Source organism: Heterocephalus glaber, unplaced genomic scaffold, assembly GCF_053883595.1.
Source record: "Heterocephalus glaber isolate CG9 unplaced genomic scaffold, H.glaber_assembly_v1.0 deba00001465, whole genome shotgun sequence".
NCBI lineage: Eukaryota > Metazoa > Chordata > Mammalia > Rodentia > Bathyergidae > Heterocephalus > Heterocephalus glaber.
The window spans coordinates 12,552,262-12,696,440 of NW_028258312.1; the positions used below are offsets into that span (position 1 = coordinate 12,552,262).

Here is a 144,179-nt window from a genome sequence, read left to right on the forward strand (position 1 = left end):
TTAAGAGCTTTGCCTTTTGTGTTAGACCTACCTTGAATTCTGGCTAGCTGTATGGCCCTAGTAAGCTAGGTATCTCTCTGGCGAACTTTTCCCCTATGTATGTGAGATATGGATAATATGTGTAAGTAATAGAGTGTAAGACTAATGACATAACATACGAAAAAAGCTTTTCACAGTACTTGATGAAAAAGTACTGACTGGTAGCTATTATTAATCTTTAGTGCTCATTGGTAGAATCAAAAGTGACTAAAGACTTTCATTTCTGTTTATCAAAGAGTGAATATTTATAATACTTTTTGAGTTGCTAGAATGTATCAAACACTGGGCCAGAAGGCTCATGTGGATTTATTTCATTCACTTTGTGTTAAGTTGATGTTGTCATCCAGCTTTGCAAGTGGGAAAACTGATGGCAAGGAAGATTAAGAGCATATACTGATTGCATCTCTGTGAGCACTTTCAGTACTGTTGAATAAAAGTCACATTAATAAATCCTCAAAAGGATTTTCTGAGGTAAGAAAAGTCCAGCAAGTGTGGGAATATCTCCACATAAAACAATTTTTTTTTCTTTAGAAAGTAATTAGAAAAAATGATGGGAAAATGTTCAAGATCCCGAAACAGAAATGTTTGGAGCTCCAGATAAATAATAAATCCAGGATAAGTTCATTATTCAGAATGAACTAGACAGAAATAGTTTGATTTCCAATCTTAGTACAGTGAACCCTTAAGTTATGACCAGCCTGACATATGAATAACTTAGATTATGACCAGAATTTTAGTTTTAACTTATAAATAAAGTCTTGAGTTATGACCCGAATACTGGCTGCTTGTGCTTCCAGATGGTCTTAGGTATAGATTTAACCCTTAAAGAGTTCTGGAAGGAACATGACAATATCCTTTCCCGTGTGGGGTTAATTGAGAAATCCTGGACCAGTGTCTCTCAAAGGACACAGATCTGCCTGTATAGGGGAGAGACTTTGAAGGCTGTGTAGGGGCCTGAGTCTTCAATTGACCAACTTGAGTTACAGTTGCCCTCAGGAATGAATTGAGTTCATAAGTCAAAGGTCCACTGTAAATGTTTTTCTCCTAGTAAAGAAATACAAATGGAGCAGTGATGATTAGAGCAGTTTGTTCCTTTAACTATTTTTCCAATGAGATAATAAAAATAACATTTCCTTTGTACCTTGTTTCTGATTCTTCCTCTTTCTTTTTTCTGTATTAGTATATATTTGTGGTGCATAATAATTGCAATCCTTGTGGGGAATTGGTATATATGTATATTGCTCTTAATCATTTTTATTTTTTCTTCTGCCTGCCATCTTGTCTTCTTATTTCTGATGGTTCATCAGAGCAGACTCATTGTGACTGACAGAGGTAGGGGACTGAGCATGTGGCAGGGGAAATACTTCATGAGTACAGAGTGGGGCTGCTGTGAATAATGCTTACTTTGGTCCAATTGTGGGTATCTCAGTAAAAACAAAAGAACCATAAGTATGACCATCCAGTGAAAATTCTCTTTTGTCTAAGAGACTTGGAGACATAGTCTTTGTCACTGTACCATCTATTCTCACTACAATGTAGATGGTGACATTCTTTCTTTGAGACTGGAACTATAAATATATTCTTCCATGTCTGTCTTTCCATTTTGTCCCAAATAATTGATACAATGGGTCTCTTCCCTTTGCTAGTGCTTTACGTTAACAGTTTTTGAACTTATTTGAAACTTAGTCAACTGTAATTCTTCAGGTTAGTCCATACCTTAACCTGAGATTTTTCCAGAAAGCAGATCCTGAAAAAAGACTATGCATCAGTAATTATTTGGAAGACAGTTACCTACAGTAGCAGTGAGGAAAAAGTCAAAGGAGAGGCAAGAGAACACAAGAAAAATGGTAAATTATTGAGCTGGTTACCTCTGTAAGTAGTGAGGTGCAATGCACTACAGCCTTGGGGATTGTCCACCTGAGGATGGGCAGAAGAACCGTTGCCCTTAGAGTCCTGACTCTTGTTGGTGACTGTTACACAGGATTATTGCTACCCATCTACCCTGGTGTGTCAGCCAAGTGAAACCTGGCAGGACTCAGTGCACAGAACTGGAATGACCTGAATAGTCATTTGGAAGAAGACACTATCAACACCAAATGTGTTAAAGCCGCTTAACTGATCCCTAGGGCAATGGCTGGAGTCAAAGATGAGGCCTAATGAACATGAGATTGGGCAGCTGATGAAGCACAGGGTTGTAGGTTTGGAGGGACTGAAACATCTTTATGACAACTCCACCTGGGTTTGAATTTGGACTTCATCACTTGTTTGTGGGTTATTTTGGACCAGTTATTTATCATTTCTGTGCCTTGATTTACTCATTTTAAGATGGAAATTATTTGAGCTCCAAATAATTATCAATATTTTAAGAAAAGCATTTAATGCATATTTCTTGGAAGATGCTAAGTTGTATAAAAGAAGAGAATTGCAATCACATCACATAAATGTAGAAAGATTTGGATAAACCAGTATGGTGGTACATACCTGAAATCCAAATATGCTGGCAGGCTGAGGCAAGAGGCTCCTAAATTCAACCCCAGCCTGGGTAACTTAGGGATATAATATATATTCCTTGGTACCTAATTCAGCATAAAGTTCTGGGTTCAATTGCAGTCTGCCCTCAAGAGTTTGTTGTAAATTATTTCTGTGGAACTATGCAGCAATCCTTAAGTTAAATAAGAGCACAAATCATATTCATTTCATGTTTCTTAAGTAAGGATCTTGAAATGCAAAGATTAAAATCTCTTACCTGTTAAAGTCTGTGTTGTGCTGTTTTTTTAAGTGTCCATGAGTTAGCTTTTAAGTTGCTGAACACAATACTGAACAGTCACAATTTAAAGGAGGAAAGGTTGAATTTAGCTGATGGCTTGGGGAAATTCAGTCCATACCTGGCTCTGAAGCAAGAAGATCATAGTAGAAGGGCATGACAGAGGAAAGCTGCTCAGTTCAAGGTGGCTGGGGACCTGAGCAGGGGAACAGTACCAGCGAGGAAGAGGTGAGGGATCTTCCTAAGGCCACGCCTCCGTGGCCCAACTGGACATAATCAGGACCGTGCTCTGCTAATCTATTAGGAGTTTCTTAAATCAACGAAATTGACATATCAGGGAAATGGTCACAGTTTAATAACTTTCCTTCATTTTTAGCAAATATTGAAACTTCTAAGTTTGTCTTTAATTTGCAAATGATAACTAACCTACATATACAACTTATGGATCCAGGCTTAATTGCGGTAGCCTAGTAACTGTGTACTTACTGAGCTTGGTGAGTAGCTAGCTCATTCCTTACCATTGATTTTGCTGTTGAAAATCGGGCAAGGCCTTTGAGTCAATTTCCCGTGTCAGAGTGCATAATAGAAGGGCCAGTGTAATTATCTCTGCTGACTTCTAGCTTTTAATTAACTTAGTGAGTCTTGTAATCTTCCTTAAGTAAAGTTTTTAGGAAGCAACTTAGTGTCAAGCAATTCAGATTAAATGTGTACATTTAGATGTTAGTTTTTAAAATCCTACATAATTGTGAGAAAAGTACAAAGAATAATTTGTAATTTAATGAAACAGTTATATGAACTGTATTAATCCAAAATTCGTCACTTAACAAATTTTTTGACCACAATAATTTTATAAAGGTTATTCTTGTCATTTGTTTATTTAATAAAAAGCACTTTGTATTCTACATCACAGCTTAAAAATTACCATCATGTTTTCTTCTGTCTTGTTTATTAAAGTGCTTCCATAACCCTCTTACATGTCCTCACATAGCCTAACAAGAGAGGAACACTTGTTATCCCTACTTCATAGAAAAGAAAAACAAGGCACAAAGGTGTCAAATGACTTATTCAAGGTCACAGAGTGAGTGGAAAAGCTAGTTTTATATAAATCATTGTAGTAGGGCTTTGATAGCCATTCCTTTAATCGTTTTGCCTATTTCTTTAGGTGGTTCTTGGGGGGGAAATAAAAATTCTACTGATTTTACAAATCATAGGTAAATTTAATCAGAGATAGGGCTATTTGATTGTTGCATTATCCCAAGACCTAGTCAAGTGAACTTGCAGAGTAGAATTATGCATTGAAGTGTTTAATAAGATTAAACTATGTGAAATGAACTGCCACAGGTAAAATCTGCAGAGATGCCTGTGTTTATTTTATTTTGCCTACTAAGTTGTCTTGCTCAAAGCTTTTTTTTTTTGGTACCGGAGATTGAGCTCAGGACCTTGTGCTTTCCAGACAGGCACAGTGCCACTGAGTTAAATCCCTGGCCCCTAAAGTTTTTATTTTCTGTATCATCTGTATTGTCTTTTGTAGTTAGTCTGAAGTCCAGTTAAATTAGTGTAACAAGAAAATAAAATTTATTAGCAAAGATATTGATGATTCTAAAAGTTAGTGTTGGTTTGGGACTTAACTTATCCAGGATCATTCTTTTGTTTATCTCTCTCCGTCTCTTCTATCTGTTTTCCTCTTTATTGCCTCCAAGCAGTCTCCCTTGAAGCCAGTAAAGAGACATCACTGTTGATATGGAGAGTGTCAGAGTAACATCATCTTCAGGGCATCTGATCTCTGAAGGAGGGCTCCTTCCATACAGGTTCATACTAATGGCTAGAAAAGAACCGGTTGGCTCTATTTGAGTGATTTATGTGCTTCTGTAGTGATCATTAATTCCGGAGGCAGGCTGTGATTTATTGACCAACCCAGGTTGTTAGGATTGACACATTATTGGAATCATGTCAAATAGGCGGAGAACAGTTCCCAAAAGAAAGAGGATTTAGTTGCCAGAGGAGGAAAATAAATCTGTGACACTCTTGTATCACGGTTGCTGTGGTTCCCAAAATCTTCAAATCCCTTCAAGACATTTCATGAAAATGGCAACAGTAATAGACTTTTCTCCCCTTCTTTCTCCACACTGCAAGGGACTGAAAATGAATCATGGAGATCGTGCCTGTTACTTGTCATCTCCATTAAAGGGAAATAATAATATATATTTTTATTATTTATTTAATTGCTGCTGCTGGTTAATAAGAGTAGGCTATTTAACTTAAAATGAATGTATTAGAAATTCTTGGGGCCCGGGATTTAGCTCAGTGGCTTTGCCGCCTGCTGCGCAAGCGCAAGGACCCGAGTTCCATCCCCAGTACCAAAAAAAAAAAAAAATTCTTTGCAGCACATATAATCCTGGATATAAAACATTCTAGATGAAAGGTGAGTTCATCTCTTCCTTTAGATTCACTTTTATTCTGGTCAAGGGGAAGTATTGAAAATCCCCCAATGTTAACATGAGTATGCTTTTATATGTACTGCTCTGTTTCTGGTATGTTAGCTTTTGTCTGCTGCACACTCTTGGCTCTAAGGAAATCCATGCAACCCACAGTTCATACAGCCTTGCATTGACCTAACTCCTACTCCTACTCCCTCCCTCACTAAGCTATCCATGTCATTGTAGACTAGAAAAGAAGGATTCCTCAATTAATTTGGTAACTCCTCTATAAGATTGGTAGCATTGTTATCTTTAAATTATATTGGAGGAAATCAAGGCACTGAAATATTTCATACAGATGATAAATAATGGAGTCAAAGTATAAATCCAGCCAGATGGACCTTAATCACTACAATACATTGCCTTTCATTCAAAGGATGTTTATCAAATGAATAGTTTAATTATTATGAGAACAAAGCCTGTACTATATTACTGACTGACTGGAAAAAAATAAGTTAAAATGAAAATAAGCCAAAATCAGGATCAGTTTATTGGAAAACAGGACAGAAGAGCCAACCTTTTTATGCTTCATGAATGTAATATTGATTACTTAGAACCTTTAGAATAACATAAGGATATTTTTATACAGCAAGATTTATTTCTGGGGGAAATATTTGATCCAGTAACACACACACACACACACACACACACATACATACCTCTCTAGTGTGATTTGTTCACCCAGTATATACATTTAGTATTTATTTTTTTCCTTGAGACAAGCATTATTATCTTGCTAGTTCCCTCATTAATAAGTAAATAAATATTTGACTCTGTTGAGTTGTATGTCAGTTACTTTTCTATCACTCTGACAAATACCTGAGACAATCATTTTAAAACCAGAAAAAGTTCATTTTGGGTTTTGGTTATAGAAGTTTCAGTTCATGATTGGTTGGCCCCATTGCTTTGGGTCTGTGTAGGTGGCCACATAGAGTGGTGAAGAAAAACTGTTACCTCAGAGCCTACATGCAGAAGTGAAGAAGACAAGGAAGCTGCTTCATCTTCAAGTACACATGCCGAGTGATCCGAAGGCATTCTTATAGGTCTCATGTCTTAAGAGTTCTACCATTTCCCAATAATGCCATTTGAGGAAAAACCTTTAATACATGAGCATTTGGGGATTGATCCAGATGCAAACAATAGCGGTATATTCTGTAGCTTTTTAAAAATCATACCTTGCACTAAGATCTACTCAATGTGTTAATAGTCTCCAGAACCATCACAAATATTCATGGAGGAGGTGAACCTACTAAAGGCTCAGATTTCCTACAAAAGCAGGATGGTGATTTCAATTACTTACACTGGAGAATATTTGTGTATGTAACCTTTACGTAACAGGTCATTCTGTGATGGAACGTGGTGGGGCATTACAAATTAGAATTTATAGTGCACAGAATCGATGATTTCTGCATAGTGGGGGAAGTTTCTCAGATCATATCAAAAAAAAAGTTATCATCACCTTCTATAAGGAACATAACTAAAAAATTCTTTGAGTGCAGTGAGGGAACACTCTGCAAAACATACTTAGAGAAAAATAATTTTCACAGTATTTAGTTTTTAAAAACTTTGAGACAGGTGTGCATAGACTAGAGCTATTAAAATATACCTGATATATAATAGATAATGTGAAATAGGAAGAAAAGGGGCAAAAGGGAAGGGGAAGCGGGAGAGGTAGGAGAAAGGAAAGAAGGGAATGGAATTAATATGAGAAAATGGAAAAATGGAAACAAAGTCTTTGTAAATAGGGAGGAATGGAGGGGTTGAAGGGAGGGCAGGGGAAGGGGGAAAAATAAGAACCAAGAGAGATTATGTAAAGGTGCAAATTTCCAATGATGAATGTCATTATATTGTACACCTATAATGTACCAATGATTTGAATGAATAATTGATAATGCAAAATAGGAAGAAAAGGTCCAAAGGGCTAGGGGTAGTGGGAGGGGCAGGGGAAAGGAAAGAAGGGAAAGGAAAAATGCTGAGAAATGGAAAAAATGGAAATAAAGTCTTTGTAAATAGGGAAGGGTGGGGGGTGTGAAGGGAGGGCGAGGAATAGGGGAAAAACAAGAACCAAGATGCATCATGTAAAGGTACAACTCCCAATGAGAAGTGCAAATGTGTTGTATACCTAAAATGTACCAATAAAAGAATTTATATATATATATATATATATATATATATATATATATACACCTGATAATGCGGTAGTTCTCAAAATGTAGTCAGAAAAAAATTACAGATGAAGAATAAGGAAAATCTAAACTATAGGTCAAACTATGTACTGAGGTTTTTTAGGGAACAGAAGTTGAATAAAAATTTTATGTGATTTTTTTCTCATTTGTCTCAAGGGTTAAATAATTACTTAAACAAGAGAGAATTGGAATTCATTCTCAGAACCATACCATTTATATTTGAAGTTTGTTGAATATACAAAATTAACTATGTTTGGAAAACATTTTTGCAATGCTAATAAATACTGTACTTTTTCTCCTTTTTTTGTTTTTTTCTTCTCCCTATAAAAACAAAAATCTTGCTCTAGTTTCAAAATCACATTTATGCAAAGTGACTTGTACGCACGAGGAGAATGCCTCTGAGATTATTTGGGGAAAGGCCCATCTTCTCCCCTTCTCAGGGCTGGCAGAGGGGAAATGAATGTGAAAAGATATGGATGTTTCCCAGGTCAGGCCTCACTAAATTTTATAGGTTTTTTTTCTTTTTCTTGTTTTTTTGGGTACCGGGGATGGAACTCGGGTCCTTCTGCTTGGGAGGCAGGCGGTGGAACCACTGAGCTAAATCCCTAGCCCTTAGTTTTTGCTTGCTGTGCATGAAATCCTTGTAAAATGACCACATGGCCCCACATTTTTTTCTTGACCTCATGTCAGTCCAATTACTATTTTTTCACTCTGGCTAGAATAACACAAGTGAAATACACTTTTGAAATGATTGTGTCATTTTTCATTGATGAGTTCTTACTTCTTTGTAGACTGAAGTCTAATCTTTACATGGCCATTGGTGATGCACATTTGAACTCGTTTGTTTGTTTTTTAAATTCCTTGAAGGCCCTATGTCCCTTTCTGCTGTTGGGTTTAATATAAGCTGCTGCTTCTGCCAGAATATTCTTGAAACTTGTCCATAACTCTTACTCATTCTTCAGACCTTAGCTTAAGTATTTTTGAGAAATATTTTAGTTGAGTGCAGATCTCTTTATTGTATATTCACAGTGCACTCCGTAACTCACCTTTATAGTAATTTTACAGATTCATATAATCTTTGGATTATGTGATCACTAGGATCACATATGTGTTGTTTTTCATTAGAAGAGAGGCTAATAAATTTTGGCCCACAGGACAAATCCTGCCTATTGTTCATTTTTATAAATAAAGTTGTACTGAAAAATACCCTTATTCATTCATTTGTGTACTGTGTTTAGCTGCTTTCTGCTACTACATTGGCAACTATGACAGAGACAATATGGCCCTCAGGGGCCAAAATGATTACTATTTGGCCCTGTCTGTTGGACATCTATGGAATTCTGAAAATGGCATAAAATTCTCATTTCCTTCTTCTACCATGTGACAAATCAGTGCAGTCTAAAGGCATTGACATTAGAAAGTATTTCTGTCCCTCCCTTATCTTTACTGTGATAGCCCAGGCTTTCCTCATTCTCTGCTGATCACAGAGTCAGTCCTCTTAGTGGATTCTATCAATGAGCACCCAGGTTCCAAGACATGATGTAGGAAAACACGTGGGTTCTTTATTACCCTGTACCTGAAACATCTGCAAGTCAAACCTTTATCTTGCTCATGTGGGCTTCTTCTTAAAGCTTCATTGTACCATATTATCATTGTAAAAGACTCTCTGATGCCTTCCTTAGTTTCACCAAACATTCTTTCCTATCGTCGGAGATGTAATCAAAAATGGGACAAACAATGCGTGAGCATGTATGTTTGTTGTGGTCATAGAGGAAAAACAGAAACCAGAGATGAGTTTTTTCAAAATGGAAATTAATGGCAATAATTGGTAAAACAGCTGATGGAGAGACTGAGAAACCACACAGGGGACATTGAGGCATTCTTGAGATGAGCAACAATAGGAAGCTGCTGCCGTCACTAGGCTGGAGAAAGAGAGAGAGAGAGAGAGAGAGAGAGAGAGAGAGAGAGAGAGAGAGAGAGAGAGAGAGAGACACGTCAGTGTTGCAGAAAGTGAGGAGAAACACGGCAGAAAACCTGGGTCATGGGGAAGGAATAGCTGTTCCTAGAGAAATGGTAAAGGCAGAAGGAGATGCTCTATTAGCTGTACTCTGTCACTATAACTAAATACCTCAGGCTGAGTGCTTTATAAAGAAAAAGGATTAATTTAGATCGTAATTTTGGAGGCTGAAAGTCCAAGATCATGCAGCTGTGTTTGGCCTCTGGTGAGGCAACCATGCCTACTTCACAGCATGGCAGACAGCATTATGGTGAGAATTCTTGTGACAGAGGGAAGTCAAAGAAGATATGAAGCCCAACAGAGTGGAGGGGTCAGTCTTACTAGGCCGCATCACTTAAAAGTTCTGCCAACTTAACACTACTAGACTGGGGCTCAAGTTCCCACCATGTGAGCTTTTGGGAAACACACCCAAACCATGTCTTTGGTTTTGCGCACCTACCTTCCCATTGGCCAAGCACAGCAAAGAGCAGTTGACTAGAAAACCCATAAGCTGCATTCTACAGGCCAGAGCCTTTGAGATGAACACTGAACAGCAGAAAGATGAAGAAGGGCAAGTAGAGAAGACAGGCCAAGCACCAGTGCATTTTTTAACAGGACACAGACTAGGAATAGACTAAGTCATTAAATGTTAAGTTCCCATTTTTTCAAGTTTTAAATTTCATTGGCCATTTAGGTTATGTTGTTACCAAGATATGTAAAGGAAAGTGTTTTTATGATATGCTCTAGATCCTTGAATCAGGACAAAACCTTTTTAAGAATATAGGCTGTCTGCTCTGAGTTTCTTTTTTTATTTTTTACTTTTGGTACCGGGGATCGAACTCACTGCTTGCCAGGCAGCCACTGTGCTGCTGAGCTACATCCCCGGTCTCTGCTCTGAGTTTCTTGAAACTATCTTTACCTAGACATAGTAAATTTTACCAGTAATTTTATCTCTCTCAGCTCTATTGACATTCCATGAATTTTCTGTTTATAATATCATTCTTAAATCCTTTGAGAGAGAGACCTTTTTCCACTGATTCTATTTCTTCAAATTCAATTGTAACTTCATTCATATATATATATATATATATATATATATATATATATATATCTCCAAAATATTGGGTTATTGTGCTGAAGTTAATTATACTCTGTTTTGTCTTTGAGATCTGAACCCATTGAAAAAAGTACATACTTTTTCCTTAAGGAATGAAATATCAGCTTTATTGCTGGAAAAGCTAAATTGAAGAGCACAACTAGGACTTGAAGAGAAAATATGCTTCTTACTTTTTCAAACTGGATTATCTACCGGAGTGGATGGATAAGTGCAGACTGGGGCTCTGAATGCTGTTCTCTACCCACTTTCACCTCCTAGATGAATCAACCTGATGGAGCAACTAGAACTCTTCAATATTCCTTCCTGGGGAGTATAATAGAAAATCTCTTTATTTGTATGAATGAGAGAAGACAGAAGATAAATGTTCCCTTCAGTCAAATTGTAGTTGAATGTAAATTATCAATCAGTCATCTAAAATCTCACTTTAGTCCAATTTAGGCTTTTTGGTTATCAATACACAATCCATGCTCTAAAATGTTTGCAAATCAGGCATTCCTGATTAAAAGAGATTATAATTTTTTCTTTTTAATTTTGTGCCTTAAATCACAAATTTAACAAATATACTGTGTGCTATTATAGAAGCTAGCACAATATACACAAAAATGTATAGTATACTATACATAATTAATAACCTTAATTCAAATCTGAAAGAGTACAAGAAGCATGATTGGGAATGTTAAATAATTTTATAATTGAATATTTTCCGGATAGAAAATTTAAGTAACAAAAGTAGAAGCAAATGACGATTCAATGTTCAAATCTACTTCTTTTAGATTTAGCATAAAGATGAAATATATTCCCTCTAGGTGGCAGCAAATGAAATCTTTTAAAATATTCGTACCTCTAATAAAATAGAGGGAAAAACAAATCCTTATTGTCAACTAGGCTCTTAGGAGAGAGCTAAGAATTTAGGCAGAAACAGCAACTTGCAAACTGTGTTGGCAAATCAAAGAAACTGTACCAAACTTCTCGTGATTACAGACTGTATTAATCTCCTGATGTCGAAATTTTAACACCAGTTCTTCCACAAACTTATGTTGTAAGATAATACCACAGACAAACTGATGTAACAGTAACCTGCTGTTACAGTTTGGGTATGATTTGAGTATATTTAAAGGTTCAAGTGCAAGATGCTTGGCCCACAGTTTCGTGGTGTTGAGGAGGTGGAAGGTGCTTAGGTCATTGGGTCTCTGTCCTTGGAGGGAGCAGAGAAAACTAGGGAAGCCACACTCACTGCTGCAACAATCCCCTCTCCTCTCTCAGGACTCACCCACTCCTGAGACAGTGGCCTCGCTCCACCCCTCTCTTGTGTGCTGTGATGCCATTCAGCCTGTTACAACACCACAGGAAGGCGTTCCCAGATGCAGCCTTCTGACCACACGCTTCCCAGCCTCCAGAGCTGTGAGAAAGACATTGTTCTTCTGTATAAATTTCCAACTCATGCTATGATGTTACAGAACCAGAAAAGATTCTAAATACAACTTTAATTTGCTCTTTTGCTTTATGTCTCCATTTTTCTTTGTTTTATTTAAAGTTGAGAGCAATTTCTCTCCTCTTAATGTTTTAATAAGTGTCAAAATGATTTCCATGTTTTTAAAATATTTTACTTGTTTTCAAAATTGCAGCATGTAACACAGAAATCATTCTGAATTGTTTTAAACCAGACTTTATTTTTAAAGTCTATTATTTCTTACAAGTGTACATTCCCCTTAAAAGTCCTCCTCATCATCTAACTTCTCACCTCAGTTCTCTCAGTTTATTCTGATGTCCTTTGTTTCCACAAAGATTTCAATTAGGAAGGAATTCTGGAGCATCTAAATATTGTCTTGTTCTGTTTTCAGCTCTTTTCTTCTCAGAGTAGTTGGTTGTCTAAGAAGCCGATTCAGGAAGACATAAAACTCATTGTTACAGATTTTTACTTTCTTTGAAAGATATCTTAACCCTTATTTTTAATATATGTAATGGCAAACGTTGATTTAGGCACTCACGTGGCCATCATTATCTTCTCTCTCACCTGTTATGTGAAAATCTTCCGATATATTTTCTCCCTTAACTGAGTCATCTTCTACCTACTATTCCAGGGTTTAACTTGCAGAGAGCTGCACATACTTTTTTTTTTTTAACATAGAGCCTAATGATATTAATAATTTGAAAAATGATTATCTTGTTTATATACTATATGGCATGAGTGGGAGAAAACACAAAATATTGCTTCTGGTTCTCAGAATAACCCAATAGCTTAATTAATATCTTCAATTTATAAAAGAGGAACTAAGGATTAGAATGTTAAAAGGAGCTATCCCAAATAGTAAGTAAGCTGATAAGATGAATGCAAAGTCTATACTTCATTCACTGCATATGATATGTTTTGTTTTGTTTTATTGCTAACAAACTTTCCATTACTCATTTAAATGCTTCTCTAGTTATTGGCCTATGTAAGTTTTCTGTGTCTTTATGATTCAGCTTTAGTAGGTGATATATAAAAATTCATCCATTTCTTCTAATTTTTCCAATTTTTTTTGTCTATAAGTTGTCATTATAGTTTCTATGATCCTTTGCATTTCTATGCTATCCATTATAAATTCATTTCATCTCTGATTTTATTGATTTTGCTCTTCTCTCTATAGATATTATTTTTAGTTTTGCTGAATGTTTGTTGAGTTTGTTCATATTTTCAAATGCCAACCCTTCATTTTGTTCATCTTTTGTATTTCTTTTCATCTCCATTTATTTCTGCTCTCATCTATTCTTTCTTTCTTTCTTTTTCACTATATCCTAGTTACTTTTCTTGTTGAGAAAAAATACCCAACACCCACAGGTTAAGGGAGGAAAGGTTTAGTTCATAGTTTGTAGAGGTTTCAGTTCATATTGGCTGGCTGCAAGGCAGGGTGGCTTTGCAGAGGAGAAACAGTTCATGGGGGGCAGAAGGTAGAAAAGCCACAAGGGATGACTGCAGCTCTTTCTATCCCTTATATCTTATCTGTGCTACTTAGGGCAGGTAGCACTCACAGCCTTAATCCTACTGCCTTGATCCTAGCATTGCTCCATGAATCTATTCCAGCATCAGACACTCTGGATCCAGCTACCTCTGAAAAAGCCCTAATGAAGCATAAGGCTTTGCGGGGACATCTAGACACAAGCCATAACACACTAATTTTAAATTCAGCATTCCTTGCTTTTCTAGTTACTTGAGCTGCATAATTAGGTTGTTTATTTGAAATCTGTTTTTCTTTTTTATGTAGGTGCTTGTTTTTATAAACTTATCTCTCTGTACTGCTCGTGCAATATCCCACAGGTTTGGTATGTTTATTTCCATTAAAAAAGTTTTTTTTAAAACCAGTAATGTGCTTCAATAAGTTTTCACTTAGGACTTGCTTTGTAAGGCTTTCTCAACTACTAAAAATTTACAAATTAACATTGACCATGCCATTATTACTTGTTCAGCCATTGGCATGATTTCATTTTAAAATATATATGTCACTTTAAAAGGGAAAACATATTCATTATCAACCTCCTCTACCCTCTCTCACTCCTCTTCCATCAGTGCTCACTCCCCCAGCCATAGTCAGTCATTAATCCATTTTCTCTATGTACAGATTTGCCTATGCTAGACTCTTCATACAAACAGAATCATACAACATGGTGTCTTTTGTGAATCGCTTTTTTCAATCAGTGTAATGTGTTTGAGATTCATCAGTGGTGTAGCAAGAACCAGTGCTTCATTCCATTTTGTTGCTGAATGAGAGTCCATTGTTCAGATATACTATATTGTGTCCATTTGTTACATTATGGGCATTTTGGTTTAGTCTAATTTTGATAGCTATAAACAGTTCTGCTGTTCCATTTGTGTGTAAGTTTTCATCTGTTTTAATTTTCGTTGATCACATATTTCAGCAGTGGAACTGATGGGTCTTATGGTAACTCTATGTTTCACATTTTGGGGGATTTTCCAACTGTTTTCAAAAACCTGTATTTTAAACTCCTACATGCCACATTTGAAGGTTTTAATCTCACTACTGGTTATTGTCCTTGGTCACACTGGTTATTGTTTTTCTTTTTCATTATGGCTGTTGTGTGGATATGATGTAACATCTCATTATTGTAATGCCTGCAGTTGGCATTTAAGAATTCATTAAAATTTCAAATATTCCTATTTTCTTCTCTGATTGCTCTTTGTTGGAGTAAATTTATCTGTTATTTTTGTAAATATAGCTCTCTAATGGGCTCAGAAATACAGTATTTATGTATCCAGCTTTCTTGTTGTTGACTTTAAATTGGGAGGAAATATGGAAAGGCTGCCTGTGTTTTGAGTAGAAGTGAAATTTCTAGTATCACTTATTTTTAACAGAGCTCTTTTCCCCACTGCACCCAGGCAGTGACTAGTATGACACCAAAGGACAAAAATAAGGATTTTCATCCTTTTCCATCCCCCCGCTCCTCAGAATTCTGTTTTCTTTATGCTTCTTGATGTTATGAAGCAATATGAGGGGCCACCGAAGTTGAGCTTGATGACCATGGAAAAAGCTAGGATGTAGCTCTTAATTATGGAGTGAATGTCCCTTTGACAAGACTCTTACTGATGGGCATATAGCTTTGTTGAATCAAGCTCAGGCCTCACATTAGTAGTTTTAGGTGGTTTTTCTCCTTGTCTACCAGGCTGGCACTTTCTCAGCAGCACCAAGACTTGTTGAAGAGCTAGGTTGTTTGACAACACATCTAATCCCTAGGGAGGAGCATGGTTTCATCTCTTCTGGAAAGCCATCCTCTCCACACGTATAGATTAAATAGCTTATAGTTAGTCTAAGAAAAGGAAACCAATAAAACATCATGTTTTGATATAAAACAAGTTTCACATCCTGTAATGATGCCTTTACAGTCTTTCCCTCCAGTGGGATTTTTACACCTGGGAAAATAAATCATCCTATGGGTTCCATGCCTACAGTTAGGGAGGAAAATAATAATCCTTTCAGTTCTGTGGTAGAAATAAAGTTTCTAGAACAGTATTTTATTTGTATGAAACCTTTTATTTAAGGGCACTCATTGAAGTATTTTTCTTTTCTGATCTCTTTTCTTTGTGTTGGAAGTATTTTTTCCACTTCTGATATTTTCCTGGTGCTTCAGCAAATTTCAGTTTGAATCAAGTGGGATGATGTAGTTGGAAAAAATGCCACAACAAGGTAAATCTGGGAGAATGACAATTTCATGGTCCCAACTTTACACATTTCTCTTTCCTTGCTTCCTAATGAGTATGAAATAAATACAGGAATTCTTTGACCTCATTAACATTACTCTAGTACTCCCCGTCTGGGTTGGCAATTAGCAGAATCAAGTTCTAACTTTTTGTTTTGGTTCGTTTGCCGTTTCCCCTCGTGGAGGAGGAGGAGAAGGGAAACAGCCATAGATGTTGTTCCAGGGCAACGGTCAGTCCCTGCGGCAGACGTTTGCCTCCTGCCCAAGAAACAACGTTCGAGCTGGAGCTTGGGGAGCACCAGTCCGGTCCGGGCGTAGCCATGCAGCGAGTCCCCAACCTGCGCCCTGTGGCCTTGAAGGAGGAAGAGAAATCTGGGCCTCAGCTCTCACAGACTGCTAAGGCCCTGGAGGCTGAAGAGGAGGAGACGACCAAGACCTCTAGCAAAAAACCCCCGTATCTAGCGATGTTTCCCGACGCCATGATAAAGTTTACCCGGGTCTCAAAAGTGAAGACAGCCAAGCTTTCGGTTCTCAAGAAGCCACAGCTGGCAGCGGATGACACTTCGGAGGGGCCCTGTGGCTTGGTCTGCATAACTATCGCCTGGTGTCAGCGTTTTAACAGCATTCGATGGTTTATGGCTTTCTACTGCGCCCTGCTCCTATCTCAAGGTGAGCCTGAGGGCGGAGACCTTCTGGTGAGGGAAGAGTGCTGAGGTGGACCCTGGGCTGTGGACTCAGCGGTGCGCAGCAGGTGCTCCGTGCCGGCCCGGCCCTGGGCCCGAGGGAGGCCGTGTTCTCTGACAGGCTCTTCACTGGGATTGGGGCCAAGGCAAGTTAACCAGTCGCGCCCGTGTCCATGCCCCGCCTTCTCAGGTACTCTGTGGACAAGGTCCTCTCTACATTTTGGGTGATAGGGCTTTGGCCCCCAGATAGTCAAGTGGAGCGATGTCATTTAGCTTCCTTTGGTTACCAAGTCTTAAGTTGGAGTCAATCTTTTGGACGCGAAAATAAAGTTGAAAACAGTGTGTGTGTGCGTGTGTGTGTGTGCGTGTGTGTGTGTGTGTTTGATCTTCGGATTGATTCTGCCCACAATTTTGAGACACTGGATAAACCACGTTTATCCAGATGTTGTTCTCTTGTCTGTAAGTTGAGGCAGAGTGCTGGGGCTTCAAATAGTCTATACCAGAGAAGAAAATGTGAGGGTGTTTATTTTTGCCTACACTGTTTGAAGAAGGTGAGTTTCATGCCTAAGATGGGCCGTGAATTGAATTGGCCGCAGCTCTCATCATTTGGTCTGTATCCAGATTTTCTCTTTGCCTCTTTAAACTGATGGCACAGAAATCTGCCAGACCTGCTCTCTTTTTGTTCACCAATGCTATGCTTAAGTGTGCACAAGAAAAATGCTACAAAAGAAAAGAACCATTTGAAAGCAATAAAGAAGTGGTCATTAGTTTGTCTTGAGGTCTTCCCTGATTTTTGCAGAAGTCATTTGACTTTATGCCTTAATAGTTAGGTACCATTCTGCTAGGCAGCAATGTTGTGAAGGAGCAGTTATTTAGTAAATAAATGAATGGAAGTCTTTGGGGACATACCCTTGAAGAGTATTGTGGAACTTCAGCACCTTCTTCTTTATTTTTATTCTTTCACTTCCTATCTGTAAATACAGCACCATGGTGTCTCACCTCACTATCAGCCTCAAAACAATATAGCCAACTGATCATGGACTGGAACCTCTGAAAATGAACATTTTCTCTTTATAAGTTAGTTATCTCTGGTATTTGTTGCAGTCATGGAAAGCTCTTAATACAAGAAACTGGTACCAACAAGTGGGGTCCTTGTAGTTAATGTATACCTGCTGATGTAGCAAAGACTTCAGAATTGGTTTGCAGGAGGAATTCACAAAGATTTGAAGGAAGAGAATAGATGAAGCCTACAATGCTGTAAGTGGGGCAGATGATTCTGGTAGAGGCTCAAAAGACAGGTAAGCAAATACAAATGAGAACAGTGAAGGTTACGTTGATGAGGTTTCGAATGAAAGTGATGGTTCCATTGGTAACAGACTAAAGGCTTTCTGTGTCATACCACAGTAATTAATTTGGATGCATTTTGATAATACCCTGATACTTTCAGGTTATTAACTTTAAGTGACAGAGGACATTTCAAGGCAGCATAGCACTCAAGCAACGGCATGAGAATAATTGGATGCTTTTAGCTAAATTTACAGTGAGAATCAAGAGTAAATAGGAGCATGGCAAAAGATTTAAAAATTTTATACTTTGGCTGGTAAAGGAACATGTTTACAGGATCTGCTAGGGAAGGTTTGGTTATTAGGGCCACAAAAAGGACCCAAGTGCTCTGCATAGGAGGAATATTGGGAAAGATTCCTGGAGGGAATCTTAGAAATTGGCAAGGCTGCAGCCAATATAGGCTCAAAGGTGTGAACATAGAAATTTGTTTCAAAGACTTTTATTTTTTTTTAAAAAAGCCCTGAGGTGTCCTGCTTTGTTCAAAAAACAAACAAACAGGGAATAATCTCCCTGTGTTTAGCCAGCAAGGTACTCAGAAGCTGTTGCATGCATGATTCAAGTGGGCCCAGATATAACTTGTCCTGGTGACAGACGTTGGCACTGGTGTGATGCTGGTTTTGTAAGCATGCAGAATAAAAGAATTATGATGTCATGGAAATTTCCACTAAAGTTTAAAAAGGAAGCCTTGGGAAGCCAGGAAGTGCATTGCAGGGTTGGTGTCCCTAAAATACCTGGTGACAGAGCAATGTGTGAATCTGTGAGAGTGAAGCAGAAGCTGCAGAGGAGACCACCAGAAGAAAGAGATGACAACAATGTGGAACGACTCAAGGGAAGCTGCACAGAATATACAAGCCTTACGAGAGAGGCTGTGTGATGTTCAGCATAGCCATAGAGGCAAGGCTGCCCAAGTTCTTGAGTCTATATCAATCATATTATGCCTCAGATATTGGAAATGAAGGTTTAAGATTTCATGTTCTTCCTGCTAGACTTCAGGCTAATTTGGCCTGAACCCTTATTATTTTCTTGTTACTTACTTTTGTTACAGGAGTGTGTGTCCTCTGCCTCTTCCATAATTGTATCCTGAAAGTATGTAACCTCCTTTTCGATTTTTATAAGGGCTCATAACTGTGTTTGTCTTACGTCTTGCCAGTATTATACTTATTAACAATTCTGGAACAGTTCAGACCTGGTATTCTTGAAAAGGTGATGTATTAACCAGCTTTCCCACCACTAAGACACAAAACCAGCTACCCACAAATTAAAGGAGGAGAGATGTAATTTGGCTCATGGCTTCAGGGGATTCATCCATGGTCAGCTGGCTTCAAAGCAGAAACACAGTGGTGGAAGGGCACAATGAAACAAAGCTGCTTAGTTCATGGCTGCTGGAAAGCAGAACGGGGAATAGGGCCAGAGGGGAAGGGGTGAGGGGCCAGATACGGTAACCAGGGTTGTGTCTCCATGACCCATCCAGACACGCCCAGGTGTGTGCTATACTATTCTCCTTAGTGTCTTCCAAGCTGACCAAGTTGACAGAAACAATCTCAACCATCACATAGACTTAAGGCATTTTGCATTGTTAAGTGAATATGGATCTCTGAGGGTCAGGGGAAGAAGGCAATAATTTGGATCTTCTAAGTCCCTTGAAGTCCATGGGATAGTCTTGCTCTCCAGGCTGGAAGGGTAAAACTCTTTTGCTTGATGATTTTTTTGAAGGGAAAATAGCAGTGAGAATCGTTCCTATGAAAAAGACTCTGACCTCTCTGTTTCTCAGCTTCATTGTTTATCTCCATTGGCCTTCTCACTGGAACTCTTCTGAATTTTTAAGTGACTTCCAGAAGCATCTGTGAGCATTCCTAACATTGGAATGTAAGCCCTAATTCTTAAGCCCTCTTTTTCAAGCCTTGTGAGATTCATTCTCATTTTCTTATTAAACTAAAACTGATAAACTTTCTTGGCAGAGAATATGATTCCTTAAAGATGTAATATTTGGACTTTTTGTCTTATCTGATGTTTAAAAATTAACTTCATTGTTACACTTTAGATGTACATAATGATCACAGTCATCATAGGGAATTTGTACCTGTATATAGTATATCTTGATTCCGATTAGATTTTAAAGCACGAATGACCTTATTGCTAGTGCAGATACAGAATGAGAGTTCCTTCCTGTGAAATGCAGTGGCAGCATAATTGTTTAAATTAAATTGACTGAAGTCACATGTTTAAGGCAAAGCTTACCTCCTTGGCTTTCTTTTATTTTCTGGATCTTGTCCCCTTAAATTTTAATTGCTTGGTTAACTCTTACATGCCTCTAAACAGATACAGAATATTCTTTTTGACATTTTCATTTTCAGCGGGATGGGTATATTGAATTACTGAATTTAATATTACTTGAAACATAATGAACAGATTGGCAAATTATATCAAAGGGGAATGTTCAACTATATCTCAATATTTTGTATCTTAAAAGGCAATATTTGAAAAGTTAGTTTGTGCTAAACCGGGAGGATCGTACAACGTCATTCTTGATGATTTTGCTTATCTTTGCTTACTCGATTGATAACATTTTGAATATTAATTTTTTTGGATATATTTCTTTGTTTTCTTATTTTATTTACTTGATCCTAGTCACTTGATAGTTGACGTAGTACAGTGATAATCATTATAATAGAATTCTACTCCTCATCCTCACGAAGTGCTCCTGTGCTTCATTTATTGAATTGCCTTGCGGTATGGGGAACCTGTTTAACTTAGTATTTAAATAGGTTTTCCGTGTCTGCCCTTACCTGGGATAATTACAGCTTATGTTTCTTGTCCCACGATTCTTCTCCCTCCCTTTTTGACACATTATTAAGTTTATTTAAATAACCTGGGCTGGATTTACTGAGGGACTTGTGGATTCTATCCTGCTCTTTTTTTCATAGTGGGTAAAATTATGTAAGATGAACAGAGGTCTTATTTTGACATATACTGAAGTCTAAAAGACAGCCAACAATAGCCTATCTGTTTTTATACCTTTTCTATATGTAATGGTGATAAAAATTTCCTTTTAGCGACGATGTGAAGAGCTTTTTTTCTGATAAATGAAGTGATCTGAATCAAACGCCTAAAATGAACTCTCCCAATACTGCACTGGAATATTGTGTCCTCACTGAAATAGGTATTTATTTTGGATGTGGGCTCTGCTTTTGACATCAGGGTTTTGCAAGCACTACCATAATTAGACTTAATAAATGCTTTGTGCGTCATTGTGATCCTATTAACCATCACATTGGTTCTAATCTAGGAACTCATTTTATAGCAAAAGAAGCACAGCAGGTGGTTAATGCTCAAGCAATCACTGACCTCACAACATATCTCAAAATACAGAAGTGCTTGGCCTTTACAGATAATTATAATGTCCTGTGGGCTTAAGACTGCAGCTGGGACAAAATCAACATATTAAGGATGCTGTCCCACAAGATGAAGAATGTGCTTTGAGATAGCAATTTATGTATGTTATTTGGGATCAAGAGGTACAAGAGGGCTAAATTGTGGGAGAAAGAAGCTATTAATACAAAACTGTGGTCTCATAACAATTTGGTGAAATAAAAATTATAGAGCTAGGTAATTCCTGTTATTTGTTTTACCTATATACATACAAACATATACCTCCTATATTTTTGTTTACATATATATGTGTTTACATGTGTATGTATTCCAGTTCTTTATCTCCTCTCGTTCTGTTTTTCTGTTCATACATTCTTTAGGGTAGATAATCTTATAAATCTGTGTGTAAGTTACAGAATGCACTTGAATGAGAAGGCAGATTACTACTCGCTTCTCTGGTCATGAACACAGTTAATAACAGGACTCATTTCTTGCCTTGGCCATTATCCTCCTTGGCTGTATCTACAGTGAGTTGAAGAAAATTCTTCCCCTGAGTGTAACAAGGTTTTCAGTCTCTTGTGTCCTCATAGTATTAATTTATTAAACTCGTTATATCTACAAACATTGCTGGTAGAGTCTTTAGTTATATAATTCTTTCACAAATTTAGTTAGACCTACAATGCATTGGCTTTATTACTAGCAGTTAACTTTGGTATTTAGTTTTTTAATGACTAAACTAGAAGGATTGACATAACCTGGAGATTAATATGGTGATTGATTGGACTATGTTTCTCTTTTGGGACAGAGGGAAGGCATCTTTGTAAGAAGATGATTAAAACACATTAGGGAAAAGCATGATGATGTTTCTATTTGGTATGGATATTTAAAAATGGAGTGTCCTGAGTAATCTGAAGGGTGAGCTCTGAAGATTTTTTTGTCTGTTGGCCTTAAACTTCTGTGCTGTCCTCTGAACATCCTACTATTTGTGTGGGAAAGGCAGCCTGTAAACCGTATATCCCAGAGCTCCTTGCCAGCTGCCTTTCTGCTAGTTTTCACTTAGGTGCTGCCATTGAGAGGCTGGAGCACTGATATCAAAAGGAGCAGAAGGAAACCTCCATTATTTTCTCTCTGTGGAGGTGTAACAGCAGGAGAACTTCCAGGTGATTGCAGGCTCCTGGATTTAAACCCGGGAATAAACATGATTCCAACAGCAGCAATAGGGAATTATTTAGTAGCATTGAGCTCATGAGTTCTGGCTCTGGCAACCACAAGGGCAGCAGAAGCAGCAGGTGACTAGACTGGTTCTCACAGCCCTAGGAAGAGAGTGTGTTCCTGGCTTCCTCAAAACAAGTTGTGCATAGCAGTTTCAAACAACAGCAGTGGTAACAGAAGCTTGTGGTCCAACAGCTTTTACACATATTGTTAGTCTTACTTAGTAATGCTCTTTCCTCTTCACTCTAATAAATGTCTTACTTTTGTAACCATTCCCTATATGAATTTATTCTTCGTTCAGACACTTAGTATGATTATTTTTTCCTGTCTCTATGCTAAATGATTGAAATGTACATTACCATTTATTTAATGTTGAAGAACATGAAAAACAATTCCTTATGTTTGCATTGAATATAATTGTCAAAAAAGGTACTCAGAAATGGTAAAATTCAAAATAGAGAATACTGGTGTGACTGTTAAGCTTTGTGTCAAGTTGAGTGACTTGGGAGCCTTCCAGGGGATTGGTGCAGCACACTTCTGTGTGTCTGGGTGGGTCATGGAGGTAATACCTCAGAGTAATACCTTGGAGGGCCAAGGAGTAATGCCTTGGGTATTACTCATATAGCTTATCCCTTGGCTCTTCCTCTTGGGTACTGTTCCCTTGCTCTGCTTCCTGGGCACTCCATGAACTAGACAGCTTTGCTCTGCCATGCCTTTCTGCCATGATGTTTCTGCCTTGAAGCCAGCTGATGATGGACTGAATCCCCTGAAACCATGAGCCAAAGTAAACCTCTTCTTCTTTAAGTTGTGAGTATCAGGTATTATGTCCCAGGGACATGAAAGCTGACTAGTACAGAAAATTAGTATGTACAGTGCCCATTGCTATGACTGAAACTACCACAAATTGTGGCTGTTGAGTACTGTGTCCCAGAGATGGGAAAATTGATTGATATAACTAGTTATGAAGAGGAGGACCAGGAATACATTTGAGAATACATGCCACACTTCAACTATGATGATAGTATTTTATTCCTATTTCTAGATAGTAGAAAAACATTCATTAGATTACTTATGATTCTTTATAATTGAGATATAACACATTGAAATAAAGACCAACAGTAAGAGAGATGATACACCAACAAGTAATCTTTATACAGACTATTTCCAAGATTTAGCTATTATGAATTATGCCTATAAAAATGGATATGCATGTATCACTGTAATATGGGGTCTTTAACCTTTTCAGAAAGAATAGGGAATAGCTGGGTCAAATGGAATTCCTAATTTCAATTTTTTGAGGAATCTCCACACTAATTTCCATAGTGCCTGTACCAGTTTACATTCCCACCAACAGTGCAGAAGGGTTCCTTTTCCCCAAAGCCTCTCCTGCACCTTGAAACCATAATGTTAAGTGAAATAAATCAGACACACAAGATTAAATATTACACATTTTTCTTATATGTGAAACCCAAAGTATAAGTAAAGAGCAAAACAAAAGACAGGCAGTAGGAAGTAGGAATAGATCTTTCTCAAAGGACAAGAAGGACCAAGAGATGGAAGGAGGGGAGGGATGGGGAAGGAATAAAGGAGTAAGATGTGCTGTATGCATGGACCAGCTTCACACCAGGAATGTAATCATTATACACTGCAAACATGTAGAAAAACAAAAAGGAAGAGGATCAAGATCTGGGTAGAAGTGGGAGGAAGTGAAAGGAAAAAGGATGAAAAAAGAATTAAGAAGTATTATGTGTCTGTGTCAGCTGCCCACAAGGATTGTAAACATCACGGACTACAAACATGTACTACTAAAATTTTTTTAAAAACAAGTAATCTTCTAAATTACTCATAGAGATTGTTAAAAAATAACTTCAAATATTTAATTAGCAAATATTTCATAGAGGTTAAAGTCTGTTGTAGAAAAGGAATCATTAAATCATTATGTGTTTATAGGTTGTAATTTAGAATAATGAAAAATAAAATGAACTCAGAATAAATTAAGATTTGCTTCAAAATGATTATAATGATGATATATTTGTCTCCAAGACACTTATTATTGTCTTCTTTTTTTTTCTTTTTACATTTTAGGTATTGTGTTTGGTCTTACTGACGTGAGCAATAATGACTTTGAACAACACCATATTCTGACAACCACTGAGAAATTAGCACTGACACTCAGTTATGATATTTCTTCTTGCCTGCTGGCACTATTTATAGCATACTATGGAGGCAATGGAAGCAGAACAAAGTGGATTGCACTTTCCTCCTTTTTAGTAGGATTTGGATCACTTTTACTTGCTTTTCCATACTTTGGTGTTAAAAAATATGAATCAGAGGTAAAAACTGAAGGTAAGATTTCCAAATATGCTGTGATACATCAAATGAGTATTCATTTAAACCACTGGCTCAAGAAAGTTAAAACAGTCCATGATACCTGTCTATATATCCATCATCCAGACTGATTTATATAACCAAGTTTATTAGCTACTGTAATTAGTGAAATACTGTAATGTCGTGATCATACGGGCCTAGAGAAGAAAGGAAAGAATATTTTGGAGTAATTACTCTGTGAACTTATTTCTCTTTTGTGAATTTTCATATATGGTATGAACTTGAGAACTATGGTATTTCCTTTTGTTTTCCACAGTATGCTTTAATTAACCCCTTTATCTTGTCTCACTGTCAGTTTTCTGTCCCAGAACTATGAACCGATGCACTCAGCTGTACACTTTTCCTTTATCTGCACTTGAACACTTGATGAGCCCTACAATGAATTTGTGTCTGTCACCTTCAGTTGCTAATTTTACTCTCAAACTGATCCGTTCACCCAAACAATTTTTTTGTACACTCTGTTCCATAATTCTCAAGGAATTTAGGCTTTTGTCACTTAACTCTTCTATTCTGCATTGGATGGAAAGTACGTGTCAAAATAAAACTGCTTTAATTTTTAAACATAGTTATTAATTTCACCTATATTTGCATGTTAGTGTTGTTTGCCTCTTTCCTGTTAAAGTGGATGTGATTCCTGCTAGTAAACATTCAGTGCTTCCTTGCTCCTTGGAGAATTTGTTACATTAGTGATCACCTTTTCAATTTCTGAAAATCCTTACTTTGCATAGGTTCTCCCTCCTGGCACTTAAATGTTCTTAAGTTTTTCCCATTCTTAAACAATGATAACAATAGTTGTTGTATCTGTTAGTCTTATTTTTTTTTATTACTTTTGCAACCTCCTTATAAGCAAAATGCTTGAAGGAATTGTTCATGTTTCCTGATTTTATCTAGTATTCTTTGTTCAGACCACTTTAGCATGGCTTCCACCATAAATGCTGCAACAAAATTCTTTTCAAGAACTCATCAACCTGATTCATGCTATTTAACATTGGTTATCTTTTTGAACTTTTATGTCAGATTTTGTGATAAGTTTACTCCTTCCTACTTGAATTCTCTCCCCTTTTGCTTGGGATTTATAGTAACCACATTATTTTAGTTGAAACCAAAGTTATTTTTAGTGTGAGTAAGGATACAAAAATTACCTTTATTAAATGATTTAAAAACATTGCTTTTTTCAGATGTCAGTCAACAGGAAGTTTAGGACTATTATCTCTAGGAGAAAGGATACAAACAAGTTGAATTTTTTAGGATAAAAGTAATCAGGCTAGAAGCACTTTTTGTGATTATCGGGAACATTAAGGATCTCCTTGAATTCATTCATAATGCATTCACAGTGGGATTTTAGTGGTTGTGTTTTTTTTTCTCCAGTCACAACCAACTTTAAAAGAGATAATAGAGTAGGGTTGCAATTTTACTAAGAGATTGAATTATGTAGGGTAAAAAAGCAAAGTAATGCAAAAGTTAAGATGATAAAGACAGAAGTAATGACATAAGAGGACATTGGGACAGTGACAGGAATTTTCAAATGATAATTGGTCCTGGTGAGTTTTTTTTTTTTTCTTTTTTTTCTTTTTGGTACTGGGGATCGAACTCAGGTCCTTGGGCTTACGCAGCAGGTGGCGAAACCACTGAGCTAAATCCCTGGCCAAACAAGAGGACACTTTTTTTTTTTTTTTTTGTACCAGGAATTGAACTCTGGTCCTTGCGCTTGCAAGGCAGGTGTGGGAACCACTGAGCTAAATCCCCGGGCCCCTGTTGAGTTTTAAGGATAATTGGAACTGGGTTACTGAAAAGCGTGAAATGGAAAGATACGGGTAGATGGGTAGAAATTCCAATTAGGGAAGCTGTGTCCTTTGACATTGAAAATGAGCAGCTAAGACAGGTAGAGTACAAAGAATGAAAGGAAAAATTGTCCACAATGAATGTATTAATTCTGTCTCAGAAACATATACTAATAAAAGCGGGACTCAAAGAACTAAGAGGCAGGGTGTTGAAAATATCACACACTAATATTGATATCATTACCAGTCAATATGTCTGTATAAAAGGAACAGGCATCACTTTACCCACAATTCTAGAGACCTCTTTTCATTCGTTACAGAGTCAAATATCATTCCATGGAAACCAAACCAGATGAAAACTTCCATTGGTGTACTATGTTGTCATCTGTACTTTCCACAATAATGTTGGAAGAGTATTTGTTACATTTCAACCCCAAACCCACAGTCAAGATGATCTAATAGTCGTGATCACCTAGATCTATTAATCTAATAACAAATGCTATTGCACAAAAATTTACTTAGTGCTGTTTTATAGGCATACAAATAAAAAAATGTATAAGAAATATCCTGCACCCTAAAGAATTTTAAAATATCATAGCTGGATGTGCATATAATTTCTAACTTTAGAAGAAAGAAATTTTTATCATGTAATGCTTTGTCCTTATGATCCTATGTTCTAGAATTTAGTGGATCTAAAATGGAAAATTACTTAATCAGAGTGACACAATTAACTGTAAAGAGTGCTAAAGAAATGGACATAGAACTAAATGTAAGTTAAGCTTTGATAATTGAGATAATCCAGGGCATTAGAAATATTTTTATTCTAAGGGCAAAAGTTAGAACAATAGCATACAAAGTTAAGAGGAAAATGAGGCCAGGCACAGTCATGCACGTAGTCCTAGCTGCTTGGGAGGCAAAGGCAGGAGAATCTCGAGTTTGAGGCCAGGCTGGGCTACAGAGATCCTGTCTAAAAAAATAAAATAAAGAAGAGGAAAGTGAGTGTGTGTGTGTGTGTGTGTGTGTATATATATATATAATATGTGTGTGTACTGTAAATGTGAATGTATAAAAACACACCTAGGCATACATAATTGTGGGTACACATATAATCATGCATGTATATTTATACTTACAATACATGCATCTTTTAGTTTATAATACATGCATCTTCACCAGTATTATCATAAATATTACCTTATAATGGCATTTTTCTGAGAACGTGATGTGTATTTGACTAAATTTCACATAAATTAAATATTATCTAAAAGACAAAAGCGTAACAGTGGCAACAGCCTGTAGAAGGAAAATATTTGGTAAAGACTGCTGCATGTTTGTTGTATATTTAAGTTTTGAATTCTATTAACAAAAATAAAACTCTTATCTTTTCAAAAGATATTTGCAGCATGGCAAAGTCTCTCCATCCCTGCCTGAAAAGCAAATCATCATTCAAAACAAAATACATCAGTTTCTTCATCCTCGGACAAATAGCTCAGGGAATAGCAGGAATGCCTCTTTATATCCTTGGGATAACCTTTCTTGATGACAGTGTTCCCACGCACTCATCTGGCATCTATTTAGGCAAGTTCTCTCTCTCACCAATCTGATTTATCTATTTTTAATTTTCATTTGTTCTGCAATTTGGTATGTGTATTTTAACAGATATAGTGTACTAACTACTGGCCCTGTGATACATTGTAATACCTAACTTGTATGCTTACTGCAAAATCACACTGGAGAATGTGGATATAGCTCAGTAGTAGAATGAGTAGAGTGCTTACAAAGCATGCACGAAGCCCTGGGCTTGTTCCTCAGCAGCACCAAAATAACAAAACAAAGAAAACAAAAAACCCAATCACACCACATCCCCTAAATCTGCTACTTAAAATTTGGAATTCTAGAGAAGTTTTCTGACATTCATATGAATGCCACTGAAAAATATAGAACAACAGGAAGAATACATTTCTAGGTATTGAAAATATCCTTTAGATAGACATATATGCACACATGGACACATGTTGTGTATATATTCATGCATATATCATGTATGCATGTATTCTTTTATATATGTATGTATAAATCCATATATCCATGTCATGCTATACAAGCTGTAGTTCTTTTCTCTAGAGAAATATCTTCAGTTGCGGAATTCAAGAGGCTGAGTCGTTGTAGTTTTTAAACTTTGGGTATGCACATGAAAGCTGTTGCTTCATATTCATTAGTGAGCAGGACATTGTTATATGGCTCCTTAGTAATAGATTCAGTGTGATCCTGAAATAATCATCACATTCAAGTCTCATTACACCTGTTAGCTCAGTCTTTTTGGAACATGTGATATTCTTAAGCTAATTGAAAATTTCCTTGAAAGAGGGATATTGATATGCTATTTAATTGAATTTAGTGGAGCCTATCTTTTTCACAATGTCTTTTGCTACTGTATCCACAACAATTATTTTGGCTGTTTCTCAGAATAATTTATCTTTTTTGCTATTGTAATAGATTCTGGTTCTGGTATATCATCTATTTTTACATGGTTATCTAAGCATAAATTTTGAAGAAAAATATAAAATCATTTTTATATACTTAATATAAAGGTGATTTAAATGTAAACCTTATTTTGGACTGAAATAATCATTTTCCACCACATATAAGAAAATTCATGTCAATAAACTCACAAGATATTTATATTTAAATCAATTTTATAAAAAATGTTTGCAGTATTGGACAAGAAGGACAGCAAATTTGTTTCTTTTATTTTTGACTCTAATGAATGGCAATTGAAACACATGACTCCCTAAAGTAGAGAGAGCCCAACTGTATCATCACTCCCTGCCACCTTGGCAGTTAATGCTAGGGATGCAAAGGCGATGATGTAAAACTATCATCTTGCTATATAGTACACTGTTAAAGAAAATATGGAGTATCGAACTTATATTCATCTTAAATGTAAAAATATTTGTTACTATAAATATATACATTAAGTAGGGTATAATGAATTATATAATCAAATTATCTGAGTTTGTCTAACCTTGATTGGATAGTATGTGTGATGATGAATTTTATGTGTCAACATATCTAAGTTATGGTACCCTGATGTTTGGTCAAACACTAGTTTAGATGTTTCTATAGTGATACTGTTTCACATTTACAGTTAATAAACTTTGCATAAAGTAGGTAAGATGGCTGGGGCTCATCCAATTAACGGAAAGCTCTAACTGTAAAGACCAAAATTTCCCTTATAGAAAGCAGTCCTCCCTCAAGGCTGTAATCTCAACTCTTGCTTGAATTTCTATCCCGCTGACCCACTCTACCAATTTGGGACTTGTTAGACCTCATAACTGCATGAACCAATTCCTTAAAATGCCTTTCTCTCTCCCTCTCTCTCTCTCTGTCTCTCTCATCTCCCTTCCTTCCTCCCTGTCTTCCTTCCTCTATTTCCTTTCTCTCTCCTATATAATAGCATCTGTTTCTCTGGAGAATGCTAATACAGAGTGGTATGCAAAGCTTTCAAAATAATCCATTTAAATTAATTAATTTTTATCATCTGTAACAAAGCTGGCTTAAGAGGGCAGTTCATGTTCAGTATTCATTTTACAGGCATTGCAGATGCTGTAGCAATGGTAGGCTATGGTTTGGGTTTTGCAGTAGGAGCACCACAACTTAAGTCCTCCCAGAACAGTACTTCTCCAGCAGAAAGGTAAGCCATTTTCTTTTAGTTTTTATGTATAAAGTATTTGTTGAATTAATACTATAGGTTATAAATTATATATTTAATTAATAATAAACATATTGTGAGAATCTATGCAAATGTGATGGATATGGATATATAAGTTAAAAACAAATGGATTAAAATATACATTTATATTTTTCTTGCTCAAAATATAACTAAAACCAGACTTATTATGATAATCTTACTATTACTTCATCATGTGGCTTTTGTTGTTGTTGATAAAAAGCACACATCATCTTAATCATTTTAAGTGTACAGTACAGTATTTTTAACTATATTCTCATTGTTTATAAAGGTTATGTAGAATTTTTTCATTATGCAAAACATATTCTGTATCCACTTAACAATTTAACAACTCCCTTTTCCCTTTTCTCCCCAATCCCTGGTAATCATTATCCTACTTTCTGTTTAGAAGACTTTGACTATTTTATTTTGTTTTATTTTTTGAGATGGGGTCTCACTGTGTAGTTCAGGCTGACCTTGAACTCATGGCAATCCTCCTACCTCAGCCTCCCAAGTGCTGGGATGACAGGCATGCATCACCACACCAGGTGACTTTGACTACTTTAGACACTTTATATAACTGTTATCACATGGTATTTATCGTTCTGTGACTATAACTGGCTTGTTTCACTTTTGAAAAAATTCTCAATTTTTATCTATGTTGTAGCATATGACGGGATTTTATTCTATTTTTTAATTGAAAAAATTCCATCGTATACAAATACACATTTTCTTTATTTGATAGATTTTTAAGTTGTTTCTACCTTTTGATTGTTGTGAACACTGCTGCAAAGGCACCATTGAGGTTTTGCTTTCAATTCTTTGGGGTATATATTGAGAAATGTTATTGCTTGACTGTGACAAATTTAAAAACCTTTTTGTGAAGAACTTTTGCACTGTTTCTTGTAGTAGCTCATCAATTTACATTTCCATCACATATACAGAGTTTCAATTTTTCCACATCCATCCTTAACAACATTGTTACCTTCTGTTGTTTTTTTTAAAAAAAATTTAAATTAATTTTATTGGTACATTTAAGGTATACAATGTACTGACATTCATCATTGGAAATTTGCACCTTTACATAATCCAACTTGGTTCTTATTTTTTCCCCATTCCTCTGCCCTCCCTTCAACTCCTCCACGCCTCCCTATCTACAAAGACTTTGTTTCCATTTTTTCATTTTCTCATATTAATTCCATTCCCTTCTTTCCTTTCTCCTACCCCTCCCACTTCCCCTTGCCCTTTGCCCCTTTTGTCCCTATTTCACATAATCTATTATACTTTTTAGTCCTGATTTACACTTTCAGTTTCTCACACTAGAGAAACTATTCAATATTTACACATGTGTGTCCTATTTATTTCACTTAAAGAGTATCGACTCAATGTGGATCCATTTAGCTATAAATGTCTCTAATTTCTTATTTTTGTGGCTGAGTAGTAATCCATTTTATTAAAAAACCCCCACATTTTCTTTATCCAGTCTGCAGTTGATGGACATTTGGGCTGTTTCCAAGTTTTAGCTATTACAAACTGTGCTGCTATGAACATGGGTGCACATATATCGCTGTGGTATGATTCTTTTAATTCTTTGGGGAAGATACCCAGCAGTGGAATAGCGGGGTCAAATAAGACTTCTAGTCCTAGTTCTTTGAGGTATCTCCATACTGATTTCCACAGTGCTTGCCCCAGTCCACACTCCCACCAGCAGTGGAGCAGTGTTCCTCTTTCCCCACAGCCCCGCCAGCATTTGTTATTGGTTGATTTCATGATAGCAGCCATTCTTTTGGGAGTGAGGTGGAATCTCAGCATTGTTTTCATTTGCGTCTCTCAAATGACCAGTGATGTGGAACATTTTTTCATGTATTTATTTGCTATTTCTACTTCTTTGTGTGAGAAAGGTCTGTTCATTTCAGATGCCCATTTTTGGATTGGGTCTTTAAATTTGGGAGGTCTGATCTTTTTAAGTCCTTTATAGATTCGAGATAGTAAACCTTTGTCTGAGGAAGAGCAGGTGAAGATTTTTTCCCACATTGTGGGTTATCTCTTCACACTGCTGGTGGTTTCTCTTGCTGTGCAGAAGCCTTTTAATAAGGAGAGATCCCACCTGTTGATTGTTTGTGATAGTTCATGCGTAACTGAGGTTTTGTTCATAAAATCTTTTCCTACACCGATATCTTCAAGGGTTCTACCTAACCTCTGTTGCAACTGGTTCAGAGTTTCTATTTTAATATTTAGATCTTTAATCCATTTTGATTTTAGTTTAGTGCATGATGAGAGATACAGGTCTAGTTTTAATCTTTGGCAAGTTGAAGCCCAATTTTTTCAGCACCATTTATTAAAGAGGCTATCTTTCCTCCAGTGAGGGTGTTTGGCTCCTTTATTGAAGATGAGATGGCTGAGTGTGTCTGGTGATGTTTCTGCATCTTTTAATCTGTTTCACTGGTCCTCAAGTCTGTTTCTTTGCCAGTGCCATGCTGTTTTTATCACAGTAGCTTTGTAGTATAGTTGCAGGTTGGGGATTGTGATACCCCCTGCCATGTCTCTGTTACCTAGAATTGCTTTTGCTATTCTGGGTCACTTCTTGTTCTAAATGAATTTTTGGATTGTTTTCTCAAGGTCTATGAAGTATGCTGCTGGGATCTCAATTGGAATTGCATTAAATCTATACAGCAGTTTTGGAAGTATGACCATTTTCTCTATATTAATCCTTCCTACCCAGGAGCAGGGGATGTCTGTCCATTTTCTAATATCATCTTCAATCTCTCTTTTCAGAGTGCCATAGTTTTCAGAGAAGAGGTCTTTGATTTCTTTCATTAGGATGAGTCTTAGGTATTTCAGTTTTTTGGGCTATTGTGACAGGAATTATTTCCCCTATTTCTCTCTCAGTGAGTCTGTCATTGGTGTAGAGGAAAGCTATTGATTTTTGTGTGTTGACCTTGTAACCAGCTACTTGACTGAATTTGGTTATTAAGTCTAGAAGACTTTTGGTGGAGTTCTTGGGGTCTTCTATATACAGTATCATGTCATCTGCAAATAATGACAATTTGACTTCTTCATTGCCTATCTTTATTCTTTTCATTTCTTTCTCTTGTCTAATTGCTGTGACTAATGTTTCCAGAACTATATTGAACATGAGTGGTGATAGTGGACATCCTTGTCTTGTTCCTGATTTTAGTGTGAAGGATTTCAGTTTTTGACCATTTAGTATGATATTGGCTGTTGGTTTTTCATAGATGGCTTCTATCAGTTTGAGGTAGAGACCATCTATTCCAATGTTTTGTAGGGTTTTTATCATAAATGCATGTTGGATTTTGTCAAATGCTTTTTCTGCATCTATGGAGATAATCATATGGTTTTTGTCCTTGGTTCTATTGATATAGTGTATTACATTGATTGATTTGCATATATTGAACCATCCCTGCATCCCTGGGATGAATCCCACTTGGTCAGCGTGTATGATCTTCTTGATGATCTTCTGCATTCTGTTTACCATTATCTTATTAAGGATTTTTGCATCTATGTTCATTAGTGAGATTGGCCTATAGTTGTCTTTTTCAGTTGGGTCTTTCTCTGCTTTGGGGATCAAGGTGATGCTTGCTTCCAGGAATTGGGATTATTGCTTCCCTTTCAATTTCATTGAAGAGTTTAAACAGTAGTGGCAGCAGTTCCTCTCTAAATGTCTTGTAGAATTCAGCAGTGAAGCCATCAGGGCCCGGGCTTTTCTTAGTTGATAAGTTTTTAATTCCATTTTCAATTTCATTGGTTGATAATGGGTTGTTCAGAATTTTTAGGTCTTCTTCATTCAACTTTGGTAATTCATATGTGTCTAGGAACCTGTCCATTTCTTCTGTGTTTTCCATCTTATTGGCATATAGGTTCTGGAAGTAGGTATTGATGATCCTCTGGATTTCTGTTGGGTTTGTTGTAATTTCACCCTTTTCATTCTTAATTGCATGGATTTGGGCCTTTTCTTTCCTTTTTCTGATAAGGTTGGCTAAAGGTTTTTCAATTTTGTTGATTCTTTCGAAGAACCAACTCTTGGCTTCATTGATTTTTTGTATCATTCTCTTAGTCTCCATTGCATTGATTTCTCCTCTGATCTTTATAATTTCCTCCCTTGTATAAGCTCTGGGGTTGTCCTGCTCTTCTTTTTCTAGAAGCTTGAGGTTCAGCATGAGGTTGTTTAATTGGGCTCATTCTGTTTTCCTAATATGCATATTCACTGCTATGAATTTCCCTCCTAAGACTGCTTTCATTGTGTCCCATAGATTCCGATATGTTGTATTGTCATTGTCATTTAATTGAAGGAACTGTCTGATTTCTTCTTTAATTTCCTCTGTGACCCATTGGTTATTCAGAAGTGTGTTGTTCAGTTTTCACATATTCATGAAATTTTTTGAGTTTCTTTTGCTATGGATCTCCAATTTCATAACACTATGGTCTGATAATATACAAGGGATAACTTCACTTCCTTTGCACTTACTTAAACATGTTCTAGGTGTGAGTATGTGGTCTCTTTTTGAGAATGACCCATGTGCAGCTGAGAAGAATGTGTATTCTGATTTTGTGGGGTGGAAGACTCTGTAAACATCTGTTAAGTTCATTTGTTCAAGAGTTCGATTGAGTTCTAGTATTTCATTACTTATTTTTTGTCTAGTTGATCTTTCTATTTCTGACAGTGGGGTGTTGAGCTCCCCCACTACAATTGTATTAATGCATATATGACTTTTCATGTCCATTAGTATTTGTTTTATATAGTTGTGTGCACTAGTGTTTGGTGCATAGATATTTATGATTGTCATCTCTTCCTCTTGGATTGTTCCCTTTACAAGAATGTAGTGTCCTTCTTCATCTCTCTTAATCAGTGTTGGTTTGAAATCTACTTGATCTGCAAACAGGATAGCTACTCCTGCTTTTTTTCGGGTTCCCTTTGCATGGAGTATTGCTTTCCACCCTTTAACTTTCAGTCTATGAGTTTCCTTTTGAATGAAGTGTGTTTCTTGTATGCAGCATATTGTTGAATTTTGCTTCTTGACCCATTCTGCCAGTCTATTTCTTTTGATTGGTGAATTGAGACCATTAATGTTGATGGTTATAACTGAAACATGTTGACTTGTCATTGCCATAACTTTTTCTTTCTGTTGAGTTCTCCGCCTTTACATTTAATTTCTTGTCATGCCAGATGGGTTCATTCTGTTTTGCTTCCTGGGGTTGTGATCCTCAATCTCTGTTCCTAGGATATTGTGTAAAATTCTTTGTAGTGCTAGGTTGGCATTCACGAAGTTCCTAAGGTGCTCTTTGTCATGAAAGTATGTTATTTCTCTGCCAATTTTGAAAGATAGTTTTGCAGGGTACATCAATCTGGGTTGGAGGCTGTTTTCTTTTAGGGCTTGGAATATGTCACTCCAAGCTCTTCTTGCCTTGATGGTTTGTGTTGAGAAGTCTGCTGTGATTCTGATGGGCTTTCCTTTGTATGTGATTTGTTTCTTTTCTCTGACTAGTTGGAGAACTTTGTTCTTCTGTTGTGTTTCTGGAATCTTAACAATTATATGCCTATGTGTAGGTTTTTTTTGACCAAGGCTATTTGGAGTCCTATATGCCTCACTTATCTGTATGTCAAGCTCTTTTCCCCTGCTTGGGAAGTTTTCTGCCATTATTTCTGTGAAGAGATTTTTTATGTCATCTCCACTCTCTCCTGTTTCTTCATTGAGCCCAATCAGTCTTATGGTATTCTTCTTTGCATCATCTAGCAGCTGCTGGATTGATTTCTCATGTTCCCTTATAATTTTGAAGCAATTTTTCTTTTCCTGGTCACTAATTGCAATCTTATCTTCTCTATCTCAAATTCTGTCCTCATATTGGCTCATTCTGCTGTGTAGACTTTCAATAGAGGTTTTCATGTCCTGGAAATCTATTTGCATCTGTTTTATGGATTCCCTTTGTTTCTTATTTTGGGATTCCATCATGTTCCTGAGCTCCAACCTAGATTTATTAATCATGTCTTGCACTAGGGGCACAATTTCTCCTGTTGTCTGCGAAATTATTTCTGATTTCATTTTTTCCAGATCCCCTTTTGCTTCCAGTTCAGTGGGTCCAGGTGGTTGAGTATCAGAGTGTTCCATCTCATTTCCCTTTGGGGTTGCTGTAGGTGATCTGGTTTTGAGACTTATTTATGTGTTTTCTCATTTTGACTGGGGCGGGGGGCTATTAGCACCTGCATGGATTACCTCCTCTGAGCTGGGAGAGGTGGGACAGTGGCCGGGATCAGTGGTAGGGATGGTGACCCAAAAGCCCTTTCCTGTAGGCTGGGTACAGCGGGAGGGATGGTGGCTGGGAAGCCCCTTCCTCTGGACCAGGAGCAGCGGGACAGAAGGTGGCCCAAAAGCCCCTTCCTCTGGGCTGGGAGCAGCGGGAGGGATGGTAAATGGGAAGCCCCTTCCTCTGGACCAGGAGCAGTGGGACAGTGGCTCAGAAGCCCCTACCTCTGGGCCAGGAGCAGTGGGACTCAGTACCTTGGTCTGGTGGTCTGGTGTCCTCTGCATCTTTGTAGTGTGGAACCAAGTGGCTGCCTGTCTGCAGCGGGGTGATTCAGCATCTTCTGCATGACTCGGGACCTTGGTAGGGGGTGCACAGACCTGCCTGTCTGCAGCGAGCTGATTCGGTGTGTTTCGTGCCACTTGGGACCTACCTCAATAGGGCGTGGGCAGACCTGCCAGCCTGCAGCGGGGTGATTCAGCATCTGGGAAAGACTGAGCAATAGTGAGCATCAATTGACTTTCAGGGTGGGTGCCAGGAGATGAAAGTCCACCGGAAACCCACCCAGCTGACCCGTAGCCGATCCAGATCCACTGCGGAGTCACCCATTCATTTCTTGGTGGACATATAGGCTACTTCCAAGATTTAGCTAATATTATTTGTGCTGCATATGCATGTATCACTGTAATATGATATTTTAAGATCATTTTAGAAAATACTTTAGAAGCCAAATAGCTGAGTCAAATGGTATTTTTAGTTTTGGTTTTGAGGAATCTTCTTAGTGATTTCCATAGTGATTTTACTAGTTTACATTCCCATCAACAATGTAGGAGGGTTAATTTTTCTCCTTGAAGCCTCTCCAGCGTTTGTTATTATTTGATTTCTTGATGATAGCTCTTCTTACTGGAATAAGGTGGAGTCTCAGTGTTTTAATTTGCATTTCTCTAATAGCCAGCAATGTTGAGCTTTTCTTCATGTATTTATTGGCCATTTGTACTTCTTTTTTTTTGGTTCCGGCAATCGAACTTGGACCTTGCACTTGCGAGGCAGGTGGCGGAACCACTGAGTTAAATCCCTGGCCCTGGCCATTTGTACTTCTTCTGTGAAGTATCTGTTGATTTCAGTTCCCCATTTTTTGAATGGTTCTTTTATTTTAGGTGTCTAAGATTTTGAGTTCTTTATATATTTTAGATATTAGTACTCTGAGGAATAGCTGGTGAAAACGTTTTTCTCATTCTGTATGTTGTCTTTTCACTCTGTTGATTGTTTCTTTTGCTGTGCAGAATTTTAAAATGTAATAATTATTATTAATTAATTATTAATCTAATGATTTAATAATTTAATTTAATAAGATCCCATTTGCTGTTTCTTGGTACTATTTCCTGTTCAACTGGAACTGCTACTGTTCAGAAAGTCCTTGGCTGTGCTTATGACTTTAAGAGTTTTATCTGTTTTATCTTTCAATAGGTTAAGTGTTTCTGCTTTAACATTTAGTTCTTTGATCTCTTTTGATTTTAGTTTAGTATATGTTGAGAGATATGGGTCTAGAATTGCTCTTCTCCATGTGGATAGCCAGTTTTCCCAATACCTTCTATTAAATTGTTTATCTTTCCTTTAGTTCATATTTTGTGCCCCTTTGTCAAAAACAAATAGTTGAATGTGCTCTGTCCCAAGATCCAATCATTTCTGTTTACTTGGGAGTAAAGTTGGTCTAGTACCTTGTTCTCCAGGTATGGACCACAGTATTATTAATGACCCAAGTTGGCATCCCAAGAAAAACAAATAATAGCAAGAAACGTGTCACTTTGGCTGTGGTAATTAAGTATGCAACAATAATAGTGTGAAAGTCAAAGTGGATATTGACAAACTCTGAAGACCAATAATGTACCACCCTTAACTACAGAAAAGAGGACTATTAGCATGAACACTAAGACAATCCAAATAGTAACCCTCTATTGACCTTCAATAGATTTCTACTAAATGTCTACCAAACTTTACTTCCACTAACAGTAGAACAGTATTCAACAGTAATAGCATAAAATTAACTAGCTATCTAAAGATTCATAAAGTTTAATAGTTATACTAGTAAAGCTAGAGGGGATGGGGAACTAGAGAATAATTAATCAATAGGATATGAGATGGAGGAGAAAAATGTAAGACAGTTGGTCCTACTAGGAATAAAAGGAAATTAGAAAAGCAGCAGGAAAGAATGAACAAGAAAGAAGAAGAAAAAAGAAAATCAGACAGCAAAATAAAATCAAAGAAAAATTTGAAATGGGGAAAAGAAAAAAAGAGAGAAAAGAAACTAAGAGGAAAAAAGACCAAAAAAGGATAAGAAAAACCCACTCCCCTCCAAAAATGAAGAAATAAGAACAATAATTAAAAACAAAAATTTTTTAAAGATTAAGTCAAAGAAAAATTTCCTCTGTTATTTTCACAGAATGGTTTCTTTCCAGGGTCTGTACTCTTATAATGCAGCCTGTTATGTTCTCAGCCTAGCTTTAAGTCCTAAGGGCTTTTGAATTGCGCTCCTTGTACCTGAGGGCTTCTGTCTATTCCCCCCCAGACTGTGCTCACACTGATAGATGTGAAAAGTGACCAGCCCTCCGGTCTCTGTTGGTTGTAGATCACTGGGCAGGTGTTCAAATGGATGTTAGATTAACGTCAGTGCTCACTGGTTCTCATTGGTTCCTGCAGAAGTCCGTGCCCTCCCACTTCTGGCGGGGGCGGGCGGGGGCTGGCGGGGGCGGGCGGGGGCGGGCGTCTATGTACAGCCCATTCCCTCTCCGTGGTGATCTCCTGTGGCTGTCTTTTACCCAGTCACTATGGGAGGGTAACAGTGGAGTCCCTGAATTTGCTGGCCAGGTTCGTACTTTCTCCCTGGTCTGCTGGCCCTCCCTTCTCTCCCTAGGTATTGTCTTCTTCCAGGATCAGGTTGGTCAGTTAGTGCACTCCTCTGCTGCCCAGTTTGTAGTTCTTACTTGGAACAGGGGCGCTGCACGCTGGGACCCCTCACTGGCTTTCACCAAATATCAGAGGCAATTTATGTAAAATTACTCTTCCAGGTAAAATTGATAATTTCAGATTATAATCAAAACTTTTTGGTTTGAATTGAATTTATTAAGCTGGGAGTAATTATTATCTTTCCATGCAATAAAATAGAGTATTGCACTATTGTCCCTGGTCTTTTTTATGCCTTTCAATAAGGTGTTATTATATTATTTATTGAATATACTCCAATAAGCTTTTTCCTATTCATTTTGTACATTTTGTTAGCGATGTACATTGAATTATCACATCATTTCAGTTTCCAATCAGGTATTTCTAGTAGGAGAAAAATATTTTCATTTTAAAATTTATCTGATAAATACAAGTCACCCTATCAAAATTTTGCTTATACTTTTTAGTTTTATTTAGTTGATTCACTTGAGTCTTCTATGTATACAGTTAAACACACATATACAATAATCATATTGTATGTAATATGATGTACATAGAAGACATAGCTGTGCTCAAAAGTGGAAAAACAAAGCTTCCGAGTCTTAACAAGCAAAAAAGAATCATGAACCTGTAGGGTAATATGGAGTAGAAATTCAAGACAAGAGGATAATGGAAATGACGATTGCAACCCTGTATGATTGTTGGCTCTAATTTGTATTCCTGAGGAGTATAATCAAAGGAAAAGGAATTATTCCATCAGTGAGTAAAATGGGTGACATTTTACGCATTTTATGAAAGACCAAGTCTATGCACCGTTACTCAGCAGGTCTTAGGTGGCAGCAGAGTCACCTGTGAGGATCCTTGTGGATCTGGGCATTTTCCTAGAGCGACTGGTTAGACGAGGTCTTAAATGTGTATGCAGCTGAAAACATTTGGGAAGATTTTTCACCTTCCCCAAATCTCCTCCCTGAATGCCTCAAATTAATTGCCCAACTATGAAAATTCTCCCCAGATAGCCTAAGAATTATCAATTACAGCAAAATGCCAAAACTTTAAAATCACTATGGGAAAGAGAAAAATCAACGAATCCCACACAGTAGCTTTCATATTCTCACCCCACCCTGCCCACTGCAGATCTCTGAGAAGTACTGGTAGGAACTACTGCAGGGAAAGGGAAAGACAGAGAGGCTAACAAAGAGTCCCAGTGGGGATTCGGAAAGACCAGGAGAATAATTCTTCACACTAAAGCTGACAATTCAGGCAAGGGACTAGGAGCAAAGGATTGTAAATATATGTGATTTAAAGGGTCAGGTGCCATGTAAGAGATCAATGATGCAACGTAAGGGGTCAGGCTTTTCCCGAAAGTTTAGATGCATGATTTAAAGGGGCAAGAATGATTGTAAAGGAGAGGAGTCAAATGTGGGTAGTCTTCCAAATTCAGAGCTTCTGACGGAGAAAAAAAATTAAATAGGAAGAAACAAGAACTTTCTGCCACCCAAGTAATGCTAGGGAAAAGGAAAAGGGAAAAATTTAGGATTCTGCAAGACAGAAAAGAAACATAATTGGAAGACCAACACTCGCTATTTGTCAAAAAACCAGCCTGCAATAGCAACAAATTACAAATTAGTACAAATTAACAGAAAATTCTCCCCGCTCACATGCTCTCTGACTGATTATAGTTTTGTTTTTAGTAAAATGTCCAAAGCTGAACTTTTTCATTTTTCTCTATTACAGTGCTGTCAACCATGTTCAGGAGAGGAAATGGCTTAATTTTCTTTTTGTCTCTTTACTTGCATGGTCTACGCTGCTGCCATTCTTATGTTTTCCATACAGTATAGCAGGTGACTATAAAAATATAATTAATTAACTAAAGGTCAGTATCCCACCCCCCGGCCCCTGTTCTCATAGCATGGTTGAACTGCATCTTGGGAATACACCTCTTTTACCCATCTGTCATATAGTGTCATGTGGTAATGTTTTTGAACAAATAAAACAACAATATGTAGCAACATACTTTATGTATGTATTAGAATTTCATATACATATATATATATGAAAATGCTTTATATTTAAAGTATATAGTTGGTTTTTAAAAATGAAGTATATTTAAAGCTTCCTAACATCCTTTAATGTTTATACCATCTCAGAGACATTTTATAAGACAAAGTCACTGTTAAAATTATTGCAAAAACAAAATGTACATGCAAAGTCAGAAAAATCAATTCTATCTTGATGGTGTATTTCATTGGCACAAAATATTTTTAGTAAATGTAGAGATTATCCTTTCAGTCTTTAGAGCTGTGATATCAAACATGTTACACACTTGTCAAATGTTTCTTTTTAAACTAAATTAAAAATGTACTCTATTATAGGAAATACACTCCCAGTACTTAGTAGGCATAGGTACTAGTGGATAGTACTGATATGGATATCTTCCATTACCACATTATCTCAATATCATACTATCTTTAAGACAGCATTGTTTTAGAAGAATGTGTCTTTTGATTATTTAGATTGATGTGAGCTTGTTTGAAAATGTCTCATTAGCCTTTCCAGAATAAATTAGGTTTGTTGGGACTTGCATATATGTGTTTTATCTGTTTTTAAATTATTTTAAAAGGTCATAAGTTTCTTTTTCTTGTTATCATACAGGTACAGCAAAGATAAAAGCTAGGAAACAAAGAGAGTTTCGTTTGTTTGAGAGCCGCCTTAACTATTGGAAATTTGGAGGAAGTATTAAGGACTTGTTTGGTGCTGTTTGGGTAAAATAATATATTTCTTTGTAAACCTGCTATTTAAGTTGATAAGTATGGTTTTCTCATTGTTTTTTTTTTTGTTTTTTTTTTTGGTACCGGGGATCGAACTCGGGACCTTGCACTTGAGTGGCAGGTGCCAGAACCACTGAGCTAAATCCCCGGCTCACCAGTATCGTTTTCTAATAGTGGGATTAAGAAAATAGTCCTAAGTGTTCAACTTAAATTTGCATAAAAGTTTTTGAGTCTTTTAATTATTTATTTTCTATATAATAGAAAATAGGACACCACTTATGTTAATAGCATTGCCAAGAACTTGGCTGGTGTCAGAGACTAATACCAGGTATTTTCTTTGTATTTCTTTTATATTATTTTGTTTTTATTTTCCCCCAAGAAATGAGAAGTTTCTTTAATGAGATGATGTATAGGCATCAACATTATTTTTATTATGTTTAAATTATTTAGAAGAACTTTAGAAGTAAACACACATTCCCACAAACATCGTATTTCATGCAGACTGTCTCATCACAATATCAAATGAAGAACCTTTGTTTCTTTAGGTAAGAAAGGGTGCTATACTATAGATGCCATAGGATAAAAAACACTAACTTACCAATAGCTTCTATTTGTTTTCTCTTCTGCTACTTAATAATCTTTTTAATGCTGCCTGCACAATTATTTTACTCACATATAAATTTTATTAAGTTATTTCTCAGATTACATTGTAGGTGAATTTCAAAATGGGACTTTCAAGACCTTATAATAGAATCAATTATATTTTCTTGCTTCATTTTCTCAGAATTTTATTCCTTTTCCCCCCGTAGTTTAATCACTTGCCTTTTATTTTACATAAATAATAATTTTTTACTGATTTCTAATCACCAAGTGTTTTCCTTTTTGTCAAGTCACCCAACCATTCCTTGTAGTCTACCACATTTCATTAAGCTTTTAAATTTACTTTTAATTTTATCAGAATATACAAGTACATATTTTAACAATGCAGAAGCCAGTTGTAACTTTTTCCATGTTGTTAAAATTAAGATATAGTTGTTTAGAAAACACTGCATAAAATTTAAGCATGAATGTTTTAAGATTTTTTCTTTAAAAATTTAAATATGCATTAACTGTGCATATTAATTGGGTTCACTATAATATTTCAACATATGCAGACAGAATGCACCAGTCAAACCTAGATAAATGATATTTCTCTCCTCTTATCATTTGGTTTTTTGTTATTGTTGTTGTTTTGGGGTACTGGGGATCAAACTCAGGACCTTGTGCTTGCAAAGCAGGTGGTGGAACCATTATCTAAATCCCGGGCCCCCTCTAATCATTTCTTTGTGTTTGAAGCCTTGAGCTTCTCTCTTTTAGATTTTCATATGATATGTAATAATTGTGAACTGTAGTAACACACTATACTGTAGAACACAAGAACTTATTCCTTCTATCTAACTGTCTTTTATGCTTGTTTTCCAGCCGCCTTTGTCAATCCCCTTTTCAGTTTTCAACATTCAGGGCAACTTTTATTTTTAGATTCCATGTATGAAAGAGTACATGTAGTATTTGTCTTACCAAGCCTGATTCATTCAACTTAATAATATTCTTCAGCTCCATTTCATTCTCTTACAAATGACAAGATTTTATTCTTCTTCATGATTGAATAATATTCAGTTGCCTACACACACACTACATTTATTTATCCAATCATCAGTTGATAGGTACTCAGATTGATGTCATAGGTCAGTAATTGTGAATAGGACCACAGTAATTATGGTCATGCAGATAATTCTCTGGTATACTGATTTCATTTTCTCTGGATACTGTTACCATTTAGATTTGAAGTGTCCATGTAGTCACTGCTGGGAACCTGTGGAAATTTGAAGTGGGCTCCATAGGAAAGTCTTTAGGTCATTAAGCTTGTGCCCTGAGTGGATTGTGAGGCCCTGGTCCCTTTCTTTTTCTCTTTTGTGTCCTGGAATGTTCAGTGGAGGGTTTGTTTTCCATGTGCTCTTGCCAATGTGTTGCAACAGGGTTAACCAAACAGGGACTGAAACCAGTAAAAGTGTAAGCCAAAATAAACCTTTTCTCTTTATAAATTAATTATCTTAGGTATTTACCTCAGCAACTGAAAGCTGACTGAGATATAGCTGGGTCGTATAACATGGTCATTTCTTTTCTTTTTTTGAGGAATGTACTTTCTATTTTTCATAATCACTGGACCAATCTACATTCCTATCAACAGGGAATGATATTCTTTTCTCCACATCCTTGCCAACATTTGCTATTTTTTCTCTTTTTGATAATATCTATTCCAAGAGGGTAGGAAGACATATCTTTGTAGTCTTACTGATTTGCTTTTCCCTGCTGGCTAATTATGTTGAGTGTTTTAAAAAATATATATATATTTCCTGGCCATTTGTATTTCTTCTTTTGAGAAATGTCTATTCAGACCATTTCTCCCTTATTTTAGTTGGCTTACAGTTTTGCAGTTAAGTTTTTTGAGATTCTTATTTATTCTGGATATTAATTCTTTGTCAGATGACTAGTTGGTAAATATTGTCTTCTTGTAGCTTATTTTTTCACCCTGGTGATTGTTTGCTTTGCTAAACAGAAGCTTCTTTTTTTCAAATTTGAACTGAATTGTTTTCAATTTTAGTAAGAAAATTTCATAACAAAATAATAGGAGAATAACAAAAGTAAGACACTGTGTACCATTATCTTCAAAGCAATTACTCAGAGTACGAGACATAAACCAAAAAGTTTCTTACAAAAAATAAACAAACAGATAATGGCACAAAGATTTATTTTCAATGAACTAAGATAAATGGTAGTGTAAAAACACAAACAAACAGCAATGGGCTTAGTATACATTAACTTATTCTACAAAGCCATAGTAGTGAAAACATTGCAGCGTTTCCTCTGTACAAATAAACAGAAGTAATAGAAGAAAAAACCAACTCAGCAATAGAGTTTATATACTATATAAAATTTTGAGGGCTGAGGATTTAGCTTAGTGGTTCCACTGCCAGTACCAAAAAAAAAAAAGTGGTGTTTTTTTGGGCTGGGGATTTAGCTCAGTGGTTCCACTGCCTGTCCCGCAGGCACAAGGGCCCGAGTTCAATCCCCGGTACCAAAAAAAACCACAACATTTTGAACATGGTGAAATCAGCACTGTAAGAATAATTGTTCAATGTGTGATGAAAAATTTGGTGGTCTATATGAAAAATCAGGTGAGAGCGCTACCTCTTATGATGTGGAAAGGCTATTAACAGGTAAACAAAATTTTGGCCAGGTGCCTAGGTATTGTATGTAGGCCCTTTTCACTGAGCTTCATGCACAGGATCTCACTAAGTTGCCTAGGCTGAGTTTGAATTTGAGATCCTCCTGCTATAGCCTCCCAGTATGCTGGGATTATAGTCCTGTACGACCACACCTAGAGTTAATAAAACTTTTAAATTAGCAAAAGATAATTAATGTTAAAAGCTAGAGAAATATTTTGTAACATAGAAATGGGAAATGTTAAACAAGATTTTGATAGTGTAAAACAGTCAATAAAACTTTATGGATTAGATTATAAAAAGCCGAAGATTAATAATAAGGAAACTATAGACAATATTAATAGATGATAAGAGATATCTAAATCCAAGAGAGTAATACTTAGAATGAGCAAAGAATTCTTGGAAAAATCTACACAAAATTTTCAAGAAGCCTAATAGAAATAGCAATAGTCAGTACACACACACACACACACACACACACACACACAATGCACACACCTCAAAAAGCTAAAAAAAAGCTTAGTTACATTTGAAATTACATAAATACAAAACAAAGCTTTGTGACAGTACTTTATATTTGTCTGCATGAGATTTTGAAAACTCGAAATATTATCAAGTGCTTGTGACTTCTGTGGGATGTGCCAATTATCTACTGCAAGTGACAAAGCACCACAGACATTAGTGGCATAAAACAATAGAAAAGCCTATTTTGTTTATATTGGGATTGATAATTTATACGTATACATGTATTTATTTATATATATGAATTCCTCTTGAGCTAACAAAATAATTGATAAATACCATTCCCATTTCAGATTCTGCTGAAGAATCCAGTGTTTATGTGCCAAGCTCTATCCAAAGCTTCAGAATCTTTAATTATTATTGGAGCCTCTGAATTTTTGCCTATATATTTAGAAAATCAGTTTATATTAACACCCACGATGGCAGCTATGCTTACAGGTAGTCTTTCCTTCATATTATCATCATTTCAAAAGTTTTGTGGAGTCTTCATGTATGCACATTTATTAAATATTTCTAGCAAGCAGAAAATATAGAGAAATATGCTTAAATACTATTTGCTGAAATTTTAAAAAATATGAACACTCTGCTATCATTCCATCAATATTTTTTAAAACAAAACTTTATAATTTGCATCCCGTCCAAGCCCATTTCTCTTCCTCTCTTCCCTTACATAACCACTCTCCTGAAGTTACACTGAATCCTCTTTGTACATGTTTCACCTCAGGTTTCTACTTTTTTTCCTGTCTATATTCAGTCCATTTCTAAAATTTATTTTACACAAGTTTTTCTGCTACTTCTTTTTTTCATCAGAAATTATGTTTTTCACACACATGTTAATCTACATCTATTTAATGCATCTTAATTATTCTATGGGGATTCTGTTTTATGAATATACCACTGTGTATCCCTTATCACATTGACAGATATGAAATTGTCTCCAGTAGGCTTAGTGATATCTCCTTATGCAAATTTGCAAAAGTTATTCTATGTTTTGACATTAAAAGGGAATGTTATTGTGCATATCCCAATTTAACTAGTTATTAAGAATTTAGCTCTCCAAAGGAGGTTTCTAATGGAATTAAATGTTATAAGGTTCTAGCGTTAATAAGAAAGTGGGAAATGTGGTAATTATTTTAGGCTATGAAATGTTAAGAATGCATGCTGGAACTTTTAATCAATAAAGGAATAGTCAAAGAGGATATTAATGTGAAAAATCGAATAAAAGCAAAACCAGGAAGGAAGGAAAGAACATAAAATATTTGGACCAAATAGAAAACAAATATTAATATGTGCAGAAACCTTGAATATGTCAATTATTAAAATACATTTTTCTATAAAAGTCCAAGCATTGTCAGGCAACAAATTTTCCAAAAAGCTAAAACATGATACAAACAGTCATGATGACATATTTCCTGTAAGTGAACTATTTGCCACTGTGTTTAATCTAATCAACAGAGGTTGTGCAGTAAGTACTTTGGGTTTGTTTCTCATAGCCTTCAGTTAAGCTCTAAATTCCAAGACACAGGGTGAGAGAGCAGCAGGAATGACCTCAACCCTGCCTTCAAGCTCCTGGACCCAGCCAGATGAACACAATTCCCATGAGATTTTCCTTTGATGTTTTGTATTGAAATTTCCACTTAGCCTGAGTGATTAGTCCATGTCTAACAGAATGTATTAGAAATTGCATATTCTATATTGACCTACAAGGATTTGGCACAATTCTGTCATCAATAACAATGCCAATCAGTGACTTAGGCTTGCCAGAGTGCTTTCCAGGGACAAATTAGCCTCACTGATTTTTTGGCCTAACTTCAAGGATAAATTTTGCATCATCTTTTCTACTTGAACTGCTCTGATTATAGAGATGATTGCCCCCAGGATTGATATAAATAATGTGTCATTAATCCCTCTGGGAAGTACCTCTGAGTGACCAAGAGCAACTTTATTTTAGAAAGATTTCCATAGTCTTCTGAGGCATATGATCTACTGGCTTTTTTTCTTTAAATATAACTTCCTTTAGGACCACCTCTATGCTCTTCAAAATCTCATTTCCATTGGACAAGTACAGTTTGTCAACAGTTGTGAGGTAGGTGCAGCTCAGATCAAAAGGAGAGTGTCAGTCCCCAGAGTTCAAGTCTTTATGTTTCAAGGCTTCTGCTTTGATAAGAGGACAGTAGTACGCTCATAGCTGCTTTTCAAAAGGTAGCTGTTTTAGGGAGTCAGTGAGTCCCCCACCCAAGGAAGATGTCTTAGTGGAAGTTTCTCCCTTTTCCAGAAGCACCAGTCCACAAAGTCTCTAGTCACGAAGACTTGAGTTCAAAGGGGTCATCTGACTGTGTTTACCTGATAAAAGATGGACTAGAATCCCCAAGTGGGTCACCTCTGATGTCCACAGTACAAAGTGATGCTAGTCTGCTTTTTGTTTGGAGGGGGGAAGACTTGGTTTTTCCTTGACTGCCAGAGAGATTGAGCACTATGTATTTGTCTCCATGATCACTGAGAAACATGAGAAGTCGTCTGGATTTCACTGGCCTCTATCATTTACCCTTGTTTTTTGTTTTTTTTTTTTAAGCCCCATAAGTAAACTTTATTCCCAAAACCTTGATTACAAACTGATTTTTCCAATGGATAATTAAGTAAAGGCTCAAAATTAGTTCTTTGCTTAAGCTTCATTCTCAAGAATGTTTCCATATCAGCAAGTTATTTAAACTTAGTAGAAGATGGATTACCCTTGTTTTTGACATTCTGAAAATACCAGAATGAGAGTTGGTGAGTTGTCATCTATCAGTGAAAGGTTTGGGCCCCAGTGTGATGCACTCTCCTGTGCCAAATGGCTCCCGGAGTTTAGGTACCTCTGAGGGGATACTACAAATGTATATCTGTGGCCTTGCAGCATGAATAATTGATCTTTATCCTTAGGTGTCAATGAAATACAAAAGAAGGCTTTGGTAATGTCCACTATAGCATATAAAGTGCCATCAGTTAATGTTGGATTTGGTTACATCACAGTATAGGTTCAACAATTAAATTCAGTGGATTAGTAATCTACTGTAAACTTCTACTCCTCTTAACCTTTCTCACTGACCACAAGGTCTGCTAAGTTGAAATATTTCATGTCTTTCTACCCCTGCGGAATTTAAGTTCGTATTCTAGCCTGGGACTTTTCCTTTATTTATTAGGATCATACAAAAGGAGAGAGAGGAAGACACTTTGGGTAGCAATTAATGTATTCTGCTATCACTTTGGGGTTGTCAAACCTTAAAAAGCAGAATTGTTAGTTATACACTTAGAAATGGAGTCGCAGTATCGGGATACCACAACAAAAGGACATTTTAATTGTCTGAAGCAGTACCCATAGGTCACTTTACCCTCTTTTCAGGGACAGTCCAAATTCTATCAATGTATCACATAGGAATTTATTTGTCTTGGGGAAATCTTCCTCAGAGGGTCAAACGCAGGTACTTTATAGCAGAATACATGGCAAAAACTCTGAGATCTTATACTATTACCTTAAAATAGATCCCACATTGATATGATAAGCTTCAAGACAAATGTTTCATTAATAAGCAATCACGCATTCTACTGTCATCTTCCAAGCAAATTAGCTAATGTTCTTATGGTTCACAGGGTCATTTCACATAGTGGTTGTAAATTTTCTGCTTTTTACGCTCAGTATGGTTGCATATCTCCATTCACTGTTGCCTGAAAGTAGGAGGAACCTTCTGTCTGATCTTGATAATGAGTGGTCACAATAGGTCAGACCTTAGATTGGTGGCCAGATTCACAAGGAAGTGCCCTGTCCAGAGGCTTATTCATAAAAACTATTGAAACTGGTATGGAATTGGAGCCAATTTCTGAGCCATAGTTACCACAAAATGATGTGAAGAAAGGCCAGATACCATCTGCACACACAGTGAGCTGTGTTACTGGAAAGGAACCTAAGCTTCAGGAGTCAAAATCTTTTATAATAGAAAGTAATCATGCCTGGCTTTGACTTCAGGAGACATTATAGTAGATAACATACATGTATACTAGATAACATGCATGTCTCTTCTTAGCCTCAGAAGGAATACTATCTCTGTCTCCTGAAATTGTAAAGTAACTTGGAATGAACCACTTTTCCACTTTCAGGTGGTGGCCTTAATAGTATGCAGCTTTCTTCTGCCAATGTGACTTGGGGTGCTGCTTTGTTCTGTAATGTGGAGTCTGTTTCCTACTGGACTCAGAGTGATCACCCCGTAGTTTCTTTGTTTGTGATTCATGGCATTGGGCTCAGAGCATACTCCATTGGGGTTGGAGTGACTGCTGCCTCTGCAGGTTTTGAGAGGATGAGGCACTCTCACACTTCATGTGGCTGTGGTGTAGTCAGGAGAATGTGTGTCCTGCACCCTCTGTGGTTACTCCTGCTGGGAGAATGGCAGCTACTAAGGAGGCTGGGATTTCCACAGGCCCTGCTGATGTAGCTCTGTCCTGGAAAGTGATTCTGATGCCGGTTGCTCCAAGGGTGTTGAAGGATGTGAAGCTCTTGTCCTCTGTTTGGAGATGGATGTGGATCAGGCTGCTTCACAGGGAAGGATGTGGGCTGGAGTTTCACCTCCCCTCCAGTGGGACTCACTTATTGGCCCTCGGCAATCTGACCGAGAACTGCTGCAATTGATGCAGAGGATCTATGTGTAAGCAAGTGGTGTCACCCACAGTTATTGTTTTGCTCTCTGCTGGTACCTGAGAGTATCCTCCCTCCACCTATCTATGCCCACCTGAGCATCGGCCCATATCTGGGAGTTAATGTCTTCTCTTTCATTTAAATAGAAGCTTCCACCATTGTTTGAGCAGGACAGGGTTGGGCTTAATTTCTCCCAAGTCAGCCAGGGGTGTATAGCTCCTCAGCACAGCACCTGCTCAATGTGTGCCAGGCCCTGGGCTCAGTCCCCAGTGCTGAGTGAAAAAGGGGATGAGAAGAGGGGAGAGGGAGGTGGGAGGGTAGAGAGGAAAGGAGAGGAGAGAGGGAGGGGGAGAAAGGGAAAGGGAGAGGGAGTCTGGGGGTGGGTTTTTAGAAGAGAATACAATTACATAATAAAAACCAAAAATGATATAAATATAATTTAAAAAGGGAAAAGGAAAGAAGAAAAATTGGGAAAGAAATGAAAGAAAAGCATCTAATTAAGAGATTTGAAAAACAGGATAAAAGGTAAAGAAAAACAGAAATAAAAAGCAACAACAGTAATAGAATAGAAGGAGAGGAAAAAAACTAGTAAAAATTTTATCCTATTCTAGAAGCTTCGGAAAGCTTCTCTCTGGGTCTTCTAAGGTTGCGATTTGCCATGTATGGAGGGGTTAGTGGGTTGCAGCTGCAGTCCATAATTTCCCTCAGCTCTTGCCAAACTAGGTGGGGTGGAATGCAGGCTGCTCCTTGCGTTTCACAGATTAGGAGGATGTCAACCACGCCAGAGTTTATTCTCACGTAAGGCTTTCAGTCTGTTTATCTGGGGGCGTGGCCAATGTCTCAGCTACCGCAAGGCCTTCTCTTGGGTTGAGCGTGGGTGGAAGGTGATCTTTCTGGCCTTACATTTTCTCTGGAGGTCATTAATCTGCACACTGGGGTCATGGCCCAGGCCGGGGTGCAGCAAGCCCTTCTTATTGTCCAAGTTTTGGAACGAGTATCTATTCACTTGGGCTTTCAGTGTTCGTCCGTCCGCAGGCCTGGCAAATACCGAAGCCACGGGCGAGTCCCAGAATGCCTCCGAGAGGAGGGCGCAATTGAACCGCCCACTTCTGGGTAGGAAGGGAGGCTGTGGAACTCGGGGATCTGTTAGCCTCGATCCCCGCTCCTGCTCCTCAGAAGTGGGAGGCTGATGTTGCTTCGCTTCCCATAGGGCAGCATCTCCGAATCCCTGCGCCCTCCCCTCCCCTCTCCCTCTCGAGACTCGCTCACCAGTGGCACAAATGCTCAGCGGTCAGTGTCCGAAACACTTCCCGAACCACTGGCCTAGCCTAACCAGCCAGTGTGGCGAGTTGCCCAAGGGCATCTTGTGATTACTCTGGGTTTTCTGACCCTAGGGGAGTCTTGTGATTATGCTGGGTTTTCTAACCCCAGGGCAAGTTAGTCCCTAAAACAGAGCCTTTCTCAAGATGACCCTTGGCTCTTGCACACCGAGTTTGCTGAGAGAGGCAGTGATTATTTTTTTTTACTCAGAGTTTGCTGAGAGATGCAGTTACGCTGGGTTTTCTGATTCCAGAGCAGTTTAGTCTCTAACAACAGGACCTCTCTCAGGAGGACCCTTGGCTCTTGCACGCCTAGTTTGCTGAGCGAGGCAGTGCTTTTTTTTTTTTCCTCTAAAGCCAGATTGTTGTGCAGACTCCAAGTCATCTATTTATTTAAGCTGTTTTACCACAGGGTGCCACACTTAGAGTCTGTGTCACGTTGCAGTAACAAATGCAATCTGGTGTTAGTGGATCTTTCTCTTCTTAGAAGTCCTCTTCACCCAACCAAGGACCCTGGGACCAGGAGCTGGGGTATTCATTTTCCCTTCCCCTTCCACTCCCTCCTTCCCCTCCCCTTCCCCTTCCTTCCTTCCTTCTTTCCTTCCTTCTCCCACTCCCTCTCTTTCTTTCATCCCTACTCCTGGAGTCTATTAGGTTTCATGTTCTCTGCCATCAGTCTCAGTCCAGAGATAGCCCCAAGGGATGTAGCTCTTTGCTTGCTTACATCCCTTGCTTTGTGTTCATCCTGTGAGGGTCCTGAGGGTTTCTATTCTACCACGTTGACCCTCCACTTCGTTTTTAATTTTAACAATTAATTGTTTTAATTCCCAAATTTCCTATTCGTTCCTTTTTATCTACTTGTTTTATCCCTTTCCCTTTTACTTACTTCATTTTTATGAAATTTTTTTCTTTATCATTTATACTTTTGAACATTCTGAAATTGCTTGTTTTCCAGTATTTGTCAGACCTTCCATAATATAAATTTAACTGGTATTAATATTTTGTGATTTGTGCATTAAATCTCCCTTGCTATATTCCTACCTACATCTACCATTGCTCTGTGTTTGGAGCTGGAGGGTTTGCATCAATGTATGAGTTTGTTGTGCTATCTTCATCTGATCATTTGCTAACTGTATTTCTCTTCATCTTTCTTTTTCTCTTTTTTCTCCTCCCTTCTTTTCTTCCTTGGGCTTTTTCCTTTGTAATTTCTCCTGCTTGAACAGGAAACTGTCTTATGGAAGCTATTCTAGATTCCCACTTTATTTTGTGAGATTCTTAATATTTCATCTATATTTACAGATGCAAGGGGTGGCTTGTTCACAAATCTCTGTTTGAGAGCACCTGTCACTTGAACACTGCCTCTTGTAACAAGCCACAAATCCAGTTGGCTAGCTAACAATAGCTTTCAAAAAGACAGGTCCCCAGTTCTCACTGGCGTGGATTCAGTTACTGGTGTGTCTTGGATATCATTACCATGCAGGAGCAAAATTCCACCTTACTTCCTTAAGAGTCCAGCAGATCTAAGTCATCAGCCTCATTCACATATCTGTATTTCTCATAAGGTTCAGGTTTGTTGAGATATTTATCATGACTTTAGTCTTTTTCACCTGTCTTTAAATTTACATATATGGTAGTTGTATGTTAGAGAAGGAATTGCATAAGTGTATGATTTTTTATATTATTAAATGATTAATTTTAACTGTATTTTTTGCCTTTCTTTAGGACTTATTTTAGTGCCAGCAGGTGCACTTGGCCAACTTCTAGGAGGCATCATTGTTTGCCAGTTGAAAATGTCTTGTAAAGCCCTGATGAGATTTGTAATAGTTTCATCTACTGTATCAATTATATTTATTGGGATAGTAATTTTCGTACACTGTGATCCAGTGAGGTTTGCTGGAATCAATGAAAATTATAATGGGTAAGTATAATTTTGTATATTGGACTTTTAAATCAGAAACTAACAACAAAAATATCAATCAATTAATAATTATTCAATAATCCTGTTACACTTATATCATTCTTGTAATTATTAGACATGGAAAAGAAATAGAAAGCAGAGTTTCACCATTCATATGAAGGAAAAAATACTATGACACCTGATAATATATAAGGGAAAAAATACTCTGACACCTGATGATATATGGGTTATTCATTCATATAGAGAAAAATATATTGAAATGAATCAGGACCTAAAAGTAAAATTTCATATTAGTGCAGGTAGCAAATAGAAGACATTACTGACTTCTGCACAATGGCAATGTTACCTTTTGTTCTTGATTTAGTCTGTCTGTCTTCTACTCATCAAAGCATGGAGTGAAGTGCATCTGAAAGTATGCATGGATAATAACTTCTTTGCTTTAAATTGTAACACTTCAAGAACTAGGTAGAGATTGATATTAAATACTCGGCAACAGAACTGAAACTAGAAACCAAAGGACTGAGCAAGTAAAGCAAGCAATGGAAATAAGACTTCTACTTCCAACTACAGTGGAGTAACGTATGGAAGACCAATGGTCAACAAATGTTACTGGAGCTAGTGGCTATCTGCAGATTGAAAAAAATTACTTAAATTTCAATCATTATACAAATTTATTTGGAATACAGACTAATATGGTTCATAAAGTTAAAAAAATATTAAATTTTTAGGAAAAACAAAGGTGAAAATCCTTAAAACTTAGAGCTAAATGAAGAGTTCTTAGACATATCATCGAGTATGAACCATAAATGGAAAAAAAATGATTAATTGGACTGTACAAGAATTAAAAGTTTTATATTCAAAGGACTCTGCTAACAAGGTAAAAATGTCCTATAAAGTGGATAAAATATTTGCAAACTGCACATTAATGAGTGTCTATAATTGAAGAGTTAATAATGTTGATTAAAAATCCCTGGGAAAAAAATACCAAATAAGAATTAGCTATTCTTTTACTCTAGCAAGAAACAAATGGAAGATATATCATTTTTATGGAACTAGTTTATAAATTAGCATGTAAGATATATGAAAATAAATTTATCAGTGATGATCAAAACTTTTATGATGAAAAATAGGACTTCATTAATATGCATAAAAATACCTCAAATAAGCAAAAGAATGTTTATATATCTGAGGACTAAATATTATAAAGGTATTACTTTTCTGCAAATTATAACTTCCTTGCAACATTAATAAAAATCTTAACAGAATCTTTCACAGACCTTAGTTTATTTTATAGAAAAACAAAACACTAAGAAAATATAATACACTCCCTAAAGGAATGCCAAGTTAGAGAACCTCACTAAAAGAAAAGCAAAATTTATTGTGAAATTGAAACAATTAAAATAGTAGTCTTTTTTATTTAGTACATGTTTTGATACATAGTTGTTAAGTTCATTTTGGAGAATTGGTGCATGCATATAGCATATCTTGTTCATTTTTAATCCTTTTATCCCTCTCTCCCTTTCCTAAACCCTCTCTCTGATCTCCTTCCCCATTTTCAAGAATCTAATAATAGTTTCCTATAATCGGTCCTTTATTTTATTCATCTGCTTGTTTATATTTTAGTTTTCTCATACAAGAGAAAGCATGTGATATTTAACTTTGAGTCTGCCTTACTTCATTTAGCACGATTGTAATTGCACAGACGGTAAAAGATTTTAAAATAGAGAGGCCAGTCATATATCAATGAATACTTGGAAACTTGATATATGAAAAATATAGAAAGAACATTTTATGAGGAATTCTGAGATTTTTTTTAAAAAAGTAGTTCTGGAAATTTTATTTATCTCACAGGAAATAAAACTTTGATCTCCACCTCTCATAGTACATAATTTTCTAATTTGTGGAAGACCTGTATGTCAAAAGACAAAACTTTTAATGTTCAGGAAAAAATTGCAGAAAATACATTTGACCTTAGAGTAAAGCAGAATTTCTAAAAGCAGATCTAAACTACTTCACATTTATAAATGAAAAGAGTGGTATATTAGATTATTCTAAATTTACATCACAATTTGGTATCTATACATTATTCCCAGAAGAATGTTTGCTGCTGAGTAGAACAACACAGAAAGGGAAGAAGAAAGTTACACAGCGGTTTGTATCCAAGATCTAAGAAAACTGAGTATTGGATAGATGAATATTACTTATGGTTTATTCTTTTGTGAATGGTTCTAATATTTCATTATTAGAAAAAGCTTATAATATGTAAATATGACAGATCTTCCCCAATCATGGAGTTATAATGGCATACTTGGTTTGGTGATAAGTAACATAAAAAAGTATTATCTTGAATAATACTGGATTTCATTTTTCTCCAATCACACTTCAGGAAAACCTCATGAGCTTAAAAAGTGGCTGGGGTGGTGCTTTATGATGTAGAAGCAGGTTCTTTCAGTCTTACTGACCTGTCCTACATTGCTTTAATTCTGCTATCACTCTTTGGATTAAGATGCCTGGTTCCTAGAGTTCAGGCATTATATTTCCTTTCCATTCATTATATGACAAGAAAGAAGGTATTAAGAACAGTTTCAGAAGTGAATCACACTGCTGTACATATGCTGACCAGGTCTTTGGCTTGCAGTCTACATTTGATATAGAAAATTACTTTTATTCTGGAGAGCCATAGACTTATGGTGAAAAATTAAGCTCCTTTAGTGTGGAAGAAGAAAAAGCACAATTTGAAGGTAATTTTGTCACAAACATCAGTGTTCTGAAAATTCTTAGTTTTGAAATTTACTTTTTAACTCATGTAAAAAACAAAAATTATATTTATGGTGTCTGATGTGGTGTTTACATTAATGTTTCAATACATTCTACATTCAAGTTAAACATATCTGTCTCAAACATTTATCACTTCTGTATAGCAAAAATTGTTCAAATTCTTGCTTTTAGCTTTTTGAGATATGCAATATACAATCACTGCCTATAGTCACCCTATTGTAAAATAGCACACTAGGGTCTCTTCCTATCTGACTAAGATGTAGTATCCATTGATCAACCTTTTTATTCTGTATAATAAATCAAAACCAAAATAGAAAAAATTCATTTAACTCATTGCCTTTCATTAAAATTGTTTCTAAAGACAAATATAATTCACAAATGTGTATATAGGGCAGAAGACAATATAGCCACCATATTGAGATAAAGTCAATTAACCTACTCAAAGGGAAAAAATGAATGAAAAAGAACAAAAAATTCTTACAGGACCTATTGACTTCATTAACATACATCTGTATCATTAGGTTTTCAGCAGGAGAAGAGAGAAATGCACAAGAAGCATATTTCACAAACTAATGCCTGAAAACTTGTCAAGTTTTGTGGGAGATATGTGAACTCCAAGAATCCCAGTTAGACCCAGCCCAAAGATCTCCTTTTCAAGGCATATTATAATCAAGCTGTCAAAAGCTAAAAGCAAAAAATTCCAAAAGCAAGAGAAAATGTCAAGTCACATGCAAAGGAATCTTCATACAAGTAACCGTGAGCTTGTTCACAGAAACCTTGCAGATCAGGAGAAAATGGGATAACATATTCAGAATGATGAAAGAAAAAGGATAGCTGAGAAGTATACCTAACCAAGTGTTCCTTTAGAAATTGAAGAAAAATGAAGCCTCAGGGAAGTAAAGACTGAGGGATTTCATCACCACTAGAATGGCTTCACTGAAGTTTAAGAGAATCCTAAATCTAGAAGTAGAAGATTGATAACTTCCATCATGAAAACACAAGAAAGTGTAAAACTTACTGTAGAAAGTGAAAAGTTTCAGATGAGATGGGGTGGCACTCAGGGTGTCAGGGCCATAGACAGAAAGTGAAAGGTTTCAAACCTTATCGTTACAGAAAACCACCATGTCACAGAAGTTAACAAGAAAGGAATAATGGATATACAGAGCCGTTAACAAAATGACAGAAGTATTTTGTTAACAATCAGCAATAACACTGAATGTAAATGGATTAAAACACCCCATTACTGGCTGAATGGATTTTTTAAAATCTCAACTATATATTGCCTGCAAGTAATTCAGTTCTCTGGGGAAAACATTTTGTTTTTACACAAATGGAATACAAAATCAAATAGGAGTAGCTGTCATAATGATAGGTAAAACAAGCTTCGAGTAAAAAACTATAAAAAGAGATATATATTTGCTATACAATGAAAAAGAATGGATTGAGCAAGTGATAATTATAACAAGTGTAAATTATGTTTCTAATACTCTGCCACCCAACTATATAAACCAAATATTATTAAATCAAAGAGAATGATAAAATCCAACACAATTATACTTTGATATTTCTAGATTCTACATTCAACAATGGACAGATCACCCTGATAGAAAATTAAGGGACACTGAAATTATACTATATTCCAAATGGACCTCACAAGTATTATAGAACATTTCATACAACACCCACAGAACACACACTGTTTTTACTGGCAAAGGGAGTATTTTTCAAGACAGACCACAAACTAAGTCACAAAACATGTTAAAACAAATTTTAAATTTTTAAAAATTAAAATTCTGTTATTGGTGGGAATGCAAACTAGTACAACCATTATGGAAATCAGTATGGAGATTTTTCAAGAACCGAAATTAAAAATTCCATATGACTCAGCTATCTCCCCACTAGGTAACATCTGCAATGAGCTTTTAAGTCATCATACTACAGAGATACATGCATACCAATGTTCAGAGCAGCACAGTTTGCAGTAATTAAATCCTGGAAGCAGCCTGTATGTATACCCATCAACAGGTGATTGGAGGGGCCAGGGATTTAGCTCAGTGGTGCCGCCCCCTGCCTTGCAAGCACAAGGTCCCAAATTCAATCCCTGGTACCAACAAAACAAAACAAAACAAAAAACCCCCAAACGATTGGATAAAGAAAATGTAGTATCTATAAATATGGTGAAGCACTATTCAGCTATGAAGAATGACATATTTGAGACATGTGTAGGAAAATGGATGCACCTGTGATACATAATGTTGTATAAAATAAACCAGACACACAAGCTTAAATACTGTATGATATCTCCCATTTGAGTGAGGCAAAATAGAAACAAAGACAATAATGATAAAGGATGGTTAGAAAGGGACAAAAAGACAGATCTTCTGCAATAGGGAAGGGGTCTAAGGAAATAACACTGAAGGGTGAAGAGGAAGGAAAGGGGAAATAAAGATATGCCATGTACAGGAACCTAGAAACCCCTATTAATGTAAACACTGTATGCCATAACATGAGCTAAGACAATATCAACAAGTATGAAAAACTGAAAGGGGATTAAAGAAAATATGTTGTAATATATACATGTAACCACTCTCATAGATGATTGTAACTGCATGAATTGCAAATATATACTAATTTTGCAAAAGAATATTGCATGAAGTGCAGTTTGTAACTCCAAAAATATTAAACTCTATAAATCTTCTTTGACCAGAATGGAATAAAACTAGTAATCAACAAGAAGGGGAGCTATGGGCCATGTCCAAACATGGAAAGCAAGTGACATGCTCCTGAAAATTCATGGACCAATAACAATTTAGAAAGAGAAATTAAAGTTTGTTCAAAAAATGGAAATAAAACATACGAAAATCTATACGATACAGTAAAACAGTACTAAGAAATCTAAAGCAGTAAGTGCCTGTATCAAAAACACAATCTGACATTGCAACTGAAGGACCTAGAATAACAGAAACAAACTAACTTCAACATTATTAGAGATAAATAAATGATAAACATCAGAGCACATATAAATAAAAATAAGACTTAAAATACTGAAGATTAATGAAGCAGTATACTGCTTTTTTAAAATGATAAGCAAAAGCATTGCAAGAGAGGGAGAGAGAATATAAATATAATTAGAGACCAAAAGGAAACATTATAACAGACACTGCAGAAATGCAAATAATTTGCTGGAGATGTAGCACAGTGGTGCCTGCCTGGCAAGCACAAGGTCCTGAGTTCCACCCCTGGTACTGGAAGAAAACAAAAACTAGACAAAAAACAGAAATGCAAATAATTATTAGGTACTATCATAAAAAGTGCAAACCAACAAATTGGAAAATCTAAAAGAAATGGATAAATCCCTGGACATAATAACCTACTAAAATTGAGCCATGAGGATACAGAAGACCCAAATAGACCAATAACAAGTAATAATATTAAATCAGTAATTAAAATTTTACCTAAAAAAAAATCTCAGGACTAGATGGTTTCACTGTTGACGTTACCAAATATTGAAGCACTAACACCAATGCTTCCCAAACTTTTAAAAAAAATGAAAAGGAAATTAATTCCCTAAGGCAATCACAATCCACAGGCCTAAACTAGAAAAGAACACAACAACGAAAAGGAAAACTATAGATCAATATCATGACCATAGATGAGGAAATCCTCAACAAACTACTACCAAATGGAATCCAACAATACAGAAAAAAGTTCATTCACCATGATCAAGTGGAATTTATTCCAGCGATGTGAGGAGGGTTTGGTATACATAAATCAATAAATGTTATTACATCACATCAACAGAATGAAGCACAAAAACTATATGATCATCTCAACAGATGCAGAAGATACATTAAAGAATTCAACTTCCTATTGTGATAAAAAAATAACTCTGAAGAAATTAAAGAAGAATTGTATCTCAGCATAAGAAAGAGTGTATATGGCAGTCCCACAGCCAGAATGACACTGAATGTGCAAAAGCTGAAATCATTTCCTCCAAGAACAGCAGCAGGAAAGGGATGTCTACTTTCAGGGCTCTTACTCCACAGAGTATGGGAAGACTTAGAGCAATAAAGAAAGAGAAAAAAGTAAAAATACCTAAATAGGAAAGAAATTCAAATTAACTCTTTGGAGGCATGATTTTATATATTGCAAAATCATAAGACCCTTTCCCCCCCAAAAATGTTAGAACTAACAAATTCAGTAATGTTTCATCAACACACAAAAGCAATAAATAGTTGTAGCTTTTAACATAGTAATAATGGATCTCTGAAAAAGCCATAAAAAGCAATCCCATTCACTATAGCGACAATAAAATAAAGTAAAATAAAATAAAATCCTAGAAATAATTTGAACCAAGGAAATAAGTGATCATAATGGAAATTACAATACATTGATGAGTGGAATTGAAGTAGAGAGTAGAATAACAGTTGCCAGAGGCTAGGAAGGGTTGGGGGAATGAGAGGTGAATGGAGAGGAGAGGATTAATGGGTACAAGGGTAAAGTTGTATAGGAGGAATAGCTTCTAATATTTTACAGCATAGTAAAACAATTGTGATTAAGAACAATTAATTGTATATTTAAAAATAAATAGCAAAGAAGACTTTGAATATACCCCCAAAATGATAAATATTTAAGGTGATGAATTACTTTAATCTCATTACATATTATATAAATGTACTAAAATATCGTACTATACTACATCAATATGTAGTTATTGTTAGTCAAAAATAAACATTGTAGAGATAAGAGGACACTGTAAGAAAACTATAAATCTATTATCTCTTATGTGTGTAGATGCCAAAATACTGAACACAATTTTAGTAAATCATATTTAATCATAATTAAGCAGGATTTAACACAGAAATGCAAGATTGGTTTAATATTTAAAAATCAACTGGTGTATTACATCATACTAACTAAAATTTAAAAAATATTAAATTCTCCTGGAGATGGCACAAAAAGAGATCATTTGACAAAATGTCACATTAAGTTTTTACAAACTAAGGAATGAAAGAAAAGTAACTCTGTTAAAGGACACTACAAATTCCTACAGCTAACATACTTAAAATTATTATGATCTGCATGTTTTTGTTCCCCCAGAATTCATATTTTGAATACTTAAGCCCTGTGTGATGATTTTAGGTGCACCATTTGGGAAATAATATGAAATTAGTCTCCTTACCAGAACAGACAGAGGCCAGCTATGTATCTTTACTTACGTGAAGATTCAGTGAGATTGTGGAGACCCATTTCCAGGAAGAGAGCTTTCACTAAATGGAATCTCCTTGCTGATACCTTAATGTTTGACTTCCAAGTCCCAGAAATGTCAACAATAAAGGTCTGTTGTTGAAGCACCCAGCCCATGGTATTTTGTAACAGCAGGCTGAGTGTACTAAGAGAAAGGAACACTGATCAAAAACAATACAAGCATGTTTGCTTTCAATACTTCTGTTCTAATCGTCTACTGGAGGTTTTATTCATTACAACAATGGGAGAAAAAAGAAAGACAGACATCCAGGTTGAATAAGAGGCATTCTGAGTGAAGGCTATTGAGTAAAGCTCTTTATTTGAAGGCAATGTGATTATGTAGAAAAATTTAAAAATCCACCAGACTAATACAACAAGTTTATCAAGATTGCAGGATACAAAATTAACACACAAGAATCTATGATGTTCTGGGACTGTGAGTATAGCTCAGCAGTAGAGCACTTGTGTAGCATGTACAAGGCTCTGAGTTCAGTCCACAGAACAGAAAAAAATACTATATTCTATATACTACCTACAAACAAGCAGAAATTAATTTATAATATCACACCATTAGCTCTAGTATGAGGAAGAAGTACTGTAGAAGATCAATATAAAAGAATTTATTTTCATATACTATTTAAAAACAACCAGAAAATGATATTAGAAAAATAATATTAGCAATACTATTAAGAAAAATACTTAGGCTAAGGCTGATAAAATATGTAAATGACTTATTGTAATATATATAATGTATATATAATATATATAATATTTATTATATATATAACAAAACATTGGTGAGAGAAATTAAATACCTACATTTGTAAATGAAGAGATAGCCCCTGTTCATGGGTTGGAAGATGTGAATCCTTCCCAAATTGCTACATGTATTCAGTGTAATTATAATAAAACACTCAACAAGCTTTCTCTTTAGATATTGGCAAAATAACTTTCAGATTGATACACAAAAGATACAGGGCTAGGGATTTAGCTCAGTGGTGCGGCACCTGCCTTGCAAGCACAAGGTCCTGAGTTCGTTCCCTGGTACCAAAAAAACAAACAAACAAAACAAAAGATCTATAAAAGCCAAGAATAATCTTAAAGAATACCAAGAGTGGAGGACTAACACTACCTACTTTCAAGACTTACAGAGCTATAGTAGTCTAGAGTGATAAATCAGTAGTTCAGAATAGTGAGTTCAAAGAAATAGACCTGCATATGAATATTGAAGATTGATTTTTGACAGAGTGCATACAATGTAGTGGAGAACATATAGCTATTTTAATAAATGACGCTGGAACAATTGGATATCAGTATGCAAAAAATAAACTTCAATCTACATATTATGCCATATAAATAATTAACTGAAGATGAACTATTGATGTAAATGTGAGATATAATATTCCAAGAACATAAGGGAAAATCTTTTTCACCTTGGATTCAGCAAACATTTCTTATAAATGACACCTAACACATAACACAGAAAGACATAAATTTACACATTGGATTTCATCAAAGTTAAGATCTTATGCTTTTTGAAAGACTTTTTTATGATATGAATAAAGCAAGGCATTGACTGCAAAAAACACATGTGACTATCCTACATCTAACAAAGGACTTCTTTCCAGAATATGTAAGGTGCTCTGAATTCTTAGTAATAAGAAAATAAACAATTCAGCAAAAAATTTGAACTGAGATTTAATCAATCAAAAATATGTACAATAGAAATATAATCAATATCATCAGTCATTAAGAATATTTGTATTAAAAAGCACTGGATGAAACTACTTACTCCCGTTAGAGTGTCTAACATTAACAAAAGACCACATCAAGTGTTGGAGAGAAACGTGGAAAACAACTGAAGCTCTTATACATTGCTGAGGGGAATGGAAAATAGTACAACCACTTTGGAAAGCTGACAGTTTCTTATAAAATTCAATAAACATCTCCTGAATATTTACCCAAGAGTTATGGAATCATATGACCATAAAAAATCAAATGAAAGCCATTTGTATGACAGAAGCCAAGGAAAGAATATATACGGTATGGTTCCATTTCATAAAATGTTAGGAATTTCAAACTAATTAATAGTGACAAGAAAGAAATCAATGAAACCAGAGTGGAGGAATTATAAAGGGGTATCAGGAATTCTGGGGGAGTGATGAGTATTTTTTAATCAGACTGGTGACAATTTCATAAATCTATACATGTAACACATGTATAAAGGGTCCCATGGCATACACTAAAAAGTACATTTTATTGTACATTATAGATAGTTCAGTAAACTGTTATTTCAGTAATCATGCTTACCAGTACCATTAATCATCTCTTTGATATGTTGATTTATATATTAATATTATAAAGCAATGGTATGGCAATTCCTCACATATTCAATCATTTTTACAGAACAGGTCAGCTGGGAAACCTCACAGCCCCTTGCAACAGTCAGTGTGAATGCTCAACTTCTCTGTATTCCTCTGTGTGTGGAAGGGATAACATTGAATATTTTTCTCCATGCTTTGCAGGCTGTATAATTTCTAAAACCATAAAAAATCAAAAGGTAATTATGTCTTTGTTATCCTTCCTCTTCATTAACATGTTCACCTTGTAGATGGTGTTTATATTTTACTCCTGGCTCTCTATAAAATTTTTCTTTCTTGTTTTTAATTTTCAAAACGAGGAAAGAAATTTTGTTTTATGTTTCCATTATACAAAAGGCTCATGGGAATTGGGAATAGGAGAGATACTCCTACATTCCTTACATTTTTCTCAATTTTATGCTTTTAAAGTAGTGAGTCAGTATCATTTATCTCCGACAACAGCAAAGTTGAAACAATCCAAGAGAACGAATTCTCCTCCACTTCTGTTGTTTGTCTTAGTTTCTGTGCTACTTCTCAGTGGCATCAGTTGCCCAGAATCTTGAACAGCATCCTTCCCAACCCAAGGTGTTGACCAGTGCTACTGTGTTGGTCACATTTCACTTACTTTTTTCTCTTGTTGAGGAATTCAAAATGTCTACTCTAGGTTCTTGCCCCACATTAGCTCAGGTATAGAAATCAGTTGTTTTATTGAGTATCAGAAATCACCACAAGCCTTTTATAAAGCATCAGGTATTCCAGAATAGTAAGAGTTAGAGAAAATTCATGAAACACGAGTGGGGCTGCTGTCAGACTCTGCTCTCTTCCTGTCAGGATCCATTCTCACTATCCACGAGGTTCATCTCACCCAAAACAGCAAGGAATACAAGAAACAGGCCTTCAAGATGTCTTTCAGTTGAAATATTGTTACATTTGACTTTACTTACCTTTTTAGTATTTTAGTCATATATTTTATTGATTCATATATTTAAGTAGCATATTAATTATTTCTTTACATAGTCAATATTCACTTATGATTACTCTTTTTCTTTTATTTCCATGCTTTCATATGGTGTGTCAGTTTTCTGTCACTGTAAAAAAAAAATTGCCTGAGAAAAATAACTTAAAAAGAAAAAATATGTATTTTGGCTCTCAGTTTCAGAGATTTCAGTCCGTAGTTGCTTTGTTTCATTGTTTCTTGGCCCGTAGTTGGACATAGTCCAAAGAGGGGCGAGGGCATGGTGGAGCAAAACTACTTGCTTCATAGCAGCCAGGATGCAGAGAGGAGAGACAAGGAGAAGAGGTGGAGACAAAAGGGTACCCTTTGTGGAAGGTGTGCCCGAGGAGGAACCTACTTCCTCCAGTTAGGCCCTAAGTCCTAAAGCCCCTTTAGCTATGAATCCTTCAATGGATGAATCACTGACAGATTAGAGCCTTCCCATCCACCTTCTTCCAAAGGCCTCATCTCTAACCACTACGTCACTGGGGACGGGACCAAGGCTTCAACACGTGAGCCTGTGGGCTGTGTTCAAAGATCTGACTATAATATGTGGGACTATTTTCTTTCTAGTTGAACAATTTTATTTTTCCTCCATTTCTGAAAAACCTTCACTGGAAATGGGACACTAGACTGGTAGTTATTTTTCATCAAGCATTTAAAACCTATCAATATATTGTCTTTTGCCTGTGGATTCTCTTGGGATTTTTCTCTTTATTTTTGGCTTTCAGTAGTTTTCTTTGTTGAGTTTACATTTATTATTTTTGATTTATTTACATTGCTTTGGTTTCACAGAATATCTAGATTCTGGTTTATTGTCTATCAGCTCAGAATTCTCAGCTATTGGCCTTTCTCTGTATATTTCTCATGTTCTTTGTGGGACCATTTGTTAGTTTACTATTTGTACATAATGAATTACTACAACCTTCGTGGCTGGCTTTAAATAACATCTAGTTATTTTCTTGAGGTTCAAGTCAAAAATCCAGACATACCATGACTGAGGCTGTGGGACAGCATTCACATCTAAATGTATTCATTCACTTTATTGGACAAATCCAGTTCCTTTGGGTTGAAAAAATAGGAAGTCTGTGTTTCTTTACTAACTCTCTGCTGGGGCTAGTTTTAACTTTAAAAGGCCACTCACATACTTTCACAAATGACTTCCCTCAGCTTCAAGGTTAGAAACAAAGGATCTCCCTTATTTGCCATGCTTGGAATTTTTGATTTAAGGATGAGCCTGGGACATTTTGAGACTCACCTAATCAGGTGATGTTTGTTTAAGATAATTTCTCTTTATTTGAGTCACCTGTGCCATATGACATACCTTAGCAACAGGACTAAATTTCACCAATTCCCAGTCCTAGGGATTATACAGCTATCTACAATGGAGGGAACTTGGGTGTTCTCTTAGAATTCTGCCTAACACAAGCTACAAAATAGATTTTTCTGGACTATCTCACACTCTTTTAATGTTTTCTATAGTTTTCATTTCTTCTTATTTGTTTAAGTGGTTTAAATGCCAATAACTTCTGCTAATCCATCTAACAGTTATGAATCCTTTATGTTCTGGCACCTGCTCAACTCTTAAAACTGTTTCTGAATTTTTTTTTTTGTTGAGAGGTCTCACTGTATAGTTTGGGCTGGTCTTGAAGTCACTACGTAGCCCAGGTTGGCCTCATACTCATGGCAATTCTCCTTTCTCTGCTTCCTGAGTGATGGGATTATAGGCCTGTGCCATGATGCCCAGCTATTTCTGACATTTAAATTCATTTTTAATTTTCTAATTCTAGCATTTATGTTTCTGTAGAATCCAAATCTCTGATGAAATTCTAGATTATTTAAGCTGTTTTATTCATGTTTTCCTTGTATTTTTTCTAAAACATAATCTTAGTTATTTTTTTGCTACTAATTCCAATAACTATATCACCCAAAACTACTTGTACTACTGGTTTATATTTTAAGTTTAAGCCAAGAAATTATGAATACTGTGGGTGAAAAAGATTGCTTAATATAACTGCATATTAGATAGCTGACTCTAATTTTCTTTGAAGACTGTTTCCATGGTATCTTATTTCTCTTCTTTATTTCCCCTGTATTAGTGTCTTTATACTTAGTGTCCTCTGGTACTAGCATACAGTTGGTTTTGTGTTTTCTCCATTTCTGTTCATGTATCTTTTACAGTAGTTTTTAGACCAATAACATTTAATATAATAGTTGATATGTTTTGATTTATATCTATCTTCTTTTTTACTATTGGAGTTGAATATAGTTTACTATTTCATGTCAATGACATTTTGCTTATATACCTTTAATTTTTTAATTGATGCTCTGGTTTTTTGAGACCATTAGGACTAATCATATTATGATCATTTTACTTCTATGTAATAAGCATCACCAGAGGCTCAGGAATTTCAGGCCATTCCTCATCACTGTATGGTTCTGATTTTGTGTATTCCCTTATTTGATCTCATCTTCCACCCATCCTCAACATCATGAATCTTCCTACCCTGTCCTCTGGAAATAAAAAATATGTATCAGCAAAAACGGCCACATTCTTTTCTAAAACTCCTCTTTACATTTTTGCTCTGACTTATGCTTACATCGTTCCTATTTTGGTAGCTTTAAACAGTAGATGACTATCTTTCTCTCCCACTTGCTCATACCATTTAGTCACAAAAGAGGTGAATGTCCCCCTGATTCCTCTTTGATACTTTCAGGCGACTTTTTCTATTTTCTCCCAAACTTTGGAATTCATCATGAGGGTCTTTCTAATTCTAACTCTGTAATTTCTTTACTACTTCTTTCCCAATAGTCTTGTTTGTTCTCTGTTACATCCAGTGTCCTCCCCTCGGCAGATCCTAGGCCCTTTTTTTTTAGTATCTTTACCCCTTCCACGATTTCAGTTTCAATTATTCACAGCTTCCTTTCTTTTGGCTCTCTCTCTCTTTTTAGTACATGACTCATTTCTTCAAAGGTGCGAGAGCCTTATCTCTTGTGATTCCACCATGGGATCACCTTCTGCTCTTAGCTTAGTTTCCATGGCCTGCAGTCAGCCTCTGTGCTAAGTACCTGTTGTCTGGCCTACAGACCCAGCCGTCGCCTTTCTCTGCCTCCTCATGGAGTTGGAATTATAGGATGAGAGCCCCATTACTCTCTGGTTTCTGCCTGGACTGAGATAAAAGGAGTTGTCAAAGAAATTCAGAAAGACAGGAAAAGTGAGATCGCGCCGTTATTCTTCGGTTCCTTCCCCGAGCTGTGTTCTGACTGCCTCTCTGGACTCGAGGTTTTCATTTATCTGGGGGAGGCCCTCACCATGTGACTTTCTCCTTTTGGATACAGTACCCACTCTAAGGCTCTCAGCAAATCCTTTCAAATTTACTTTCTAAATTAATGCTGCTTCTGGTAATTTTCATTATTTTCTTTTATAGCACCTGGCTGCTGGCACCACTGTGTTACACTGCACCTTCTTTTAATAGCTTATGAACTATTTGTTGCCTTCATAGCCCAGGAGTCTCATAGCAGCCAGAGGATATTTTAAAATATTTCATTTATACTTATCCCTTTGATGGCTTCTGGTAAGAAAAAAGACCAAAGTTCTTAAACTCTGCTTTCAGTTCCATACCACTTTCTTTCTTTCTTTCTTTCTTTTTTTCTTTTTTTTGGTACCGGGGATCAAACTTGGGTCCTTGCGCCTGCACAGCAGGCGGAGAAACCACTGAGCTAAATCTCTGGCCCCCTTATCACTTTCTGTATAACTTTTCTCCTACCACCTCCCTTTTTTCTTTGTCATAGTCTTCTTCATCTACACACTTCTCAGGCCCACGCTGTTTGCTCTTCTTTGAACTTGTCAAGCAGTTAATTCTGTCTTCAGTTACTTTTCTTTTTTTCCTGAAAAACCAAGTAGCTCACTCCCTTACTTTTGTCAAATGTCTCTTTAAATACCACTTCATCATTGAGACAATTCCCTGATCATGCTAATACACCCAATATGCCTTGTACTTTTTCTTTGCTTTATTTTTTCCCATAGTAATCATATGCTCCCATACAAGTTATTTCTTTTTTATTAGTTACCTTTCTCTCCAAATATAAAGGTTATACATGACACGCTGATTTCTATTGCATTGAGAAAAGGTATTGTCTCAATAACTAGAAAGATGTTTGGAACACAGGCATTCACAAATTTGGTGAGATGAATGAATTTTAATTTGAATATTTACATATACATCACATTGTATATTTGCATATGCATTTATATATGTAGATACATTTACATATGTCATTCAACCATACTGATGTGGTTTTTATACTGTAATTTTCTGAATTACTCAGATCTAAGCCTTCTTTGTTATTTTTTGTTCCTTGACTAGCAACTTTAGTATTTTTAATTTATTGATTTTTCTTCTATTTTATAATATATAATATATTCAGTGGATTAATAAATTGTTTATCAATCTCCCCATCTACAAACAATTTAGATGTTTTAAAAACCATTGATTTATTTTCCTGAAATAACCCTAAAAGAACAGAACTTCAAATTTTCGTAGGTTTCCTTTTCAGGGTCACATTGTCACTTTTTTTCATTGATTCTACACATGTTTATTTTTTGTTTTCCTTTCTTCACTTAAAATTCTTCCACAAATGTGTTGTTATAAAAATAAATACCCAGGTTGAGTTTATTATTTTATATTATTTTTCTTTGTCCATATTTTTATAACGGTATTAAAATGTTTCTTTGCTTTTAAACCACTCTAAAATATTTTTATATGGCCCTAAAAGTATTTTGGGCCTCCATGCCTTTTACCTGCTGTACCTAATAACATTCTTGTCATCTTTTTTTACAAAAGAAAGTAGTATCTTCTCTATGTGGTTCCAGAATCTTTTACAGTAGTGTAGCTGCCCATATTTTAAAACCCAGATAAAATTTTATTTTATTCATTGCATTATCTTTAATTTCCCCAACTTATATAGCTGTCCAAATATTATTAAATTAAACATAAATATTTTAAGGAAATTTTCTTAAATTAGCAGGACTTTTCATAATTATAGTTAATACACACACTAATCTTTATCAAGTAAAATAACTTGGATTTATCATTAATATTTTATTTCTAAGTAATGACTGGTAGGTATGACATGAAGATATGTATTAAAGCTGGCTAAAGGCTGGAGATTTAGCTCAGTGGCACCGCGCATGCTTTGCAAGTGCAAGGTCCTGAGTTTGATCCACAGTACCAAAAAAACAAACCTGACAAGTCTCCCTATAGTTATTGATTTAAGTTTTATTTTATAATAAGAGCTTTCGTTTCATGAATCTATTTCTGAAACGTTATTTTCTATCTTCAATATTCATAGAAGTACTACAAATGTTCCTGTATTAAAGAAGGATTGACAACTGCTGATGTGGATGGTGATTTTATTGATGCTGTACTTGGGAAATGTGATATGAACTGCTATAAATTACCTTTGTTTTTCGCTTTTATTTTTTCTGCAATTGTTTTTACTGGCTTTTGTGGTGTACCAATTAATTTGATTATCTTCAGGTATGTGTATAGCTTTCATAATTATTATTCTTTTAATATATAAGTAAGTTAGAAATATTTTAGGTTATTATAGTAAGTTATTTTCTTTGGGCTTCATGGTAGCAAACACAGAGGATAAAATTGTACAGAGCTGCACACATACACAAAGAATTTCAATTTAAATGTTGTAAAGCCTACCTTAACTGAGAAATGAAAACAAAGTAATGTCTATAGTCTTGTTAACAATAATTTTCTAATGTCATTTGCCTGGTTTTGATATTATATTCTGGATATATAAGATTTCACCATTGGGGGCAGCTTAACGGAAGTTCCAACTTTGTAATACATCTAACCTTCTTATAAGACTAATACTTTCTAAATAAAAAGCAAAACACACACACACACAGACATGCCCAAACGTATTACTAGATAAGAAGATATATATTTTTTCCTTAAGTTAATTTGTTAATTTTAATGTCATAACGAGAATAGCAAAAAATTATTAATGAAAACAACATGAATCAAATTCTTATGAAAAAATAAGAGTAACTGGGGATCTGAAATGATGAAGCAAAAAAATAGTTTTATACTTATAAGCTAAAATGTACCATAAATCTTAATGATTAAAGATAGTATTAAATTTATGAATATATTGACAGTAAGCCTAGCAATAGACCCCAAATAATATGGGACTCTAATACACAATGGAAATGAACAAAGAAATATTAAGTTGTTTTGGAAAGTGATTTTGGAATTAACTAACTAGGTTAGGAATGAAATTATAATGAAAGAGAAGATTCCTTTCACATCTTTCACATGTAACATTAGATTTCATAAATAAGTACTTGCTTTAATCAATAGAAAATGTAGAGATCTTCACTCTTTATATTCTACATGCTATTTTGTGTTTATTTTAAGCTTTTGAATAGTGAATATAATCATTCATGATCCAATAGGAAAGAGGGACCAAATTCAAATTAGGGCAATCCAAGTAAAGTAGAATGAAGTGGTTATTTAGATTGTGGGTAAGGTGTAGTAAAGGACAAAGTGTCTGATCACCTCAGGCCCGAAGGGAGCAAGGGATGGGAAGCAGAGAGATGTGTAGGGTGGATACCTTTGCAGTGTGGGAATGGAGACCTTGATCTCACTCACAGTACCCCATTATCAGAACCCAGTTAGAAGCAGAAAGCAAGGTAGCCTGCTGATGTATTCAATGCAGGTCAGCCTTCCATGGCAGAGAGCAAGTAGAAAGAAGTGGAAAGGGGAGCTCAGAGAGCAAAACGGAATCTAAAACAATGGTGTTCATGACTAATAAAGAAAGATAAGAGTGAAGGTTGGACTTAATTATTGCAGAAATGAGAAAAGAGGCTGAGATAGGAAATTTAAGTCATGAAACTCTCCTTCTGAAGAGTAGACAGCTTTGGAATTGATTGACAACAGGCAGAAAATGAGAAAATGAGAGGAGTTGCAGCCCTTTTATAGGTCAACTGGCTAGAGATTCTTTATATAACTCATGTACAAGGAAGAGCTTTGAATCCAGAATACATTATCTATAGCTAAAAATATTATTGCTATTTGCTTCCAGGATTGTACCTGACAAACTCCATTCTCTGGCCGTGGGTATAACTTATGTGGTTATGAGACTATTTGGTAAGGAGTTTTAGCATTTTTGTTACATAAAGTTGTTCATTTTTTTCTCAAGTAAAAGTATATCTCAAATCATAAGTGAATAATAAATATAAAATGTCACAAAACAAGTGAATGCAAGAACTGCTTTGAAAATTTAAGAAGTAGTTAATGTAAAGAGAAAATACATAAGGTAATACCCATTCTGTTACACAAGCTATGTATTTATTATATTGGATTCAATGAGACAATGCATTTGATCTAATATAAGTGGTTTGGAGAGTTAATAAAAACACTTGTATAATCACTACATTTGTATATTTCTTGCACTTTTGGGAAGACCCTAAACTAGGTTGATGCTTTTGGATATTTTCATCACTGAAGACACTAAATCTGAGGTTTTCAAGTATTTATTTATTAATAAGAACAACTTGGCATTTCTGGGGATAGTGTGCATTTTTCTTCAGGTTTTCTTAAATTGCAAAAATCTATATTTCAAATCCATATTATTGCTATATTAGAACCCCCCAATTCCAGAAGTTGATTAAAAATATAATGGGATAAGTAAACAAGGTTGAACTGAAAGACTGAAAGGCATATATAAGAAAAATGTAGAGAAATATGTCTGGCTTGGATGGGGACCAGAGAAATCATTCTATAGCTATATCAATATGTGTAATTAAAATTAGCTTTTATAACTAGAAAAAATTTGAACTTTGTTTTATTCAGTGCTGGGGATTGTATCCAGGGCCTTGAACACATAAGGCGAGCCCTAGAGTGCATTTTGGTGCTGGATGATGATTCACTAGATAAGGCAAGATTTGTAATGGAAGAGATAGCACTGGGAGCAGCAAGTGCACACCCAGTTTCCTAATTTAGAAAGGAAGCCAGCCAGGCTGGTGTAGTTTTGAATGGGAAAGGGTAGGCTAAGATGATAATACAGAGATAAGCTCTCTCTAGATAATGCAGAGCTTTGACACTAGAGAATTTTAAGCAGAACATAGGTATCACCTGATGTATTTAAAGATTTTCATAGGGACAAATAAATCTAGGAGGAAAATATGGGAGAAAAGTAAAGGGATACTTTTGTTGAAGTTTAAGAGTTATATTAACTTAGAATCTGAGGTTTGAGCAGAGGTAGAAATAAACATATCCAAAGATTTACGGTGGATTGAATCAGATGATGAGAAACAAAAATATAAGTAGTAGACCTATATTTTATCCCTTTCAGCAATCAAATAAAAAGTGATATCATTCACTAATGAGGAAATCTAGGTAATGGTTATTAGTAGACATCAAGATTTGTGAGGAAAGAGGACCTTAAGAAATGATTAATTTCTTAAGGAAGATGGTCAACCAGTAGAGATGTTGGTTCTGAAAACCCAGTTCTTGTGTCTTTCGGATGACTGTATCTGCCACTGCTGATTCACTTTTGAAAATGAGTTGATGTTTCCTCTGAGAGCATATGGAGTCTTCTTTCATGAATCACAGCTATTCCTTAAGGTCCAAAGCCATCTGAATCTGGATTACTATAATACAACAAAGCATATGTATTTTCAGGTGTTTTTCTCAACATCATGATCAAAGATATCATTACCAATTCATTCTTTAATCACTAAAAATTTCACAATCACATATTTTTGGAGTAGCACTGAATTTACAAAATTAGTATTTCTTTTCTGTTTACATCTAAATTTTTATGGAAAAAATCAAGTATTTTTAGACTTTTTTTTCCTAAATAACAGCATGTACTAATTCTAAAAGGTTCTACCATGTTTATATATATATAAGGATTTTTTGAAAATGCATATCATTTCCAGTGACTAAAAATACTATATAAGTAAATTAATAAATCATTAATAACTTTAGTGATATGCTTAGAGTCAAGATTCACTATATATGTTTTAGCATGAAATTATTGTGATCCTGACCAATAGTGTTTTTGTCAAAAATTGATAATCATTGAATATTGTTTTAGGGACAATTCCTGGGCCATCACTTTTTAAAATAACAGGAGAAACTTCTTGTACCTTTCGGGATATCGACAGATGTGGACACACAGGACGTTGTTGGGTCTATAACAAGACAAAAATGGCATTCATTTTGCTGGGAATATGTAAGTGATGCATATTGTAGACATTTAGAGATGTACAATTATTTTTAATACTTATGGTTCTTTATAGTAAGGTAGAATAATAATAAACTATGAACAAATAAATGCTTTCATGATTAAAGGAAATATATGGCTGTATAGAAAATATTTTAGAAAAAATAGTATACAATTTATATAAATATTTGAGTCAATGCATTAAATACATTATTTATTTATTTATTTTTGGTACTGGGGATAGAACTTGGGTCCTTACACTTGCGCAGCAGGTGGAGAAACCACTAAGCTAAATCCCTGGCTCTTAAATACATTATAGTCTTTTGTTATTCCTGAAGAAAATCGTGGGTCTTAGCAGAGTTTCAAGTAATTCATGAAGTGATTTTATATATCTTCAAATTACTTAATCTTGTGTCCTTTTCCAGTTCTATTGTAAAATATTAAGTATATTTGAGCAAAAATATTTACACCATGAAAGAACATCAACATAATGTTGTCCTACTCAGATCTAGACTTATAAATAATTATAACTCTAGTATAAAAATTAAAGAGAAAATTACAAAAAATAACTCTGACTACAATAACTTTTAAAGGAATATGTGATGTATAAAAGATGAAAATTATGACAGCAGTAAGAAAATACAAGGAGGAAAATTAAAAAGTATTTGTGTGTGGCAAGAAATTAACTTATTATCAATTTAAAAGATTTTTGTATTTTATGTAAACCTTAGGTTAACTATAAAGAACAACATTATATAAATTTAAAAAGGAAAGAATTCAAAGCATGTTGGTGCAAAAAAACCATCAAATCACAAAGGAAGACAGCAAAGAAAGAAGAATAGAACAATTGAACTATAAATCAGAAACAATAAATTGGCAGTGGTAGGTTCTTATCTACTGAAAATTATTTTTAAAGTAAATGGGATAAATTCTCTAATTAAAAATCAGAGGAAGTGAATAAAGTTACACCTCAAAGAACGAGAAAAAGACCAAACTAAACTCCAAATTAGCAGAAGGAGGTAAAAGGCCACAGAAGACGTAAAAGTAATAGAGAATAATAGAAAGACAAAAGATCGATGAAATTAAGGAAGTTTTTTTTTTTCAAATATAAGCACAATGAAACTTTTAGCTAGATTAAGAAAAAGACTCAACTAAATAAAATTATAAAAGACAATGGAGACATTACAGCTGATACACTGGATATAAAAAGGACTAGATGAGTACTGTGAATAATTATATACCAACAAAGTGGACAACCTAGATATTATGGACAAATTCCTACAAAAGACAATGTAATAAGACAGCATCATGAAGAAATAAAATATATGAATATATCATTAATGAAAAAAGATACTGAATCAGTAGCTATAATGTCCCAACAAGGTAAAGCCCATGACCTAATAATTTCACTAGTGAACTGTATCAAACATTTAAATAATTCCAATCTTTCACAAACTCTCTCATAAAACTGGAGAGAAATGAGCACTTCTAACTAATTTTAACCATGATAACGAAAGTCATACAAGGACACTGTGAATAGAGAAAATAACAGGTCAATATTCCTGATGAACATACATGCAAAAATCTTCAATGAACTGACCTGAAGAGCATGTTAAAAAAGATCATACACCATTATCAGGTGTGATTTATTCCTGGGATACCAGGATGGTTAGACATACATAATCAATTAATGTATTAGAGATTTAAGCCTAAAGATTATGTGATAGTCTCAATAGATGCATAAAAAGATATTTACAAGATTCTGCATCATTTCATGATTTAAAACTCTCAAGATATTAGGTGTAGAGAAGATATAAAGGTAATATATAACCAGCCCATAGTTAACATCATAACTGTGAAAAGCTGAAACTTTTTCTATAAAATCAGAAAAAGATGAAACTATCACCCTCCATCTCTATTCTATATCATATGGGACACTCAAGCCAGAACAATTATGCAAGGAAAACAATAAAAGTTAACCAAATTAGTAAAAGAAAAATAAATTTTCTGTTTGTAGATGACAAGATCTTACATGAGGAATATCTTGGCTGCACTAAAGATATGTTAGAATTAGTAAACAAATTCAGCAGGACATGAATGAACATACAAACTTCAGCATCATTTTATAGACCAAAAATAAACATCTCAAAAGAAATAAAGAAAACATCTAATTTACAATCGTGTCTGCATATATAGACAGTGCTAGGATTTATATATGGATTGTGTCCCCCAACGTGCTTATATGATTAGAGGCTTAGTTCCTAGAATGGTAGTTTTGAGAGGTGCTGGTGAACCTTTGAGAGGTGAGAACCAGTGGCAGATCCTTGGGTGAATGGAGTAGGAAATAGTTTCAAGAAACCACTCAGAAGTTTTCATGTAACTCCTTGGTGGTTTTCATGAGGTTTTTTGTTTTTTTTTTCATTGTGTTTCCCACTTCCTTCTGCCATTTGGACTTTCTGCCTCCAAAACTAGGAGCTAAATAAATCTCTTTGTAAGTACTGTAGCTTGTATCAAGCATTTCCTTATGGTGATGAAAAGTTGGTTAATACACACAGAAATAAATTCATGTAAGGAGGAGAAATATCTGTACACTGAAACAATAAGACATTGATAAAAGAAAATGAAGGAGGCTTTAAAAATGAAGTTATATGACTTATTCATAGACTGCAAGAATTATCCATTCTAGTCAAAGTCATCTACAAAGCAATTGATTGTAAATTCATAGCTTTCTTTTGGGACTCTGTTATGTTCCATTTAGTCAATATGTCCATTTTTAAATGCAAATATCATGCTGTTTTGATTTCTATAGCTTTGTAATATATTTCAAAATCAGGTAGTGTGAGCCCCCCAGATATCTTCATTTTGCTAAATATGGTTTTGGTTATTTGAGGCCATTTGTGATCACATACAAACTTCACCATTGGTTTATTTACTTCTGTGAAAAATGTCTTTTTAATTTTAGGAATGCCATACATAAAAGCCAAAGCCATGAAGTTTCAGGTGGGAATGAGGAATCTATTGGAAAGTGGAAAAGGAGCCAAACATGTTTTATTTTGGCCAAGAATTTCTGTACATTTTACCCATGTCCTAAGACTTTGCAAGAGATTGATACTAAGGGTGGTATACTAATTAACCTGGTGAGGGAAATTTCAAAGTATCCCAGTGTTCAAGCCTTGGTATGGGTACTGCTTGCTGCATTTATCCAGACCTACAGTGAGAATCATGAGCAAAAATCGGAGCAAAATGACGTGACCGTGAAACTTGGCCAAAAAGGAAGCATCTATAAAGTTTAGGCTCTTTCACCTGGGAACCATTATTTTAAAAAGAAATTGATATTTCTTAGACAAAATCATTTAAAAAGCACAGTACAAACATTCCTATCCCAAAAGGGATAAATAAGAAAGAAAGTAGTAGCAGGATCTATGGAAGAATACAACTCAGCAGGACAGACATTAAATCTTGAAGCTTTACATCTGGTACCTTGGGAGGACTGAGATGAGGGTTGGGTGCATAAAGCCTCATGCAGCTCCATCCCTGTGGCGTTGCTGGTCATAGGATACAAGGTTGCCCTTTTGGTGTGTTTTGCACTCTGCCCGTAACTTTCTCTGGTGGAAATGTGTATTGCCAATCACTGTGCCCTTCTAGTGTCTCCAGTACAGTTCCACTCCCCTAGCTCTACAAGCATTGCCCCATTGATGCCCTCTCTGCATAGGCTTTGATCTTGTAGAACACTCTGGTTGGCCTCCCAGATTCTCCTTTAAATTCTTGCTGGACGGTGCCAGGACCCTGTAACTCTTACATTTTGTGCATCTGCAAAACTAATACCATGTGGACAGAGGGTCTGCTACCAGCACACGCAGTGCCTGCTTTCATTTGAACGACAGGGACAGCCAGGGAGCTTTTTCCTGAAGGTAGCTGACTTTTTCTACTGTTCTCAGTTAATTTGCCTGCTACAACTATTCTCCTATTCTGAAAAGTACCACAGCTTTTTGTTTTTCATAATTTGTCAACTTTTCTTCAAAAGATCTGTAGGTCCATGAGAAAGATTCTCAGTTATTTATCATTTTGTAATATTATTATGTTACAACTCCATCAGAGGTAATTATGTCTTAAAAATAGTATTCTTTAAAAATACATGGAATTTGATAATCATTACAGTGGCATGAGGGCGGATTTTGACATCTCTGTGTCAGATAATTGCTGTTGCTGCTGTACAATATTTTGTCTTAATTTAATAGAGTTATTTACATCCAAAGACCAAATAATTTTATATAATGGTAGAATATATAAACTTCCAAAACTAGAAACAAAAATTAAAGAGCAAATCTACAAAATCAATGAAATTTTCTACAATATTGCCATTAATATTTGAAAAATGATAGACGTTTCAAAGATTAAAGCTGTATGTAATGACTTAAACAGATTCTAATTCCTATCGATACTTACGATTGGAAAGTACAATTTATTTTTATGTTTCAGAATTAACATGTTGTGGAGGGCTGTAAATCTGAGAAATCTAGAAGATTTCTAACATTTTTAAATCTCCTTTATCTAACTTGACATACATTTATGACATTATTATATTTTATATTTAGGGAATTTATACCTATAGAGATGTGCTATACTTTTCTTTGGTAAATGACATTCTTTACACAAATGTTTTTGTACAAAATAAATTTGCAGTATAATTATGTTTCTTAAAAATTCAGGTTCTCTTTGCAAAGTGTCCACTATCTGCTTTACTGCTATTGGATTTTACAAGTACAGCAATTTTGTAAAGGAAAAAAAAGACATCCTGCGTGATATATCTACAGAGTATAAAATCAAAAAAAGAGAAAAAGACTAATTTGTAACTGGATCTTCATTGTGTAAGAATTTCACATTTTCCACCAATTATTAAAGCATCATATTAATAGATTTTAAATAATGTAGTTGCATGTTTAACAAATGAGTGTGCTTCATACAATCCCATATATATTGTTATATTTTGGGGACAAATGTAATAATATAGTCTGTTTGAATTTTTAAAAAGATGTAAGATACACACAATATTTTCAATAGAAAATAAAGCTTTGACTGCAAGAGAAGACCGAAATGGAAACAGGAAAACATACATATGTTAATTCTGTTATAATAGTTATTGGAGTTTGACTATGTAGGATTTTAAAAAATTGTTTATTTGTGTATGTTTGCAGTACATAATGATTGTAATTCGTCATAGGGAGTTGGCACATGTACCTAACACATCTTAATTTCTTTTTCATCCTTTTTCCCTCCTCTTTCTCCCCTCACCCTCCATCATTTGAGAAAGATCTCTCTCTTTATTGACTATTATTATCTTTTATTTTACTCTTTAGTTATATTCTGGGTTTCTCATGTAAAAGAAACTATGTGATATTTAAGCTTGTCTGGTTCATTTCACTTAACATTATGGTGTCATGGTGTACCCATTTTCCAGTGAATGACTCAAGTTTATCCTGCTTTATGACAGAGTAGTACACCATCATGTATAAATGCCCCATTTTCTTTATCCAGTCATCTATTGATGGATATATAAGCCACTTCCAAGATTTAGCTCTTATGAGTTGTTCTGATACATACATGGATGTGCATGTATCATTACAGTATGATGCCTTTAACTCTTTTGAGAAAATACTAGAATGGGAACAGCTGGGTTGAATGGAATTTCTATTTTTAGTATTACAAGGAGTCTCAATACTGATTTTCACAATAACTGAACTAGTTTATATTCACATCAGCAATGTAGAAGGGTTCCTTTTCACTCCGTAGCCAGCATTTGTTATTATTTGATTTCTTGATGATACTCATTCTTTCTGGAATAAGGTAGCATTTTAGTGTTGTTTTAATTTGCATTTCTTTAATGGCGGGTGAGGTTAAACATTTTTTTCGTGTATTTATTGGCCATTTGTACTTCTGAGAAGTGTCTATTTGTTTCGGTTGCCGTTTTTTTCTCTTTTGGTACCGGGGATCAAACTCCGGTCCTTGCACTTGCGCAGCAGGCAAAACCACTGAGCTAAATTCCCGGCCCCAGTTGCCCATTTTTTGATTGGGTCTTTTCTTTTAGGAGACAACTAATCTTTGCATATTTTAGATATTGGTCTTATGTCTAAGGAATCACTGGCAAAAATCATTTTTCATTCAGAAGGTTGTCTCTTCATTCTTTTGGTTGTTTTCTCTGCTGTGCAGAAGCTTTTCATTTTGTTAGGATTCCACTGGTTGATTCTTGGGGCTATTTTCTTTTCAGAAAGTACTTGCCTATGCCTATGTCATTAAGAATTGTACCTATTTTATCATCCAGCAGATTAAGTGTTTCTGTTATAACATTTAGATCTTTGATCCATTTTGATTTTAGTGTAGTACGTAGGTTAGATAGAATATCTTTGTTATTTTTCTTTTAGATGTTGATGTTTATTTCTCAAACAACTTTTCTAAATACAGTTACATTTTTCAGTACAGTTCTTATAATGAAAATTTAAAATAACTTACCTTTATTTTCAAAAAGAAGACTATTTTAAGCTCTTAAAAAGTTAACATTTTACTTATGAATGATTTGACATGAAGAGATTTCTCCCGAAAACTTCTGTGGTCAACTGATCAGTTTGCAATGAATATTTTCCTAGTTCTTTTATTTCATTAGACATAAAATTCAGTGTGATCATGTACCTTTACATTTTTACCTTCACTTGAATTTTATCCATTAAAAAGTATCAGATAACATGAGTTAATATCCATTTTGTGCTTTTATATTTCATTTAACAATCACAACTATTTTTGTGAGGAAGTATTTACATGTGAATTCCATTTATGAGATTTTTCTTAAGTGAAAATGTGTTTCTGAACATTGTTTTGGCTATACTCTTTTTTCACAAATCATTCTATATTTATCCAAATTATACCTTTTAAATATTGGACAAAAACCTGATGGTTGTATAACGCAAACATAACATTGCATTCTACAATGTTTCCTTTTTTCCCTGGAAAAAGTAATAACTCATAAAATCTCTCCTTTTTCATTTACTTTAATCAGTGATCTTGTGCAGAAAGGTGATCTTGTAGTCATAGCTGGCAGAAGAAAATGTAAACCAGGGAACACACAACTTGCTGTATGATTTTCTTCCTTAACTTCAACGTATATTTTTGGAAATCTATAAAGTAGTCTTTATGTGAAATTCTATCTGACTGTCTCTTCTCTGAACCAGCAGGATTGCTGAGTATCTGAGGAACAGAGCCTGATAACAGACACATCTCCTTAAAAGATGCCACAAGATGTGTTGCTGTACCTTATTTTCAGAAGAGGAGAAAATCACACAATATTTACTTGTCTCAGAAAAGAATTTATGGAGATTTATATTTTCAAAATAAATTACCTTCTTATAAAGAATTTCTGACAATGTTTTTATGTGTGTAGGACCTTGGCAATAACATTTCATAATACAGGCTTTACTAAGAGAACTAAAGTTTAATCATTTTGTCCTTTCTTAATATTCTGATGTCTACAAATATCATTTGAAAATTTATAATATTAGAAAATAAGGTAAAGTAATATTCACAGCCATGTGGAAGATACTTGTAATTTGGACAAATGCATGTGTTTGTACAGATACTTGTTATACATGTTTCTACACTTGTGTGACAAACAGAATGTGGAAGAAGTAATGGTGTGTTACTTCCAAGGTTAGGTGATAAAAGAGTGGTGTATGTGTGTACCTGTGTGCATGCGCACGTGTGTCTCAAGCAAATGTATGATAAAAGTATAATTAGGTAGTAGGGTAAAGTCTTTACAGATTTCTACTATAACAGAACATGTGTTTCTATATCACAAACTAATTCATAAGGTGTTGGTCAAGAGGGACGTGGTATAAATACAACCCAGAAGTTCCTTTGGTTAAACCCAAATTAACTGCTTTTGAAATAATCACGGGAAAGTGACTTAGCAATAAATGGAGTTTTAAAAATTGTTAGAAATCCACCAAAGTCCGTACCTTTGGAGTCAGTATGGAATGATACAGTGCTTTACATATCACTATGTTTCTGACAATATTAATATATCTAAAGAAGCTACAAATACCAAAAAGTCTCAAAGATTATTCTGAATACCAGATTTTTTTTGTTTTTTTTTTTTGAGACAGGGTCTCACTCTGTGGTTCAGGCTGGCTTTGAACTCACTATGTGGCCCAGGCTGGCCTCAAACTTGTGGTGATCCTCCTGCTGCAGCCTCCCAAATCCTGGGGTTACAGGTGTGCACCACCATGCCCAGTTTAAATACCAGATTTTAAATTTTGATGAAATTAATATCATTTGGGAATTCATATACTCAAAGATTTGTATCTTTTATCATAAATTGACTCTTTGCTTGTAAAAGTTTACAGGGTACACAGTGATATTATGACTTGTGAATACAGTGTAGAATAAGTAATCAAACAAGTTATAAACATATCTTTCATTTCACCAACATCTAAAGCATGAAAGCGAACCCTAGTATTTACACCTACAAAGAATCACCTGATTGTAGTGCTGGGCAAAAATGTTAGTGGAGACTTAATAGTGCTAATATTTATTGATTGAGGTCATTTTTTTTACAGATTCTAGTTACAAAGTTGAATAGGTTTTTGAGTGGCTTGCCTCTACAAAGTGTTAGATATTTTGTCTCAGCAATGAGGAAAAGTAACTAAGACATATATATTTATTTTTGTTAAAAATGACACAATAAAGTATGTGCATTTTTAAATATGTATGTGTATGTGTCTCTTTCAAAGATAGATGATGGAAAAATTTCTTCTTTTATCTGAAATTAAATTTGGAGCTAGAACAACTGCAAAAATTGAAAATATTTATATTTATTTATAGTACAGCAAAGGAAAAATATAATGAAAGGTGAAGATATCTTTGACATTAAAATCTATAGCACTTTATTAAGGGAAATTAAACAAGACAAATAAATTGAGGGTTACACCGTATTCATGGATTGGAGGACTGAAGATTGTTATGATTTTATTTCTCCCCAATATTTTCTATAATTCATTTCAATTCCAAACAAATGTAAATATTTTTATAGTAGAAACTAAGAAGGTAATTAAAAAATCAATATGAAAAGATAAAGGATTAGTAATGGAGTTAGTCTCATAGATTTTTTTTTTACTTTTATTAGTACACATTTGCCATACATAATGATTATGTTCACTGTAGGGATTTGGTACATGTATATAACACATTTCAATTCTTTTCTTCCCACTTCTTATAACCGTTTTATTTTTCCAGTATCAGATTCATTTATTTATAAGAGCTTATGAAATTAATTATCATATATACAGATTGAAAACCAGACTACTATGTCAAAGACATATAAAACATGTACGACAATTGTACTAAGTCAAGGTACACTTTTAGAAACATTGTCTGCACTGGATTAAATTACCTTTTTTTCTATCATATATATATACATACATACATCTATCATATACATATATATATATAGAGAGAGAGAGAGAGAGAGAGAGAGAGAGTTTCATGTAAGAGGAACCCTGCCATATTTAAGCTTGTGTGTCTGAATTACTTCACTTAATATTATGGCCTCAAGGTGCATCCATTTTCCTACAAATGACTCAAGTTTATCCTCTTTTATGGCAGAGTGGTACTCCATTGTGTATAAACATGCATCTCGTTATCCATTCATCTTTTGATAGACACGTAGGCTCTTTCCAAGATTTAGCTATTCTGAGTTGCACTGCTATAAACATGGGTATGCATACATCACTATGGTATGATTATATACATAGTCCCTTCCCTTCCTTTGCCTTCCCTTCCCTTTGCTTTCCTTCCCTTCAATTTCTTTCCTGTCCCATTTTTCAATACTGAGGTTTAAACTCAAGGCCTCATGCATGCCAGGTTCATTATTCCAATCTGTATTTTCATTAGATTATAAGAATTATTAATGGGGAAAAAATAAGAACCAAGATACATCATGTAAAGGTACAAGTTCTCAATGAGAAATGTAAATGCATTGTATACCTAAAATGTACCAATAAAAGAATTTTTTAAAAACAATTATAAGAATTATTGGTAAGAAGGGGTTAATTTATTTTATCATTTGCTATGTCTTAATGTTTTCTTTGATACTTCTTGTGTTTTTCTTTCATGTTTAGTTGACTTTTGGTAGAGAAAGATTTAAATTTCTCCTCAGTTCCTTTTATATAGATGTATTATACATCTGTTTACTTTATGGTTACTATTATGATTACATTCAATGTCCTAAAATTAAAATACTCAAATTTGAAATTATGCCAGCTTAATAATATCAATAACATTCACAAATTCTCTACTCTAAAAGATTTGTTCCCATTTTGTTTTTTAGTGGAAAACAAAACATGGCATTATGTAACACTAACGTTTAGACTAAGAATTGTTCTTAAAATATATTTGTCTCAGGTTAAAAAAAAGAAACTGTTGGTACAGTAATACTGGCTTTAATAATTGCCCATGTATGGAGCTCTTTTGAGATCTTTACTTCATACAATTTTGGGTTACTGTCTGGTGTCTTTTCATGTCAATCAGCAGGACTTTCTTTAGCATTTCTTGCAGCCCTATTTACTCATAATGAATTTCCTCAGGTTTTTAAATCTGGGGATGTCTTAATTTTTCATTCACATTGAAGAACAGCTTTTCTGGATACAAGACTCATGGCTGACTTTCTTTCTTTTGAATATATCCTATCACTGCCTTCTGGTCTCCAAATTTCTGCTGACAAATTTGATTATAATCCTATTGAGAAGCCTTGCATGTGATAAATCACTTATCTTTTCCTACTAATGGGATTCTATTTTTGCCCCTGTCTTTTAAAAGTTTGATTGAAATATATCTCATTGTAGATATGTTTGAAATAATCAAACTTGGTATTCCTTGAGCTGTTTGGATGTTTATATCCATGTCTGCCATCAAATTTGAGAAGTTTTATGCCATTATTTGTCAAAAAGTGTTTTGCTCCCTTCTCCCTTGTTTCTCTTTCTGGAACTTCCAAAATGCCTATGTTTGTTTGCTTAATGTTATCTCAAAGGTACTGTCTTAGTCACTTTCCTGATATTGGAACAAAATAAATTGGGAAGGTGGGATATTGGGACAGATACAAAGACCAAAGACCAAGAACAACCTACATGCAGAAGACATCTCTGAGGAATAGACATTTCCTAGGGAAGTCTCAATACTAGTGATAAAGCTATCTTCCATAAAAAATTTGCAAGCATCAAAAAAGAAAACAAAATAAAATTTAAAAAATAGAAAATGACAAGACATAGAAGCAAAATGCAACCCTGGACCTCCAGCCCACCCAGGATAAACCCAGGGAACAATGAGATAGAGGAAATCAGAAGCCACTCACCTGAGTTTTCTGAAATGATAGTAGCAGAAGTAAAAAAACAACAAAAAACAAGAGAGAAATAGAGAAAATAATCTCTCAGGTAAAAAAAGAAATGACAGTTGAAATGAAGGACATGCTCAATGAATCTAGAGTAAACACAAAAAATAGATGAGCTTAGGAAAATGATGGAAACCATGAATGCAACTTAGGAAAGATGGAATTCAGGAAACAGATTCAAACAGGTATCTAGGAGATTAAAAATTCCATTGAGAGTATAAGCAACTGACTAAACAAAGTCAAGGACAGAATACCAGATCTGAAAGATAGGATTCTGGATAGTGACCATGGAAAGAAAAATATCTTAAAAATAGCGAGGGACCATGAAAAATCAATTCAACAGTTGCAAGATGATGAAAAGAAAAAAAAATCATAAGATTGATTTGAGTCAATGAGAGAGCCAGAGACAGCTTAAACTCCATTAAAAATTATTCACAGAAGTAACGGCAGAAAACTTCCTAAACATGGAAAAAGAATTTGACAGATAAATAAGCGAGGCATCTAGAGTTCCAATTAGCCATGACCAAAATAAATCTACACCAAGACATATAATAATCACAATTCCAGAAATTCAGCACAAGAACAGAATATGAAAAACTGCTAGAGAAAAGAAAGAAGTCACCTATAAAGAAAAACCCATGAGAATCACAGCAGACTTCTCAACACAAACCCTTAAGTCAAGGAGAGCTTGGAATGAAGTAATTCAAGTCCTGAAAGAAAACAACTTCTAACCCAGATTGATGAACACTGCAAAACTATCTTTCAAAATTAACATAGAAATAAGATACTTCCATGACAAAGGACAACTGAAGAAATTCATGACCACCTAACCAGCTCCAGAAAATGTCTGAGGGAAGATCACAATTACAAGAATCCCAATAGGAAGAAGCCACCAGGAAGGGCAAGCAGAGGGGAAAGACAAGAAACCAACAGGGAAATAATATGACAAGGATAAGTCAATACATTTCAGTTATAACTATCAATGTAAATGGTCTCAATTCACCAACGAAAAGAAACAAACTGCCAGAATGAATCAACAAATAAGATCCAAGGATATGCTGCATACAGGAAACACATTTAACTCAAAAAGAATTTTATAGATTGAAAGTCAAAGGATGGAAAACAATATCCCATGTGACAGGAACACAGAAAAAAAGCAGGGGTACCTAGTCTATTTGCAGACAATGTGAACTTCAAGCCAAGACTGATCAAAAGAGAGAAGATCACTACATATTGGTTAAGGGAAAACTTCAAGAAAGAGAGATAAAAATCATAAACATATATGCACCAAATACTGGTGCACCTATCTATATAAAAGAAATGTTAATGAACATGAAAAATCTAATAAGCACTAATACAATTGTGATGGGAGACCTTAATACCCCACTGTCACAAACAGATAGGTCAACTAAATTAAAAAATTAACAAAAAATATCAGAACTGAATGAAAACAAATCTGTAAACAAATGGACTTAATGTCTACAGAGTGTTTCATCCCACAACAGAATACACATTCTTCTCCACTGTACATGAGACTTTCTCCAAAATAGACCACATACTAGCCCATAGAGCATGCTTAAGTAAATTCAAAAGAATTAAAATTATCCCATACATATTATCTGACCATAGTGCAATAAAATTGGAAACCAACAGCAAAAGAAACCACAAAAATGCCATAAACACATGGAAACTAAATAACACCCTCTGGAATAACCAATGAGTCACAGATGAAATTAAAAAATAAGATAAACAGTATCTACAATTAAATGACAAAGCTGATATAACATACTGGAACTTATGGGATGCAATGAAAACAGTCCCAAGAGAGAAATTTATAGCAGTGATTCTCACATCAGGAAAGCAGAACGAGCTCAAATAACCTAATGCTGAACCCCAAATGTCTAGAAAAAAAAAGAAAAAATCAAGCTCAAAGCTCATATGAGGGAGGAAATTATAAAGATCAGAGCAGGAATGAATTCAACTGAGACTAAGAAAACAATACAATAAATCAATGAATTGGAAAGTTGATTCTTTGAAAAATTAAATAAAATTGATAAACACTTAGCCAACCTTATTAAAAAAGGCAAGAAAAGACTCAATCCATGCAATTAGAAATGAAAAGGATGACCTTTTCAACCTATTTCACATTATCAATTATACATTTTGCTCCTTATTTATACTTTTAGTTTCTCACACCAGAGAAACTATTTGGTATTTACACATGTGTGTCCTATTTATTTCATTTAAGAGTATGACCTCATTGTACATCCATTTAGCTATAAATGTCTCTAGTTTCTCATTCTTTATGGCTGAGTAGTACTCCATTTTATAAAAAAAACAACAACACATCTTCTCTACCCAGTCTCCAATTGATGGGCAATTGGGCTGTTTCCAAGCTTTAGCTATTACAAACTGTGCCACTATAAACCTGGGTGTGCATATATAACTGTGGTATGATTCTTTTAATTCTTTTGGGAAGATACCCAGCAGAGGAATAGCTGGGTCAAATGGGACCTCTAATCCTAGTTTTTGAGCTATCTCCATATTGATTTCCCCAGTGGTTGCACCAGTCTGAAATTAAAATGGATCCTGTGGAAATCCAGAAGATCAATACCTGCTTTGAGGACCTGTACCTAATAAGATGGAAAATACAGAATAAATTGACAGATTGTTAGATGCATATAAATTCCCAAAGCTGAATCAAGAAGACATAAAAATTCTAAATAACACAATATCAATCAGTGAAATTGAAAATTTAATTAAAACTTACCAAAAGAGAAAAGCCTAGATCCTGATGGTTTCACTACTGACTTCTATAAGAAATTTAGAGAATATCTAATGCCACTACTTTTCAAACCCTTTAATGAAACTGAAAGGGAAGCAATAATCAAAATCATTTCTGGAAGCAAGTATTACCCTGATGCCAAAACCAGAGAAGGACCCAACCAAAAAAGAGAACTAATGAACATAGGTACAAAAATCTTCAATAAGATACTGGCAAAGAGAATGCAGCAAATCATAAAGGAGATTATATACAATGACCACATAGGATTCATCTCAGGAATGCAAGAATGGTTCAACATATGCAAATCAATAAATGTAATGCTCCATATTTTGTCTTTTACCAAAGACAAAAATCACATGATCATCTTAATAGATGCAGAAAAATCATTTGACAAAGTCCTACACCCTTTCATGATAAAAATCTTACAGAACATTGGAAGAGATAGTCTCTATCTTAATCTGATAAAAGCCATCATCATACTAAATGGTCAGAAGCTGAAAACTTTCACTCTAAAGTCAGGAATAACACAAAAACATCCTCTATTATTACCACTCTTATTCAATATACTTCTGGAATTATTAACCAGAACAATTAGACAAGAGAAGGAAATAAAAGGAATAAAGATAAGAAAGGAAGAAGTTAAATTATCATTATTTGCAGATGACATGATACTCTATATAGAAGACCCCAAAAACTCCAACCACAGACTTCTGGATTTAATAGCCAAATTTAGTCCCTGTACCTGGATACAAAGTCAACACACAAAAATCAGTAGCATTCCTATACACAACAAATTCACAGAAAGAGAAATTAGGGAAACAACACCTTTCACAGTAGCACTGAAAAAAATTAAATAGTTAGGAATCAATCTAACAAGGGAAGTAAAATATACTTACATTGGAAATTGCAGTACTCTGAAAAAGGAGATTGAAGAGGATATCAGAAAATTGAAAGATATTCCTTGCTCTTGTTGTAGGAAGAACCAAAAGAGTGAAAACGGCCATACTCCCAAAACTGTTATACAAATTTAATGCAATCCCAATCAAAATACCACTAGCATACCTCACAGACCTAGAGAAAAAAATTCCTAAAATTCATTTGGAACCAGAAGAGACCCAGACTAGCAAAAACAATTCTGGGCAACAAAGACAAAGCAGGGGCTATCACAATTCCCAACTTGAAATTATACTACAAAGCTACTGTGATTTAAAACAGCCTAGCACTGGCAAAGAAACAGACCCAAGGACCAATAGGACAGATTAGAAGATACAAGAAAAACTTCAAACACATTCAACCACCTTACCTTTGACAAAGGGGCTAAACACATTCCTTGGAAGAAAGAATAGCCTCTTTAATAAATGTGCTAGAAAAACTGGCTTTCCACATGCTGAAGATTAAAACTAGGCCCATGTCTCTCACCGTGCACTAAACTAAAATAAAAATGGATCAAAGATCTAAACATTAAAACACAAACACTAATTCTGCTGGAAGAGAGAATAGGTAGAAATCATGAAGACATAGGTGTAGGCAAACTTAAACAAAACCTTGATCATACGGGAAACACTAAAAAGAATCAGTAACTGGGATCTCATCTTTTAAAAAAGCTTTGGACAGCAAAACAAATCGCCAATACCGTGAAAGGACAACTCAGAGTGGGAAAAAATTTTAGCCAGCTGTTCTTCAGACAAAGGACTAATATGTAGAACATATAAAGAATTGAAAAAAGTCAGATCCCCTAATTTAAAGATCTACTCCACAAATGGGCATCTGAGATGAATATATTTCAGATTAAAAAGTACAAATGGTAAATAAATATATGAAAAAATTTTTAACCTCATTGGTCATTTGAGAGATGTAAATTAAAACAATGCTGAGATTCCATCTCCAGAAAGAATGGCTGTTATCAAGAAAACAAACAATAACAAATGCTGGCAGGACTGTGGAGAAAAGGAACCCTTCTCCACTGTTGGTGGGAGTGTAGACTGGTGCAACCACTGTTGAAATCAGTGTGGAAATTCCTTTAAAAACTAGGATTAGAGGTCCCATGTGACTCAGGTATTCCTCTTCTTGGTATTTTCCTGAGAAAATTAAAAGCATCATACCACAGCGATATATGCACACCCATGTTTATAGTGGCACAGATTGTAATAGCCAAATAGTGGAAACAACCCAAATGTTCATCCACTGATGAATGGATAAAAAAAGATTTGCCTTTTTTATACAATAGCGTACTACTCAGCCATAAAGAAGGATAAATCTGAAACATTTCCAGGTAAATGAGTGCATGTTGAGACCATACTTTTAAGTGAAATATATCGGACACACATGTGCCAATATTGCCTTGTCTTTGTTGTGTGAGAAATTGAAAGTGTAAATAAGGACCAGAATTTATAATGGATATTGTGAAATAGGAAGAAACTGTTCAAAAGGAAAGGGGAACTAGAGAGGGGAGAGGGGGAAAGGAAGGAAGGGAAAATAAAAAAATGAGAAAAGAAGGGTAAAATGGAAATGAAGCTTTGTAAGTAAGGAAGGGAAGAGTGGGTGAAGGGTGGGGACGGTCATGGGAATAAAAGAGGAATCAAGAAATGTCATGTACAGGTACAAATTCCCTATGATGAGTGCCACCATTATGTATGTCTAAACTGTACCAATAAACTTAATTTTAAAAATTGCCAACACACACAACTTAGAGGAGGAGAGGTATATTTTGGTTCAGAGTTTCAGTCCATAGTAAGCTGGCCCCAAGGCAGAAACAACGTGGTAGAAGAGCGGGCCAGAAGAAAAGCTGCTCAATCTGTGGCAGAGGAAGCAGAGAAATCAGGAAAGATCTGAGGACAAGAATACATCCTTTTAGGTCATACCCCCAGTGATGCATATCCAACCAGGCCCCAGCTCCTAATAGCAGATTCACCTACCAAATTAATTAATGGATGAGTTCACTGATGAGTAGAGCACCCCCATGATCCAATTACCTTGCACACACATGAGACTTTTGGGGTCAAACATAACAGGCACCATAGGTCCTTTGGTCTGGACCTCTCTGTTCAGAAGTAGGAACTACTCATTAGAGCATAGATGATAATATATAGGACAGCATGCTTTTTGCTCACCTTTGTTCACAGTATGCAAGTAGAATTAGTGACTGTATGAGTATCCCTCAATGCATGGAGAAAAATCACAAAGAAATAGTTCTTGCCTTTCAGGTGAAAAAACCCTAAGGAATGTGTGACATAATAACCAAGGTGTTCCAAGAACATTCAGTCCCCATGTACCTTCAGGAATAATATGTTTGTAAATGCCACACTATTGGCATCTTATCATTCTCGACCTCATATTTATTGTTCCTCTGCTGTAATAATAAGCTTCTCTAATAAGCTATTCTTACTCTAATCCTTGCCCCAGGATCCGCTTCTCAGGGGATGTGGCCTGAGGAGAGTATAATAAAATCTTGTTTTTTTAGGTTTATATATTTCTTTTGGAAGATGTTGTAGATTTTCCTTTAAAAAACAGTTACTATGATTTTGCTTGCACAAATGTGAATAGCCCACATATTTATACTGTCATTCTTTTAATGCTTTTTGTTCTGAATTTTATTTCATCTACTATTATGATTGTGACTGTTTTTTCCATGTTAATTTTCTTAATTTATGCCCATTAATTCATGTTCAAGCTTTCTGAAACTATTTGCTTTAAATGTATCTTAAACAAAGCACAGCACTGGATTGAACTTTGTTGATAAATCCACCTGCCCGAGGGTTCCAGTTCACAGGAGCACAGAGGAAGCAGCTCTGACCTATACCCCAAGGCAGTATGGCTACATGAGGTGAGAAAAACATCAATGATTAGATATAACTTCAACTGGATAGCAAACAGATGAAATAGAGGAAAGGGGAAAGCTGGACTAAGAAATGAAGCTGACCTCAATCTGGGCATTACTTTCAGTGCAGATTCAGACTGTGTTCCACAGAAGTCTCTGGAGGAAGAAGCCGGGGGGGAAGCCATACCTGGGCATTCACCACAAGTGCCATTGCCCACTGTACCAGCCTAGCTGCATGGTTCCCCTGCTGGGACATGGATCACAGTCTGAGGTAATACCAAAAACAGGCTTTCCCATTCATGGGTTCTGCTTCCAATGCAGGTCTGGAAACTGCACCATTCTGTGAAATGCACAGAAACTAGTAGGGGAAGTATCCAAGGGATCTGACACCACGTGTAGCTCACCTGACCTCACTGCTGTCAGTGTTAGCCTCACTGTGTGGTTCTGCCTACCTGGCATTGCACACAGGCAGAAGAAAGTGCCAGTAAGAAACTTATAGGCTGGGAGCAGGTGGCAACTACAGGCACTGAGAGAAGAGAGAAATAGCCCAAATTAGCTGGGATAACCTTCGCCCTATTGCCAGATGACATAAAATCATGGGGTACTGGGAAAGCTGAGACATAGCAGCTGGGGGTTCTAGATATGAAGAGAGAAGGAAAGACTGGAGCTTCCTAGGAGGTCATGGCTGGCTAGGAATCCTGGGCTGAGACATTGGATAGAGCAAATTCCCTGCCATTGACCCTGAGAAAATGAGAGGCACCTGAACACAATGTGTTAAAAACATAGGCAGCAAAAAACTATGTAGAGATGTTGACCCCAAACAACAATTCTGATTTTCCTCTCTCCCTCTTTTATGTTTTCAATTTTTCCTTTACATCTGTGATTTGTATGACAAGGGCCAGTCTTTTGAGATCTGTGTACGTGGGTATGAGAATGAGTACTGGCGTTCTGTTTTCACTCCATAGCACCCTACCATGTTTTATCATGTATTTCCACACCAGTGGTTGGTACTTACAAATACCTAAATTTTTTGACTGTTTGATTAACAACTGGGTATAATCTCCTCTTCTCTTCTCTTACCTCCCATTTGTATTTTCTTTCTTTTTCTACTCTTTACTTTTCTTCATATACTTGCTTCTGTCTCTCTACTCTCTCTTTTCCTTTTTTTGGTATTACATTATCATTATTATTAATATTATTATTTTTATCCTCCATTTGTTTTATTTCTCTTTTCTTTCTATTTTTTCCTATCTATTCCCTTCCTTTATACATTATTTGAAATAATCCAAATATCCTTAATGGTTACTTTTTTCTATCTTACTATATAGCATGGTTAGTGAAATAGTAGCGACCAATTCCATTAAATTCTCAAGTGTTAGATAATCCATAATTAGTCTCTCAATTGTTGATATTACTGGCAGTTACTCTTTCCTCCCAAAGCCATAATAAGGACTGAACCTAGCTCCCAGAGCGATCTGAGTAGAAATTCACAGGAAGACATTACCACAACCTAGGACAAACCACAAAGAAAAGAACTTCCAGAAGCCACTTACACAAAAGAGCCCCAACAATGATGGAGAAGACATTTTATCCCACTCTTCTACAAACTCAAACACAGAAACACAACTAGAATGAGAAAACAAGGCAACAAGACAACTCTGAAATTACATAACTCCCCCAAAGCTGATCCTACAGAGACTGATATAGATAAAATTCAAGTTAAATTATTTTTAAAAACCGATGGCTAAAATAATCAGTAAAATCAGAGAAGAGATAAATAAGCAGCTGAATGAATCAATTACTAGGATGATTGATGAGCGTAAAGAAGATACAAATAAGAGGCTGATTAAATTAAGAAAGACAATGTTGCCGGGGATTTAGCTCAGTGGTTTCGCTGCCTGCTATGCAAGTGCAAGGACCCGAGTTCGATCCCCGGTACCAAAAAAAAAAGAAAGAAAGACAATGTAGGATATGAAAGATCACTCTAGTTGGGCATGGTGGCACATGCCCGTAATCTCAGCACTGGGCAGGCTAAAGCAGGAGCATCACAGTGTTATCAAGGCTAGCCTGAACTACCTAAAGAGACTGTCTCAAAAACAAGCAACACAAAAAGACCAGTAAAGAGATACACATTTTAAAAAATAACTAAACAGAACTCCTAGAAACGCAAACCTCAATAAGTCAAATTAAAAACTCAGTTGAATGTCTAGAGAATTGACAACATCAATAAAAAGAAAGAATATCGGTGGTTGAAGAACAGGTGGAAGTACTAGAACATTCAGATAAGATCAAAGGAAAAAGAGAAGGCCTGAATAGACTATACAAGACATCTTGGATAAATGTAAAAGAAATAACTTAGTCAAGCCCAGAGAATAACTGCCAACTCAGAGGGGAATTAACACTAATGCTCCTCAGACTTTTCCAGGACACAGAAAAAGAAAGTATCCTGCCCTATTCATTTTATGAGGCCAGCATTACCCTACTGCTGAAACCAGGTAAGAAATTAAAAAAAAAAAAAAGAAAAAAAAAAAGGAAAATTACAGAGCAATATCCTCAATGAACACAGGTCAGTATCCTTGATAAACATAGATGCAAATATCCTCACAATTATTTCAAAAGCACACTAAGATCATAGAACATTACAAGGGTGGTTTTATTCTAGAGACAAAAGGATGATTCAATACATGTAAATCAGTAAATGCAATATACCACATAAATAGAATCAAATATAAAAATCACCTGAGCACATGATGAAAAAAATCTTTGACAAAATTAAACACTCATTCATGACAAAAATCCTGTCAAATATAGGTATAGAAGGACCTTAATTCAAAATTTAAAAAGCCACATGTGACAATCCCACAGCCAACATCATATTAGGTTGGGAAAACTGAAAGAATTCCTTCTGAAGTTTGCAGTGAGATGAGGGTGTCTACTTTCACCACTTCTGTTCAATATAGTACTTAAAATTTTAGCAAGAGAAATTTGACAATGGAAAGAAATAGGGGGCGAGGATTTGGCTCAGTGCTTTCGCCCTCTGCTGCACAAGCACAAGGACCAGAGTTCGATCCCAGGTACCAAAAAAAAAAAAAAAAAAGATGAAAAGAAAAAAGAAATAAAAATGAGACAAATAGGAAACGAAAAAGTCAGATTGCCCCTATTTGCAGATGACATTACTCTTTAAATTGAAATGCTTCAAAATTCTACCTTCTTTCTAGATCTCATAAACAAATTCAGCAAAGTGGCAGGATTCAAATCAGTACACAAAAACATATCATATTCTCATATAATAATAAACCCACTGAGAAAGAAATCAGGAAAGTAATTCCATTTACAGTACCTTCAAAAATGAATACTTAGAAAAAATGGAATAACACCACTTATTCTTGGATTGATAGAAATAGTATTATTAAAATGTCCATATTACCCAAAGAATCTATAGATTCAATACAATTCTTATAAAACACTAACAACATTCTTCACAGAACTAGAAAAAGCAGTCTTGAATTTTAACTGGAATCAGAAAAGACCCATAAGAGCCAAAGCAGTTCTGAGCAAAAAAGAGTAATGCTAGAAGCTCACTATAAGATTTCATGCTTTAGTATAAAGCTATATTAACAAAAACAACACAGTACTGGCACAAAAACAGAAATACAGACTCATGTAATAGAATAGAAGACACAGAGGGCCGGGGATTTAGCTCAGTGGTTCCACCACCTGCCTCTCAATTGCAAGGTCCTGAGTTTGATCCCCCATACCAAAAAAAAAGAACATTGCACAGAATAGAAGACACAGGCAAAAACCCAAACACTTACAACCATTTGATTTTTGACAAGGGCTGTTGTTACTCAGCTTTCCAGTCACTGGGACACAGAACCTAATACTCACAACTTAAAAAAGAAAACAGATTTAATTTAGCTGAAAGTTTTAGGAGATTCAGTCTATGGTTGGCTGCCTCTAAGACAGCAGCTTCATGGTGGAAGGGTACGATGAAGCAAAGATATTAAATTCATGGTGTCAAGGAAGCAGGGCCGGTGAACCATGTCAGAGGGGAAGAAGCAAAAAGCTATACAAGATAATGTCTCACCCAAACTCACCTCAAATTGTGCTTTAGTACTATCCTGTGAGTTTCTTAATCAAGTTGACATATTATGATTAATGGTTACAATCCGAACTTTTCAATTTGATAACCTGGCACATCTCCTTAAACCAGACTTAATCTCCTGAAGACAAGAAAATTAATAATCCTGTCTAACATAATACACCTATGCTGCACACAACTGAGAACAATAATCCTTTCCCCAGTCTCAACAGTTGCAGCATTTTTCAAAAGTCCATGTCAAAGTCTCTTCTGAAACCCAAAGCAAACTCTTACCTGCAAACCTCTGTGAAAATAGAGAACAAGTTACATAATCCCAATGCACAGTAGCACAGGGTAAGAAATCTCATTCCAAAAGGGAAAAATAGGGGGAGAGCAAAGAATTGGAGTAAAGCAAGTCCAGCAGGGAAAAGGTTACATTCTGTATTTCTATATCCAGCATCTGGAGCACGTGGTACTGAGATGTTAGTTCCGAAGGTTCTTGGTGGCCCTACCCCTATGTCTTGCTGGTTGCACTCACATGGCCTCTCTCTAGTGCTGCCCCTCCTCACAGCCTACAGCTTTTCTCAGCAGATGTTCCGTGTCCAGGCATTGCTAACATTCTGGGGTCTCCATTACACCTTCAGCTTTATTCTCATGGCTTCTTGTACTGCTGTATGAGGGGCTCCTTCCTGGCCTCCCAGGCCTTTCCTTTGAAAGTCAGGTGGAAGCCTCCATGACCCACAACTCTTGCATTCTACATGCTGGTAAAATTAGTATCATATAGATTATGCCAAGACCCGCCGGTAACAGCCAAGCCTTCTTGGACCATGGCAGCACTGGGCTCTGAGTGCCTGAATAGCTGAACCCGGTGAAATGAACCCTAGGGAACCAATTCCCTAGGTAGCTCTTCTCTGACAGGGGGTAAAAAGGCTCTCTTCTCAGATGAAAGGTTTATACTTTTGTACTTTTGGGCCAATAGTGGTTGAGTCTGCGTGGTTTCTGAGATGTCCTTAAAGCATCTTTCTTCTTGCCCTTGTACAAAATACTTGGTTGCTTTGTAAAGGCACCAACCTCCTTAGTAACCACACCTCCTTTGGCTCCAAACTTACATGTGGTTTCTACAGGTCAAACTTTAGGGTTTCGAATTATTCTGCCCCAAATTTACTCTGTATTTTCACTACAAATCTGACTAGCCAGAAGTATTTTGTTGCAGCTCAAATGAATATTGGGCTGCCTTAAAATTTCGCTACCAGCTCAGTTATTGTGTATTCTTAATCTCTCTCTTAATCTCAGAGTCCAAAAGTGACTCGGGGCTTGGGCAAAATGCAGGCTTTTTTTTTGGCCAGGGTATAACATGCATTGCAGTGTATGTAGCCTCTAGACAAACTATCAATGAAGTTCTTGTTTCCAATTTAATTTAAACCTCTTGAGCCAGTCCTTTGCTGTCCACATTCCCATCAGTATTTTGGTAATCTGAACTCTGATCAAAGTCACACCTAGGACTATTCTTAGAGCATTTTCTAAACTTTTCTCAACACCTCTCATAAGCCAGTTCCAAAGGCTTCTAAACCACATGTTCAAGTTCAGTCACAGCAATGACCCCACTACTCCTTTCTCTTTTTTGTGCATTAGTCAGCTTTCCCATCACTGGGACACAATACCTGATACTCACAATTTAAAGGACATTTAATTTGGCTCATTGTTTCAGAGAATTCAGTCCACTGTCATCTGGCCCCAGGTGCCCTGGCATCAAACCGTGGTGTAAGGATGTAGCAAAGCAAAGATGCTCTGTTCGTGGCAGCCTAGAAACAGTGCCACAGAAGGGCCAAGGGACTTTTCCAAGACCCAGCCAGACACACTGAGAAGTGTGCTTTAGTAATTCCCTGGGTGCTTCTTAACCCAGTCAAGTCGACATGTTATGATTAATAGTTACAGGGCCAAAACCATATAGCAGAGGAAAGGGTTTCTTTAACACATGTTGCTGGGAAACTGAAGATGCACAGGCAGAAAATTGAAACTAGACACCTATACCTCACACTGTACTAAAATCAAATAGAAATGCATCAAATACTTAGATAAATAAGTAGAAACATTGAAACTGCTAAACACATCATTGGGGAAAAAGTGAATCCATAGGCACAAGAAATGACTTCCTGAAAGGGATTCAAAAGCACAACAAATAGTATCAAGAATCTAAAAATGGTACTACATCAAATTAAAAAGGTTTTGGACAGGAAAGGAAACAGCAGAGTGAAGAGATAGCCTATTAAAAAGGATAAAAATCTTCATGAACTACTCTTCTGATAGAGGACTAATATCTAAACTATGTAAAGAACTTTAAAAAATTAACTCAGTTAAATAATGAACCAATAAAAAAGTAGGCAAATAAATAGAATAGATAACTTTTCAAAAGAAAAACTTTAAATGTCCAGAAATATGTAAAAAAGAAAGTTTAACATCTCTAGCCATTGGAGAAATGCAAATTAAAACACATTAATGTTTTATCTCACCACAGTCGGAATAGTTTTCATCAGGAGGACAAAATACAATGAACGTTGGCCAGGATAGAGGAGAAAAAGATCTCCTCTACATAATTGGTTGGTGGCAATGTAAAGTATTATACCCACTATTGAAATTTGTTTGTAGATTCCTCAAATGACTAAACAGAGAAATACCATTTGTCTTGGTTATATCACTCAGGTATATTCCCCAATGAATTAAAGACTATATACTATGGTGATACATACATACCTATGTTTATAGCAGCACAATTTCACAATAGGTTAGCAGTGAAAAAAGCCTAGATACCCAGGATGGATAAAATATAGTATATACAGTAAAATGGAATATTCTTCAACTGTCACAAAAAAGCGAAATCATTTTATTTCCAGGAAAATGAATGAAATTAGAAACCATCATTTTGAGTGAAATTAGCCAGAATCTTAATGTTAAACATTGCATGTTTTATACTACATAAAAACATAAAAATAAACAATTAAACAAATTAATTAATTAGTGGAGAGAGGACAGGAAACTAGGAGGCAGACTTCTGGAGACAGGAAAGTATACATACAAAGGATCGGGAGGACAGGGAGAGGGAGGGTAATGGGATTAAAATTGATTACTATATGATAAGAGCAGGTATGAGAGTCCCAAAATAAACCCAGCATCGTGTAATGTTATGCAATGCTAACAAAGTATAATAAAATGAAAAAGTAATTGGGTGTGGTGCTACATGCCTATAATTCTATCCCTCTGAGAGGATGAGGCAGGAGAATAGTAAGCTTGAACCCATCCTGGGCAACTTAGTGACTTCGTGAGATTCTGACTTAAAATAAAAAATAAGAAAAAAGGCTGAAGATGTACCTTAATGTGAACATTCTGGGTTCAATCCCCAGCCCTGCAAAAAAATGAAAAAAAACCCCAAAAACTGTGCACATATGTTAGAAGAGAATAACAATGTGCCTGCTGTATTCAAGTATTTTATATTAGATTGCATGCATGCACAATCTTTGCTTAAAAAGTAGATGTTGCTTCTAACTTCCATGACTGTTTATTGTATAAAATGCCATAAAAAGATAATAAAAGATGCCTAAACAAAAGGAACCACAAGAATTATCTCTCAATACTAGCTAACAAATTTTCTTTTCTCATTTTTTCTTTTTATATAAATAAAAGTCCTACACTTTTACTTCATTCCGTCCCACATTTTAAATTTGTGATGCCTCATTTTATATTTTCCTACATTGTATATCTTGTACTATAGTAACGTTGTTTTTGAAATTTGTCCTTTTTTCTAGTTCTAAGCCTAAGGGTATATATAATTTGCGCACCTTGTTTAAAATATTAGAGAGTTCTGAATCTTTCCAGTTATTCTTACGTGTGAAATTTATGCCTTATCATGTTGTCCTTTTATTCATTAGCATCTCTTTAAGTTTCAAGAACTTCCTTTAGTATTTCTTGTACAACTAGACCTCTGAAGATAAATTTTATCAGTTTCGTTGGACTTAGAATTTCATTATCTCTCCTTCATTTCTATAAGATAGCTTTGCTATGTAGAGTATTCTTGGGGTTCTTTTCCTTTAGTAATGTGAAAATCTCATCCTACTATAAGTTATTTCTTTTCTCTTACTGTCTTGAGAATATTGTCTCTATCTTTACTTGGAGCTTGATTATGGTATGTTCTGGAGGTAGTTTTTATAAAATTGAATCTGACTGGTGGTGTTTGGGCTTCCCACACCTGGATGTTTGTATCCTTCTCTAGGTTATTCTTATCACTTTGAATGAGTTAGCTACTTGTTTATTATTCTCAAATCTGTCTCAAACGCCAATATGTCTGTCTCCAAAATTATCATAAAATTTCTTCATTTCTCTCCATTCTTTTTGCTTTTTTCTCCCCTTACTGTATATTTTTAATTGTATCTATTTGAGTTCACTAATTCTTACTTCTGTTTGATCTGTTCCACTATTGATGCCTTCTGTCACATTTTCAACTTTGCTTAGTGTGGTTTTAAATTTCAGGCTTTTCTGTTTACTTTTTAAAAACTGTTTCATCTTGGTTAAATTTCTCCATTAGAGTATTTAATCATTTCTCTGGTTTCCTTGAAGCTTTTTACCTTTCCTTAAAACAATTTAAAAGAGATTTTGGCCGTATTATTTACTATTTGATTAGTTTCTGGTCCGTTATTTTGCCTGCTAGGTGAGGTGCTGGTTTCCTGAAATGTTTTGATGCTTTCTGATATGCAACATTCTGAATTGAAGGATTAGGTATTTATTCCATTCTTCGTGTATCTATTTTTCCAGGAATTCTGAGTAGTCCACTCATCTTTTCAGAGCTTATAATGTATCCTGCTATTTCAGCACTAGACAACACCGCCTAAATTAAGGTTTTCTGCAAATTATTTTTGGGTATGTGGACTGAAACATCAGGAAGAATCAGAAACAAAAGAAAGCTTTCCTCTTTCAAGTTGTTTATCTCAAGTATCTATCACAGCAATGGAAAGCTTACTAACAGAGATAGAAACAATAAAATGTGAAATAAGGTACTCACCACAGAAGATAGTAAAACACTGTCCTGTGTATGATGAATAGAAGTTCTAAAAAGAAAGAAGAGAGAAAATCAAAGAGAGGCAATATGACTTTCACCCACTGCTCAAACATGAACACTTATGTTTAGTTAGTAAATTATATCCCATTCTTGAAAAAAAGTAAATTAAAACCCTCACTTACCAGAGTTTTAATAAGACTGCAGGATACCAAAAACAAAGAAAATTTCCATGCAGAAAGAATTTGCAAGTTAGGGATCTGTAACTAAGATTGACTACTTAAGAGCAGTAATAGAGGGTTCAGCAAAATGGAATAATTTTCATCAAAATGCTGAGAGGGAAAAAGAAATGTCATTCAAGAATTCTATTCCAAGATAAATTACTATTCAAAAATAAGGGTGATGTAAAAAATATTTCAGAGAGAGACTTTACCACCCATAGGTCCTCAAGGAAATATTTTTTCAAGAATATACTTAAGAAAGAAAGGAAACATACAAGGAGAGAGTAGGATGGATGAAGCAGTAAGACTTGAAGACATGAAGCAGACACAGATGTGCTTGCGCATACACACACGTACACAACATGTATTAGGAGTTGTTAGTCAAGAAAGAGCTTGGGGATGAGCATTCAGGGCCAGGAGAAGAATGAGAATACAGTTTCTGATTATTTATTTATTTATTTATTTATTTATTTATTTTGGTACCAGGGATCGAATTCGGGTCTTTGCACTTGTGCAGCAGGTGGCAAAACCACTGAGCTAAATCCCTGGCCCTACAGTTTCTAATTTTAAAAGTATCCTGACATATTTGAGGGATGAGAAAAGACAAACCACAGGTGTTGAGAGAGAACAACGATCAAGGAAAAGCGTGAAAGAGGAGAGGAGCCAGTGGATGGAAGGCTGGTTGAGCAACGTTTAGATTTCAACACTTTATTCTAAATCAAATGGAAAACAATAAAAAAGTAAATAGAAGAGTAGAGACAAACACATGCACATTTAAAAAAATAATTTTGGCTTTCCCACAGAGAACCATGGTACGATTTAGTGGTTCTGGTAAAACCCAACATTACTTTGATTAGGGTGCTAACAGAAAGAATGTAGAAATATGGAGAGATTTTAGAAATACTGAAGAGAGGAATCACATGGTACCCGAAGTAAATTCCAAGTTTGTAGCATGAACTATATCATTTTAAAAGTGACACATTGAAAGAAATAATGAGATCTTTTTTAAAACAGTTAAATTTGAGATAAGAAATTCATGTGGAAGCATATGGAGTAGATAGCTATATATCTATATCTAGTTTCATAAAATAAATCTGTGAAGAGGCAAAAATTTGAAATCAAGGGTTTATAATAGAAATAATGGGAGTCAGTAAGATTATCTATAGTGGTGGTTAGAAAGAGAAGGAGCCTCTAACAATGAAAAGTGGATAAAAATAGATAAAGCACCTATATCAAAGACTCAAGGAAATATTTCAAATAAAAAGAGGGGATGACATCAAAGGAAGCTTTTAGGGTAGATTATCTTGAAATGTTAAAGTAAATACCTAGCTATTTGGATTAAATACAACAAATATTCTAGGAAATGTGTAAGTGGACTTGCAATTATGTAAGGGAACAGACAATGAGGCTTTGGGCCAACAAAAGTTATTAGGTAGCACCAAGATTGCTCCGTTTTATCTAAAGCAAGAACCAATGAAGGGCAGTGGCACCAGGGAAATGCCAGTCAGCCTTTTTACACATGTCTAATAGTAAAGCAAGTTGAAACACTACCTCATCTTTTGGCCTTATATCCTAGTAAGGAATGAGATATTCCTTGAGAAGTGGTTTTTATAGCCCTCCCATCACATGAAATTATTCAGAATTTAAACTACCTGTATGTCCAGAAAATTCTACACCAACTGACTAATTCAAAGTTTTTGGATATTAAATCAAGGTGCCAGTCATAAGCAAATAACTATTATGCACCTTTATCTCTGGTTTCTCCTCATCCTGAAAAATTACAAATCTCATGATGAAATAAGCTATAAGTAAGAGTCAGCAAAAACAAGAGCAGAATTGTATGCCTCTTTCCAACAACCAAGGTCTTTAAATATTGGAACTATCACATTAAGAATATAAAATAATTATATTTAAATTTTTTTCTATTCAATTATATTTTGATTGACAAATAATTGCATATGTTTATGGGGTACAATGTGATGTTTGATACCTGTTTCCAGTGTGGATTGATTAAGTCAGGGTAATTAACATATCTATAAACTCACATAATGGCAGGACATGAAAAAAATTTTAAACTACTCTTAGTAATTTTGAAATATTTTAGTAATTTTGAAATATACACTATTTTAAGGAAATAAGAAAGCAACTGAAGAATAGGGGTATCAAAATATATGGGAGGATTTGAAAATAAATAAAATTATTGAGTCAGAAGTTAAAAATGGTATAAGTGAAATTTAAAATTTGGTGAATGGATTAAACATGAAAGGAATGAACATAGTTGTTGAAGGAACTGAAGAGGAATATGAATGTAAAGAAATTACACAAAACCCAAGAGAAAGACAAAAAGACATATTAAAGAGGGTAGGAAATTGCAAATATATAAATAAAAAGAACAAATATGGAAATAACTTTATCTTCAGAGTTGAAGAATACAAAGAATGGAAGAAAATATTCAAATAGTTAATGATAAAAATGTTCATTTAGTCATGAAAAACATGAATCCTTAAGTGTAAATTCATATTTATACCCTTTAAGATAAAATTTCAGGAGATAAAAATAAATTTTTAAGAACTATCACTGGCAAAAAAATAGATATAATGGATTAAAACTTTATTTACAATAAGCTCCCCAATAATGGCAGTGAAAGCCAGAAAACAGTGTAATATGATCTTCAAATTCATGGTTAAAAATTAACAATCAATCTAGAATAGAATATTAAATAAAATGTATTTTTCAGATATGAAGATAATATATATATTTTTCAGACAAAAATTTGAGAGACTTATCTACAAAACAGCTCTTAGCTAACTTCTGAAGATGTGCTTCAGGAAGATGGAAATGATTCCAGGAGAATAGTATAGGGAACAAGATGAAATTGTGAACAAAGAAAAACTTAACTCACTCTGTAAAACCCTAGCTGATAAAAGTAGTTGTAGCAATTTTAGTAGTAACAGTAGTAATAACAATAATAATAGATGAAAATTTCAGAACCTCACCTTCTATATTATATACAGTATCATATGTTTAAAATTATTTTTCTCATATCATCTTATAATAACATAACCTTATTTTTTATATTTGAATAGTATACTTTTCCCAGTTTTAATTTTAACCATCTCTGTGTCTTTACATTTTCATTATATTTTCTCATGCAATAGAAAATTTCTAGTGGCAAATTTGAGCCATATTTTAAAACATATATTTTTAGTAATTTTTACTTACCTTGCGTTTGCTTTCTATTTACCTTGTTTTGTACTTTCTTTAAAAATAAAATTCTGTTATAGGCTTTTTATTTCTCTCACTATGCATTCCTCACTATGTATTCCCTCACTATCTATAGTTATGGACACACCAGTCCTGATGCCCAAGTTTGTCAAGTTGACATGGGGTAGTAGATTTTGACAGTCAGTCATAAATATCAACTTGACTTATTAAGAAACACCTCCAGAGTAGTAAAGCCCACTTCTGGGTGTGTCTGAGCTGTGTGTCCAGAAATGATTGTTGCATAGGTCATCAAACTGGAGGAGGAAAATCCACCCTGATTGTGGGCAGCATCATCCAATAGGCTTGTAGCCCAGGTGGAATGAAAGGGAAAGAAGGAGGAAGTTCGCCTGTGCTTGGAGAGCTTTATTCTGCTTGAGTAGGTGCATCTTTTCCTACTGCCATCACCTGTGGACATCAGACTGTGGTATCTTCAACCTTTTAATGTGGACTCATTCCAGAGACTTTCTAGAGAGCTTCCAGGCCTTCAGACTCAAATTGGTGCCACATCATCAGTCCCTCGTGTTCTGTGGTTTCCAGTGTCTTGGACTGAGCAGCCACTGGAGCTTCTGGATCTTCAGCATGCAGATGTCATTGTGGGCTCCCTCACTTTTGATCCTGCAAGCCTATCTGATAAATCCATGCCTGTATAAGGAATATATATTTCTTTAAAAATAAGTTTTTGTACATTTTATCTCAGCACTGTGGACCCAGTAGTCTTCATGCCCAAGGCTCTATAGTGTAGTCACTACCTTCCAGCAAATATTTGTTCCTTGACCACACTGTGTGCTTAAGTGAGTGGACATTGGTGAATAGTGTTATTTGCAGATGATGGATTGAGGAAAGATGCAAGGTCTACTGTGGCTTATGGAGAGAGGCTCAGTGATGATTGGGCAGAAAAGTCCAAGTTCTCAGAGTAGTTGGCATATTCCTTTCACTTCCTGGTCTCTCATCTGGTAGGGAGGGGTGGAGCTGGAGTAGAGCCAGGGTGGGCAGTGTATTACAAAGTGGGGACCTGGCAAAGGGTACTCCCTAACCCCAGACTACAGGGCAATATTGAGTGAATGTAGATACAAATGTTAAAACTTCTAATATTCACTTAACAAATAAACTTCTAATGAGCAGGGGGGTTATAGAGGAAGAAACAGATGCCCAATAGCAATATAAAAAGATGTCCACCTAATATATAGCAATCATGAAATCAATACAAGGTTTAAAGTACCATAAATATACTATTTCACATTCATTAGCATTGTAAGAGTTTGAAAAAGCATGACAAATACTTCTTACTGAGAATTTAGAAGAAAAGGAGACCTCTTAAACTGCACGTAGAAGTGTAACATGTACAAGCATTCTGAGGAGCCATTTAGTTTTATTTTCTAAATTGAAAATCTAGAACCCATAATCCAGAAATCCCATTCCTGAGAATATGCATTCTAGAAAAATCTCACACATGTCCAAAAATTGACATGTTCAAAATGTTTATAGAAACATCTGATTTGTATTAGAAAATAGAGATAAAGTATACATATTAATAAATAAGGTTATGGGTAAGTACATTGCATTACATTTTTGCAATAGAAGCCATATTACTACAAAAATGAATAAAATAGAGGAATAGTTTTTAAAATAAATAAATCTTATTGATAAAATTTTGACCCAAATTGCTCAAATGCAGATAACATACATTTAAATATTTATAACATCTAATACAATTTCAAATGTCTTTTATAATTACTACATTTAATTACAGGTATAGTCAATATTATTAATTTAGAAACTGAAATTCTATAAGGGATGTATACAACTGTATTCAATATAATTATAAAGAAGTATAAGTGAGTGACAAAGCATCAATTGTAGCAGCAGAGGTGACAAAGTTCATTGCTTATATATGATGGAAGAGAAAGAACTCTGTTCCTAACTTAAAAATACTCCTTTGATTCAAGCCGATTGGACAAAGTTTGGTTACTTGTCCATCCCTGGAGCAATAATATTTGCAACCGGATTGACTTCAATTTTAGTTCTTAAATTAATTATTGCTAAGGGAGTTCGGATTGCTATAATTAGATGGTTTAATGGGGTTACACCCCTAGAGCAGAAGATGGGGTCAGATTGTCTTCTTTGTAAGTTGGTAGCTGTCTTGCTTTATTTCATTCAGAGAGTTACTTTGTACTAGTAGAACATAAAAATAGAAGATTCAAAGGTCAGGAATTCAGTTCTGAACATACTAATTTTGTGGTACCAGTAATCCAGCCAAATGGCATTTGGCATTTGAAAATATATATCTGGAGCTCTAAAGAGATCAAAAATGGAGCCATAAGTGGGAATCATTGGTATAGAAATGATCACTTAATCCACAGAAGAGTACATATTTTCCCTAGAACAGGGCTAATATAAATTGATGAATTTTGAAGAATGTAACATATAGAAAAGAAGAAGAGAGAAACTAAGGAGAAGGAAGAAGAAAATAAGGACTGAAATTGATACAAGAAACCAAGGTAAAAGAGTAGATGAGGACAATAATTAAAATTATATCACACTGCTCAGAGATTAGGGGAAGTAAACTATCTTAACCTACTGGATTTCTCAAAGAAGTTTGTTGATAATGAGATTAAAATAATTGCAGAATTGAACAAATGTCAAATGATAATAGATTAGGAATGCATTGGAGATGTGCAATTGGCAATATCAAACATAAACCTCTTTGCTTGTAAGTACAGCTGTAGATAGAAGATGTACAACACATTGTAACATAGTTGGCTGGAGTGCTGAGGCCAGAGTGGAGTGGAAAATGCAGTAGTTATTGCTATTACTGTTGTGATGGTGATTTGGGAATGTTTAAAGGCTGCTACGAAGGAACAAGGAGGAAGAGATTGTTGTCTAGGAGAAAGAACATCATTAATCCAGCTGGATTGCTTGGAAGGCAGAAGGAATCCAAAGCACAGGAAGTAAAATTGCCTGTTGTGAAGAGAAAGAATTTCTTCATTGAAACAAGGGGTGCAAAGGAAAGGATGGGCACGATTCTATATTCCATCACATAGTCTGCATGATGCGTCTCTAACTGGCCTCTTGGCCTTTTCTTCTTCCAACCCATTTTCCCCCCTGCTGTGAAAGCAAGCTTTTTAAAATGCCACTCTGAATATACAATGTACTGTGCAATCATTATTTACCTGCCTGGTGCTTTTCTACATCACAGGCCTTTGAAAAGAACTTTTGTTGTTCCTCACTTTGTTCCCGCTTTTATAAAATAAAAGCTCAAAAAATGTTAGTTGAATGAACAAATGCCTAATGACTTTATCTTTAATGACACTGGCACCAAAGGCTTCACTTTCTAAAGAGATTCTCAGATGATACAATGTTGGATAAAAATATGAAATCTTCTATGAGTTTTAAAGCCTTCACAAGGTCTTAAAGACTATTCAGAACTTGTTTCAGCTCCACTTACGTCTATATGTCCTATTTTAAAGCCCATTTCTGCAAAGATTGTTCAACTGTAGATTGAAATGTATCCCCTAAAAAGCTATACTTAGTTCCTAGCCTCTAATTCTTGTGAATGTGGCCTTATTTAGAATCTTCGGAGATGTAATCAAGTAAAGGTAAAGTAATATTAGACTAGGGTGGGTCCTAATTCACCAACTAGTATGCATATAAACCGATGGAAATCTGGGCATAGAACACACAGAATATAATCCCATATGAAGATGGAAGCCGAGATTGCAGTAATGTGTCTACCAACCAAGTGACAAACATTAAGAATTGCAAGCAACCCCCAGAAACCAGGAAGAGTAAAGGAAGCTTTCTTGCTGGTGGCCTTCAGAGGAAATATGGCCTTGCCAGTTTGGATTTCTGGCCTCCAGGATGATGAGAGAATAAATTTGTCTTGTTTCAAACAACAGTCAGTAGTATTTCATTAAGCAAGCTCTAAGAAGCGAATACACTGTGTGTGGTTTGCTTGCTTAGACGGACTTGAAGAATGACATTACCCTCACAACTGGACAAATTTCAAATCTTCTCAAACTTTTAAGTTTTTTCACTTTTACTCATCCAGGAAATTACTCCAATTACCACATATAACGTATGTAACTTTGTCATCTTTAGAACAAAAGTTTGCTTGTGTCATAGCTTTGTTTTATTTCTGCTCTGATGGTTTGTTTTTCTTTTTTATGTCAGTGTTGTTTGATGAAGAAGAAAGATTTTAAATGACAATCTGCTTAAGTTGCTATGAATAATACTGAGATAATGATAATGACTAGGTAGGTGGTGGCAGGAAAAATTTGGCACCAGCTAAGTACTTCACACAAGAAATTGCACAAGGTAAAAGTCACCATGCAATCTGATTTTAGGAGATCACACAAAAAAGAAAAAAACATCTAAAAGCTGATGTTCCAACTCTAAAACCTCGCTATTTTTTAAAAATTAAGCTTATATGGGAGTTTATTTTCACAATACACTATCTCTTTTACTACATGTTGAACATAAATAGCAAAAAGACAAGTTAGCTTTTCTTTAAAACATTTTTAATTAAAGTGTATTTAAAGAATTTTATTTTAAATGGGTAAAACTTCATTAAATTTTCAGTAATTTTTGTTTAGGAGGAGAATATATGAAATGAGCACCATTTTAAGTAAATTGCAATGAGCATATTCATTTCAATTTATGAAAGAAAAAGGCTTTTTTAAAGACAATTTCTTGCTACTTAGGTTCAGAATTCACAGCAGCCTTCCTGCCTCAGCCTCCCAAGTGCTGGCATTGTAAGACTGCATCACCATGCCCAGTTTGAAAAAATATTTCACAAGAATATAAATAGAATTTTTGTGTTCTGAACTGACAGATGCACTAGTATTTAATTGGCCATTTAATATGAACTGAGAACATTGAAGGTATTCTCATTGATGTCAGACAAAGTTTCTGCTTTTCATTTACTATTAAATATTATGACAGTTTCATGTCTCTTCTTTTTCATAAGCGATAGATTTACTATATCATAATAAATTGTTTGAAGGAGTTACTATGACATGACCATTTTTAATATATATGTTACGGCTTGACCTGAAATGTCCTCTAAGAGGTTCATTTGTTCACAACTGCGGCAGCTAGAAGTTGATTGGATCCCGGGGGCTCTTTCCTGTTCATGGCACTAATTCTTTGATTTCATAGCTGAATGTGCTGTTAGGAGATACAGCCGGGCTGGAGGAACTTGGAGTGTGACTGGGAAGAAAGTATTCTTGTCCCTGACCCTTTCCGCTTTCTCTGGCTCTCCTGACTCTCTGTGTATGTTGAGTGGCTATCTTCCACCATGCCCTTCCACCATGGTATTCCTACACTGGAGCTAGCCTGACCACGAACCGAAATGAACTTCTTTAAGATGTCAGGGTCAGAAATCTTGTTTCAGCAATGAAAAGCTGCCTAAGACAATGCAATCTTTTTGATCTAAGCAAATACAGGCCCAGGGCTTACCAGTATAACTTAGAAAAATAGCTTTTTGTTTCCTTTAGCTCAGGAACAAGGAAATAGAAAATACCAGTGGTTAATTTTGTGTACAAAATTAGGTGCCTATGGGAGTCACTTCTGGCCATGTATTCCTCCCCCATATCAACTATAAGGCTTTTTGTTCACTGGAGTAGTGGGGAGGGCAGAAGAGGGAAAGTATAGGTTATGACCTTAAATTTCTGTCTCAGTCACTGATCATTTGCCATCAGGAAAAACAGCAGATAGAAATGTTTTCCCTATTATGAAGGGTCTGGTTACATCCTTGTTCTTTGTGTACAGGTGACTATCTGATACTATCCTCTAGCCCTGGATAGTTACTGTTTATTGGACTACTGATGATGGTTGTTTGGTGACTGTTCATTATTATTTTTAATATGTTGATATAACTCTATTTCCACTTAGAAACACATTTTTGAATAAAAAGGATGTAAATACAAATGAGTGTGCATAGAAAGTAGCTGCTTACAATTTTAAATTTTTTTCAGTCTTAGAAGAAAATAATGTAAAGTTTTGCTACATTGTCATGAAAACTCATCTTAGGGTCATTTATAAATGTCAGTTATGGGCTGGCAGTACATTTGATAGGACAGAATGTGCTATTATTAACTACATATATGTGTAGGGTTTTTAATGGTCCCTTCCTGGAACAATGAAGTATTAGCTAATCAGTTATGATACTTCAAAACAATATCACCAACAAGGTCATTTTAATTTTTTCTCTTCTTCCCCTCATGGGTTATTTTGAAGGAATGTTTGTCCAAAAACTAGACTGTATTTATTAAAAGAAATCTTGTGTAGTTGTTTTGGGAGTAAATATTTTGCTTTTTATTAGTCTTTCTAAAGTACTATAAATAGCTTTGTTACCCTCCTGACTCCCAGATGGAACACTACTGACCTAAGGCCTTAGCTTTCTTCCAACCTCATAAATATATCAATTTATATCTTCTTATATAAATGAAAAGTGTGTCTCTCCTAGTTTGACACACAAGAAACCCACTTAAGAGCAGCAACTATAGGAAGAATCCCTACTTTCTTCTATGGAATTGTGTAAAAAGGAAGATGAATATGTTTGGAATCCTAGTTTAGAACATAAATTTATTTTCTCACAGAAAAAATGTTTATCTTAGTAATTATGCATGGTTGAAATCCTAGTACAAGCATACTTAGAGATATTGTGAGTTTGGTTCCACATCACCGCAATAAAGCAAATATTTTAATAAAGGAAGATATAATTTTTTAAAATTTCATCCTGCATGTAAGAGTTATGTTTTTATAGTACATTATATTCTATTAAATGTGTAATAGTATTATATTTTCAAATAATCACTACTTTAAATGAGACTCCACATATACTTATGGAATAAATGGAGTAGATTTTTCTACCATCCATAATAATCTTTTCCAGGGCTTAATAATTCTTGCTATCAGGAATCTGTCACTCAATCAGAAACAATAATGTTGACAGCATGTGCCAAAAATTCCTGTCCTTATGGTTCTTATGTTCTAGTGCATTGATTCAAAATGACATGTTTGTTGGAATGAAGCTGAAGACAACATGTCAATATTTAAGCATCATTAACAAAATATTTTTATCCCAATTTGTATTCCATTAACTAGTTATTAACATTTAAATGTATTTTTCATGTGCACAATTCCTGGGTGTATTATTTTAGGGTTGGTAATGCACACTTCTTGTGCATTTTGGTGTACTAACTGTTGGGAAACCAGAAATTACTAGCTTTATGACAATATCAAAATGTCCTACCTATTGATAAGAATAAAATATGATTTTTTTGTAATTCTAAGTTAAACAATTTTCATGCCAATCTAGTTAACAGGTAGATAAATAATAAGTAAGTTACTGAGCAATTTACAAAGATTTCCATAGACAAGAAAATATTTTGAAATTGTTAAATATTAGATTAACATCTAGGGCCTGGGATTTAGCTCAGTGGCACCGCACCTGCCTTGCAAGCACAAGGTCCAGAGTTCAATCCCCGCTACCACACACAAAAAATTAACATCTAAAAATTAAAGTGCAGAATATACTACATTTACAAAATATGGAGATATATCTTTTATTCATCATAAATAACAGAAATTTCTTATTTAGAAGAAGCTTCTCTGCAGAAATAATTTAAGTAATATATAGAAATAATATGACTTCTAAGGTATACTCTTTAGCGGTTTCTAGAAAAACAGAGACAATGGGAAATAGAAAAAGTAGACTGAAAAAGGATCTATTAGGGGAATGGGCTCATGCATCAATGCATCGTAAAGGCAGAGATGTCTCTGCATTGTATCTGTAAGCAGGCGAATGGGGAAGGCTGGTGGTGTGGCTCAGCCCATGTCCGAAGGCTGGAGGACAGGAAGACCATTGATGTGTATGTTACAGTTCAAGGTCAGAGAACCTGCAGTACTGATGTTCAAGGGCAAAAGAGTGTCCCAGTTCCAGGAAAGAAAAAAAAATTCATCCTACTGCTTCCCCTTTCTTCTTTCCAGACCCTTAGCAATTGGATGATACCTGCTCATGTGGAGGACAGATCTTCCTACTTTGTGCACTGATTTGAATGCCAGTGTCTTCCAGAAACCCCTCATAGACAAGTATCGTAATAATGCTTTGCCAGCTGTCTGTGTGTCCCTTAATCCAGTTAAATTGACACCTGAGCTTTTGCTGGGACACTAAGATTTTGCTTTTCTTTTTGTGTTTGGTTTCCATAGATATGCTGGCTGTAGCTGCAAAGTTGGAATGCTACTTGAGAGAGTGGGGTACAGGAAAGAGAGAGGGTGGTACAGTGGGATAACCAGTGGCCAGGGAAATCAGGTGGCTTAATGTAGGTTGGACCTGACCATGAAAATTTAAACTTTTTTTTTTTTGAGTGTCACCACATTTTGAGAAAAAGATGCTTATCGGTCTGGTTTCTGTGTAATATTATACCAGGTTTGCCATTTAGTGATATCATAATTTGATCTTTGAACCAGGCTGACATTTTGATAAAACCAAAGGACAGATGTTAATTTTTAAAAATCAAATATTTTGTGATCTCATCAAGTGACTTTTGCATCTAAATTGTAAACAGTCTATAAATAACAATAAAATACACTTTATTAGTAATATATATGAATTGAACTTATTTAGAAAACATCATGGCAGATAGTTCTCTGTAACGTAAGTAGGTATCATAAGTTTCATTTACTATAATTTGAAAATTTTTACAGGATCAATACATTGGATATCACTGAGACTATTTACTCCTGCTCAAACCATTAATGGGGCTAGGTTAATTTTCCCATAGTAATATAAAAAGTGGAATTACAAGGTTAAGAAAATAATAAAATTTTGGAGAATTATGAGAAGATACTTATGAAACCAAAACTAAGATATTACTGAGACTAGAGTCTGAAAGTTAATAAAATGACAGAAGATACTTCAGTGTTTGAGGCAGTAGAGTATAAGCACAAACAGCGCTTAATTCTTAATATGTGTTCATTCATTTGACATTTATCAAATATTATGGAGCTCACATGATATGTCAGGTATTGTTTGATATTGGGAAAGCAGCAATAAGCAAAACTGACTAAATTTCTACTTTCAAGCCATTTATATGTGGTGGGGAGGCAGGTGATAAACAAATAAACAAATATACATCAAAAATAGTGGGTATATTGAAAAAGTGAAGATAACGGGAAAAGGGCATGAGTGAGCTTGGTGCAGGTTTACAGAGTGGTCCGGGAAGGCTGCAAAGCCACAGGAAGTGAGGAATCATATTGTGTCCAATGAGAGAACATTTCAGTAAGAGAAACCAGTGTGAATGCCCAATATTAGGAGAGCTCTTGAGCACCTGCAAGTTGCTGAATGTTGTGAGAGGAACCAAAGAAATAGTGAGAAGCCAAATCATGTAAAACTCTTAGGTACTTTTCAAGATCTTGATCTTTACCCTAGTGAGAGGCAAATATCTGGAAGAATTTGAGAAGAACATCACAGTCAGACTTCCATCATTGAGAACAGAAGAAAGTTGAACAAGGATTACTGCAAGGAGACTGCTATGTTTAGAAGATTTCTGAAATAATCCAGGAAATACCTGCCGATGGACTGAACCGGGGTGGTAGCAAGGAGTGAAAAGTTTCAGATTAACTGTGAGGGCAGAGATGATAGAATTTATAGATGAACAAAATATGGGATATGAATTAATGAAGAGTCATCAAAAATAAAAGCCAGGACTTTTAGCTTAGGAGGTGTAAAAATAAATTTACCTAGGAATCATGATAAAAATGTATTTATCTAGGAGTAAATAAAGGCGGAGCAATAGGAATAATTTTGAGGGTTAAATTCTAGAGCATTGTAAAGTTTAGAAGTTCTTTTAAAAAAAGAAGAAACCGGAAAAGGAGGCTGTTGAAAAAGGTCGTCATATGTTGCTTTTGCCTGTTGGACAGTTGCACAAAGTGGTCTTAGGCACAGAACATTTTCCTTGCAGAGACAGCTCCCACAGCCTGAGGTGGACATTGGTGCTTGTTTGAGAATATCTTTTTGTGCTTCTGGATTAATGTTCAGTGTCTACTGTTATGTGGGACCTGACCAACCCCACTGCTGTTTGTTTCGGGTGGACAGGGAATGGTGTCCATCCATTGCAGCAGGAAGTGGGGTTTACGAAGCCTCGCTACCTGTATCGGATGTAGCGTGGATCCACGGGTCACAGGGACCAGTTTTGCAAGAGGCTGGATCTTGGGCTTGCCCCCCCCGCCTCCTGTCATAAGGGAATTTGAAGTAAACTCTGTACACTTGTCTGTCATCTGTTCTTAGAACCCTGGAGACTGCACTGGTGTCTTCCCCAGGTGACACACAGTTTAACTACGAAAAGGAACTATAAACCAGAGACCAAGAATAGGCAAGAAGGTAGCGGTAAAAAATCAAGGTGAATTATGTAATGTTTCTGCTCCTGCTTAATACAGAGGATATTATAACAAGCTACTATGCCTACTTTAACAGTAATAAGAAAAAGGAAAAAAGAAGAACTAAAAAGTACACAATTTTAAAGATATTGGACAGCTGTGGATTCAAGACTGAAAAAAAGTAAATTCCAGAATGGGATGAGCCCTTCTCAGAGAACAGATATAAACTGAACATAACTAAATCTGAACCACACCCTTTATGTAGGTAAAGTTCAGATACGTTCACAATAGCTACACAGTTAAGCATATACATTCTATTTGTGTTACTTTTTCAAACATACACCTAAGTGTTTCCTTAATTTTTGAAGGGGGTCAATTATAAATGATATTATATTTTAAATTCATATTTTATTTATTTTACTCTACATATATGAAAAATGATTGATTTTTGTATGTCAACTTTATATCTCAACCTTGCAAAAACTCACTAGTTCTAGGATTGTTGTTTTTCTTTTTTTTTTTTTTTTTTGATTGTTGTTTTTCTGGCTTGTGATTTTTTTACTTTTGTAAATTGCAGGAGATTTTACATATAGATAGAATAATTTGTAACTAGGAAATGATATTTTTTTCTATTTACTGCTTTTAATCTTATTTTATTTTGCCTTAATTGGACTGGCTAGAACTTCTACAATGTAGGACAAGATTTATGACAAAGAACATCCTTGCTTGTGCCAAATCTAATAGTAAAGCTTTCACAGTTTCACAATTGAGTATGAAATAGGTTTTTCATAGAGGCTCTTTATCAGATTAGTGAAATAGATATACAACTTTCATGGATTGGATAACTCAATATAGATTGCATATTACTTCAGAATTTTTAAGTGAATTTTGAAACTCATCCACAGACTATTTTATACTTATATTATTGATAAGAAACACAAATAATATGGATGAGTACGTTCTTAGACTAATGGTAATTAAGAGCTACTCTTACTGTATGTAATGGACAGTATTTAATGTCTAGGTTAGGGATATTAAAAGCCTCATAAAATTTTGATGACAGATCCAAGTTATTCATCAAAAATCACTGAGTTGTAGATTGAAGCTCAGCATACAAATCAGTGGACCATATAAATATGACTAGAAAAGAGAAGGCCTATAATCAGCTTTGAACATATTTTTTTCCCCAAAAGGGAATGCTTTATTAACTGGAACCATAAGATTTATTTTTGTTGATAAGTAATATTTGTACTTAGACTGTACTTTTTGAAAATCCTATTATATTTTCATGTGGAAAACATTCTCAAGAGAAGCCTGTGAATATAGAGAACTCTTCTCTATGCCTGGGTAGGATCCTTGAGATTTTCACGTTGCTGAGGTGCCCTTGAATTGATTCTTGGTTAGATATAGATGAGAGTGCATATTGTTGTTTGCTTGAGTTTGGTCCCAGAGAAATCTCCCTTAAGAAGCGCATGTTTGAATTTGCTCATGTTGAAGTGGATGTTTTCTAACTTAACAGGTATTTGAATCCTACACATCTGTCAATATATTATCAAGTAACATTTTATTGTAGACTTGGTAATTATTTGATACCTAAAATTAGATTTGACATAATAAGAAGGTGGATTTAGAAAGTTTCTTAGTTAAATCATCAGTGAACCTTTTTTTTTTTTTTCAGTACCTGGAATCAAACCCAGGACCTTATATTTTCGAGGGAGGCATGGTGCCACTGAGCTAAGTCCCTGGCCCAGTCAAGCTTTTTTATCCAGTCAAGCTTCTTTTAAAGAAAAATGTATTAAATAAATTGATTTCAAATGTACTCATGAAAAACATTCAAAATACTAGATAGGTATACTTCAGTTTCTTTCCTCTTTCTCCAACTTTTCTAAATTTTGTATTGTCAAAAAAAGTAGTTGGGTCAATATTGTTCAAAAGCCTACTGATCTTGATGTGATTTGCTATTCCTGGATGTTTTCTGTTTTCTGTGTTTTGTGTAAATATTAATATCTACTGTTGGATTTCTTATCAAAATTAAACTTATTTCTGATGCTTTCCTCAAAGTAATAAAAATAAAATAATAATGATTATAAATTTATTCTAAAGACCTAGCTAAATTCATGATAATAATGAACATAAATTCATCCTAAAGACCTGAATGGATTCATAGTAATTTTCTGAAACTCAGGAAATTTGAATACTGACAAGTTTCTAATATTCTTAAATAAGAATCATTTGAATTACAAACAATAGCATCATCTACTATGGTATCCAGAGATTTATACATACATCAAAACTTTTATTAGTCAGGTGCACACTTGTAATCCCAACTATTCAAGAGGCTAAAAAAGGAGTATTAAAGTCCAAGACCAGCCTGGACACCTTAGTGAGACCCTGCTTCTATTAAAAAGTTATGAAAGACCAGAGATTTAGCTCAGTGGTTTCACCACCTGCTGAGCAAGCGCAAGGACCCGAGTTCAATCCCCAGTACCAAAAAAAAAAAGTTATTAAAAAGCTTAGGATATAGCTCAAGGGTAGAGCACCTGTGAGTGGTTCAGTTCACAATATCACAAAAACAAAACAACAACAACAAGAACACGAAAAACTTCACATAGTACCCAATAAATAGACACAGTCATTATTTAAAATTAATTAATTAAAAATAATATTCAGAGAATAGTTGTTAATTCAAAATATTTTTAAAATACAAAAATTATTTTAGACTGCTTGCATAAGTTATAATCACAAAATACAATTAAGTACATAATTTCACATAGACTATACACTGCTTGTTTCCAAAAATAGTTTAACATAGTTTATATGAAATATATTTGTCTTCAATGAGTATATACATTTTTAAAAAGAATACATTCATGAAATCTTTCTCTTTTTTTTTTTTTGGTACTGGAGATCGAACTCAGGTCCTTGCACTTGTGAGGCAGGTGCCGGAACCACTGATCTAAATCCCCAGCCCAAGAATACATTAATAAGAAAATAAGGGCAATGAGAACTATAGACAGTAACGTGAGGTTAGATGTTCCTTTAAATATACAAAATTTATTTATTTGAGGCTATGAATATACATAAACAGAAACAAATCTGGGAAACTTCTGGGATTGATGACTGAGGAGCTCTCCTTAGTGGTAGAACTGCATAGAGTTTTTCAAAGTGACCATTAAGGGCCCGGAATTTAGCTCAGGTGCACCTTGCCTGCTTCGCAAGTGCAAGGTCCTGAGTTTGATCCCTGAACCAAAAAAGAATTGACCACTAAAGCTTGGACATTGATTAAGGTAGATACCACACTGAGATGCATTTGTTCAAGAAAGTCTGAATCTTAATAAGAGTAGTGGAACTATGGAACTTTCTGTGAGCGTTGGTCTCATGCTACCTCACAGCTCATGGTATGCAGCTTCTACCGAGGCAGGTGGGGAGTGCAATGAGACCTAGTATCTTTTCTACCATACGGGTAGGGATTAAGATGGACTGGACAAGAACATGGAATGGATCTAAGCACAGAAGCGCTGTCCAAAACCATAGAAATCTTAGCGGCAAACAATCAGTGAAAGCTAATGTTACCAGTGAAGTCTCAGTAGTAGTTGCGGACAGCAACAAAGCAGCATGTCCTTCATAAAACTAAGAGGTAGATCTAGAGAATGGTATAGCCAAAGAGTAGCTTGCTTTTCCCTGCTTGTCTGGAAAGCTGTACTAATATACAAGGCTCATGAGAGATCAAGAAGAACCTGACTGCGCTACTTTCTCCAAGCTGAACACCAGGCCTTGTGAATGCAGAAAGCAGAAACTGGCATAGATTTACAAATCCCTTGAATTTTGAAAGTACCTTCAAGTCGCACACAGATCCATCATCAAAGTGTGGAAACCGAAGTGTCTCAAAATGTACGCGCACAGTTCTGATCAGTTATTGGCTGAACATAAAGGTGTTCTGAAGAAGGATATGTAGAAATGCAGGATTAAAAGTAATGACAAAAACAAAACTGACTACAGGATGCAAGGGAATCATATTCCAAAAAATTTATTAAGGCAGGCCACTAAAACTGCAACAATAAAAACCAACCCCAGAACAGGGGATCAGAATCCAAACTTACTATAATGTATTTATAAAATGTGTATTTCTTGACAAAAGAAAAAAAGCCCTGTGAGACACAGAAAGTGTATTAGTCTATTTTCTATCACCATAACAAAGTACCCACAGCTAAGTCCAAATGCTAGCCATGACATGGATCTCTCTGCATGGTGGATGCCATTGTGGTGGCAGTGCATCTAAGAGGGAGATATCACGTGACAACACAGAAACCCCAAAGGACACTGGAGAGGAGCCAAGCTTCCAATTTTATAACAACCTCTCAAGAACCAGCCAGGGGCCCATGAGAATGATATCAATTCCTTCTGAGGGCAGCACCTTCAATGACCTAGTCATTTCCCCTTAGACCCCACTTTTTAATGGCTCCATCCACATAGCCTCCCAGTGCTACCACACCACAGACCACACCACAGACCACTCTCACAGCACATGAATTACTGGAGGACACTCAAACCAAATCCAAACCTTAGTGGAAAGAAATCAGAAAGTTTGATCCATACATTTTTGAAAAGGCAGCATACAGAAACATTTTATGGGAAGCTCAGATGTGGGACTTAGAAAATCAGAATATCAAAGCGGTTATAAATATGTTCAAAGAACTAAAGAAAACCATCTTTAAATAATTAAAAGACAACCTGACAAAATATTAATCAAAAAGTATCAGTGAATTATAGAAATTATTAAAAAACTAAATTAATTTTTTAAGTTGAAAATTACTATAACCAAAATGAAAAAGTCACTATACATATTTGTCTAGTCACATGGCATATTTGAGTTGGCAGAAGAATGTGTCTGTGAACAGAAAGAGGTCGATCTACGTTGTTCAGTCTGAAGAACACAACGATAGAAGAATGAAGAAAAATCAAGGAAACTTCAGAGTCCTGTGGAACAGCATCATGATTACCATGGTAGATTTAAAAGAAGGAAGATCAGACTGAAAATATTTCAGGAGCTAATGGCCAGACACTCCCCAAATTTAATCAAAAACATTATTTTTCACATCCAAGAAATAAAACCCAACTTTAAGTAGAATACACATAAAGAGATGAACACTTAGACACATTGTAGTCAAGTTGTTAAAAACCAGAAAATCTGGCAAGCAGCAAAATAATAGTAACTTACCATATATGAGAGAATTGTAATAGAATAAATAGGTAAATTATTCTTAGAAATAATGGAGGTAAGGGGCAAATGGCACTAACCATCCCATTGAGAGCCATTCTACATAAATTTGGGGGGAAAATCATTTCATAATTAAAGTATGACTATTGCTGTCTAAAGCCCAATGTCACCTTGCCCATGAGCCACCTATGGCATGTGGAAACATAGCTCCATTTTGTCTCGAGTCACAAGTTGAGCCCTTAATGGTCCCGTGATACTGTGATGCTCAAGAGCAAGTGTACATCAGCTGAAGACATCCTGATTCTTTGAGAATGGAGTGGTAATAAAAAAAGAGAAAGGTTTCACCTGGGGGAAGGACAACTTCTTTATTAGCTTGCTCTCTTGCCCCACCTACTATTGTAAGAATGCTTACTGCATTAGATCCTCATCATCATAGGATTAGCACCACCCTCTCAGTCAACGGATACTCCCCCCAATTATTGTGTGTACCCAATAAATAATGGCTAGCTTGGAGTGTCTTTGTCCTTGTCCAGTCTGAAGTACTGACCTCCTGGCCCCCCATACACTTTGAAATTATGCTACTCTCTGTTGTCTTTTTTTTCTTTAGCCCTTGCCATCCCCCTTTCTAGGCAGTTAGAGAACAGATCACCCTCCAATATCATCCAAAGTGATGGAGGGTGGGAGGAGAAAAACTGTCATGCAAGAAACTTATATCCAGCAAAGCTATTCTCCAAAATGAAGGCACCTCCATAAAAACAAAGACTGATAGAATTCATTACAGCAGATGAACAGTATGATACTAGGTGGTAACTTTAATTCACTTGAAGAAACAAAGAGTATTGGTATTAGTAATTATACAGGTGATTACTAAAGCTTGGATGTGGTTCATGTGATGGAAGTTTATACCCACTATGGTGGTGTGAGAGGTGTGGCCTTGTGGGAGGTTCTTTGTCCATTGTGGTTCTGTCCTTGGAAGGAAATGTTCAGTTCTCTCAAGGGCAAGCTGTTATAAAAACTCAAAGCCTCAATCTCTCTGAGGCTTCAAAACGTGATCTCTTTCTCCCACATGGTTACCTGCCATGAAGTCCTCTCCAAGAGCTGAGCTAATACTGGCACCACAGCCTTGACCTCTGGAACTGCGATCTAAACAAACCTCTTTTCTTCATAAAGTTAGTTAGCCTCGAATATTTTATTATAATTACCAAAAAAAAAAAAAGATTGAGACAATGGTAAAAGTTTTTTGTAAATAATTTAAAAGATAAGAGAAATCTGTTTTCCCCCACTAGGTTCAGTATGCAGGCTAGGAGTGGCAGCAAGAACTCAGCTTCTCTCCTGCCAACCACTGCTCTTGTCTGCATTCCTAGCCCATGTACTTTAATTTGGAGGCTACTTTATCTGGGCCCAAAGACCTCTCTCAGGTGTCTCTGCTGACCCTGGATTATCAGATGAGGGTTTCAAAATTATTTCTCTCCTTATGATATAGGGGAATAGATGCAACTTCCAAACCTTCTAGATATCTGAAACATGAGTTCGTGGTCTCTAAAATCGAAGAATGAATTCTAGGAATAACAGAAATTAAGAGTAGAAAAAATCTGTTGAGAGAAAGATAGCTTCCGTCTAAGAGACCCAAAAGGGGGACCGGAAAGTGGGTTACCCACTCACTCAACTTCTCAAAGGTGTTTTATGGGACAAGGCCATGAGGTGAGGCAGGTTCAAGGTGGGACAAAACTATAGTCAACCAATAAGATTACAAGCATAGCTTAGGTAATATTGATTAAATGAGGATCCAATGGGGAAGCAAGACATAGCAAGCATTCAAGGATTTTCAGCAAAGCTGGGTCAGGGATCTTTCTTGGAAAGGGTGGGTTAAAACCTTGGTCCCAACCTAGGTGATTGATACCTATTTAGAATATCGATCACTAGTATTCATCCCTAGGGGAAACATGAGGGTGTAGTAGTTTCTTTTCTCTTATAATGTTGGCCTTCAGTGAATGTGTCTTTATTGTCCTCCATGTTGGCTTGTCTTCTATGTTGGCTTTTCCTAGCCCAGCCCTGTCTAGCTGCCTATAAGATATCTAATTAGCTTACCTATCTACAATACTTTCTAACTCAGGATTCAGTCCTTTTCCATTCCTATCCATCCCCTTTTGCTGCCTCCAATCCCTGGATTCAAAAAACAACAGAACCCTTTTGAATGGGGCTGTGCCAGCAATGAGCAGTCCCCTGGTCTGCATTAGGCAGGAAGAAAGAGAGAAAGGTGAAGAGCAGAAGAAAAGAATGAAGAAAGCCAAATGTGGAAAGCAACACCAGTGACATTGTTTACCTGCTTAAACTCAATGGCCACAACCGTCACTTTAAAATCCCTAATTACTAGGAGACTGAGGAAAGGGTTTTTCTAAGTGTTCATGGTGTCATTATGAAAAAAAAATAGTTACTTATTTAAATAAAGAGAGGTGAATGTATGGTGGGCAAGCAACCAGCGGGGTCTGCCATGATGATACAGTTTTATTTTCTAAATACAGGTCAAATGAAAGGCATCAAAATTTATGTGAATTTAATTGAGCACAGAAAAATATTTGCTTAAAAGGAAATGTGTGATGTGGAGGAGAAGGAACATTTGACTTCAAAACATATAATTGCTGAAGAATTAAAACTCATAGGCCAAAGGTATGAGGAAGAAATTTTGTATGGACTTGAATGGGGTGTGTATATGTGTGCCTGTGTGTGTGTGTGTGTGTGTGTACCTTACTAAAGAACAAATTTCATGTAGCTGAAAATCAAGTTGGCAAGTTCAAAAGAAAGTGTTTCTATGTAACAGAGTGGTCCTTGAGTAGTAGGAAAAACTTTAATTTAGAATGTTGTCTTATCAGAAAATTATCAAAACTCAAAACTTTAATAATAAGTAACAAAAGAAATACAAATGAAGCAAGAATGTACATTGAATATCATGTAAACTTTCAAAACAGAAGGTTTTTCTAGAAAGAAGCCTATACAGAAAGGCCATAGTTAGTCAGATGATTCAGTGTCTCTAATTATAAAACAAACCACTTGTTATGAAGGTGGACAACTCTTCCTGACATTTGAAAAAAAAAGTTCCCATTTCATTGATAAAGAAAATAATATTAACAGCTATAATATTTATTGAGTGCTCACTTACTGGTTAAAAAAAAACATTCTAAGCACTCAGCATGAATGATCCTGATTGATATTAACAACCCTGAACACTTTCAGTCATACACACATGCATGCCTGCTTACGGGGATCTCTGAGTTCCATGTCTTAGGCTCTGCAGTGTTACCAGCCATTACCAAAGCACTCTTCAGACTGAATTATCAAGTGATCTCATTGCTTCCTTTGGTTTGGATCAGGGTTGTTTTTAATCAGATGCACTATGGTATTAATGCTTATTTGTAAAGTTGAGAAACATTTTTAAAGAAATATTGTTTCTTAAGCTTCTTTTGGTGTGAATTATCTAAGTTGTTTATACTCTCTTCTATTGGGTCATATTTCTTTTCTTTATTTTGGGTAGTCATATTTTCGAGGAAAATATGTACTGCAGATATTCTGTGGGTTATCTGTTCACATTTTTGCCAGTTTATTTGGATGGAGAAAAGGTTCCAATTTTAACATAATGTATCAGCCTAAAATTTTATGGTTTATGACTATTATAAATCTTATTTAAGACATGAGATTAACCAAGAGTATGAGTCTAGTGAGTATGAGAGTATATCTTATGAATATTATTTAAGAAATGAAAATTATTTAAGCAATTCTTTCCTAATCCAAGCAAAGGAGGTAAATACTTTGAAGAATCCTTTACTAGATGGAGAAACTCTTTATATTCTTGGTTTGCTGAGTATTTCTATTAAAAATGTCTGGTCGATTTTTTTCAATTACTTTATTGGCTCTATTTCACCATTCATGTGATCATTTTAAATGTTTTGGTTTATGTGGTGAATTTTATTGTTTTATTTTTTAATGTTAACCACTTTTTTACCCCTGATCTAAATTCAGTCATGCTATATTATTCTTTTACTTTATTACTGGTTGTGTTTTGCTAATATTTCCTTAAGGACTTTTAAATCTATGCTCATGAAGAGTATTATTATTTAATTTTTTTTCTTCTCATGTCCTCATCTTCTTTGGTATAAGATTTATCCTGATTTGATAAATGACTTGAGTGACGATCTCAACTCCCTTGTTTCCTGAAAGAGTTTTGTTAGATTATTGACTTGTCTCTTAACGTTTTAATAGAATATACCAGTGAAGTCATCCTGGAGTTGTATGTTTGAGTTGTATCTTTGTGTGTGTAGATTTTAATTATTAGTACAAATATAAAGCTCTTAAAATTTTCTGTTTCTTAATCTGTCTATTTTGGTTATCAAAAATTGTTGGGGAGCTGGGAGTGGTGGTTCATTCCTCTAATCCCAGCACTCAGGAGGCTGAGGCATGAGAATGACAAGTTCATGGCCAGTCTGGGATATGTAGTGAGACATTGCCTAAAAAACAAAAAGTTTGCAATATTTCCTAATCTTTTTCATGTCTATGATATTTGTAGTATTATTGCCTTCCTCTTTTTTGGATAATGATATATTTTGTTTTTGCACTTTTTTCTTGATTGGTCTAGCTAGGGACTTATAAACTTTATTTTTTTTCCTAATGACACAACAATCAATTCCATTTCCCTGTTTCCTATTATTTTGATTTATCCTCCTATATTATAATATTTTTCTATGTGTACAATTTGGGTTAGTTCCTTTCCTTCTACTTATGTTCATGAATGAGAAGATAGTGTTTTGTTTTGCTTTTTGAGACAGGTTCTTGCTATGTAGTTCAAGCTGGCCTCCAACTCATGGTAATCTTCCTGCCTCAGCCTTCCAAATGCTGAAATTACAGGCATGCACCACCACTCCAGCAGACAATTGTTTCTTAAGTAGTTGTTTACCAATGCATAATTTAAGATGGTGTAACTTTTTCCTAGACATTGACTTATATTCATTTAAAAATATTTGTATATTTTTGTTTTTGGTATCATTAAGCTCAAAACACAAATATGTCTTGTCAATTATTCCTGAGTATTTTAAGAACTCTATCACTTAATTTACAAATACTTAGTTATTTTCCAGATTTTTATATGGGTTTCCAATATAGTTTCATTATAGTTGGAGAACATATTCTATGTTTAATTTTTATATGAATTTATAACATCTAGGGATAAACATTCTACTTTTCTTCTTTCATCCAGCAGTTTGAACCATGGTGAAAAGTTCTCAGATCTAAAGCCATTCTTCTGATTCTGTGATAAGCACCATTTGAATATTTCAAGAATTCGGTATATTTCATTTGAGATTTTTGCATCTAAGTTTTCAAGTGAAACTGGTCTTTAACTTTCATGTTGGGAACTGGCTGATTCTGATTTTGGTATCACAGGTATATTGGCCACGTAAAAATGAACATTTCATCACAAAAGTTATTAAAGGAATAAGTCCTTAAGACACAAATATGTCTAACTTTTTTCCTTCAGTAAAGGAGATTGAACCTAAGGGTTTTTCACCTAGCTACATCCCCAGCCCTTTATTTTTTATTTTGAGACAGGGTCCAGGGTCTGGCTGAGTCACTTAAATTGTGCAGGCTGGGCTAAAATTTGTAATTTTCCTGCTTCAAGCTTCCAGAATGCTAGGATTATAGGTGTGTACCATCACACCTAGGTCTAACTTTTGTTTTTCAATTCAAAATGTTATCAGGTAGCTTGCTTCTAAAAAGTGGCTTGCCAACTAAACATTAGTGGGTTCTGGGTTCTTCACCTCTCCTTCTGGAGTTGGATTCTAGGTTCTTCTCCTCTGGAACAAAGAATTGAAAGAAATGAACAAAAAGCAGGGCAGAGTTTATTTGAGAAAGTAAAGGTGAAGGGTGAGAGAGAAACTGGCTCTTCAGGGCCAGGGATTTAGCGCAGTGGTTTCACTGCCTGCTGCACAAGCGCAAGGACCGGAGTTCGATCCCTGGTACCAAAAAACAAAACAAAACGCTCTTCAGAGCAAACTCGGTTGAGGAAATAGAAGAGAGTAAGAGCAAAGATAAAAGCGCAAGCTGCATCTGAGAAACGTGGGCTACCACGAAAAGTTATGACAGCACCCCTTCTCATGGCTTCCTTGCTTTTATGCCATCCAAAGCTCAAGGAAACCCGTGAGAACTTCTACATCCGGGTCCTGAGGAGGTCCTGGGATCCCCTGCCTCAGGCTGACATCAGGTCCAGGCCAACCAGTTGAAAACCTGCTGGAGCTCTGGATGAAGTCCACTGCAGGGGTTGCAAACTGTTCTGTGCGTTTGTCTGGGATCTTGTGGTTAATAGGTCGCATCTACTTCCCTAGCCAGGTTTTGCCACACTCTAATCTTCTATCTCAAAAATGTTTTTAAAATCGATCCTTTTCTAGTCAGAATTGTTTTCTATACAATTAATTGTTCTCCTTTTCTTGATGCAGTTGATAGCTTTTATTTATGTGACATTTTTCTGTTTGTTTCTGCTATATTTACATAGTTATGCCTTAAGTGTATGGTTTGATCACTTCAACAAAAGGTTTTGCTCCTGAGGGAAGGGTCAATGGACAATATTTTATTACTCTGAATATTCTTTCATACACTATTCTTTCTATATGATTATACATAAAATATAAGAACAAGTTTGCTCTACAGAAGAATATTCAATATTTATTTTTACTTTCACTTTACACCCATTATTCTTGGTTTTTTTGATTCAGCAATGCTGACATTTTTCTATAGCTGTACTTTATAATATTTTTGCTTCTAAAAGCATTGGGAGTAGCAGGGGACCTTTTCTTAAAGAAATAAATTACAAGACAACCTAGAAAAACAGGATTTACTTGTTTCACAAATTGGTACTAAAATGCCTGTGACAATGTAGTACTGAATTCATTTTACTTTTTCCTTGTCTCTAAGACAAAAAAAGGAAATGAATTATTTCATTTCCATGAACTGATACAAGGAAACTTACCAGTTCTTACAGTTTTAAAATCTGAATTTTATATAAAGGTCATTGTACAACATAATACACATTATTAGTAATGTGCAGAAACTGTATAAATATTTTTCATATTTTATTGTTGTAAGGCAGAAAAATGACCACCTAATTTTGTGTCCATCCTAATCTCCAGAAACTATGAATATGGTAAACTACATGACAAAGGACAATGAAGATTGCAATTGGAATTAAGGTTCTAATCCCTTCAAATAAGAAAGCTAGGTGTGGTGGCACATGCCTGTAATCCCAGCATTCAGGAAGCTGAGGCAGAAGGATTGCCATGATCTGAGTCCAGCCTGGGGTACATAATGAGTGCAAGGTCAATCTGAACTACATAGTAAGTAGTCTTAAAATAAATAAATAAATTAATTAAAGTAAAATAAGGAGAGTGGCCTGAATTATTCAGGTTGAATGTAATAATTGTTCTTCAGTGTAAGCAAGGAAAGCAGAAGAATCAATGTCAGAATGATATGATGTGAGAAAGAGTAAATTGGATATTTCTGGTTTTGAAGTTAGAAGGGAGCCACATTGAAGGAATAGCAGTTCTGTGAAGTTCATTTGGATTTCTAACCTCTAGAACCCTGAGTCTGTAAATATGTTTTTTTTAAGTCACTGGTTTGTGGTTATTTGTTAAAGCAGCAATAGGGAGCTAAAACAGCTGTCATATTAGTTCTCAAAAACTTAAAAGTGAGGGAGGAAGACTGTGAGTTCCAGGCCAACCTTAAGCTACATAGCCAGTTCTAGGTCTACAGAGTGAGTCACTCTCTCAAAAAGACCAAACCAAACCAAACCAAAAAACAAAATAAAACAACCCCCCCCCCCCAAAAAAAAACCACTCAGAGGAATGGCACTGCTACACAAATAATATTCATCCCCTTTTCTACTCACATCCCACCTTCCATTCTCCGGGCCCCTTAAATTTAGGTGTCAAATGGGTTGATCACTTTTCAGATTCTCTTTTCTTGCGTGGTTCAGACAGAACAAGGTGACAGCTCCTCAGTCAACTGGGGGCCCTGAGTGCATACAGGCAGACCTTGCTGAGCCTGTAGTGGAACTAGAAATAAGTTCCCTATCATGAGAACATGCCGCAGATTGAAGAGTAGGTCATTACTGCAATGTGACATGACATAGCTTGTCCTAATTATTAAAGATGCCAAGTTATAATTCAGTAGAGATATTTCTATCAGGCACAAAGTCGCTCTCATTCCTAGAGTTCTGCTTTGAAGTTAAAGATTCAAAAATTCAGAAGACTTCATGGTTAACATTTCCCTCCGTTAGATCCCCTATGTATATATGTATGGGTGGATGGATGAATATTCCCAAGCCTTGTGTGCTCATAGGTGAGGATACTGGGAGGTGATTGGATCATGGGGGTATGATACCTATCAATGGATTGGTTTGTTGATGACTTTATAGCTGAATCTGATGTTGGGAGGTAAGGCCTGGGAGGAGCTGGATCCCTGGGGGTGTAACCTAAAAGAGTCTCCCTCCCTCCCTCCCTCCCTCCTCCTTTGACCTCTCTCTACTTCCCACCACCATGTCTTGAGGTCCTTCTCCACTGTGATGCCCCTCTGCCTTGCTGCCCTGTCTTGGAGCAAGCTGACTACGCACTGAAACCTCTATAAGTTGTGAGCCAAGATAAATCTTTTCTCCTTTAACTTGTGGATGTGGGGTATGTGGTATGTATCTTAGGGACGAGAAAGTAACTAAGACCATATCATATACATACATATATATATATATATATATACACATATATACAGTATAATTTTTTCATAGAAGATGTTCAGTAGCAGAATAAGATGCAGCTATACAAATTTTAAAAGTCATTTTAACCCCACTACCTCCTGGAACTGTGAAAGGCCAGTATTTTTTTAAAAAGAATTTTGACACTCATTTGGCTCAGTGAATATTTCTTTGACACTTCAGATTTGCTTGCCAAAGAACAAAAAGCTATGCTTTCATTTTAGCCTAGAAGCTTTTAAGGGCAAATTGTTGCTATTTGGCCAAGCCGACTGTAGAACTTTAGAGTGACTCTGTTATATGAATGAGTTACAGATCCCTCCCCAACATGTTTATTTCTGCAGCCTGGGAGCACAAGAGACTACCTGTGCCAAACTCAAACTAATACAAATCCAGGTCTTTCTGACATAGCTCAAATGAACAGATTTTTAGTCACTTACAGCCTATGTGATTTGCATATCACTGGAAACTGTGCAGGACGATGCTATTCATAGATACAATAAACCCATAAGAGACCCCAAGCTGCTGCTCTGGTCTACACTATAGGGGGCTGCGGAGTAACATCACGTGGGCCTCGAAGGCCCCTCTGTGACCTGCTCTCTCTTGTGAGACCCCTTTGCCCTCCTCCCCATCTGGAAAGTACTCTCATTCCTATCTTTTCTCAAGTACTGTCTCCTCTGGATGGTACTGTGGGAAGGATATAGTTTTATTTTATTCTAAGTGTAACTCGAAAGTATTGGAAGACTTCAAATTTTGTTCTAATCCCAAATTTACAGCAAATTTGTGAGAATAGTAAGCAAATTCCATATACATTTTACTTACACTTTTGAGTTATTGATATTTTGCCACATTGACAGTTTCATATTCTTTATCAATATGTTCAGTGAGTTAGAGAAACTGAACATTCTTTTTTTTTCCCCGGTACCGGGAATCGAACTCAGGACCTTGTGCTCACCAGGCAGTTGTGGCACCGCTGAGCTACATCCCTGGTTAGAAGCTGAACATTCTTTTACATCACCTAGTACAATTAACAAATTCAGGAAACTTAACATTAATACAATCCTACTGTCTAATCCACATTCTAATTCAACATTTTAAAATTTTCCCAATAATATATTTTACATACATTTTTGCCGGTCCAGCATTCATTCCAGACCTCTGAATTTTTACTTAGTTTTTACGCATTCTTACTTGTCTTTTTAAAAAATTAATTTCTTTGGTACACTTTAGATATACATAGTGATCATATTAATCATGGAGAATTTGTACCTGTACACAAAATATTTTTTTTTTTTTTTTTAGTAGCAGGGATCAAACTCAGGTCCTTGCGCTTGCACAGCAGGTGGTAAAACCACTGAGCTAAATCCCTGGCCCAACACAAAATATCTTGATTCTTCTTTTTCCCCCAATCCCTTCCTCTCCCTTCAACCCCACTTCCCCTATTTACAAAAGCTTTATTTCCACTTTTTCCTTCCTTTCTTTTTCTTTTCCCTTCCTTCCTTTCCTCCTTAGTTGTCTTTAATCCACTTTCTTTGAGGCTAACTTTAAAGAGTGTAGGCCAATTGTTTTACACATCATCTCTTAATTCTAGTTTAATAATTCCTTATATCCAGATTCATGCTATGGATTTTTGATAAGAATATCATATAAGTGACATTGTATCCTTTTCAGGGTAGCACATGAAGACTCATCAGTGCTAGTTTTTGGGAATATTGTGATGTCAACTTTGATCACTTGGTTAAGATGATTTATACAAGATTTCCCCATCATTGTTATTACTTTCTTCTTTGTGTTTACTATATGTGTTGGGGAGTGTTTTAGGACTATATAATACGATTTTCCCAATCTACTTTTTTTGTTTGCATGGTAGTAGAGATTGAACCCAGAACCTTTGCACTGATCTACATCCCCAGACTGTTTTTTAATGTTTCTTTTTCATTTTGAGACAGGTCTTACCAAGTCATGAAATTAGTTGGCCAGGCTGGACTCTAGTTTATAATTCTCCTGACTCATGCTCCAGGGCTGGGATTATAGGCATGTGCCAACACGCCAGTTTCCTCTTCAACTTTTCATCCATCATTCTTTCTTTATTACTAATTGGCATACTACTGTAAGGAAGCACTGTCCATTTTTCTTAATGTATTGTTCATTTAAAAGGATATAAATTAATATATTTTCTTCTGATTAAAGGACTATAATCCATTATTATAATTTTTATAACGATGGTTAAACTTTTCTCATATGTTAAACAAATCATTCTGAGCACTATGAGGGAAAATAAATTTTAGAACTTCAGTAGAAACCCTATAGGAGGCTGTATTAGTCAGATTTCCAGTAGTATCACAAAATACCTGAGAGAGTCAACATATAAAGAGGAAATTATTTTGGCTCACAGTTTTAGAGGTTGCAATTCTGAGTAGATCAGGCTGTTGTTTATGGGACTGTGGTGAAGCAGCACACTGCAACAGGGTGTGAGGCAGAGCTTAGCCCTCACCACATGGCTGGGAAATGAAAAAGAGAGGAGGAAGGGTAGGCCCCACGAGCCCCTTTGAAGGCACGCTGCAAGGACCTCTCTTCCACCATTAGGCCCCAGTTGTAAAGTTTCTATCACTTCCCAAAAGCACCAAGCTGGGAGGGAACTAAGCCCTAACACATAGACCTTCATGGTCCATTTTAGGACAGATATTCCAGGTCTAAACTACAGCAGAGCCTAAGAAAGTTACTTGAGAGGAGATGGATAATTTAATTAATTTAATGCAGTGAAGACAAAACAAAGTTTGTGGATACATGACATATTTTGAAGGTAGATTAAAAATCACTTTTAATGGATATATATGGTTAATAGTTAAGGCTCTCCAGAGAAACAGAACCAATGTTTTGTGTGTGTGTGTGTGTGTGTGTGTGTGTGTGTAATATGTAAAATAAGGAAATCACACATTATGGAAGCTGGCAAGTCTAAAATCTGCAGGCTGCGTGGTAAGATGGAGACCTAGGAGAGCTGATGTTCTAGTTTGAGTCCTAAAGCATCTGCTAGAGAATTCGGTCTTGCTCAGGGTAGTCTAGCCTTTATGTTTCATTTGGGTCTTCAGCTGATTGGATGAGGTATATGCACATTGGAAGGGCCATCTGCTTTCCTCAGTCTACCCACTCAAATGTTAACTTCGTCTAGGAACAACATTCTCACACAAACAGCAAAACACTGTTTGTCCCAATACCTGGGTATCACATGGCTCAGTCAAGTTGACTCATCAAATTATCCATTGAGTATGCCCCTTTACAGGGCAGGGAGAAAAGTGACCTTGCTCTTCTCACTCGAAGTAATTCCACTGATGAACAATATCATTTTCCAAACCACTGTTGAAATTTCACTCTGTGGTGTCCAAACACTACAAAACCATACAATCCCAAAGCAGAAGTCTGGGCACAGTATGCACACAACAATCTTTTTTCTACCACTGTCACTGAGACTCTTCCTCTTCCAGACTGAGCTGTCATTATCAATCACCATATTTCAGATCTGATTCATCTGTTCTTCCTTAGTTGTTGAAATCTAGATTCTTTTGTAAAAAAAATTTCTTTTTATTCTGAAATAGAAACTGGAGAAAGGACATGATTCTTTCAGAAAAAAATGGCTCAATTCAGTTGTTACTTTACATTTAAGCTAAGCACCACTCAAAAAGTGGACATAAAGCAAGTGATTCCTGTTTGCCCATCACTACGCCAGCTACATAGCAGAGTTCAGATGTTAGTTGCACAACACTTTCTTTGTTACCAGAAGCTAAGACTGCTCTGTGACAAATAGGACAGGTAGAATTCTCAGATAACTCGCGATTGATGCAGTGGATGTGGTACTCATGAGAACAAGGCAGTTTATGAAGTTTGTTGCCTTCTGTATATTCTGTAATGCAAACACTACAGGTTTTTAATGCATTGTTTTCACCAAAACTTCTCATTGCCAAGTTGTCAATCTGTTCTTTGTTGAGTCCTCTGAGTTGATCATCATCATCCTCATTTAAGAGGAAAAACTGAGCCAGACTAAGGAAGGCTGAAGAGCCACCTTCACCAAATGTGACTGGGGTTCTATGTTGACCTTTTCACCTGGACCCTGATGAGCTTCCTTCATCACTGCCTTCAAACAACTTTGATTGAGTTTCTGAACTTTCACCACTGAAACTGGAACTTGAATGGGAACCAGAACTGCTACCATCACCAGAACACCCTCTTCCATTCTGTGACTCTACCCTTTCCATATTTGCAATTGGGACCAAGCCACTAGGTTCTGAATTGCTATCACTGTACAAAGAGGGGCTTAACTCATCAAAACCTGTCATTATCTGCCGTAACATGGTCTGAATTGCAACAGATGTAGTCTCACTTAAACCAGTATGTAAAATTCTATGAATGGGAATCCTGATGGTACTGACATAGGTTCTCATACCTGCCTGCTTAAAACATGAAAATGTACGCTTAAAACCTCTTTGTTTACTTTCATAAGTAATAGTGTTATTTGGTGTCTGAGACCTCGACCGTGTTCTGCTAGCTATGCTGTCTTTCTATCTATATTCTCCAGGATGAACTCTTCTAACTTGAAGATCAAGGACTATGGTTGGAGTTTTCTGTCCTGATCCTGTAGATTCACCACTAATGGCTATGTCTGAAGACCCTGCTCCTTGAGAGGTATTTCTTGTTCCAGAAGCTGCAAAAAGACCTCTGGTTAACAGCTCAGGGCCAGTTATTTGTTGTTTCAATGTCATATGGTGCCAGGTTCTAGAACTTCCCTCAGTCTCATTTACTAAAGGGTGATCAAAAGTTTGAGATGAAATACTATGATGAGATCTTTGTGGAATTTCACTCATTGGATGCAGAGGTGACCTACTTCTTTCAGCTCTGGCTCTGGTTCTCTGATGGTCTGGGCTCCTACTTCTTGTCCTCCTCTGACCTCTAGTAGGTGGGATTTCTGTTTTTAATGTTTCAGTTGAATTTCATTCTGACCTAGATGGTCTTGCAGATGTTGCTTCAGATCGTGGATTTTCCACTGGCCTTTGGCTATTGTTGTCTGTAATCTCTCCACTAGAACGTCTTGAAGATGGCTCATTTTCATTCTTTGGGTTTTGGCTCTCATTATTAGGGTTAACATTTATCTCTAAACTGAATCTGAAATCACCACTCTGGATTAGTCTGGCTCACAGCTCTCCAAGAGTGGTTTCCTCTTTGTCCACTTCTTGTCGTATTTCCAGTTTGTCTGACAGAATTAAGCCAGTCTATTATAGAGTCACAATTAGATACATTCTCTGAAGAGTCTCTACCTCTATTTTCATCTGAGTTTTGTGGTGGTGGACCCTCTTTAATTTGTTGTAGTCATCTCAGTGACTCTTCCTCTGTACTTTCTCCTGGGGTGCCTGGCAAATTGTTATCTCTAGTAAGCCTATAGTCTTCACTCAAGTTATCTACAAATTGATAGAAAGCTTCTTCTCCATCCAATCGGTCCATCTGACTTTGGCGCTGTGCTGCAGATTGATCACCACATCCTTTATCATTAGAGGCTGAGTTTTCCATCTTGATGAACAAGTGGAAAATTATCTGACTGCTATGACATAGTATAGAAACACAATAAACTGGATTTTAGTTTTCTTCACTCTGATTCAGTTTTAAGGTCAGGATCTGACTCGGTTAGTTCAGCCGTTTTCGCTCAGGCTCTTCCGCGCCTCAGCTGCCACGGTTTTCAAGCTGTGAGCGATTGAGCACATGAGCGGCTGGCTGAAACCTGCCCCTACCGCCGGTCTGCTCCCAGGCGTTGCTCAGGCAGCCATTATCTTCCCCATTGTTAACAAGCAGCCGCCAAAATCTAGATTCTTAATGGGCCACATGGCTAAATGTATTAAACGCTATCATCACTGGCCTTTCTTTCACCGACTGCACTTAGCTTCTGATGTACGCGGGCAAATGTGATGCATACAAAGTGTACCAAGTCCAGGCAGTGCCTTCTTTATCCTTTTCCTCCTTTGTTGTTGAGTGAAATTCAAAGATAATGCAAGATGTTTGAGAAGTCGCTTTGGAGCAAAAATTAATCTGGCAAAAGGAAATTATTACCTCTGTGGTGGACTATTTGCATTAGGTTACTGTTTTGGTTTATTATTTATGGCTAAAAATAGCCTAATTCCTCTTTTGAGATTGATAAATGTACAACTGCTAAGTAAGTTTGTATTACTGAAAGCAAGAAAGTCATGAAGTTCCTTCTCTCTCTGCTTTCTTCCCTTTCTCCCTTCTTCCTTTCATTTTTTTTCCTACTTTATTTTCCAATTTTATTTATTTTTCATTGAAAAATCAGTGGAATTATTATTTAAATGGTAAATTTTGTTTCCCTGTGCAGCTGGAGTTGAGATTAAGAGAATACTTTGCTTATTAAGTGCATATATGCGTATCGCCTTCTATCAAAATATGCATATTAAAAAATCATGGCAAGCCAAGTGTGGTGTCTACTGCCTGTAATACCAGCACTGAGGGAATGCTGGCAGGAGGCTTTGATCAGCGCAGAGACCTGGGTTCAATCTCCACTACTGAAACAAAGCAAAACCAAACAAACAAAGCACGTGGCTTTTTATGTGAGGTTCAGATTATATGAAGCATCAGCCTTTATGGTTTAGATCTGAAATATCCTCCAAGAGTCTCAGAGCTCAGAGGCAGCATTTTGGGGCTGTTATTGCACCATGGGGGCGCTATACTCATCAGTGGACTCATCTAACGGAGCTGTTAGGAGGTAGGGCCTCAGAGGAAGGAGTGGGCCAGTGGGGCCTGACCAGAAGGACAGAGCATCCTGTGTTCTCACTTCTCACTCTGCTCCCTGGCTGTCACTGTGTGAGCAGCTTTCCTTCCATGTAGCAGGGCCTTCCGCCATGCCATTTCTGCATGTGAGCTATCAGCCATGAGATGGAACTTCTAAATCTGTGGGCCAAATCAAGCCTAGGCTCCTGTGCATTGTGGGTGTTGAGTATTGTGTCTTTGCAGTGAGGAAAATAACTAAGGCATCAGCTTTATATTACTTTCTGTGTTCAATATATTCTTTTCAAAATGTGTGAAAGGGTTTACTGGTCCTTATTTTTGTAAGATCCAAAACAGGACAACTTTTCCATATTTACTATATATACAAAGTAGGCATCATAATAAATAGATCTTTGGCTCTTCAAGTGTCCAGACTAAAATTGCAAAAATATCTGGGGACTATTGAAATTTTCCTTCATTTTAAGCCCCTATTTTCCTTCTACTTACTAAGTCTTTGTGATAATCTCAAAAACAATAAAGATTAAGTCTTGTCTCTGTTTAAATGGTGCCCCAACTAAGTATTATAGTTATATTAACCATATAACTTTTTTTCAGGATAAATGTTCACAGTTCTTTCAAATGATTTCCAAGTGACAGATTTCAATTATTCATTCCATTTTAGTTATATTATCACTGAGCTTGCTCTCATTAGTCAATGATTCTCTTGATGCAAGTAACTATAAAATTTTAGGGTAATCTGAATGGCTCACAGTAGACAGAAAAAGCTTAACCTGGATTCTGTACTTCAATTAATGTCTTTTAAATCCATTCACATTTGACCTATGCTTTAACTTGATGATATTTGCTCAAATCTCACTTACGTTACAGTTTTGACTCAAGCTGATTTTAATTTTTTTAAAAATTGGCAGCTTGTTTGGTCCAACAATATAGATCATGGTTTTAGCTTCTTTGGTCTTGATGCTGTTACACAAAGCATTCATAGTATTCCAGCAAGTGAACAAGTTGTGATCATTGGTTGTCTTAGTCACTTTCCCATTGCTGAGACAAAATGCCTGGCACTCACAGCTTGAAGGAGGAGACGTTTATTTAGCTCACAGTTTCCAGTGTGTTCAGTTCAAAGTCAGTTGGTCTGAGGCAGAAATGCCATGGTGGAAAGGCCTGGCTCATCCCATCAAAGCCAGGAAGCATAAAAGAAAGGAGAGCTAAGAATACACCCTTCCAGGTCACCCACCAGTGACCCACTTCCAACCAGGCCCCACACCTGACACCACGTTCAGCTACTGAGCTCATTACTGGATGAATCTACTGTGTTAGTTACTTTTCTGTCCTTGCTGAGACAAATTACCCAACACCCACAGTTAGAGGGGAAGCAGTTTATTTGGCTTACAGTTCGTAGAGATTTCAGTCCAACATCAAGACCCAAACCATATCATTCCGCCCCTGGCCTCCCAAAGACTCACGTACATTCCTTTATACAAAAGGCATTTAGTCCATCTCTAAACATTGCCAAAGTCCTAATAGTTTCAGCATTGCTGAAATGTCCAAAGTGTCCTCTGAGATTTAAGGCAAACTCTTAGCTGCAAGGCTCTGTACAAATGAAAAGTTAAACATTTCCAACATTCAATGGCACAAGACAGACATTACCATTCCAAAAGCTTCAAACAGGTGGATTCAAAGTAAGGCCAAAATAAGTCCAAAATCCAGCAGGCCAAACATTAAATCCTGTAGTTCCTGGTGCAGCACCGAGGCAGTCTGTGGAAAGTTGTGAACTCCAAACGGCTTGGGTGGCTCCGCCCCGTGGCACTTTTGTTGGTTGTAGCTCCCATGGCTTCCTTCCTGGGCCAGCTCTGCTCCCTCCTTGCAGTTTTCCTCAGAGGATCCATGCTCCTGGCTTCTACAAACTTCCGGGGTCTCCACTGCACCTTTAGCTTCATACTCACAGCTTCACACACTGCCCTCTGAGGGGCACACTGCTTGGCCTCCCAGGCCTTCTTCTGAAATCTGGTTGGAAGTATTCCTGACCCCACAACTCTTGCATTCTGCATGTGCCTAAGACCAGCACCATGTGGATGATGCCAACATCTGTTGCCAGCTGGAGCAGTAGTATCAGTCTTCCCTCTCTGTTGGCTATAGGGGTCCAATGCCTATGAACCAAATCCCAAGGAACAACTTCCCTAGGCTGCCATTCTGGAACCTTGTATTCTGAGGCTTTCTTCTCAAAGCAAAATCTTTCACCTTTATAACTCTGAGTCTGCAAAGGCTGGAGTCCTGCTGCTTCCTATGATGCCCTCAGGCCATCTTTTGTATTCTATTCCTTCTCAGCAATCTAGATCTCCTCTGCTCTATCTTTGCAGTCCATAGCTTTACTGGAGCTTCTTTTCTGGTCAACTTCAAAACATTTAAAATCATTCTGCATTCTTTTAAATCATTCTAAATCACTCTACATCAAGCCTATGAGCACATGAAGCTTTGAGGGGACATCAAGACCCAAACCATAACATCTACTGATGAAGTACAGTACCACTACTCAATCACCTTCCAATCATAGGAGACTTTGGGGAACATTTTAGATCTAAACTGTAACACTGGCACAAGAGAAGTACCATGTTTCAATGCTAGGGAGAAGCATTCAGTACAAACATCTTCACTCTCTCCCATTTGCTTGTTCTCAGAAAAGAACTTGGAGATGAGAGAACCAGAAAATGGAGGAACTTGTATCCTCCAATTCACCATTTGCAGGAGAAATTTTCAGGAAAGTCTTCTGAAAAGGGAAATCTACACTGAACCTTCCATGAGCCAGAGAGGAACAGTTATTTACTGCTTTAAATTGATGGGATTGATAGCCTATTCTAGTATGTGTTTTCAGCTTTTATTAAACTTCTTTCCCTATTTTGACATTAAGCTTTACTTCGCCATACTTTGCCATAGTCATTTATTCAACTATATTGTCACTTAACCTACATTTAATTATCACATACACAAGCACATAATGCAATTTTTCACAGTTGCTATGATGAAATTCAAGCAAGTTGTGAGTGATTTTGGTTTATAGTATAAATTACGATCATATTCTACCTTTGATATATTATTTACCTGTCATATATATGTATATATGTGTGTGTGTGTCACTTGCCATTTCTTTTTCCTAGCTTCTGCACTGTTGTTGGCATACATTTTATGTTTTCATATCTTTTAAACACCGCAGTACTTTAATTTTGTTAAAACAGTGATTTGTCTTAGGAAGAGATTGGAATAGTATGAAAAACCCTATGTATTTATTTATTCATGGGTCATAAACTCTATCTTCTCATTTCTGGTGCTCTCTATTCTGTTCTGTAGCTCATTGTTTCTACCTGGAATCATTTTTCTTCTTCCTGAAAGACTTCGTTGAACATTTTTTTGTGTAGGTATTTGCTCTTGGTGATGAGTTTATTTTAGGTTTTTCAGATGTCTGGAAACTTCTTCATTTCACCTCCATTGGGCAGCTGTCTCCTTAATGTTTTCAAATGACTTTTTCCCTACACCAGAATACTTTCTTCGCCATCATGTGCTGTCAACGATCTGCTGAATAGGCGGAGGACACTCTGCACCTTCCCCCGGTGCAACTTCTCCCCATCACATCTCTGCTCTGCAAATTCCAGCTGTCTTGGTCTCCTTGGGCTTCAGCTCTGTCTCCCCCACCCCTGCCCTCCTCACTCACTTGAAAACCTCCTCAAGGATGCAAACTACTGTTCATTTCATTTCTTTTTGTCTCTTAGAGATCTCATAGCTAGTGTCTCTTTTTCCCTTTATACATTTATTTCCTCCTTTTGCCTCTTTCAGGCGAAGATTAACAATGGCCCTTGTTATTTCAATTTGGCAGAAGAGGATGTCCCTGCATTGACTATATTACCAATGCTATTTCTTGTATAATTTAAAACATTTTTAGTTTTTATTTTACTACTGTCTCAGAAGCCTTTATTTCCTATAATCCCCTGGTTTAGGAAGCTTCTGTATGTTCTCATAAACTGGAGATCCTTGTATCCCCCTCATCAAAGACTAGACAGTTGACTCTGTATGTTCCCTGATGCTCAGTGAAGTAATTTTGTTTTCACTGGGCCTTGGCCTTTGTGAGATGTGATATCTTTATCTTTGTCCCTTGGCATCTTGCTCTGAGAACTTCCACAAGTAATTCTAAGTAGAAATGCAGGGTTTTAAAAATTTTATTTTAACCTATGCCTTGAACTTTGTGCACCAAAGCTCTTACTTGCATTTGTAAGTATTTTGTTAGCTAATTAGTAGCAGCCTGCTAGCTTCTTCAACTCTACGCTAGACTTCTTCCAACTGCCAGTAAAGTGAGAAAAGATTACGATGAAAGAATGTATGAAAATCCCTTGCTCACCTCTCTTACCTTGTCTGTAATTGGACCTTTTTTGTACTGTTTCTGAGTGAATTGAGCCTTCTGGTGGATTTGTTATTAAAATTCCTGGAGGTACCCTGCTGGAACAAATGATAGCTCGATGTTCCTTTCTACAATTATAAATTTTAATAACCCTCATAACCCCCATCCTCCTCCTACTTCCCTAAGAAACAGGTAAGGGTTAAATTGTGGATGTGACAGAACCGTCAAGAGCTGTTATATGGTTGTTTCTCTACTCAGTAAAGATGGCATTTCATGCCAGGCAAGGTGGTACATGCCTGTAATTATAGCCTTTCAGGAGGTGAGGGAGGGGGAACACAAGTTCCCGGCCAGCCTGGGCAACTCGGCTAGCTTCTGCCCCAAATGCAATTGTAAAAGGAAGAGGGATTGGTCATACTTGTAGATCATTTACCTAATATGCATGAGGCCCTGTGTTCAAGGCCTAAAAAAATACAATGGTGTCTTTCCATGATTATAATGTTATGATTACATATCTCCTATAGAATAATAGCATATTTATATTATTATTATGTATTGTTAGGCTTCTCAAAAGGAATTGATAGACATATAGGCCACTTCCAAGATTTAGCTGTTATGAATTGTGCTGCTATAATCATAGAAAGAAAGCATGGTATTTATACACAATGGAGTGTTACTCTGTTATCAAGAAGGAAAAACTTGAATCATTTGTAGAAAAATGGATGCACCTTGAGGCCATAATGTCAAATGAAATAAATCAGAGACACAAGATTAAATATGGCATGGTTTCTCTTCTACAAGAAACCCAATTAAGTGCAAAATAAAAGACATATAACAGGAAGCAGGGAGAGAAATATATATATACACACATATATATATACACACATACATATATACATATATATACACATAAATATACGTATATATATGTACATATATGTGTATATATATGTATTTCATTTTGGTACCGGGGATCGAACTCGGGTCCTTGGGCTTATGCAGCAGGTGGCCGAACCACTGAGCTAAATCCCCAGCCCAGCAGGGACAGAAATATTTTGCAAAGGAAAGGAAATGAAGAGATGGAAGGAGTGGGTCTAGAGGGGAAAGAAAAGCAATGAATGAAGAATTGGGGTGTGTTATATACATGGGTCAACTCCCCACGAGGAATGCAATCATTATGTACTGCAAACATGCACTAATAAAGAAATTGAAACGAGGAACTGAGTTGTTAGAATATATACATGTGCATATAAAATCATATAAGGGGACTGACTTATTAGGGTGGTATGTTGGGTCAGGATACCGTATAAGAGCCATCTGCACCCTGGATGCAAAGGATGCAAAGGATGCAGTCAGTAGCTGCTTGGTCCAAGAAGGTGGAAGACCAAGGGTACAGCCCCAGGGAAGCTGCTCGCCCGTGCTCTGGAGGCTGACATCCACAGGTGGCGACAGCAGCAAAAGATTAGCTGCTCAAGCAGAATCAAGCTTGCCAGGGTGGGCTGACTTCCTCCTTCCTACCATTCCCCTCCTTCCACACCCAGGCGGGGGCTTCCCTTCCCAGTTCCTGGACTACAGCCACCTGTCTCCAAAACACCTCCACAGACACATCCAGAAGTGTGCTCTACCAGCCTTCTAGGCCTCTCACCATCCAGTCGAGCTGACAAGATTAGCCTACTGAAGACTTTTCTAGGCATCAGAACTCAGATTTTGACTAGAAAAGAAAATAAATTTGTTTTAGAAGTAATGTTCTTACCACTAGTTTACCATAGGATACTTTCTTCTAGTTTAAACATCTCTTGATATATAAATCCAGTAGTGATTCTTCACTGCTATGTTTTGCCATTTCTAGCGTAAGTATACTTTTTGATACTTAGTAGAAAGCATTGAGCTTAATTTAAAAAGTTTAAATTGACTAGACATAGTAATTTTTATAGTAATTAGATATTTTTCACTATCTCTAAGGCTGGTTTCTTGTGGAATTATTGTATTAAGTGTTTATATGTTTTCTCAAAAATTGTGATTAACCATACTTATGTATGTATCTAATGATTTATGATTAGTATGACTAAAAAGGTTTAGCTCCATTTCATCTCAATATAAATATGTGCCATTGCAGTTCAAAACAGTATTAAAATAATCTAGTTCAGCACTGAATTTTTTCTTAGGTATATTATTTTAAATCATACATTCTAGGACACATTTAAATGGAAAAAATAAAACTACAAAGAAGATTACTTAGATTATTTCATTGTTTTTATTTAGTTAACATCTATGGCATTATTAAATCTTTAATGCTAGGATTTTTAATTAACCTCAACAATATTTGCATTTGGCTGTACTGGTACTCAGGTAATGCCAGGATCCTTCTAATTTTAATATTCTATGAGTCCTACACTGTTACAGTGCTAAAGGATTCACATACAGTCTGCCGCTGGAAGAGAATAAAGTAAACAGAAGAGAATACGATAAAGTGCTCAAGATAAACATATCAGTAGGTTCTCAACCAGTAGACTTACCTACAAGGAAGGCCAACATGGAATCATAAGACTGCACTTAGCGTGGAGTCAGGACAAGGGGATTAGTGGGATAATCTTGACAGTTTCTGTCACTGAACTCTTTTGTCTTGGTTTCTCCAGTTCCTGGCAGGGAAGATCTGTTACAGAGAATGATATCCACAGGCAGGGACATCTGTTCCTGTGTAGTGTTGGAGCTTTAGTATGAAATTTGGATGTTGTTTTCTCTTCCATTCTTTACCCTTAAAAATATACCAAATGAAATCCACGAAAAGAATAACAATTTATCGGTTATCTTCTGAAATTTAACATGGTGCATTTTGACAATGTGCATTACAGACAGATTTGCCATAGACGAATTGCATAATTAGTTTAAAATATGATGATTTACCATAGAATCATCGGAGACTAAATCAATCATTCTTTTTTTCTTCTGTGTTGCAAACTTGAGTCTCCTTCCTTCCATCATCATTGCGGCATAAAAATGTAAGGTAACAGGAAAGTGCTGTTGGTAACATGTTCAGTAAGAGCAAGCGGTATTGAAAGTGAAGCAAGAGCACATTTGCTCATCTTTCAACAAAATTCTACCCTCTAACACTGCAGGAATCAAGATTTCTCCTTGGTGTGGATTTAAGTGCATACGCTACTCTGGCTTTGGCAGTATATTTTGAATGTGTTGATTCAGAGCTGAAAACAAGTCTTAAGCCATTAGTGTATGTTACCATATCTTATCACAGCAAACTCGGCTGGCTAGGTAAATTACTTCATGTTGCATAGATCCAATGATGATACCTATTTATACCTTTTTACTTTGAGTCCATTTCTGTCTAAAGAAAGCCTGGAGGGATTACACACTATGCTTGGTTTGTGTACCTTCAAAATCTGAGGTATCAAGAACAGCAGGTATGTTTTAAAATATGTAAATTCAGAGAA

The 144,179-nt window shown here is 35.8% G+C and overlaps 1 protein-coding gene and 1 pseudogene across 3 annotated transcripts; one reads left to right on the forward strand and one right to left on the reverse strand.

The window, feature by feature from the left end:
• Positions 1-15,881: 15,881 nt before the first annotated feature.
• Slco6a1 (solute carrier organic anion transporter family member 6A1) lies at positions 15,882-81,979 on the forward strand. Of its 3 annotated transcripts, none has more exons than XM_013071176.3 (14): positions 15,882-16,438; positions 24,463-24,723; positions 27,939-28,124; positions 30,141-30,240; positions 41,209-41,315; positions 42,127-42,236; positions 46,321-46,465; positions 53,732-53,927; positions 64,359-64,512; positions 70,659-70,846; positions 72,411-72,475; positions 74,430-74,567; positions 79,268-79,426; positions 81,779-81,979. In XM_013071176.3, the coding sequence occupies exons 1-13, from the start codon at positions 16,090-16,092 to the stop codon at positions 79,402-79,404; spliced, it is 2,136 nt and encodes a 711-aa protein (XP_012926630.2). In that variant the 5' UTR covers positions 15,882-16,089; the 3' UTR covers positions 79,405-79,426; positions 81,779-81,979. The 3 variants fall into 3 exon arrangements, with proteins under 3 accessions (XP_012926630.2, XP_021111479.2, XP_087037021.1); XM_021255820.2 differs by having other exon boundaries at positions 81,782-81,979; XM_087180895.1 differs by lacking the exon at positions 24,463-24,723 and having other exon boundaries at positions 81,782-81,979.
• Positions 81,980-133,231: 51,252 nt separating this feature from the next.
• Positions 133,232-135,131, reverse strand: LOC101705605 (E3 ubiquitin-protein ligase RLIM pseudogene; annotated as a pseudogene).
• Between the last annotated feature and the right edge of the window lie 9,048 nt (positions 135,132-144,179).

Coding starts and splice junctions, on each gene's coding strand:
- Slco6a1 (XM_013071176.3), top strand. CDS start 16,090: ATGCAGCGAGTCCCCAACCTGCGCCCTGTGGCCTTGAAGGAGGAAGAG. Junction 42,237..46,320: donor ACTTGTTTGGTGCTGTTTGG/GTAAAATAATAT, acceptor TTCCCATTTCAG/ATTCTGCTGAAGAATCCAGT. Junction 72,476..74,429: donor TGTGGTTATGAGACTATTTG/GTAAGGAGTTTT, acceptor ATATTGTTTTAG/GGACAATTCCTGGGCCATCA.